Source organism: Podarcis cretensis (genome assembly GCF_951804945.1).
Source record: "Podarcis cretensis genome assembly, chromosome: 4".
NCBI lineage: Eukaryota > Metazoa > Chordata > Lepidosauria > Squamata > Lacertidae > Podarcis > Podarcis cretensis.
This window is the reverse complement of record NC_137173.1, coordinates 80834494-80957690: the sequence shown is the minus strand read 5'-3', so window position 1 is coordinate 80957690 and position 123197 is coordinate 80834494. Positions and strand designations below refer to the sequence as shown.

General features: G+C 41.5%; 1 protein-coding gene across 12 annotated transcripts; it reads left to right on the top strand.

Annotated features, from left to right (window-relative positions):
- The first annotated feature begins 1947 nt into the window (after positions 1 to 1947).
- Positions 1948 to 121228, top strand: MCF2L (MCF.2 cell line derived transforming sequence like). Of its 12 annotated transcripts, XM_079972493.1 has the most exons (34): positions 1948 to 2167; positions 6867 to 7056; positions 63337 to 63420; positions 67627 to 67741; positions 81506 to 81596; positions 87583 to 87702; positions 89461 to 89577; positions 90279 to 90428; positions 91676 to 91800; positions 91967 to 92081; positions 92932 to 93051; positions 93161 to 93352; positions 94497 to 94688; positions 95479 to 95638; positions 95735 to 95811; positions 97874 to 97950; positions 98651 to 98717; positions 100373 to 100488; positions 101322 to 101391; positions 103237 to 103329; positions 103433 to 103525; positions 104763 to 104888; positions 106892 to 107113; positions 107283 to 107375; positions 107548 to 107626; positions 108040 to 108109; positions 108715 to 108830; positions 111061 to 111120; positions 111454 to 111528; positions 111954 to 112034; positions 116658 to 116776; positions 117617 to 117729; positions 118330 to 118433; positions 118894 to 121228. In XM_079972493.1, exons 2-34 carry the CDS (start codon positions 6888 to 6890, stop codon positions 118986 to 118988), a joined length of 3696 nt encoding a protein of 1231 aa, XP_079828619.1. In that variant the 5' UTR covers positions 1948 to 2167; positions 6867 to 6887; the 3' UTR covers positions 118989 to 121228. The 12 variants fall into 12 exon arrangements, with proteins under 12 accessions (XP_079828619.1, XP_079828624.1, XP_079828627.1 ...); XM_079972491.1 differs by lacking the exon at positions 111954 to 112034 and having other exon boundaries at positions 1951 to 2167; XM_079972495.1 differs by lacking the exons at positions 1948 to 2167; positions 111954 to 112034 and adding an exon at positions 2367 to 2513.
- Positions 121229 to 123197: the final 1969 nt, after the last annotated feature.

Below are 123197 nucleotides of genomic sequence, written 5' to 3'. Positions count from 1 at the left end.
CACACTTTGAATGGGGAAGGCTAGAATTGGAAGCTGCCTTTCCATCCCCCTGGTCTGGACCTCACATTCTTTCTACTAGTTTTTTTTTGGGGGGGTGAAATTGTCTGGTGTATTGTTTCCCTCCCTGCTCACCCCGAAATAAGCCACCTAGACACATGGCTGACAAGGAAGGCGAACTGCAGTATGAATTGGACACAAGTTACCATATAGCACTTGTTAAGTTGTGGGTGAACATATCAGACGACACAGCGATTCTTCAAACAGCTCTTGTTTATTCACAGGCCAGAACAGAACTGAACTGAAGGGTTCAGCCAGCCTGCTTATATAGAGCTCCACTAGAACGCAACAGTAACCATTTCCTGTAACTATCCAATCACTGAACGTCACTTTCAATCCCTTATTTGCATATGTGGACCTGAGTGAAAACTATCTACAGTATTTCCCCCTGCTGGCCCAGGGTGAGAACTTCAGTATATAACAGCACTCTTGCAGCCAGGCAAGCTCACTGGAAGACACTTGCCCACACATCCTCTCAAACCACTGTGGCTTCAGGCAAGAACTCCGCTCTTGACAAAAACTTTATTTTGTTTCAGAGACATAGAGACGGATATATTCAAAGTAGACGTGCTGTGTAAACTGTTATGTTGAGATAGTGTGTGTCTACACACATATGCATGCACACAACTCTCCATTTACACAGCACAGTCCTCACCATTGTGATTGGAATTTTGATCACAGGAAGACCAACCCGGAACCATTTTGATTCCTAAACTGAGCAAATGTTTTCTCTGCAAGGTCAAGGTGGCAAACCTTCCCATTGTCTTTTTCCTCACAAATCCTGTCTTAAAGGCACATTTAAGATATGAATAGGGTGTGATCCTGTGACCTGGCCCAGGAACTAAGTATTTATCATTACAAAAGACTGGCCAGGCTCCCCAGGCAATCCAATCAAGTAACCTGCCAGACAGGAGATAAAAATGACATCAGAAAAACAACATTCAATTTCTGTTCAACATTCAAATTTCCGCCTTTTTTGTGACATAGGTGTGATGTATCTGGAGGGTGGTCTTAGGTTACACCCCTTCTGTGATGTATGTATGATGTTTCTGGGGGTGGTCTTGATCTACAGGGTGGCAATTTCAAAAGTCTTTATAAGGCCTTTATGCAATTGTTCTGGGTTCCTCCTCCTTTCCTGCGGGTGAGGGAAGCACCCTGTTGCAACAGATCAATAAAGATCAAGCTTACTAGCTGCTTTGCTTCTCAATATTCTCTGGTTGGCCACTGTTATTTTCTCCTACCAATAGGGAACCTATGTAAGGACTCTATATGGGCTCTTGGATACCCCATAAGGGAAAAGGGCAATTTGTGTTTACAACACCATGTTTACTCCGAAGAAAGTTCTGTTGAATTCAGCTCCCAGGAAAACTGAGGTTTGGCAGGGCTGATGCTACACCTTCGGAACCGAGGCTTTGGGAGCGCAAAAGAGCAGCAGCTGCCCAGACGGAAAGCGGGAGGGAAGCTAGAATAACGGGTAAGAAAGAAGCAGAAGCAAGACCGAGATGTTATTCAGGTCTGCTCAGAAGTACGCGCGGCTGAGTCCAGCGGGGCTTCCTCCCGGGGGCGGGGAGCAGGTACCAGGACTGCAGCCGCCTAAGCCTGACTCCATCCTGCAAAAGGAGAAACAACAGGGAGGGAAGAGCCGACGAGCCGAGCCCAGGGCTACTTCCGTTTTCCCACCCGCTCAGGTCCCTTTTTTTGCTCAGTGCAGCGCATCCTCCTCCTCCTCCTCCTCTTCCCCCACCGGCAACAAAGGAGCCCTGGGCACCCCGCTCCCCTTCCTGCCCGGAATAGCGGTGGGCTGGAAGGAGTGGGCGGCGCTCGGCTTGCATGCAGGCAAGGCTGAGGAGGTGAGGGGCGCCGCCGCCGCCGCCGTCGGTGCTGCTACCGCTTTCCCGCTCGCGCCAACTCCACGCGGCGTCCCGGGCTGCCCCGGAGAAAGGAGGCAGGTTCTCCCCGTGCCGTGGGCTGGAGAGGAGCTTGCGGGTGAAGGAGGGCGCGGAAAAAGAGGAAGACTGCGAGGCGAGGAGGGAGCACCTTGCCGGGGAGCGTCGCAGCCCTCAGAAAAAGCAGCAGCAGCAGCAGCAGCAGCAGCATCCCGGCCCTGGAGGTGAGCGCGAGTCATGTGCTTTGTGTGTTTGTTTGGGTTCAGGCGGCTCCTCCTCGTCAAGGGGTAGCCATGGGGTGGGTGGGGGGAAATGATTTGAATCCCGGCTGCTCCCGCCTTTACCAGCTCTCCTACTCAGTGCGCGTTCGTTTGGGGTGGGTGGGTGCTGTGTTTGTTTCCTCGCCCTCCTTTGCTGCGAAAGAAAGGTGAGCGGAGGTTAGCTGCAAAGCGGCGCTTCCCGCGCCCTCACGCCCCGCCGGTTCCTTTGTGAGTTTGGAGAGAAACCCAGTTTTGCTTCCAGAGCAGCGGCTCGTCGATGGGGATTGGAGGCAAGGGCCGTAGCCCTGGGGTAAGAGAGGGCTTTGCCTTGCATGCAAAAGGGGCCGGGTTAAATCCCCTCAGGCTCTGTCTTTCCGTAGGCCTGGGGGAAACTCCTGCCTTGAAACCCCTAGATTGCTCCTGGCGGTCTGCAGAGACCATATGGGTCTGGCGTTGTATATGGCGACTTCCTATGCACCCTCTTTCACCCGCTTGCTTGTAAGTCCCACTAAGTTCAAAAGGGACTTCCCTACCTTAGTAACTGTGAAAAGACTACTTCCTGAAAGCCAGAGTGAGTTGCCCACCTGTAATGTCCATTGTTGTGTATTGGAGGGAATTAGACCAGGTGTGTCTTGACATGTCATAGATGTTGGTACTGCCGTGAGAAAAGATGCACTTGCTGAAATTCCTTTTGCTCACACAGCAGCCGAAAGGCACAAGGACAGACACCTTGGACTCTGTTGTGTGTTGCCCTTCCTCTTTCACATGTATTTATTAGACATATCCCGCACTTCATCATAAGATCTCAGGACGGTTCGCAAGATATGCTTTCTCTATCAGCTTTAATGTCCCAGCTGCAAGTGGGAATATGAGAATTTATTTTAACAAGTTTATATAACTATGTTAGAAACTGAGCTGGGAGCTAAATGGCATCTTAAACCTAGGTTACGGGCGTAATGACGAAATGTCTAGGCGAGCTTTTTTTTATAACAAGAATACAGAGCTGAAAATGAATGAACTGCAGCTAAAATATTATGTTCATTTTTCACATGGTCTAGGCCTTCCCCTGCCCACCCCCTTAATATTCTTAGGGGGGTCTTTTCCCCAGTCTTCAGAGAGTAGCTGGAAGTGGGGAGGCAGAAAAAGCTCCTTTCATTCCACTCTGAAGGTTTAATCTGAAATCTTAGGCACAGTACTGCATTCAGAAACTGCTCACGCTAATGAAATTCCCTGTTGCAAAATGCGCCTAGAACAATGGGAGTTTCGAACACTGTTAGATACTGCTTAGTCATCAACACGAATAAGCTGTTTACATGAAACAGACATTAAAATTGCCAGGAAAATCAGATGTTAAAAAAACTTAGGGAACCTTAAAAAATATATAATTCAGAATAGAAATTAAATTAGTAGTTTCAAAAATGCACATTATAAAATAAAATTACATATTAAAATGCACATCAGATATACATGTCTGAGCAGGCCTAATTAGAGTCGCACGCTTCAGTTATTGCATATTGGTATAAATTTGCGGAAGGGACGCAGGTGGCGCTGTGGGTTAAAGCCTCAGCGCCTAGGACTTGCCGATCGAAAGGTCAGCGGTTCGAATCCCTGCGGCGGGGTGCGCTCCCGCTGCTCGGTCCCAGCGCCTGCCAACCTAGCAGCTCGAAAGCACCTCCGGGTGCAAGTAGATAAAAAGGGACCGCTTACCAGCGGGAAGGTAAACGGCGTTTCCGTGTGCGGCTCTGGCTTGCCAGAGCAGCGATGTCACGCTGGCCACGTGACCCGGAAGTGTCTCCGGACAGCGCTGGCCCCTGGCCTCTTAAGTGAGATGGGCGCACAACCCCAGAGTCTGTCAAGACTGGCCCGTACGGGCAGGGGTACCTTTACCCTTTACCTATAAATTTGCGGTGGCGGGTGTTCATTGGAACTGGGAATATGTAAGGTAGAGAAGCCAAGAACAGGTCTTGGGATCTTCCTAAAAATGTTCAGCAACTTTCAGGGTGTTCTGGTTTTTGCTTTTTGAGATATGGGAACCCTAAACCAGAGCCAACAAATTCTACTTCCACCCCCTGCCTGACTGCTGAATTTTACAAGCGCAGCAACAAAACTAAGGAAGAGGAGGTTGCCACATGCTTGTAAGCAAGAAGTCAAGCATGGGGGGGGGGCTGGTTCAGGCCAGACTGAGAGGGATGGTGGGACAGTGTGCCATTTTCTCCCTAATGGGCCAACCTCCACTAGTATACAGTGTAATATTGTGCATATCTATTCAGAAGAGTTTGGATTTGATATCCCGCTTTATCACTACCCGAAGGAGTCTCAAAGCGGCTAACATTCTCCTTTCCCTTCCTCCCCCACAACAAACACTCTGTGAGGTGAGTGGGGCTGAGAGACTTCAGAGAAGTGTGACTAGCCCAAGGTCACCCAGCAGCTGCATGTGGAGGAGCGGAGGCGCGAACCCGGTTCCCCAGATTACGAGACTACCGCTCTTAACCACTACACCACACTGGCTCCTCATTGACTTTCATGAATGAGACTTAACTCTCAGTTCGGTGGTAAGGTTGCAGCCATGGATGGGATCAGTTACGTGTTGAAAGGATAGATAGTGTGGTTTGTTTTTGTTTTTAAGTGTATAAATTGCAGTTGATGAACAAATGACAATCTGGGGAGCAGTGGAATGGGATGGAGCGTGTACAGCCATTCTGCATAAAAAGCCCTGCAATACCTGTCAGCCAGGTATAAGTTGTATACAGCACCTACCTGGATGGGATTCTTGGGCAGCCCTCTTGCCACTGAAGCACCTTGTTTCAGGATCCTCTAATGGCAGTATCATTGCCTCTTCTGTACTTTTTACTGGATCCTTACCCTCCCCAGAGACATAGGGTGGATATTAGCACCACAGCCTAAAAATATAATTTATATCCATGGATAATGAAAAAGCCCAATCCTATGTTATGTTGCAAGTTAAGTTCCACTGTATTTAACAGAGTTTACTCCCAGATAAGTTGTGCAGCCAGGCATACTTACTTGCGAGTAAATTCCATTAAGCACAACGGTGCATACAATACAACCCCATTAAATGGAAGCAATTGTTGAATTGATTATCTTGGTCTTCTGTTAAAAAATGTACATTATATTTAAAGAAAGAGTCCTGTATTAAAAATCTATAGTTTTTCTTCTTTCATAGAAGTACGGTAAATATTACAAAGAGATGGCAACCAGTAGGGTGAAGAGATATCATGTACCGTAATAATAATCTCTTTCAGGTTAATTGTTCCCTTTTTTCCTGTGTGGTTAGGAAAAAATGCCGTGTCTCAATTTAATTTGCAGTTACATTTTGCTTGGAGCTGCTGAGCTACTGAAGTTCTCTTGAATTGTTCCACTGGAAATTGTATACACTTTTCCATGTGTTTTCCAAATATGTGACTTTTTAGCAAGGTGCAGAATAATGCAGGCTGGGGGGAGCTATAAACTTAATATCTTGAAATATTAAAGTATATTTCATACCCCTTAAAATTCATATCCATTTAAATTTTACAAAATTATGTGGTTTGGTTTCGTTGGATTTGTGAAGCTTTTGTAGTTCCTCAGAACCCTTTGGACAACTCACAACATATAACATCAATACCCATAACCATAAAAATACAGTATTTCAACAGATAAAAATTAGAATCTCCAAACCTTAAAATAATCTGCAAGCAGCAAGCCAACAGCTGAATAGCCTTGCTCCATGTATGCCCTCTGGAAGAATTTTTAGTTTTATTTGTCAACTAGATGAATAAAGTATTCATCGTAAACAGCCTGCCAGACTTTCCTAGGGGGAGAGTTCTAGATGAGGGTGCTGCTACTGGAAATGCCCTTGGCTATATATGGCTTTTAGTTTGTCACCTGGTTAAAAATGGATGAAAACAGGGAATTTAATGCATTTTAAATGTCTTCTGTCTTGGGCAAAATTCATCTCTGCCAAGAATTTGTGCAATATGGGTATGTCATCGCTTCCTTGGTTTTGGAGCTGTTGCTTTTGAGACACAGGCTGCCAGAATGCTGCAAGACCCAGGATTTTATTTTAAAAAAGCCTTTTACATACACATTTATATTAAAAAGCCTTCTGCCCTCAGCTTGATGACAAGTTTCTGAAAGGAAACCAAAAATAAGAAAAGCACTCTGACTGGTAAATCATTATCCTATTTGCGTTTATTCAGAAGTAAGCCCTATTCAGTTCAGTAGGATTTACTCGCAGGGAAGTGGACATAGCCTCTGTGACTTCTGGCCTGATAACTCTTCAGAAAACTGAACATTTAGGCTAATCATTGCCAGCTATCTCTATAATCCTGCCAGGTTCAGCTTGTGAGAGGTGATTTGATGCTTCTCAATATGCCAGAAATCATTTTCTGAAAAGGAATGTTACATTATGAGATAATATATACAGCATTACAAAGGGCAACATTATGAGCAGCTTGGTCTTTTGTCTAAAAACATTTGCACAAATTAAATATTTGTTAGGCCTACAGAATATGCAAAATCTGTATTCCAGTTTTTGAAACAGTCCCTACAAAGTGGCCTCCAGTTTAGAATTAGGTGATGTGTTGTACATTACAAGGTGCAGAAGACCTGGGGACATGAGCATGCTTGTGGAAGAAACTTTTTTTTTCTTTTTAAATTATAGGAATTGAAGTAAGATACTTTGATGTCTAATTACTGGAGGTTTGTCCTGTGTAAAGAAAATGGAAGTTGCAGCTGTTTTTCAAAAGACAATCAGCCTAATGAAGGGAAAGAAGATATGGATCACCACATTGTGGTATCGGACATCATCCGGCTTGTGCAAGATAAACAGAACATGCTGGCAGTACAGCCAGGTAAGGCAATCTGTGCTACACCTTAGAAACACTTTACAATAAAGCCAGTCTTCCTCTATGTCATAGATAAAGTCACAAAGAAAATGGGCAAAGGAGGGAATACATTTTTTAAAATGTTGCTAGGAAACTCAGTTCCTTTCCTCCCACATCTTTGACCCTGTGGCCTCTCACACTCACCTCTATATTCCTGTTTCTCCTATTCATATAGAAACGGCACAGGAGAGGGGTGTTTATGACAGAAAAAGTGTTAAGAGCAGGAAGGAGGTAATTTGTTAACAAATGTGTGATGCTGTGCCAATAGCTTTTCAGTCTGCGTGTAATATGTGCTCTCTCACCTGTGTTCTCACTTCTGTGTCTCCAATCAGCACATCCATTTCCTGCTTCTGCAAAATGTAGGATAAACGAGTTCTATGTTTTGTGATAAACTTATCTTTAGATTTGCATTTGCATCTTTTCATTGCATCCTAGAACTTCAGAACTTGCTTTCAATACGGTTATTCAGCTAATGTTTGATACTTTATAGCTAGGGTAATTAATTTGGCGTGCAGTAGACATGTTTCTGGAAAAATAGTGAGTCGTCCCCCCCCCCAATTATCTACCACTTTGCAGATGCTTCCTCCCCCCACCCCACCCCCGTTTATGCCATACACTGCAGCTAGCTACTTAGAGCAAAAGGGTTGTCTGGTCTATTCAATGTAAGCAGATTTTAGTTTCCTGAAATCCACCATGAACATTCTGATTGTGAGCCGACAATAATACTGTCCAGAAACTCTAGGATGTTAATGTTGAATCAGACTCAAAACTGGAAGTATTGCACAAGGACACATTCCTTAGCCAGGTTAATAAAGTGTTTGAAAACAACTGAATTAAAATATCCTGGGATATTTTGCACACATACCTCCCCCCTCCCCCTCCCCCCCCCCCCAAATGATAAGTGGCTAAATTTGAAAAAAATGCTTTAGGGAAATCTGCTTAGTTATCTTGATCGCACAAACAGGCTTTTGAGTTTGCTGCAATTCCTGTACAGTTCAGAAATACTTGGTGGTGAAAATAGCTAGCAATGGATGGATATCATATACTGGAAGGACATTATAGGAGTCTGGTGAATAAAGTCATCTACATTTGACGATGCAAATTTGCAAGAGAAAAATCCATTTCCAGGTACCAAATGTTCAGGTGCAGAGTGAATGCACATGGGGGCCAGAGGGATCAGGTTCACATCCCAACCTAAAAACCCAAATGAAAAAATAATTAAACCTTTACTCATTAGAAAGCCTCCGTAGGAAGCCTCTGTACTGAACATGGATATAAACATTTCTTTTTCATCACTGCAGATATTTAATTAGAAAATGAATAATAATAATAACAATAAATAATTTATTTATACCCCGCCCATCTAGCTTCGTTTCCCCAGCCACTCTGGGCGGCTTCCAACAAAATATCAAAATACAATAGTCTGTTAGACATTAAAAGCTTCCCTAAACAGGGCTGCCTTCAGATGTATTCTAAAAGTCTGGTAGTTTCTCTCTTTGACATCTGGTGGGAGGGTGTTCCAAAGGGCGGGTGCCACTACAGAGAAGGCCCTCTGCCTGGTTCCCTGTAACTTGGCTTTCTGCAGCGAGGGAACCGCCAGAAGGCCCTTGGCACTGGACCTCAGTGTCCGGGCAGAACGATGGGGGTGGAGATGCTCCTTCAGGTATACTAGACCGAGGCCATTTAGGGCTTTAAAGGAATGCCTTGCTAAATGTACAAAAATAAGAAGATGTTTTGTGATTGGGAAACAAAACAGTTTAAAATTGATAATAGGATATTAAATGGGCATATGATAGAAATACAGCAAGACAAATGAGAGCATATCAATCTGTAATAGCTGCAGTTAGATGTCAAATATAACCATGGTTTATTTTGATGGGAAGGAGCCTCTGTGAGGCTCAGGCTTAGGTGCAGCCTCCCCTCCTCTGTGGCATGACCACAAGGAGGACTTCAGAAGCCTTTGCTTCTGTCTTTGATTAGCTGCAGCTTGTCATTTCACCCATACCTGACAAACTGTGGTTAATCTTAAACTATTGCCAAACCATGGTTCTGAAGCTGCGTTGTTTCAATAAACCATAGTTCAGATTAACCATAGGTCAGGTTGTGTATAATGCTAAGTTGGAGTTATTAAAAAGGAAAGTAAAAGCTTCAGCTGCACTGAGGAGAAAATACAGGGGGGAGAATATGGTTTATCATGTCCAAACACAGCCAGTATGTGTGTCAGTTGTTCAACTTGTTTCAAAAATGCAAATTGTCAGTTTATACATTTATGTAAATTTCATTTCACAGCTGCTATGTTCACAGGCTCTAGAAATCTTGAGCAATTATATTTATGAGTGGGGGGGGGTGAAGACAGTCATCAGGCAAGCTGGGTTAAGATTGGGGGGGAAGTTCCCCTTAGTTTGACATCCAGCAGAGCTTTCTTCAGCAGCACACTGCTAGAAATGGTAATTCTGCACTCCAGCAGGTGTTCTTTAATTATCTTGGAACAGATTCAGCTTAGCTTATTATCAATATAGTAGTCATTTTAATAATGTGGAAATTCAAATGAGAAAGGAAATCACACACCCTGGCAGAAAGTCGTCTGTTATGCATCACACATTTTGCTAAATCCAGTTATCAAGTACAGGCTTCATTCATTAATCCCATACTGCCTCCTGAAAATCAGGAGTATATCACAGAATCTTAGAATTGTAGGGTTGGAAGGGACACAGACGGTCATCTAGTCCAACCCCCTGCAGGTGCAGAACTTGGATTTTCATTTTTTGTGTGAACTAGTGATACATAAGTAGTAATGCTTCCCATTTAAGTTACCCAAGATTCAGGTTTTTATTTCCTAAAATAATTAAATGGAAGGAAGCTTGGATGAAAATTGTAGTTTTCATTGCTTTTAGTTAACTGCTTTGACCATCACCACTTAATTTTACCCTTAAAGGGTGTACTTAAGTAAGTGGAAAGTTTTACTGCTACATTTTGTGCTGGTAATTGAATCTTTAAGCTAGACTGGCTCAGCATAATAAATATGAAATGAGGTATTAAAAAAATATTTTATGTTGTGTTTACTGCCACCTTATATCAAGTTACGTGACTTTTTTTTGGGGGGGGGGACTGACAATAATTTCCCTGAAGAGACTTGCTTTACTTGATACTACCTTGGAATTAACCTTGGCTTTATTTAGTATTAGATTAGCTAACTATACTTCAAAGGAGAACTCCACAGTACTTTTTAAAATGGGGTTTTTAATCCACATTTATATGCTACAGTACCAGTTAGCCCAGTATGCTAACTGGAGTATGCACACCCTGGCTTAAACGATTGGGGGGGAGGATGAATTTGGATAATCGGAAGAAAGCTTTCCTCAGCCAGATGAATGTAGACCAAGAATGTGAAAACGTAGGTTTTTGTTAACTTCAACACACACAGTTCAGGTATTTTTTGGAACTGACATTAATTGACCTGAGCAATCTTTACCTGGAGACGCAAGAGATCTTGGTGGCTAGGAGTACAGTGGTACCTCGGGTTACATACGCCTCAGGTTACATATGCTTCAGGTTACAGACTCCGCTAACCCAGAAATAGTACCTTGGTTTAAGAACTTTGCTTCAGGATGAGAACAGAAATCGTGCTCCGGCAGCGCGGCAGCAGCAGGAGGCCCCTTTAGCTAAAGTGGTGCTTCAGGTTAAGAACAGTTTCAGGTTAAGAACGGACCTCCGGAATGAATTAAGTACTTAACCCGAGGTACCACTATACCTATTTCTCGCTATGGCCCCTGTTGGGCAGGTATTACTTGGTTACTGTATTCTGTACTTCGTATGGCTTCTAGATTGCAACATACTCTACCTGGGGCTGCCCTTGAAAGCAATTCGGAAACTTACAACTGTTCCAGAATGCAGCAACTAGCTTGTGGCCTGTGGTTCCATTTAGAACTCACTTAACCTCTTTTTCTAAAACATTTGCACTGGCTGCAGTTCTTTTCTGGATCCAGTTCAAGACACTCACATTAGTGTTTAAAGCCTCAAATATCTGAGGCTTCCCTACAAATTCCCAAAGTGTTCAGATGAACGGAGGGACCTTTCTTGATAGTTCCACCTTTCTTGGAGTGCTGGAAATGTTGCCTTGGGAGAGGTTTTTCTCTGTGGCAGCCCCTAAATTGTGTATTTCCATCCCTGCAGAGGTGCATCTAGCGCTTCTGCTGTATGCAGAAGATAGGCCTCTTTACTCCCCTTGGCCTTTGATACTTTCCTCTTCATTTTAAAAGCAAACTCAGTGGCTGAAATTGGTAGCTTATCTCCCTCATCTGATTCCTGGTGAGAGGTCTCTGCACAGACATGCTTCAAAGAAATTAGAGCAGTGATGCTTTTATAGCCATTGATTAAAATGTCTGTTTTGTGTCTGAGGTAATTTGGCAGTTTCTGGGTTCTTCTTGGTTTTGTGGATTTATGTCACTGGTATTTTGTGCAAGACCTTTGTGGGGAGGGGAGATTTTCATTGAGGTTTTGGCTGTGGCAATGGGGAGGCTAATCACCCTGCCTTTGTGGTTCTGATTTGGGTTGGCAGGCTCTTGAGTTCCTGAGCTTTTTTGTGTAAAAAAAACCAAAACAACTATTCAGAAAGGACTTGGCGGAAATGGATTGCTATTTTATGGCTTTGAAAGAAAAATAAATTGAACTTGGATACAGAACAGAAACTGTTAAATTGACATAATCAAAGGCCTACATGTGGGGTATTTTCAGATAATAAAATGGACAGAGCACAGAAGGTCTGGAAGGTGCACCCCCCCTTGCTTCTGTCAAAGGAATTGTTTTCTTTATTTTTATTTCCACGTAGGCCTTAAAATCTATGTGGACAGATTGTTTCTTATCATAGCCCTTGAGGGCTAATTCCATGTTTTCACCAATCAGTGCTGTCCCATGTATTTCCAGTTTATGTTTATAAAAACATAATGCAGAATTCTAATTCTTACAAACACCAGTAATACAGGCAACCCCTGATTCTCCGCTCCTCCACATGCAGCTGCTGGGTGACCTTGGGCCAGTCACACTTCTCTGAAGTCTCTCAGCCCCACTCACCTCACAGAGTGTTTGTTGTGGGGGAGGAAGGGAAAGGAGAATGTTAGCCCCTTTGAGACTCCTTAAAGGGAGTGAAAGGCGGGATATCAAATCCAAACTCTTCTTCTTCTTCTTCTGGGTCATCACTCACAACAACAGAGCATACATAAATTCCCTCACACATGAAAGCCGCATATCAAGGGGATGTCTAGGCTAGCTGGAATCCTTGTCATCAGGAAGATATGGAAGATTGTATGGAGGAAGTTCCATGATTTAAGCCCTCATCCGCAGTCTTAAGTGGTACAGTCAAGACCAGGGTTTTCGAACTTGTGACCTTTCAAATTTTGTTGGACTCCAACTCCCATAATCCTTGCTGGCTAGAGCTGAAGGATGCTGAAGACGCAACAAGTTCTGAGGACTACAGGTTCTCCAATGTTGGTCTAGAACAGAAGGCTAAGCACACGATATCTGGTTTTGGTGAGAACCAGCCCAAATCATCAACCATGGAAGGATTAAAACATATTGGTTGTGTACATTTTATCTCAGTGACTGTTTTAGAAATTGTATGGCGGTTTTCTTAGTGCCATCTAACCCACCAACACAGATGAGATGGTGAGATATTTGGTGTATGAACCCTTACTCCCCAGTAGGTGTTGCTGTTGAACCAATGTCACAGGCTTAGTGATGGAGACATGGCTGGGAGTTTAAAACAGGAGGAAAAGGAGGGCTTTAATTACTTATAGGGGTTGGCAGCGATTGTCAAAGCAGTGTATATACCACCTAGGGGGAGACAGAAAGCCTGGTGAGCAAGTCCTTTCCCCTTTAACTCTCCCTCTTTCGCCATCTGAGCAACAGACAAACGAAAAACATGCAACAAATCATATGACTTCTAAACGTAATACGTAAAATAGAATTGAGCCATCAGCACTTTTGAACAAACTGGATGTTACTCCCCGAAGTGAAATATGCCTGGTTATTAAAGTGTCCAGTAAATCTCTTTTGAGAATGAGGGTTTCACTGTGCGAACTCCCTCCCCTGTGTTCTGTTTCCAAGGAAACCACTGCGCTGCAAAGGGACTGCATGAAGTTGAATCTGTCAGTTATGCTGCTTGTTGGTTATGTGACTGCAGGTTTGGGATTTAGTACTTGCACTTTTTCTTTTCCTGCTTTAGTCACGTGGTGGATGATACCTTCCTTAAACTTTATGAAGTAAATCTTTGTGGTGAAATAGGATTGTGCTTTTGAAGAAAGCTTCAGGAAAGGTTAGTCTGATTTCCTGGGGCAAGTGTTGGTTGAAAATACACACTCCTCTAATTCCCCATTATATAAATAACAGAAATTTAATTACAGGTAGGTAGCCGTGTTGGTCTGCCATAGTCAAAACAAAATAAAAGAAAAAAAATTCCTTCCAGTAGCACCTTAAAGACCAACTAAGTTAGTTCTAGGTATGAGCTTTCGTGTGCATGCACACTTCTTCAGATACACTGAAACAGAAGTCACCAGACCCTTCTATATAGTGAGAAGGTGGGGAGGGGTTTTACTCAGAAGGGTGGTGGGAATGGGTGATTGGCAGATAGCTGTGATGAGCCTGTTGACGACTCTTAACGACTGCAATAGGTCTTACAGGAAAAAGCAAGGGGTGAGAAGGTGAAAAATGGCTTTGTCATGTATAATGAGATAAGAATCCAATGTCTTTGTTAAGACCAGGTCTCTCCATGGTTTTAAGTTTGGTGATAAGTTGCAATTCAGCAGCTTCTCTTTCCAGTCTATTTCTGAAATTCCTTTGCAATAGAACAGCTACTTTGAGATCTTGTATAGAATGTCCTGGGAGATTGAAGTGTTCTCCTACTGGTTTCTCTGTCTTGTGATTCCTGATGTCGGATTTATGTCCGTTTATCCTTTGGCGTAAGGTTTGGAATTTAATGTTGTTGTTAGTATATAGAACCTGAGTTTGGAGAGTTATTGCATTTGCCTCTTAAAAGGGTTTTAATAGGTAACATCAAATGTTGGGATGGGATAGAGATTCGTGTTTATTGTGATTTTTAGCTTCCATGTCAATGTTTCCTGAACTTGCAGTTGCTCCTTAAGATTCAGTCTAACCCTGGGTAAATGATAGCCAAGTTAAAGCTTTTGAAGAAGATTCATAGCATGAACTTTTTATTAGTAGTATTAAAAATGCTGTGGAGAATCATTATTATTACAGCATGTGGCACTTTAAGGAGTGTTATAAGCCAGCAAAAACACAAGTCCCTGCCTCAGGGGAGTGTTTAATCTGAAATCAACAGTGAAGAAAACAATGTCAGGGCAGAGAGAGTGAGAGAGAGAAAAGATAGCAAGGGATGGATGTGAACAGTTTCATGTAGATGAAGTTGGTTACAGATGGGAGGGATTAATACATGTGTGTTGTTTTAGTAATATTCTGTATGATACTTTTGTCATGAAAGGACTCAAAACTTATATTTAACGCCTTGCAAGACGGAAAACCCGCTAGACAAAAGGGTTTTCCGTTTTGGAGGCGCTTCGCAAAACGAATTTCCCTATGGGCTTGCTTCGCAAGACGAAAATGTCTTGCGAGTTCCTGCGGGTTTTTTTCGCTCCCCCCCCCCTTTTCCTAAGCTGCTAAGCCGCTTATCAGCTGATCCGCTGATAAGCCGCTTAACAGCTGATCGCTAAAAGCCGCTAAACCGCTAATAGCGCTAATCCGCTAAGCTGTCAATGGGCTTGCTTCGCAAGACGACAAAACCGCTATACAAAGAGCCTCACAGAACGGATTGATTTCGTCTTGCGAGGCACCACTGTACTTACCTTTATTAAAGTATTTTTTATAATGTAATTGTAAAATATACCACAGTTCTAGTGGCAAAATGTGGAGATTCTCTTTGTTTCATTCATAAAAGGCAATTTTTAAGGCTTGGGTAGTCTACCCTGGCTTGTTTTCAAAGTAGGATCATGGCCTTAATGACCCTCTGCCCATTAAGACAGAGAGACAGACAGCAGATAACACCATCATCCATTCCTTTCAAAGTCTTAAGCAAAGTCACCTGCATAAGACTTGGAAGAAGGATGCTCAGAGTTTGCCTGTTTAAGCTGTCCTGATCTGGACCTTGTAGGCCCCTGTGTTCTGAACATGAATCTCACCTTCTCCTTGCATTGAATGAGGATGCAGAACAGCAAAACGGGCATAGGTATAGAAAGTGCAGAATTCACCCTTCCCATGGCCTCTCTATCCAAGAATTCTTCTCCCAGGTGCTCACACTTCCAGTATGAGGGGGAAAGCACTTGAGCGAGGGCAGACAGTGGCTGAAGGGAGAGAACCTTTAGGTGATAAGGGGAGCATTCTATACTGTTTACATTCAATACCTCTGGTGTTTAAAATTGAGATACACACCCCTTTCTATGTGATGGGAGTAGAGCTGGGCGATAACTGGTTTTCAACATTGCAATAGTCTAGAACATTATGATATACGGTGGTACCTCGTGTTACATATGCTTCAGGTTACATACACTTCAGGTTACAGACTCCGCTAACCCAGATATAGTACCTCGGGTTAAGAACTTTGCTTCAGGATGAGAACAGAAATCGTGCTCCAGCGGCACGGCAGCAGCAGGAGGCCCCTTTAGCTAAAGTGGTGCTTCAGGTTAAGAACAGTTTCAGGTTAAGAACGGATTTCCAGAACGAATTAAGTACTTAACCTGAGGTACCACTGTACATCACAGTGCCTGATATGTCAGTATATTGCTATGTAGAGGCATGGCTGGCTTCACGGTTTTTCCTGCATCATGTCTGCTCTTGTGAATCCCTGCCCCCCTGCATGAGGCAGGATACAGCTGAGCGGGCAAAATTAACCGAGACTGCAGGAATCAAGAGAAGCATTGGCTGGCTTCATGGTTTTCCCAACATTGTGATTTTTGCATAGTTCACATACACAGAATGGTAGGCAGTTATCCTATAGAAATAAAAGTACAGATCTATTTAGGCTCTTTTTCTCATAAAATATCTTAAAGCGATTTAACAATTTAAAAAACCCCATCAGCAATAAAAAAGCACATATAAAACAATTTCAAGTCCAATACAGATGCCAGTCTGGGATAAAAATAAAAAAATAAATAATAAATAAAAATTAAATAAAGAGAGGTAATGACTAAAGGGAGACAGTTGGGTGGACACCCCATGAGTTTGCTATCTAGCTGCCCTTCACTAACAATGCCAAGGGCACTATAGGAATGACTTCTTGTATTTTTGCTTCTGTTGTGTGATTGGGCAGAGCTACTGTATGTGGGATTATGAATGAATGCCTTTAAATGGAAAGCCCCTGTAAATGTAACTATAGGTGTTTCAGTAGTAATCTTGCTTGGTTACAAGAGGAATTACAGATGTGAACACATTCCTGTTTTGTATATTTGAAATGGAATCTGAGGATATTCCCTCAGGAGGCGAGACCCAGATCTCCCAGATCCCAGTTTAATTCTGTCCAGTGACCACCAGTAGCCTTGTTAAAACATTGATTAAACCAGTAAATTCCATGGGCTCTCTTATATAATAGTGTCAGGGAACTGAACACAGAGGGGGGAAACTAGATGCAATTGAGTTCTTTCAAAATCAAATGTTATATCATTTGATAGTCCCAATCCCCCCCCCCCAGTATTCACATATCAAAGCTCTTCATTTTTTATTTAAGCTAAGATTTTGTAAATATTTTAAAGAAAGGAGGAAAACGTAACTATATTGCTGGTATGATATAATGAGTCGCTTTCCTCCTCAAGGGTGAATTTTCCTTTTCTTTGATATGTACTCAAACTGACAAGGTACTAGTGATGTACTCTTGTTCGGTCCTGAAATACCTTTTGGAATTAATGCTATATGATGATTAAATGTGGCATTTTATTAAAATGCCATTTGCTGCGTTTGTTAAGATTAGCCTGACTTGCTCTCAAATGAATGCTCTTGATTTGTATGTTTAATCTCTTTGCATGGGAGTCATAAGGAGTGTGGATTAAGAGAGCTTTATATCATCAAAGTTAATTTTAAAATGTACATGACTGCACTTGTTATCTTAACAAACAAACAAACAAACCCCGCAACCCTACCATTGTTGCTTTGCGATAAATATTAAGGATTAAAACTTAGTTTGCCTTTATTCAGTCTCTTTATAATTCTGTTATAAATAAAATTACCCCCTTCTGATGCCTTTAAATAAAGACTATACTCAATTACAAATCACAGCTTTCAAGTTTCATTGGGATTGGAGGCAGTTCAGGAGCATATCATTATTTTCTAGACTTGGTGGTATCATTATCACTTCTTTGTGTTCACCATACTTGACTTGCAAAATAAACACTCCAAGTTATGGGCATCTTTGAGCAGAGTGGGGAGTCTACCTCTTCCAGCTACAGGAATTGAATATTGGGTCAAGATTTAGATTCCAGGTGTTCAATTTCTGTTCTAGGAAACACTGGAAGCTTATATAGGCTTTCTCATCTCAAGAAAAACCTCAGTAATGGTATACAGGGTCCTCTAAAAGAAAGATGGCCCACCATTGATTTCCATAATGTTATCTGCAGCAACAGGAAAGTTTGGTTTGTACTAGGCTACATTGTGGTTAAGCTAAGCCAACATGGCTAGGGACCAATATGTTCCACAGACACCTCTGCATCACTAACCAAACGTGTATCTTGGAACATGACCTTGAGTCCAATGTGCAGGTGTTCCTTGACAGACAAACGGATAGACCAAATCTGAAAAAGGCAGAAGGCAATTGTTCCACCCACCCCAAATCCAAGGCCCAATTTGCCACAGAGCTGGAATCTGCAATTATGAAGTGGAATAGATTGTGCGGTCTGGGAGAGCTGGTGTACAGGTGCAGTAGTGTAGGTGACTCATTTTAAATTGGGTAGAGAACCTTTTTGACTCCCAAGGGCCATCCACCCATCAGTTGCATGTTGTCATTATGATGTCAAATGAGTGACAGGTTGGCAGGACCACCTCTCAGAATTCCTTGTGCTTTGCAAGTCTCCACACGCTCTCTTTTTCAGCTGCTCAGATTAAGGACATGAAGGGGGGAGACTTCCAAAAGGCTTTAAGAGAGCCACTGCCCTCCTGTTTGAGCATGTGGAGGGCTAGAAGTTCTTTTAAATTTAGGGGGAGAAACAGTGACCAAGAACCCATGCAGTGGGAGTCTTCTGTAGAGTCACGTAGAAACATACATAATTCTTTGGAAATAAACTTCTCCTTTTTGCAATATGTGGGGTATAATCATTCATGGATTTTAGAATGCTGAATTCGTCTAATGTAATTTTCTGCAGCAGGTTGAGCAAAAGAAATAACCCTATTTGTTGTGATAATGGCTTCCTCAACATTTATCAACTAGCCAAAAAAAAATAATGCTAGAAAAATGCAACCTGTGCTTCTGTTAGAAGTAGTGCAACTCATGCAACACGTTGGCGATTAATATACACAGAACAATAATTATACATACTTTATCAGCCTTCAGAGAAAAATATAAAATATTAAACAAAGCCACAAAGACTTGCAAACTACCCAGCCTAAGGCTAAGCAAATCAGTCTCTTAAGCTTAAACCAAGAAAGAGTATTCTCTATAAGATTGGATATCAATATACATATCAAGACTTTGAGATTAGATCACTGAATAAGGCCAGAAAACTATCTTGGGAGTGTGTACCTGCAAGCCCCAGTTAAAGGGCCCCATCAGGGGCGAACAGCGGCCTTTTGATTACTTGGAGTGCCAGAGTGAAACAGGTGCAAAACGCCAGCACCCTGTCGTCTCAACTTCATTGTCTACAACTTTATTAACATCTATCTACAACTCTACTAGCATCTCTTGGTATTGTGAATACAGTGGTACCTCTAGATACGAACGGGATCCGTATCTAGAAGCAAACGTATCTAGAAGCAAACGTAACTAGCGACGGCACATCTGCACACATGCACATCGCTTTTGGCCGCTTCTGCGCATGCATGTGACGTCATTTTGAGTGTCTGCACATGCGCAAGCGGCGAAACCCAGAAGTAACGCGCTCTGTTACTTCTGGGTTGCCGCGGAGCGCAACTCGAACGCGCTCAACCCGAAGCACATTCAACCCGAGGTATGACTGTATCACCGAACTTACCTTTTGTTGGTATCTTCATGAACTTATCTAATAGACTGAGTTAAGCATTTGAAAAATCCATTGAAACCAGACATTATAAGTTCATTTTAGTCTGGGTACTTCGCCAATCTTTGTGGCTTTGTTTAATGTTGTGCATTTTTCTCAGAAACAAAGAAAAAAGCTTCTATTCTCACCCTGGATAAATTTTATTATATTATACACATAGGAGAACTCAAAAGGTATACAGTATACCATGTACATACTTTGGTTGGATATAATATTACTGTTGATTTTGGGATAGGGTGGGGCTTTCAAATGGTTTTCTTAATACTCAGGCTGCAACCCTAGACAGAGGGTCAGACTTGACTACCGGGGACCTGAGGTTCAAAAAGCTGTAGATCATAAATGTAGCTGCCTTCTGGGTTGTGATCCAAGCAGGACCGCTGGTAAGGCCAGAATATTTTAAATCACTTCGTTGTTTGACATGTCTTTTGCAGAGTAAAAATCTGGACTTGAATACCAAGTGGTATTGAGTTTTCTTCTATTCGCTACTTACTGCATCAGATTAATTTTCTTAAAAGGGAAAAAATAGCTAAGGCTAAAAAGGAAATAAATTTTCTGGGACTTAAAATAGTTGAGGCACATAAATAAAACTAATAGTGTGCTGTGAATTATGGATTCTGCCATCAGACCAGTTGAAAAATCCCACAGTTCAACTGCCTCTGGGTACTTCAAGTTTGTGTTATTTGTTGTAACTTCTGCTACAGTAAATGGAGAGTTCATTACTTAAAAGCAGTGAGGCTTTGCTCTTGGGTTAATTCAACTACCGTGGAAGGGAAAATGGGGGTTTGGGTATCTTAAGAGGTTTCCTGGAGAGATTGCTGCCTTCAGGAAGTGGAATTTGTTAAGAACATGTTATTTATAGGAAGTACTCTGTGCTGCAAGAACTAAGATTAACATATCCTAGTAACCCATAAGGACAACAACAAAAATGCCTCATTAACGTTTGCAGTGTTAATCCTCACACTATTTGTGATGCAGGGACCGGGGCTCAAGAAATAATTAGTGGATATTTGAGCAAATCAGGCCAGCCTTCCAAAATTTTCGATCCAAATAGCTATTGAAGACACAGGTCTTGCACTTAGTCTGCATTCCTGCATGTGTGCTATCTCTAGTTCAAAGAAAGCCCATAATGCAGGACCCACACCATGCAGGGCTCCTGGTAACCTACAAAGGGTTGCCTATTTTTGTGGTTCCTCGTCACAACCTTCCCAAACATGGGAGCAAAAATCAGCTTGCATTCTGGTTTTGTAGAGGAAGGGTAGGTTGTTGTTGTTGTTTAGTCGTTTAGTCGTGTCCGACTCTTCGTGACCCCATGGACCAGAGCACGCCAGGCACTCATGTCTTCCACTGCCTCCCGCAGTTTGGTCAAACTCATGCTGGTAGCTTTGAGAACACTGTCCAACCATCTCGTCCTCTGTCGTCCCCTTCTCCTTGTGCCCTCCATCTTTCCCACCATTAGGGTCTTTTCCAGGGAGTCTTCTCTTCTCATGAGGTGGCCAAAGGATTGGAGCCTCAGCTTCAGGATCTGTCCTTCCAGTGAGCACTCAGGGCTGATTTCCTTAAGAATGGATAGCTTTGATCTTCTTGCAGTCCATGGGACTCTCAAAAGTCTCCTCCAGCACCATAATTCAAGGGTAGGTTACTCACCCATAATTCATACTGAGTTGCTCTACAGCTTTCATAATTCCTGTTGGCTATTATGTGCTAATGGGAGGTGGAATCCAACAACTTCTGGAGTTCACCATGTTGTCTACCCCCTGGTTTATGCAGCACTTGACTGCTTAATCTCAGTCAATTGATTTCAATTTTCTAATGTTCATAAATCAAAAACTAACATAGTAAAAAATGGCTTCTAAGCAAGGTATTTTATTTTAAATGTAGTACTTTAAATTGTTGTGACTCTCCTTGGAACCTTAGGGTGAAGGGCAGGTAATAAATCAAATTATCATCATTATTAATAATAATAATTTAAAATGTGGCTTTTGTCTTAACTAAATAGTGCTCACCTGAAACAACATGGCTGTTTTTTTCTTTTTTTGCAAAGATCATAACACTTCCATCTTCCATTGCCCATCTCAAACTATAAATTTTCACCAGCACTGGGCCAAACTGCCTAGGCCAAGTAAGGCCTCTGCTTGTGGGAGTTTCTAATGTGAAGAAGAGGGAACCATGGAGTCCCTGGGGAATTTATTTTATTTTTATTTAATTCTAATTAGATTAATTAAATGCTGTTTTGTATTAAAACATTTTTTTACCACCCTCCATGAAAAATTCAAGCTTGTGTCATAGCAATATTAATGGCCAAGGGATTATGTCCAGGGAAACACACAAGCTTTAAGAAGGAGGTGGAATCTGTTGTCTATGTTCTGTGAAAAGAGCAAGGCTGAGAAAGAGATCTTTGTCCTCAGTAAATCAGAAAAATTGAGCCCAGGTCTCATTCTAAATCACAGACTCTTTCCCAGTCCTTCCCAACCTTTTTATGGTTTAGCATGCTGAGTTACAGTGGAAGGAGTGAGAAGAGTATATGTGGCCAGGGTTGTACCTTGTTAAGACCATCACAGGACTATGCCTACTTGAGTCCACCATGGCTTTTGACCTGATCTTACTGACTCAATGGCTGAGACTCTCTCTTAGCTGAGTAAACTTGAAGCCATTCTTAAACTGAAGGCAGGGTTTGAATTTAGCAGGGCACCAGGTGCATTTTGCTCCTAAAGATTCTTAATTGCGAGCACTTCCAAAAGTCTGGGTGCCATATTATGAGCCTAGCTGACACTCAAGGATTACTGAAATGTACAGTCATACCTCGGGTTGAAGTATCTTCAGGTTAAGCATTTTCGGGTTGCGCTCTCCGGCGACCCGGAAATAATGGAGCTCATTACTTCTAGGTTTTGCCGCATGCGCAGATGCTCAAAATGACGTCACATGCATGCACGGAAGCGGTGAATCACGACACGCGGACATGGGTTGCATTCACTTCAGGATGCAAATGGGGCTCCGGAACGGATCCTGTTTGCATCCAGAGGTACCACTGTATGTGCTTTGAAGCCTCGAAGTATATGTTCAGGATAGATAATACGTTAAGGTGTTTTAACAATAAAGAGTAGAGTGTTTTGAAAACTGAAGTATGGTACCAATATGTTTTATTGTAAACACCCAATGAAACATGTATTAACAATTTCTGCTAAAAATGTGGTATTAACAGTGTGTCACTTACGTGAATTGCATATTAATTCATGCTTATTAAAATAATAAATAAAAAGTGTTGCTGACTGCCTCCCCTCTCCCCCAGTGATGACTAGACAGTCTATTTTGGCTCCCACAACCCAGGTCCCAGAAGCCATTTGGCTCCTAGCTTTTCTATCCCAGTTTCCAACACTGATTTAAAGACTTAAGGGATACAGTACAACCAAATGTCAATAGCCCTTGACCCACTGGATTTATGATTTCATTCATTTCATTTTATTTAAAAAAGTCCAACCAGGCAGAAATTTAAAAACAAGTATTTCATCTAAACTAGGCTTACTTGGCTGCTTCCAATGGAAGGGAAATTCTGTGTCCTCCCCTTTTTCTGTTCAGAGCTGTATTATCTTTCAAAGCTGTGTTAGCTTTCCTCTTTTTAAGGAAACAGCAGGCAGCATCAATATAGATGTGCTCTTAAAGCAGAGCAGTGCAGGGATGTGCTTTAACTCTTCCAGCGAGGGAGAGCTGGCTAATGAAAGCGTCGTGTTAATTCTGACATCTAATAGCAATTCAGCATGGGAGCAAGGCTGGGTGGTGGGGTTGCTTCATGGAGGAGGGGATAACTTTTTTTTTTTTTAAAGCGATATTGATGTAATTATCATTCCTGACTCTGCCTCTCCACAGCATCCCTCCTGTCTGTGCATTGCGGAGGAAGGGTTCTTGCACCTCCTTTTGAGCTAATATGGAGAAGGAGGATGTAGGGGGGTGTCTGTGTGCAGTAACTGAAATGCCGTGCTGTTGAAGCAGTGCTGCAGGTCCCGTCCCCCCATAATGTTTCTACTTGATGATGGGGAGAAGAATGCTTTCCTGTGCGTTGCCTTTGTTAGAGAATGAGATGCTGGCTAAAAACTGAAGAGATGGCTTTGGAAGAATTGGACTGGAGATTGTATGCTGTTTCTCAGCACACTGGTAGGAGGAGCTGCAGGTCTTAAATACTGTAATGTGTTTTTGACACTTGGTGTTTCTAATAAGATTTTTTTTACAAAACCTGGTTGTAATTGGCATGACAATTACATATGTCTGTTGATGGAAACTTTATCTGCTGATTGATACTAGGACCTGACCTTGCCTTGAACAGTCTTTGTTAGCAAATGAAGGTCTGTATTGAAGCATCCAGGGGAAATGTACACTTGTTCATAGATGGCTCCTAGAGATCAGGTACAAACCATCGCGATTCTCCCAAGATTGCTCTCTAAAAATACAACCTTGAAATTACTTGTGCGACAGAGGGACGCTGTGAGCTAATTTTAGCCTGGCTTCAGACCGGCTTTTTAAATAATGTTTTATTGCAGGACTTGTTTTCTGAATCAGGAAGACAGTCATAGATTCTTGAAAAACCTAATGATGTTTAAGGAATTTTATCATTGTTTAATAGCTGCTTAGTTGTGTCGGAAGTTCCAGAAGTTCCCCTATGCATCTTTCATGAAACAATTAAATGGGCAGGTGCTACGCTAATGTGTGTCGTGTGTAGTTTTGCATATCTGAAACTGAAGAGAAGATGTTGCTTAATTTGAAAACAAGTTTGCATTTCCCCCTGTATGTTCTTCACCAGCAAGCCAGGGCTTTGGAACAAGAGTTGCAGTCCATTCCCTGCAATGGGAAAGGAGCTCCATCTTATTTCAGTGGAAGAAGCTCCTTTCCAGTAATTGAATCGTCCGTGCCTTATCATTTTGCACAAAGATTTTACCCCAAATTTACCAAAAATGCTTTACATATATTAGCCAAGTAATCCTTTAAACAAGCCTATTAAGTAGGCTAGTATTTGTCTTCCTGTTAATACACTACGTTGGGAAGGCAGCAGAGAGACAGCAACCTGCCTAAGGCAAGCTAGTGAGTTCATGGCTGAGTTGAGATTTGAACTACTGACTTGTTTGCCCGTGTTCTAACTACTACCATGGACCAGAGAGCATAGCAAGGATGGATGACGAAGGGGACTTTGTCACATTTGTCCTTTCTCTCTAGGTTTACCCCCCCCCCCTCCCCGCATCAAACATGGTAATCTGTGGTGCTTTACAATAGCACAGGAAAGAGTAACATCGCCCAGAAAGAAGGTTGGATACTGTACAGATTTTCCTACACTGACTTCTCCCCTTCCTTTGCTGTGTGAATAGGTATAAATGCCATACCGCTGGGGGTGGGGTAATAATATCCCCAGAGCCCTCCTCATATGTGCTATTAACATAAGGACATTAAAAACATCCTACTTCCTTGTCATTCTATGCTATTAATGTTGTTCTGCCAGGGTTCCGAACTGTCCTTTCATTTTTTTTCACGAAGTATCTGAGATAATTAACAAAATGGCTGATGATAGTAGAGCTGTGGTGATTAGATGTATTAAGGATTTGCTTAAAGTGAGCAAATGGCTGATAATCTTCGTCTGGTTTCTCTGCTGAACGTTTTCTGTTTCTTATTGCTTTGTTGCTGTTATATTTTATTTGTTATTTTTACTTGGTTTTCATATTGTTGTAAACCACCCTGAGCTCTGTGAGTGCATTGAAAGGTTGAAGTATGAATCTTCCTAATAAAAACATTTCTTAACCAAGTATGTTCTTAAGTGTCGTACATTATTTATTAGTGTTAAGGTAGGGTTGTGTGAGCTTGTGTCCATGCGCTGTGATGTGGCTTCTACTCTTAATTTCTGGTGGTGCTTTCTATCTCTGGGTGCACAAAAATTGAACATTAAACTCAATCTATGACTTGCTGTGCCTCGTAATACAGGTTTTGTGCTTCCTACCATGCAATATATTTTAAGCTCCCATAAAATATGTTGTGAAATAGGAATTTTGCTTTTATTTTTAAATTTCTACTTCCATTTTTATTATTATTAAGGTTATTTGAGCAGGACATGTTGAATGAATTAGATACTTAACAGAGTTCTTGGGGAGGAAAGTGTGTCTGTTTCAGGAATGCAAATATTGCAATAGGACTAAATCTAAGGACACAGTCAAGGTCAAAAGAGTTTTGCTTTTAACTTCTGCAAGCCCTGCTACATAGATAATGCTAGAAGTCAGTGTGATAATTTTTAAGAAGGCTTAGTTTTTTGGTATAGGCAATATGTTTATAATAGAACTGTTATTCGTCAAATTCATAACACTACATATTCATATAAGCTCCAGAAACCTGCATTTCATAAAATGTTATAGTGCTAATTATGCAGAAATGAGTGTAATTTATCAGGTGTGTGTATGTGTGTATCCAGTATACTGTATGTCAGGCATAGGCAAACTCGGCCCTCCAGATGTTTTGGGACTACAACTCCCATCATCCCTAGCTAACAGGACTGGTGGTCAGGGATGATGGGAGTTGTAGTCCCAAAATATCTGGAGGGCCGAGTTTACCTATGCCTGCTGTATGTGGATTGGGCTCTCTGAACCAGTGGCGTAGCGTGGGTTGTCAGCACCAGGGGCAAGGCAAGTAATTTGTGCCCCCTAACCCGTGGATTTGCGCTCCCTAACCCTAACCCCCAGATGTTGCGCCCGGTGCGACCGGCCCCCCCTGCACCCCCCACGCTACGCCACTGCTCTGAACCACTCACAAAAGAGGCCTCAGATTTGCATGGGCTTTGTGCCATATGCAGATTTGTGTCCTTTTTTGTGGGCAGAGTGCTCAAAAAATAAATAGTACAAAAGTCTTACCCTGTTGAATTTCTGCCCTCCCACAGCTGTTATAAGGGTACATGAACCCCACAGGGCAACTCTAAGCTGAGGTAGTAATGGTTGCTGACATACTTGGCAATAGGGCCTAGTACACACAAACATACTTCTGAGCAGACATGTACAGAGAGAGAAGCCATTTTGTGTATGACCAAGACACATGGGACCACTAACACGCATGCCATTTTCAGCCCCAGAATAGGGCAGAATGGGCTTACACACAACCACTGACAAACGCATTGACCTGGAACACAACCCCCATGCAAACAGGGAGTTGCCTGTATATCATGTTACTTCTTAGTAAAATGTCAAATATACAATGGTCTTTAGTACCTACACTAGAAAGAGCCATAGCCATGTCTGCTGCTAAGTTTTCAGTTTGCATTTGCCATTGGCTGGGAACAGGGGAGAATACTTAACATCCACCTGCTGTTGTGTAGTAGTATTTGCAGAAAATTACTATATTTACCACACAGTTTGCTGTAACAGTGTACAATATGCGTGCATATTGGAGTTACTGGGTGAAATTTCTCTGCTGTTTGTCTCCCAACAACTCTTGAAACTTATTGTGAAATCATCAAAGCAATGATCATGTGCATGTATACAGTCTCTGAGTATACTTAGTACAGTGGTACCTCAGGTTACATACGCTTCAGGTTACAGACTCCGCTAACACAGAAATAGGACCTTGGTTTAAGAACTTTGCTTCAGGATGAGAACAGAAGTCGTGCTCCGGCGGCAGTGGGAGGCCCCATTAGCTAAAGTGGTGCTTCAGGTTAAGAATAGTTTCAGGTTAAGAATGGACCTCCAGAACAATTTAAATACCTAATCAGAGGTACCACTGTAAAATACCAGTACTGATTTAACAGCCTTTAAAAAGGTTTATGCACAGTAAATATTTCAAAACAAATGAACCATTCCTAATAGGAAGGGAGAAATCCCGCTTTCCCCCATATATCTGATTTTAATGACATTTCCCATTATCTCAGTAATGACCACACCACTCCAAATTAATATAGACACAGCAGGTTTTCATTTTTTCCAGTAGTTTTACCTCTGCCCAACCTCTGGTCACCTTAACACATGTCAGTAACATGAAGGATTGGAAGGGAGGGGAGCACATGCAGAATAGAGCCTTACAGTGGTACCTCGGGGTACAAACACTTTGGGTTACAAACGCTTCAGGTTGCAGACTCCGCTAACCCAGTAGGACCTCGGGTTAAGAACTTTACCTCAGGATGAGAACAGAAATTGTGCGCTGGTGACCCAGCGGCATCAGGAGGCCCCATTAGCTAAAGTGGTACCTTAGGTTAAGAACAGTTTCAGGTTAAGAACGTAACCCTGGAACGAATTAAGTTCTTAACCAGAGGTACCACTGTATTGATATGCCCAGTAGCACCAAACTATAATGGGGAAGGATACTTTTCCTCCTATTGTGAAAATCTCCAGCTTTTCAATCAACAATATCACACAGATTCCCAGCATCAGCTCCCAAACTGAATAGTAGCTGGCCCCTTCTGGAGTTAAAGCTACTGCAGTGAAGTTCAGCATAGAATCTAGTTGATAGTGCAGTGGTTTTAACAGTGTGAAGATTGCTGCTGCTGCTGCTGCTGCACCGCGGTCCCTATGCTTCTGGGACAGGCATCCCAATTAGTTAACAGATGTAAATTACCCCAAAGGGGGAGGGAAACGATGATTCCATCAGGGAGTGGGATTTACATAAGCTCATGTCTGCTTCCAGTAAAATGCCTTGTGGAAGTTATATTAAAAAAACCCATCCACATTTCACGATTTAACAAGTGGGATCTGCATCCAAAGGTTGCTGTAGACCCCCAGCTCTAACAGAAGTTCTCCTGTTCAAGGTTCAGCCTGCCCACCAGCCAGCATGCCTTTTCCAGGGGGAGCAGAGGGAGGCAAGCTAGGTGGGCAACTGGCTGTATCTGTTGTTGTTTAGTCTTTAGGTCGTTAGCTTCGTGACTCCATAGACCAGAGCACGCCAGGTGCTCCTGTCTTCCACTGCCTCCCACAGTTGGGTCAAACTCATGTTCGTAGCTTCGAGAACACTGTCCAACCATCTCATCCTCTGTTGTCCCCTTCTCCTTGTGCCCTCCATCTTTCCCAACATCAGGGTCTTTTCCAGGGAGTCTTCTCTTCTTATGAGGTGGCCAAAGTATTGGAGCCTCAGCTTCAGGATCTGTCTTCCAGTGAGCACTCAGGGCTGATTTCTTTCAGAATGGAGAGGTTTGATCTTCTTGCAGTCCATGGGACTCTCAAGAGTCTTCTCCAGCACCATAATTCAAAAGCATCGATTCTTTGGCAATCAGCTTTCTTTATGGCTCTATCTAGTGTTCAACAATTCCTACTGCAATGATGAACTCAGATGGTTGGATAGCAGCAAGGAAGGAGGATTGGGTGGAGATGTTAAGAGTGGGGGGAGCCAAGTGAAATGGGTGATGGGCCTGAGTAAGCAGGCAGTTCAAGTGGTCTGTTTTGCACCACCTTGAGCCTCTGGACCAGGCTGAAGGATAGCCGCCCACAGAGCACATTCCAGTAATCGAATCTTGAGGTTACCAGTGCATGGATCACTGTGGCCAGAATATTCCTGTCCTAGGTCATCTGTAATTGACGTATCAGCCATAGTTGGTAAAATTATCGGAGATTTGTACTGATTTCTTTGTTGACTTCTCATGTAGTAAGCTGTCTGTGATAATTTGAGATCTAAGACTGTTTTTAGATTAGTAATGCTTGGCGAGTTTCGCTGCCCTGGAGCAATGTTCAGGTTCTGGTTCCTGTGAAATCTCACCTTTTGTAGCACTGCGCTGACTATAAATAAAACTTGTTAAAGCATATTTTCTCATGGAAGACCCAAGTCATCGACCACATTAAAACCTCTAAGGCTGGAGGGCTAACCGTTCCCTTGGATTGGCTTTTAATGTATTAAACAGTTTCAGATTTACTCTTGATCTCATTTTAACACCTTGAATAACTGGAGTTGCTTGCATCTGTTTTCATTGGCTGTTCTTCTGCATATTTTAATTTTAATGTAGCTGTGCAATTCTTATTCATTCTGACACTGGCAATCTCTCATGAGAATATCTATTTGTGTACATTCTCTGCTTTAAAAATTGCTGTGAGGATTGAAATAGGTTTTTTGTGCCTAAAGGGTGATTGGAAGCAATGGGAACTGAAGTGCTCAAAAGTGTATTTTTGTACACGATGATCTATTATTAATTTGGGATCTAATCCAGCCAATTCATAGTCAGTGCACCAATGTTAAATGGCTCTTCCACTCAGGGTTCAGATTTGGTAATTTGCAACCCAAAGAGATGGAGAGAAAAGTGTGATACCACAGACTGTATCTGAAACGAATCAAGTGGTTTATTAGTGTCCAGTGCTTCAGTTTAAGGCTTATTGTTATCTGCATGTTACTGTGAAATCTGGAAAGGATAGCAACTTAACACAATGGAATAGGAAAATAAAAGTTCCTATGGTTTAAAAATGGTGTAGGAATTGCATTACAGTTGAGTTGACAAAAGCGATCACAATTTTCTGTTTCAGTCCCATCCTAACTGAAGATTTGGCCTTCCTTCCTCCCTACCCATCTTGTTGAAAATTTCAAAGTTCCCTAGCATTTTAGCATTTTGGAATAAAGTTCATAGTTAATCCATCCAGGGCTGTGAGCCAGGATCTTGTGGCCTTCAGCAGATGAAGCTGAGTTGAATAGAGAGCAAGGAAAAGAGAGAAGAAATAATCCTTTGAACACCCTTTATACTGATCAGGAACTGAGCCAGGAGGATGGAATTTCCCGTCTTCTCCCTTAATTTAATTACTAATGTAGGTGAACTCACATAAAAGGTAGACTATAGTTTACCATAATCTATCTGGGGGGAATGTATAATTGCGACCCTTTCTTTTCCAGCACATTCATTGAAACATTTCATCAATATTTATAATTCCTTATGCATTATCATGCTGCTGTTGTTGTTTTTTCTCCTTGTCTGCTTTGGTATATTTCCAAAGGACTCATGCCAACCTATTTAGGTTGATAAATACGGTGTTGTCTTCGGGCTCATCATCAAAGCAATTTGCCAAAAAAGTGTCACAAAACTTGTCATCCATTTTGGTCCTTCATGGACGTTCTACTACTTGTTGCAGATAATGGTTCTGCAATACTTAGCAGGGTCCCGATTAATTTCTATTGTTAAATTGCTGGGAGTTTGTAAACAGTTGCTTCAAGTCACTTGGAGATGTACCAGTCAGATCCACCACCTTCTGCCTGCTGGGGGCATATTAGACTACTTAGTTTTGAGTTTTGTACACCTGGTTGAATATCTATACCTCATTTTGTATATAGATGACTATGGTGCATCCTAATGTATTTTGGCATGTTTCCTTCTGTGCTTTTAAAAAGCATGGCTTGGCTTGAACTTTGTAGTCAGGGAAGAGCCATGTTTGGCATTGGCAAATGCATTTGAAGTTGTTGCCATCTGGTATTGTTTTCTGTAACCTTGGGGAGCTAAGACCTTGCTTTTCCCTTCCTTTTATTTGGGAATTTTCCACTACTATATTTCCCATTTCTAAAAAATGCATTATTTGCTAAATTTGACATAATGAATTGCTACACCACCAACTTGGGTGATTTCAAAGCTGTACAACTTTTAAGAGAGTGAGGTCATACACTCTCCCTTGCTTGCTTTGTTTGTAAATAGGGAAAGGAGTGGATTTAAACCATAAATTTGTGTTGCCTAAACATGCTGAATTCAGATCTGAAACCATGTAAGACATTGGAAAATGTTTAATTAGAAATGTTCAATTACAGTCTTACTGGGACTGTAAAGGATTCTGCATTTGCATGCCATTCTAAACTGTGGTTTAGCATTTTCAAGAACGAACTGCAATAAGCCTTTTGCGCTCTGCCCTTTCTTCCTCTGGTAAGGCCATGATGAGATTGGAACAATAAGATTTTCTGTTAGTTTGGCATTACGTCTGAACCATAAGCTGTAGCTACTTTGAATGGGACTTTGTGAATAAGCTCACTTGTAACCCATGGTTTGAAGGTGGCTTGTTTCAGCAAACCATAGTTAAAATTAGCCAAAAGTTTGCCCATGGTTAGAAATCATGGCAAGCTTCCGTTAATGAAAAACAGAAACAAAAGTTTCCCAACTTCTCCTTATGGGCTTGCTGGAGAACAAATCAGGAGAGGGAGCCCATGAGCTGAAGGCTCTCTATGGCTTCTCTTTTTAATACTAAACTATGACTAAGTGTTTCACGCAAGCAGGACCAGAATGTGACCAAATGTTGCATGTTTCCTTTTTCTGCTCTAGTTTGAGTCTTTGCCTTTAACATGGTACTTCTCCTTGCCTCATGACTGCAGGCAAGCAACATATTTGATCCCCGATTCTATTTCAAAAATGTCTCACCTGTGAGGGCCAGGCATCCTATTGGTAGTTGCTGAAACAAGGCAGATCTGTTGCAGTATATCTAATAGCAGTGAAAATTTTCTCTGGACACTCCCTTAGAATGTCAGGCAGTACCCAAATGCAGTGGCGTAGCATGGGGGGTGCAGGGGGGGCCGGCCGCACCGGGCGCAACATCTTTTTTTTTTTATAAATTTTTTATTAAGAATTTTGTTAATACAATAAAGAAAAAAAAGACAGAATAAACAGAGAACAAAAAAAGAATAAAACAAACATAAAGTTATACATCTTGTAATAACCATCTTTTCTTCATTTTTTCCTTTTGGACTTCCTCACGTCTCTCGCTCCTACATTCCAAGTTAATAAAACTTTAGCCAGCAACTTATCACCTTATTTTCATTCTTATTGTACACAATTCCAATATTTTATCCATAACTTTGAATATTTTTATCAAAATCCTGAATACCTAGTTTTAACATGATATTCACTCAAAATTTATATTTCTCATGAAATTCACTCATTCTCATAATCTTTTCAGCTAACTTTATGGTGCCCTGTTGTTTTCAAATCTCTCATCCTTCTTAACACTCATATAATTTACAGTGTTTTTGAAGATAGTCCTTAAATTTCTTCCAATCCTCCTCCACTGCTTCTTCTCCCAGGTCTCGGATTCTGCCGGTCATTTCTGCTAACTCCATGTAGTCCATCAGTTGCATCTGCCATTCTTCCAGCGTGGGCAAATCTTGAGTTTTCCAATGTTTGGCGACAAGTATCCTTGCTGCTGTTATTGCATACATAAATAATGTTTGGTCCTTCTTTAACACCCTCTGGCCAACAATGCCCAAAAGGAAGGCCTCTGGTTTCTTAGGAAAGGTATACTTAAATACCTTTTTCAGCTCATTATATATCATTTCCCAGAAGGCCTTAACCCTAGGGCAAGTCCACCAGAGGTGAAAGAATGTTCCTTCAGTTTCCTTGCATTTCCAACACTTGTTATCTGGCAGGTGATATATTTTAGCTAGCTTGACTGGGGTCATGTACCACCTATATATCATTTTCATAATATTCTCTTTCAAGGCATTACATGCCGTAAACTTCATACCGGTAGTCCATAACTTTTCCCAGTCAGCAAACATAATATTATACCCAATATCCTGTGCCCATTTTATCATAGCTGATTTAACTGTTTCATCCTGTGTATTCCACCTCAGCAGCAAGTTATACATTCTTGCTCACCGGGCACAATATCTGGGGGTTAGGGTTGGGGGCGCAAATCCATGGGTTAGGGGGCGCAAATCCACGGGTTAGGGGGCGCAAATTACTTGCCTTGCCCCGGGTGCTGACAACCCACGCTACGCCACTGCCCAAATGACTTCAGACTTAAGAAAGCAACCACATTGGATTTTAGTGGCTTGACTTTGACCTGGGGTGGGATTGGAGACACCTCTCATTTTCTGCATTATTATTTATTAGATTTATATGCCTCCCTTCATCCTGGAGATCATGGGGCAGTTTACAACCTAAAAAACCCAAAATACACAACATAATTGCGGGGGGGGGGGGGAGATCTGTGCAGAATCTGACTGGAGTGGTGGTAGAATGTTGACTTGGATATGTGTGACTGAACAGAATACAGTCGTACCTTGGATTTTTAATTTAATCTGTTCCAATGGGAGTCCGTTTTGCTCCCGGAACAATTTGAAAACCAAAGCACGGCTTCTGATTGGCTGCAGGGGCATCCCACAGCCAATTGGAAGCCATGCTGGACATTTGGCTTCCGAAAATCATTTGAAAACCGGAACAATTACTTCCGGGTTTCGATTGTTCAGGAGCTGAAACGTTTGAGTTCAAAGGCGTTCGGCTTCCGAGGTTCCACTGTATTCTATCATATCTGAGGACCAACAGGCTACCTTGGGGTGTGGGTCTCAGGGGGAATGCAATGGTGGTATGTGAGGGGGTACTACCACAACTACTGCCTGAGGTAGCTTCCTCTGTCTAATTATAGGACTAGTTCTGATGTGGTTCAGCTGCAAGAAATGTTATTAAGAGATGAAAGATCCCAACAACTTTACTGCTGTTTCCTCTTACATAATTTATCATTATTTGTGATCAAGCGTTTGAATTGACCAGATCGCCTGAGAATAATCGTGAACAAAACAAAATATTTCTTCACTTTGCTTATCAATTGATGAATGATAAGGCTATCTTTGGCCACTTCTGGCTTTTGACAACTTCTGCCCAAGTGGAGATGCCTGGGTGTGAGGATGACGCCTGACATCTCCACCATCTGGGGATCATTGGTTCTAGTCTGTTTTCCCAAACTAATGCCCCACCCTGTAGAATTCTATCCGTTACATTTCATCTGCACAATCGTAATGAATTTCTGGAACCAAAAACGCTTTTTCTGTGCAGCCTGAGCAGGTGCAGGAATGTCCCGGGATCAAGTGACTTTTCTCCTATAAGTTCCCAGAGCTCTTAACCCAGTTCAAGGTTGTCATATGAACTAGCCAGGTGTTTTAATTGATAACCAATCACAGTCAGTCCATCCTTTGAAAAAATAAGGCTTTGTAGGGCAACTAGACATTCCATTTTGGCAGCTGCAACCTTGGTTTAAGAAGCCATTTGGCACCTAGCTTATATATTTGAATTTCTAACACTGGAGGTAGTATATACCACATAATACCAATTGCTAGGAACTGCAGCTGGGAAGAGGGCTGTTGCAGTCAGTTCCTGCTTGCACACTTTCCATGGGCATTTGGTTGGCCGCTGTGAAAACAAGAATACTAGGGCTGATCCTGCAGGGCTCATCTTACGTTTTTATGATCCATCTATGCACATTCTTTTTTCTTCTGATTCTTCTTTGAACTAGAGAAGAGGATTCTCAGGATATTGCTTATAAAGCTCTGCTGTCGACGCAGAGGCACATTATTTTGAAATGTGGTTTTGCCAAACAGAGGCAGTCCCAGCAGTCCTTGACCGTAAGCTAGCTGAATGAAAGTCACTTTGGCTTCTCCTTGTACAACTTGAATGAAAACCAGCTCCTTTAAACTCTGTAGACATAATGTCTGGTTCTCACCTAATCAGAACTGCCATTTATTTTTAGACACCTTTCTCACCCAAAGCTTTTTTGCTTCTGTTTGCTTTGCTTTCCTCTGAGGAAATGGCTTCTGTATCCTCCTCCTTTGTTATAAGATTCTCTGCTTAACTAATCAAGTTAAAACAAATGCAGGTTTCATAACTGTTTCATATTTGAAATTTTCCGACTGGGTTTTTAAATTATTTTTTAAAATAGCTTTATCACTGTGTGCCCCTATTTTGAGACTTCTTTGGGGATGTTGACTGACACATTCAATCTTGATTCTCAACTGTGTGATGTGGTAGTGCCTTCTGTTGCATTTAATGATGTGCAAAAGGCCATAGAAATTCAATACTGGTTTGTTTTTTATGTTAAAAAGAAATAAACTTGACCTGCCTTTGTGCAGCTGAGATGTTTTGCTAACTTTGCAGAACAATTGTGTGGGAAAAGTCATATTTATTTTAAAGACTTTATGCCATTTTTCTAAATATCAAAGCAGCTTAAGGAGTATAAGAAAGTAATGTATATACCATAAAACAAATACCAAAGACATAAGTAGCATCAACTGAATCAACAAAACACCTAGCACCTAGCTTTCCAGGCAAGAAAAAGCACTTTGCTACATTTTCTGAAAGCAAGTAAACAGACTTTCACTTTACAGTGGGAAAATCCTATTCAGCTGTCTGCCGAATAGGGTATTAAAATGATGGTGTAAAACAAATTTACTGTTAAGGTGGTTTTCTCACCTAGAACAAAAAGTGAGTAATAATTGTTACATTAATGATGTTTTGCAGTGTGGCAGATTTTGTTCTTTTTTAAATCCTGTGATATTTAAGGAAGAAAGTACTGCCTATTCTGAAATATACTTTGTATTTCTGGCTTGCTGTTTTAAGCAAACAAAGTATTTTGTTCTAATGCCTCCTTAATCAAAAGTGGGAGGGAATATGCTTTAGGGGAAAAATGAGTTTTCACAATAGCAAATGTTCTGGAAGGTGTATAGTAGTCTTCAAAATGGTGGATATAACATTTAAAAAGAGTTTTCAATTCTGTTGCTTTGTAGTATTGAACTAACGGTTCTATAAAATCTCTTACGGAAAGGACACTTATTTAAATTTCACACTCTTTAACATAACATAGGTTAGTTTTCTATGGTTTACATTGAAGAAATGGCTTTGAAGGCCTGAAAGTGAAACATTGCTAGCTAGCACTTCTAAACTGATCCTTCTTATGCTTGTCTACTGAAGTGGCATGTGTGATTTACTTTTCATGCAAATCTTCAGTTTAGGACTAATCATAGATGACTAAACTAATTTTTACTTAGAACAAAAAGCATATTTGATTAAATTAAGTCAGCTAGAGCTGAACCAGGCATGCCAATTTTGCCTTGAAATTTTTGCTAGAAAAAACTGGGATTTCTCAAATCAAATATACAGTGGTACCTTGGGTTAAGTACTTAATTCGTTCCAGAGGTCTGTCCTTAAACTGAAACTGTATTTAACCTGAAGCACCACTTCAGCTAATGGGGCCTCCTGCAGCTGCCACGCCGCAAGAGCACAATTTCTGCTCTCATCCTGAAGCAAAGTTCTTAACCTGAAGCACTATTTCTGGGTTAGCGGAGTCTGTAACGTGAAGCGTATGTAACCCGAGGTACCACTGTATATCATTTGCATCTTCAGAAAAAAAGGCCTGCTTGTATGTAGCATGGTAATTTTAAATTGAAGGAGATGCCTGTTATTGAGTATATAAAAGAAAATCAATATGCACAGATCGTTCCATGTGAAAATCAATTGTCTGAAGAACTAGCCTTCCAAGTGGCATTTTATATACACGCCAATTCAGAGAATTAGGAGAACAGACTGCAGAGAGCTTTAGGCTCATGAAATGAACCATTCTTGTTCAAGCTTATTTTTATTTCATTTTTTAAAAAACCTATTATATTCTCAAAAGAACATGAAAAGTGCATTTTAAATGGATTTGAGACTTTTATTGAAAAGGTAAAAAAAAGGCTTTCCCCCCACTGTAGCTTGGTCCTTCACTATCCCTGTTGGTTTAAGTCTTAAACCAACTCTCCCCTTTGCACAGGGGACAGATAAGATCAGGTGCAGTTTGCTTTGCATTTCCAATTAACACGGTAGGATACTGCTGTCTTTCAAGCTGCTAATTGGCTTGGTGGTGGTTGGGCAGAGACTGAAAAAGAAATCCTGAGTGGATATATTTTTGAACAGTAGGAATCAGCAGCCAGAAAAATATTTATTTTTCCCCCCTTGATGTTGTCACACCATCTGTTTCCTTCAGATTTCTGAGCAGGCACAATCATTGTTGCGACAAATTTCTTTGCACCTCAGAACTCTTGAGTACATGAAATGAAATGTACGGCCAATTTGCATCATCACTATAGTTTAATGTTATGCTTTTTTCCAAAGCATGCCAGTAGGTCATCTTCTTGTGGAAACTAAAAGTATTGTGTAATCTCCCATTTTGATTATCTGTGTTTTTAAGCTAACCATGTTTGTACCATAGAGATTTAAAAAAAGAAAAGTTCTCCCTGCTCCTGCCTGTGTTCAGGAATCACTGGCAGGCCTAGGTTACACACACACACACACACACACACACACACCGCCCCTGCCCATTGCATTTTGGGTTGCTTTCTTACATTGCTGCACACAGCAGAGACTGGTTGGGGATGTCTTCACCTGATGCCCATTACCTGATTTGTTTTCCCATGCCAAGCTCCAGTTCACTGAATCTGTCACCACTGCATGTGCCATCATCTGCACATGCTCAAACCAGCTGAAGTGTACACACCTCAGCTTAACTGCAGCTTCCATCCTCTAATAGGCTGGAAGCTGGTTTGAGGGGGAAGCACATCTAACAGGAGTATTTCTCAAGCAGCTACATGATATGTATGGATTGTGGCTAGCGTTTTGTGTACTCCACTCCAAACACCAGCAGTCAAAGTGAACTGAAGCCAGAGTAAATGGCATTGTGTACATAGCCCTAGTGTGAATGAATGTAGAAATCTGCCTTATACAACACTATTGGCCCATCCACACCATGGTCTAATCAGCAACAGGTTTTCAGAGTTTCAGGCAGAGCTCTTCGCCAGCTTTACCTGGAGAACTGAATCTGAACCTGGTACCTAATAGGAAGTTGCTACTGACGTGGAAAGTACATTTACCTGCAAGGTTTTGCAACCAGCAACACATCAGTTTGCAAGGGTTCCATATATGTGTTTAACTGTATCGCAAATATGTTGTGATAAGTAGGTCCTGAACTACTTGCCTCTTTGTGTTTCCAACACTGAGTGATCCTATGCACAGTTCGTAGAGACATCTGTACTCTTCTAGCCAGGAAAAACATGTTGTACATAGGGATTATGAAACTGAAAAATAAGTTATATCTCAGCCACAGTGCATCTCATGTTAATAACCGGAACTAAACCTTGGTCCTTACTTGAATTATTTGTGTCAACTTGTTGTTTTGTAATTCAGTGAGATACTACCGTATATTTCGCTCTATATCACGCATCCGACCATAATACGCACATAGTTCTTAGAGGAGGAAAACAAGAAAGAAAATATTCTAAACGAAACAGTGGATGTATGATTTTTGTGGTTCATGCTGTGGCACAGAGATGTGATCTGACGGTGAGTTTGGGGTAGCCCAATGCAAAAATCCTGAGGATCCATGTAGATCCATGCTTTGTAACCATGTTTTTGCACCACTGCGGCCCCAGGCAACAGTGGGTGCGTGATTTTTTTGGTGCAAGCTGTAGCCATGGACATGCTATGTGATCTGATGGTGAATTTGGGGTGACCCAGTGCAAAAATCCTGAGGATCCATGTGGATCCGTGCTTTGTAACCAGGCTCTCTGTCCCTCTCTTCTCCCCACTCAGTGGCTCTTCTCCCGCTTTTCTGTTTCAAAGCGAGCCACGGAGGAGGGAAGGAAGGGGAACCATGGATCCTCTGCTCACGACTGCAGCAGATCCCCCCGCCATCCGTAGGCATTCGCTCCATAACACGCACAGACATTTCCCCTTACTTTCTAGGAGGAAAAAAGTGAGTGTTATGGAGCAAAAAATACGGTACTAACCAGATGTGCAAGGTTTGTTGGTTGGTTTATTATTTTGCTTTAATTTAGACAATAACAGGCCAATCACAGTGATTTGCCTTTGTGAGTAAATTCTGTTTATATGTTATATTTATCTAACTTTTCATTTCGTTATACCATAATCTTTGTTTTTAAAGTGGGGGGGGGGAGAGGTAGAAGAGTCGGGCAACCAAGTTCAGTTAGTGAGTACAGAAACCATTTTAAAGATTCGTATTGGAATATTGGAAGTGTTTTCAAGCTGGACCTCTCTTCATGATAGATATTTAAGAACAACAGTAGGAACAAAGTGACTTTTTTAAAAAAACTGCTTTTAGCTACTTTCTGCAATAAGTCTTGTGTTGAGGAACACTCTTAATATTCTCTGATGAAGAGTGTTATTACATTCCAAAGAGCTTCATTTAGTTGCCTTTGATTGTGTATGGAACATACGACCCAAAAAATACCTTGGACTCTGTAAGCCACAAAGAAACAGCTGAGTTGCTTCATGCATTGTGGTTTTCCTGTTACTTTGATGAAAAAGTTTCATACATATTACAAAGCATGAAGATTGTGTTTCTCAAATTGTTAGTATTCGCTCCTGAGTCCAGTGTGTTGTTGGACCTGCACATTGTGTTGTTGTTGTTGTTTAGTCGTTTAGTCGTGTCTGACTCTTCGTGACCCCATGGACCAGAGAACGCCAGGCACTCCTGTCCTCCACTGCCCCCCCGCAGCTTGGTCAGACTCATGCTGGTAACCTCGAAAACACTATCCAACCATCTCGTCCTCTGTCGCCCCCTTCTCCTTGTGCCCTCCATCTTTCCCAACATCAGGGTCTTCTCCAGGGAGTCTTCTCTTCTCATGAGGTGGCCAAAGTACTGGAGCCTCAGCTTCACAATCTGTCCTTCATACTTCTCTGAAAATCACACTGCACAGTAGTTGCAAGGATCAGTGTGCTGTTTTGGGAAAATACGAGTTATCTGAACACACCCACAGTTAAATTAGCCAAGTGTCTCTCATAGAAAGGGGTTCTTGCCAAGTAAAGCAACATAATCAGTTTCCCGCCCCCCCCCTCTCTCTTCTGTATTAAATAAGATGAAGAGACAATGCAGAACTTCCTGGTATGGTTTAAGACAGCAGTGGTCTCCCTCCCTTCCTTCCCACTGTAATTTGTGTGTTATTTGAATTTCCTTGGGAAGTGTCCTCTTAGCTTTTTCCCTTTTGAACGCTTTGAGGAAAAAGCCATTCTGACTTTGAAGAGCTCAGCTGCAGCATATCTTCAGTTTCTTGGGGCTCCAGCAGTAGTTAAAAAGAGGACCTGTTACAGGAAAGGTGCATAATTTGTTTATAGCATCCTACTTAGCCTTGCTATTTTATTCTGCCCTGTTGAAAGCAGCGGAACATTGCAAACTTCAAGGAGAGAGGAAGAGATAAACCTGATGGGGCAGATGTGGGAGCTGAAAGTTTAGCAATTTAAGCAATAGATTTCTGCCTGGCTGGCTGCTGACAAGAATCTATGAAGAGAAACTCCATGTGCCCTTCTACAGTGGAAGCCTAAGATGTTGCTTGGTAATTGCAGAATACCCCTGGGCATTAAGAAGGAGGTTGCAAATATGTAAATAATGGTAGAGGCGATTTGGAAATGAAGGAAAACTCTCTAATATTATGGGAGAGCTATGTGGCAAAGAGATGGACTATAAAACTGGTTATGACTTTTTCTAAAAATGATGGGTTCTGACTGAAAACACACCTGGATCCAAGAACAGAACAGCTACTCAGAAATTTCTGTACAGTATTATTTCTCATGTAGATTTCTGGCTTTATGTAACAGCTACTGAAGAGGAGAGGCAGTGAATGTGTTCCGTGCATCAATATATTAGTTACATTTTGTAAAATATATTTAGCAGTATACAGTGTAATTTAGGTGCATCAAGAAATTGTCACTGCGATCAAAATTGGAGTGAATTACCTACAGTTAAATCCGCCAAGTTTTATTGCTTCGTTTATTAATGAGAAGTGAAATACAAAGAGTTACCCTTCGTCTCCAAATGCTAAAGTCCTGGACAACTTTTTAAAAATGCTACCTTTTTAAGTAGCGCTGGAGTGAACATTAAAGGCTACAAGAAAAAGATATTGTGGGTTCTATTTGTATGAAACATTTTTTAAAAAGTTTCATGTGGCAATAGCACAATGTCGCAACGTGGATATGCAAGAGAAGGACAAGAAAATCCTTTCCGAATTCTGCGCAGAGTGAACCATGTCTTTCACAGTGTTTCTTCAGCAGTACAGCGGTCTCTGACAAAGAGGCATGGGCGAAATTACCCACGCCACGCCTATTCTGGTAAGATTTGATTTCAGAATAATCATTTGTAATCTTTTAACCAAAGTTCCAGAGTATCAGTGTCTGACTCACATGCCAATTCTTGTATGTGCCAGACACTTCACATTATTCTTTTATTTCCTTTTAAGAAGCTCTCAAAATACGGCAACACCTTCCTCAGTTTTAGTGCACTTGTAATAGCACAGCCTTATTTAATGGTCCCAAGTGATGCTGACAAAAAATATGTAGTTTTTAAACAAGTGAGTGTTCAGTATAATATATATTTTAGAGTTTGTAGGTATCTGATCAGGTTTTCCTAACCTTTTAATCCTAGTGATTGAAATGGCATTTCAATGGGCCTCAATGGATCTCAAAATATTCCACCTATAGTTTTAGTCACGGTATTATGAGCAATGAATGTCACCCTTTATGTAGCATGTAAACTATGCATTGTATAAATAATTCTTGTTTAGAAAGTAATTGTTTGTGACAATGTACATTTCACAGTCTGGAAAAAAGTACATGCAATTAACCCCACCCAACCTTTCCACAAATGTCAGATATTGTACGTGTCCTGCAATATAGCAGGAGTGCTTTTTAGGTTTCATATCTGAGGTGTGTGTAAGTAAGTGTCCATCCAAATACACCTTAACTTGTGTTTAGTACTTAATTGCCTTAAAGGCTTACAATAATTGGTGTAGAGACAAAGCCACCAGGAGCATTTAATTCAGAGGCTGAATGGCAGAGATAAAAATCCATCATTTGCTTCCAGTTCTGAGTTGCAATCTTGTTTACAAAACCGGCTTCACAAGTGACCGTGATTTACATCTAGGACTACAATCTGGGTAGGGTTTTGTTCAAAATATTTGAACTGTCTTTGCTCAGTGACCTGCTTGGGGGTGTGGGGAGGAAATACACACATACATATTGGCCTGGTTTTGTCAGCTGACAAGGGTATGGTGGCTGTAAATAGACCTTGGACAAATTTCCAGCCTAGGATTTGTTTTAATGAATTTGACTTTTTGCACCACTAATGAAATCACATTCTGCTATGAAAGACGAAGCCGTATTTTAATAGGCACTGCCTCATATGTTTAGCAGTAATTTTAGACCGTGAAAATCAGAATTTTTTTTTTTATTCAGTCAGGATCATCCCCACCCCCTCACTATTAATTTTATAATAGGCTTTTGAGAAGCACCTGTTGATCTTGCTCAGGAGTGAATTAAGTCAACCTCAGTCTCAAGTATTGAATAGAGATTAACAGCTGCTCCTTTTAACCTCTGTTTTAGAGTAGGCCTGAGGTTCAGAGGCTCTTTCATGAGGTTGTGTAAGGTATCCAATTCAGTAGACTCCTTTTGTTGCTTTCAAGATAATGGTCTTATTTCACCTGTCTCTTGCAAATGCGTATTATTAGTCCCTGAGTGTGTTTAAATCTGATTCTCACATGGCTGGACAGCAGGTACCTTGGAATAATAAAATATCTACTCAACCAATTTGGCTATGGTTTTGGCTAAGGGCATAATAAAACACAGCCAAGTAATCTTGAAGGTGCATGTGATTCATTTCATACTAGTTTTGGTGTGCGCGTCATTCTGTAATTTCTTTCCAAAAAAAATGGAGAATATAGTGCTTGCACATTTTGTCTCATATTTCAGGTTCTACAAATGCTAGAAACTTCCTTTCTATCAAAAAACGAAAGGTGGGAATCAGGAGTATGAGTCATTGGTGGGTGGGCTACCCCCACCCCCGTTGAACCCGCATGTTTAACATTGTTTTGGCTACATAACCACACTCAATGCCTGCAGGTTGGGAAAGGAAGGGATTCTTTTTCTTGCAATATATTTTAATGATAGTTCTTTCAGTTCTAGCATTTTATACATCTTCCTCCATCATGAAAAAAATAAAAAAACAGTCGTTGCTGCATAATTACAGTTCAATAAAACCAATTAATTTACATATTGTCATTATATTTTTCCAAAGGTTCAGAAAGACACTCACGTATTTCCTGAGTAATAAATATGGTTTGCCACCAGGTAACCTGCCTCACCCTTTGCAAACTCGGCAAATTACATTTGATAACTCTATTCACATTGACAGCAAGTGCTCCCCTAGGACAAATGTGCTTCTATTGAAAACATATTTTCCTGTCTGTGTTAGAGTTTACACAAGATCACTGAGCTGCAATGTATTGACATTAGGCAGAAGCCCTTGTGATATTATTTTAGGTGCCTGCTGAAAAGGTTTTTGTGCTGGCAAATCTACCCAGACACATACTTTAGTTACCTATATTTGTTTTAAAGTGTTACTTATTCTTTAAATCTTTGTTTCAGTGATATAAGTTCTAGGTATATCTGTTTTTTAAATTGTTTTGTAGTTTGTAGCTGTATTTTATCTGCAAATTTGTTTGTGTACCGCCTGGAGAGCTATTTAAGTGGTTCATACATTTTCTAGATTAGGTAAAGCCAAAAATATCAGTATCTTGTACGATTTCATATCTGAAGCCTGTCCTGAAGTTTTAAAGGCCTGGTTTGTAGTAACCCAGTTGTTAGGTACCTCTGCTTTATGTAAACATGCTGGGTGACTGTAGACAATTTTATAACTAAAAAGAAAACAGCAGACAGCAACGATGGGTGGTGGTGATGGAATTGCATAGTAACTTTGTCCAACTTCTGATAATAAAAGGAACAAAGGTCATTCCACACACAAAAAGTAAAGCCAGATCAAATAAGCATGATCTGTTGGAAGAGGAAATATTTCGCTCCTTGTTAGATTGGGTGAAGATGCATTGTATTGCGATTTCAGTTAAAGAAATGGAAAGCTATAGTGTTTTTTTGAGTTGCAGCTCCTGGCTAGTTTCTATGGCTCAAGGTAAGTAAAAGAAATTTGATTTTGTAGTAGAATGTGAGGACTGAAGTGTTTATATCACTTAGACTCGCTTATATGGCAGGTAACAGGGCAGATACTTGCAGCTTCTGGCATTTGCTGAGGTGAATTTTTACCATGCCATTTTCTGCCAATCCCACTCTTCTAATAATTTACAGAGGCTTCATTAATTTTACCAGAGTACAAAACCAGAGGTTACAGGTGACTATTTTTAAGGGGTTCCAGTCACCACAGGCCATGTTGGCGCAAACCTTCATTTGAGATAGCATTTTTGTGTGATTCAAGGAACAATTGTGCCCGTCAAGTATCTGTTTGGGGAGTATAAATCCATCTAAACCCCTTCACTTTGCAATTGGGTTCTTTATTAAATAGAAATAATGTTTTCATTCTTTGAAAACACACAGGCTTAGTCCATAAACTTAATAATGCCATAATTGCTTTGCTGGGTACTAGATAAGAGCCAAACACACCTCAATAATGAGTTGGGATCAGATTCTGTACTGCAAATTAGGGTAAGAACTATGCTGCTTTATCTTCATACAGAAATGTGGAAAATTTTCTTTGTTGTTCTCCAAACGGGCACAATACCACAAATCTGCCCTTGCCCAGGTCAAACTAGAGTCCATTTAGCCCCTCCTATACAATCTAGTGAGTTCTTCAGGGTTTCAGAGGTATTACACATCACCTTTTAAATGGAGATTGCAGCCTGTTGCATTTGAGACTTTCTATATCTGAAGCATGTGCTATGATCCCTCCCCAACACAGCAGGCAATTTCAGTTGTCATCTGACTAAGAGCTGTAGTTACTGTAGGTAGGCCACTGACTTGGTATTGCTTCTTTTCACTCCTCTGCAAAGGAGCAGTTTCTATTTATCTTGTAGGAAGATGCACAAGTCAAATTTGCTCTTGTGTGTATGCACTTTCACGTGTGTTTCTGCAACTTGCCTCTGTACCAGCTTGCTTAAAACAATTTAATGTAGTGTGCTATGATGTTGGTTTTCTAGGAAATTTTCAGTCTGTCCCAGGAAATTTTCTGATGCCCTAGAGCAGGGGTGCTATAACTTCTGCCCATTGAGATATTGTTGTTCTGCAATTCCCATCGTCCTCAGTCACCATGTCCAGTGGTGAATGATGTAGTCGAGCAACACCTGGTGAGCCACAGGTTCCCCACCCCTTACTTAGAGAGTGATGTAATTGAGCATGTTATTTTATTTGTATTTAGTAAACAAATCTATAAACTTTTAAACTTCCATGCTGCTTTCAACTACTGTCTCTATTTTTTTCAGTGTTCAGGAACACCCAACCCTATTTTGACTATACCTTTTCCACCTACTGCATAGGGTGGTGCTGTTAAATAGAACTTCAATGTCCCTTTCTCACAAGGTAATAATAATAATAATAATAATAATAATAATAATAATAATAATAATAATAATTATTTATTATTTGTACCCCGCCCATCTGGCTGGGTTTCCCCAGCCACTCTGGGCAGCTTCCATAAAAACCAAAAATACACTAAAATATCACAGATTAAAAACTTCCCTGAACAGGGCTGCCTTAAGATGTCTTCTGAATGTCAGGTAGTTATTTATCGCTTTGACATCTGATGGGAGGGCGTTCCACAGGGCAGGCGCCACTACCGAGAAGGCCCTCTGCCTGGTTCCCTGTAGCTTTGCTTCTCGCGGTGAGGGAACCGCCAGAAGGCCCTCGGCGCTGGACCTCAGGTTGGAAGTTACTGCTGCAATATTGCAGTATAGGGTGCAGCTGGGAGAAGGCTGCAAGCTGCTATGTCTTTTTGCTTGCGTCGAGCCTAGAGAGACCAGACTGCACAATGCTGGTTTCTTGCTACATCAGTGGCAGCCAACATGGTGCCTTCCAGATGTTATGGACTACAACTACCATCAGCCCCTGCCAACATGATGTAATTGTCAGGGGTAATAAGACCACAACATTTTAAGGACAGCATGTTTGCTATCCCTGCACCACATATTGATCACAGGAGTAAGGGGAACAAAATTAATTGGTCCTTGAATCTCTTTCAAGTAACACAGCTACGTACAGTGGTACCTCGGGTTAAGTACTTAATTTGTTCCAGAGGTCCGTTCTTAACCTGAAGCACCACTTTAGCTAATGGGGCCTCCCGCTGCCACTGCTCCGCCGGACCACGATTTCTGTTCTCATCCTGAAGCAAAGTTCTTAACCCAAGGTACTATTTCTGGGTTAGCAGAGTCTATAACCTGAAGCGTCTGTAACCCAAGGTACCACTGTATAGGAATACAGTCATACCTCGGGTTGAAATAGCTTCAGGTTAAGTATTTTCGGGTTGCGCTCCACAGTGACCTGGAAGTAACAGAGCACGTTACTTCTGGTTTTCACCGCTCACGCATGCGCAGACAGTCAAAATTACGTCACGCGCATGTGTGGAAGCGGCGAATCGCGCACACGGGTTGCGTTTGCTTCAGGATGCGAACGGGGCTCCAGAACAGATCCTGTTCACATCCAGAGGTACCACTGTATTGGAAACTGGGTAGGATTATTAGTCCATATTGTCTGTTCTTTCTGGCAGCAGCTCTTTCAGTTCTAGGCCAGGGGTGTCACATTACAGTCTACCTTTGTATTTAAAAAAGAAAGAAAGGAGATGTTAAGCCAAGGTATTGAGCCTGGGACATTCTACATGCAAAGTGTGCTCTGTCACTGATTCCATCCCCCAGACTGTACCAAGCAAAGCCATGGAAGGGAAGAAAGAAAGAAAGGAATGGAGTTAAGATATGGGTACAAATGGGAAAATGGCATGGAGGGAAGAAAGGAATAAGGTTGGTTCCATGCCTTACCCAAGACTGGAAAACCCATCAGAAGACTGGAGTTAAAATGGACCCCAAAGAGCACTGGGGGTATAAAAAACAAATCACTGATGGGTTTCGGGACAGCTGGAACAAATGACAACCAATAGACATTCACAGTGAAAAGTAAGAGACAAACCAGAGAAGGAATGGAAATGGACTCCTAGTAGAAGCTGCAAACCTAACAAGGCAAATAATCATAAATGAAAAGATTTGGGTGCATAATGGGCTAGGAATTCCTTTGCCTCTGTATTGTATGCCTTGAATATTTGATGCTGCAAATGATTTTGAATGGCTGAAGACTGGTGTACTACTTATGGCTACGTAGGGCGTACTATTCTAAAATGACAACAGTGGAATATGACATGTAGGAGACTAAAGCAAAATGCCTTTTCTAAACAAGATCATTTCCTGTTGCATTTTCTTTTAATGTTTGTGTTACCCCACCCGTAGTCAGCCTGAAAGTACATAAAGAAGCAGCAGTGTAAACAACAATGTGGAAAGGGGTGGCTCTTGTTCCTGCACACCCATTACTTGCATACAGGACTAAAACAGGAAGCACCTTAGGAAAGTCAAAAGTAAAAAAAGAATAGCCATTGTTCTAAAGTTTGGGATCGAAACAGAATATTAGAGGTAAGATTATGCTTCCTTTTGGATTAACAGAGTAGACAAGTATACTGCCATGCTGCTATGCATGTTTTATGACCGGTGAGACGTTTTGTAGGCTTATATTTTTCAAGTGCATAGTTAACATATAGATTTAATTACTTTCAGATTATAGCTTTACATGCTCAGTCTTTATTTAGTGGGTTTAAGTACCAGAGTTTATTTCCTTTACTGGCAACAGCTGATTTAGGGGCCATGTTTCCCATTCATAATTTGGTGTAAAACAAACCCCACCCCAATTCTGTAAGGAATGCACCATAGCATTTTTCTGGAGCTCCCATAACAATGTTTAAGTGAAAGTTTGTGGGGTTTATGGGGGGGGGGGGGTTAATGTACACTGAAGTGTCTTGTTCCATTCCTGTTCCATGGTGAAGAGCAGGAGGAGCTTGGCTTCATTCTTGTGACAACTTTCCCCAGCCCATGGTTGGATTTGTTGTTGAATTACGACTTGCATCATCCCAGATCATTGGCTAGGCAGGCTGGGAGCTGTGAATGCAAACAACAACTGGAGAGCCATTGATTCCCTGTCCCCTTTCTGTGCAGTCTTACCACCTTAATCAGAGGCAGCAATCCTTCTGAAAACCAGTTGGTGGAAACTGGAGGAGGGAACAGTGCTGTTGAGCTCAGATCCTGAATGCCGGCTTCCTGTAGGCATGCTGGACTAAATGGACCACTGGCCTGATCCAGCAGCCTCTTCTCATGTATTATGTTGGGTGTACAGTGGTACCCCTGGTTAAGTACTTAATTCGTTCCGGAGGTCCGTTCTTAATCTGAAACTGTTCTTAACCTGAAGCACCACTTTAGCTAAAGGGGCCACCAGAGCACGATTTCTGTTCTCATCCTGAAGCAAAGTTCTTAACCCGAGGTACTATTTCTGGGTTAGCAGAGTCTGTAACCTGAAGTATATGTAACCTGAAGCGTATGTAACCCGAGGTACCACTGTAATACAAATCAGTCCCTCCCTGCCTCGCCCAGTTGTTTCATTGGGGAGCGGCCTGGACAATTTGATCTGTGGCATAAATGCTGAAGTGAGTGCAGATTAATTTCAACCCCTCTTTGCCATATGTCATGCCACCCATGTACATCAGGACTTAGTGGGCCAAATCAGAACCACAAGCTAAATCTCCACCCTGATGTCCTAGAAGAGAATCCAGGAAATTTGCATTGTTTTGAATCGGAATCGACTTTACAAATGTTTACAACATTAAAAAACAAATCACACTGGAAAGTTATATTGATGCTTCTGTTTGCTATTTTATAGTAAGGTCAAATATGTGTCTTAAGCAGTTAGGCTAACCACCTGGGTATTTGAGTAAATCCCACAGCATTGGATTTCTAGCCTTATTTGACACTGAGTAAATGCTACAATGCTTCAAGAGGGAGGCAGCACACATGGCAGTGTAGCCACATCTATCATAGCACAGCAGAAGTACAAATGAGAGAGAGAAAAGAAAATGGCCTAAAATCAACCATACACATCATTTACACATTCTTTTAAAGAAACCCAGTGCCTGATTTTCTCTTAACTTACACAAACTATATTAATGGTTTGTGGGGGTTCAACAGTGTGCTTAATAACCTCTAAGGAAGGAGAGTCCTTTCTTTCTTTTCTTGCCAAGTGTACAACCTATGGACGAGCTGTAGTGTCGGTGGACATTGGACACGACCCCAAATAGTGGGTTGGATGTCCCATACTTTTCCGTCTATAAGATGATGTTTTTTTACCTTGAAACAACGCTTAAAAATTGGGGTCGTCTTATACATAGGTAGTGGAGAGGGGGACGGTGGAAATGATTTCTGTCTTGAGTAGTAGATTGTCACTGGTGTTATTGTGGGTGATAGGCTGCTGCAGCAATGTCCGCTGGCGATTGGTCGCTGCTGTGACAATGGCTGTTGGTGATTGGGCCCTGCTGCAGCAATTGGGCGTGTGATGGGCGGCTGCTGGTGTTGATCAGAAATAAGATAGGAGGCTTCTGTCTTGCATTCGATCTCAAGCATTTGGAATTTGGGTGAGGTTTTTCTGGCATTCCTCCCATTCTGGACAATCTCCTCCCCATTTCCTTAATATCGAGTCCCCAAAATTAGGGTCTTATAGACGGAAAAGTACAGTATGTTGGTTGACTAGTAATTAAGAGGGACTTGGCTGCTTGCAAAGAGGCTTCACTTTTACAGAAGAATTAGAGAAATTGCAAGTGAGCAATGCCACATGGGAATGAGTCTCATGAGGACAGTATCTCTTGACGGGAGAAGGGACCATGGGAGATGTGCAGGCACCATGTTCCAGTAAGGACTGGGCTTTTGCAAACTTTCAGTTTGTCAGGCAGGGCTTCTAAGCAAGATCTCAGGGATTTGTCATAGGAGGTACTGTGGATGGCAGGCGGACTGCTTTCTGTGCAGAATTTAAAGAACTTTAAACATTTGCTGGTTGAAAAACCAGATACATTGTCTACCACAAGTCGTACAATTCTGGTCTCCCTTCTTCTTAGCCACAGGTGAGTTATATAGCCTTTGGCAAGATGTTTCATCTGTTCATCTCTATTAAGTTTCTAAGTGAAGCATAGAACATAATGAGAAGGTTTCCTGTTGGTTTCTTGAAGTCTTTAGACAAGCCCTTCTACAACAGTAAGGATAAAGACAACCATAATATGATAACAATGGATTGCCAGCTGAACTGTCAGGTGTGCATTCTGTGGTCTTATCTCTCCCCCACTATGTTTCAGGTGGGCTGCCTGAAACATCATCTGTCTCCCTTCTGCTGTCACTGATGCCCCCTCCTCCAGTTATAGAAAATTAAGCATCAGAAATGGGAAGCTCACTCATTCCCTGCAGTTCTTTTTGTGCTTTTTTGTTATCAAATTTATATTATTCAAGCAAATTCCTCGTGGCATTAAAAGAAGCTTTGTTGGGTAAGTTCATGAATATAAAAAGGTAAAGGTAAAGGTACCCCTGCCCGTACGGGCCAGTCTTGACAGACTCTGGGGTTGTGCGCCCATCTCACTTAAGAGGCCAGGGGCCAGCGCTGTCCGGAGACACTTCCGGGTCACGTGGCCAGCGTGACATCGCTGCTCTGGCGAGCCAGAGCCGCACACGGAAACGCCGTTTACCTTCCCGCTGGTAAGCGGTCCCTATTTATCTACTTGCACCCGGAGGTGCTTTCGAACTGCTAGGTTGGCAGGCGCTGGGACCGAGCAGCGGGAGCGCACCCCGCCGCAGGGATTCGAACCGCCGACCTTTCGATCGGCAAGCCCTAGGCGCTGAGGCTTTAACCCACAGCGCCACCTGCGTCCCAGGAATGAATATAACTAGGTAGAATTTATACTTAATGTGATTCTTACAAATTTGTACATAATTTGTACACATAATGGAATGCTTTTCCAGATATAAATGTACAGTGAAGAAGAAACCTTACTGTCACTGTTTGAATAGTTGTAATTATAAATCCATGAGTTATCCACCATGTTTTCATTTCTTGACCTTCTGGTGACTTTGGAAAGGCAGAAGTCTTCTCCAATAGCAGAGGGGAAACAGTGTGTTATATTCTTTGAGTCATTTAACAGTTGCTTCTGTCACTTTCATTTACTGTCCTGTTTATCTGTATTACAGAATTTGAGATTGCTAGTAAGTAATCTTGAGGTCACTAATTAACAGGTAATCTGCTCTGAAACAATTACCTAAAAGGATCAAGTAAAGTAAGACTTTGCTTAACGTTTAATGGGGGAAAGTTCATAGGCATACTTGAACTGTATAAACCTTGGGCATCTTTTTAAAAGGTCCTTTTACACATATCACTACAATTTATTTTATTTTCTTCTGTTTTATTTACATCCCACCTTTTCCTCCAAGGAGGTTAAGGTGGTGTACATGCTTCTTCTCTTCCTCATTTAATCGCTACAACAGCCCTGTGAGGTAGGTCAAGCTGAGAGGCAGTGACTGGCCCAAGGTCACCCAGTGAGCTTTATGGCTGAATGGCGATTTGAACCCTGGTCTCTCAGGTCTTCATCTGGCATTCTAATTTCACATTGCCTGTTGTAATATTACTGATCTGCATGTATAACATAAGCTTTATGGATTGACTATTCTGCCCTGTTGTGTACAGTCTCTGAAAGTGTATAGCAAGTGCATTTTTTTTTAAACAGATGTGTGGATATCTGTTACTTTGAGAAAAGACAAAAAACCTAGCACAGGGATAGCTCAGCTGGTAGAGCTCAAGACTCTTAATCTCAGCATTGGGTTCGAGCCCCATGTTGGGTGAAAGATTCCTGCAATGCAGCGGGTTGGACTAGATAATCCTCGTGGTCCCTCCCAACTTTACAATTCTATGATTCTAAGAAATGTAGATGTCATTTAAAAAAATAAGAAACAAATCTACATTCATTTAAGGGTTTTTTTTTAAACCACATGCAAAATTCTCAAGAGAATTGCCTTGGGCATATAAAACATGTTCTGGAGTACATGCATTTTAAATAAGTTTTATTATTCTAGCTGAAGAAAAGTTTTATCAAGCTCAGGAATGCACACATATTGGTGAAGATTTCAATTAAAGATTGAATTGTCTTTTTCTGCACCTTTCCAGAAAAAAAAAGTGAGAATAGGGATTCCCCCCCCCCAAAAAATGTGAAATTTCCCATTCCATTTCAAGGAATTGTCTCATTAGAGAGCTCTTTGAGAGAAGCAGCTGTCAGCTGACCAGTGTTGTTCCTTTCAGGCTAAAAAGAGATGGCTTTACTTGATAGGTTACCATTTGCTAAAGTAGGGTTCCTTAAGGGAGGCTTTTGACATGCCACTCCAGGAGAGTTTAGAAATTAATTTGTTTTAAAAACATGTTTTGTTTTTAACTGAATTTGCTCAGTTACTGTCTTTTACATTCTGGGTAAATAAACTTAGTGTGCTGCATGTGAGTTCTCTGTACCATAAAATGAAAATGAGAAGTTTCCAGTCTTTCGCTAACCCTTTTGTGGACCTCTGATCCTGTTGAAAGACACACTGGCTTTGCATGTAACTTGAAGAAAGGTATTGTGTCCCATTCAGCTTGACTTTTACTGTGAAAGGTGAAGTTTTGAGCTTTCCTTGTATATTGAACGGCACTTTAAAGACAGAGGTCACCATCTACTGAGCAACTCTTCACAAAATTGATTTGTGGCAATATGACCTTAAGCCTGATCTCCTTGCTGTACAAGGATATTGCAGAACTGTGGTATCTTCTGAAGAAAAGAACAGGTGCGTCTACCTTTCCTGTTTTCTTCCCTTCCCTTTCTTGTTTCCACTTCCAGTGACTTCGCTGAACTGAAACGACTGGTGCAATCTAGTAGTTCTTGAATGTTGTATTAAGGACCTGTTAGGGATCTTCCGGTCCGCTGCGCAATTCACCCATTTGTATTTTTCATTTCCAGAGTGCTTATTGTTACGTCAGTGCCACGTACGTGTTCATTGTGAGCTTTATCACACAGAATGTTTGTAGAATATATTTACTAAAAGATCACGAATGCTTCCTTGTTGTACCTACCGGTAGTTCCTTTAGAAATTGTTCCTTGTATCTTGCGATGTGCTGTTTGACTGTCGCCCTCCCTCCAAGGCATTTTATTACCTTTGTGAGAAGGCTAGGGCAAAGGAGGGGATTCCGCTACTACATCTTCTTCCAAAATTTTCAGTAGCAAAGCTTCGCTATCATATCTTTTCTTACAGTTTCTTTTAATTCAGAGCTTTCCACAGTAATCTCGCTTTATTCTGATAGGGTATGAATGATGCATTGGAGGCAGTCTTTGCTGTAAATAGTGAAGCTACAGTCCACTGTGAAACTGAAAGCTTGTTTTTGTGGAAATTGGGGAAGGGGAGGGGGAGAGAGAGAAACCAAATGCTGCTGATTCAGTTCACGTTGCCTGTCTTGTGTTCTGTTTGGTATGCATGACTGCTATAGAGGAATACGGGATGAACAGCAGTGACATGTCAGGTTGGTGATTTGTATTCTACCACTTCGGTCTCTGAAATGATACTTATTTAATGTTGAGTTTTAAGTGTTGGCGTGTATTAGGAGATGTGATGTTTTCCATTTAAAGTAAGTTTTATCAAAGGCTCTGGGTATGCCTGCAGCATCACTGTGCATTCAGGAGAATTGTGCTAGGCTTTTTGTGGCTTGGTGTACTGCTGGAGACAAGAAGGAATGCAAGGCTGAGGTTAAAAAGCATTTAAGGAAACAGAATGATAACAACTAGAAAATTCAAGTCGTCCCGAACTGCATTTTCTGCCATTGTGCATGAAATGTTTTGCTTGATACTATTATTAAAACCATTTTGTTTAAGCAAATTCTATTTGGGGAAAATGTACTTCTATGCTAGCTGCCAGATAGTGTTGTATGAATTGTTTTAAATATAGTTTAACATAGGGTAATAGTAAGAATCCTTGTGTTTTCTGGGTAATCCAACTTGTCTGATATTAAGCAACGGTAGCTCCTGGCCTAGAAACAAAAGTGTTGGCCTTTTTTGCCCATCAGCCTGCAGTTGCTGCTGCTGTTAGAGGTATTGGGACATCAGTGTGCAAAGAAGTATGCAATCTGAGGTAAGTTCTGAGATTAGGTTTGGCTGCCTATAATACTGAGCAGTCCAGTCACTACACACATGCAAATAAAATGTGGACATGCTCTTACTCATCTCTGAAATTGCTTCCTGGTGGTAATTCATTTATTTCATGTCATGTGGAAGAAGAGACTGGTTTTATGCAAGTAAGGTGCAATTAAGGGATGGGGAACCTTTGGCCATCCAAATGGTGGTGGTCTCCCAATTTCTATGAACCCTATCCAGCATGGCCAATGGGCAGGGATAATAAGAACTGTTGTGAATAATATTGGCTTGCAGGTTCCCAATCCTTGGTGTGATTGATTGGCTTGAATGGAACTGTGAAGTAGGGATGGATATTGGATTTAGGCAAATCCTGGTGTGAAGTGGGATACATTGGAGGTATTTAGGACTTGTCAAAGTGGGATTTTTGTAAGGTGGCACAAGCTGAAGCAGAAATCCCTGAAACACTTTGCGACACCTCAGTGGTGCAGATATCAAAATAATGTTGCAGACAGGCATCTGTTGAAAGTGAAAGTAATGTGTCTAAGCTTACTATAAAGCCAAAAGGCCAAGATGGAATGATATTGGGAAGGAAGAGAAAACACCAGGGCACAGAGAAAGAGCACCATTGTGACTGATGGGTCTAGCTGGGTTATCGGAGGGATTAATTTTATCAGTGCTCTCCATCCTGGGTTCTTTAGGAGAGGGAGCAACTTTGCAAGTGGAACGTATGTGTCTAAACTTAAGAAAGGTGTCAGAGTTGAATTGGGAGAGGGTTTTTTGCAACTAACAATTCTAGCTTATAATTGACCAGACCCCCCCCCCCATCCTATGTAGTTCCTCCCAAAAACAACTTTAAAGGTCCCTAGACCTAAATCCTGGGCATCTGTTTGTCTCTAGCTGGTCAGGTTTCTCTCTCATGCTTCTACTTTTCAGTCCAATTGCCCAGACAACATAAGGTGAAGTTAAAGGATTCCTTTTTCTGCCCATCATAAAACTGCAAAGGCTGCTCTTGCATGAAAATCACTGCAACTTTTCTTCTGAAAACTGACAGGATACATGCCCTCAGAATAAGCGACCTTGCTTACGAATTTCAGCCAATTCTGACCAAAAAAATTAAAAAAGAGGGCATTACTTTTTATAGTGATCTGCAAGAAGAAAAGTCACATAAGAATCCACTGTACTTCCTGGATTAACTCTTTACATAGATTGCTATACAGAGAGAAAAATAGTAAACCTGAACCAATGTTTCAGCATTCCCATCTCCATGTGGACTTTTACGAATTTGGAGTGGAATTCTCTTTAAAAGACCTTCAAGTACTTCTGAAGGCAGCATATTCAGTTAGGCACTTCAGAAAACTCATACATTTTGTTAGATTCTACATCAGGAGGACCAGTTGGAAAACAATCATACCAGGGGCATAGTTTCCTCATTGCGGACAGATTACTCTGTTGTTCAGTATCAAAAAGACTTTGGTTCAGTAGGTATTTTGCTTCACTGGGACCTCAATTTAATAAGTATTGTACTGGATGGCAAGGGGAGCATAACCTTAAGTTAATGTCTTTTATCCAACTGCTTTTGTGCAAATCAATCAGAGCTGATGGAAGATAGCTAGTTGGGGGTAAATTCAACTGGAACCAATAGTTAAATGCAGTGCTTTTTTCTGGGGGGACGCAGGGGTATGCATACCCCTAAACATTTTGTGAATCTATATTTGGCCTCATTGAGGGGCAATATTTCAATACGAGTAGGAAAGTGAGAGTACCCCTAAACATTTTTTAATAAAAAAAGCACTGGTTAAATGTCCTGATTAATTTGTAGCGTATACAGTTCTAGCAAAACCATGCACACATTATGTCAATGAAGGTTCTGTACTAGGGTCCCACTAAGACCCATTTCAGGGTCTTATTCTTCCTTTGCGTTTCGTTTCCTACTTCTAGGGTCCTGCAGCTCTTGGTGTGGAGAGGGCACACCACAGTCTTGAAATTCAATACCCTAGGTGGTAGATAGCTTTGAAAAAGACAGCTGAAGTTCGCAGAAAGAGACCTCTTGCAGTTCCTGAACTATATGGACCTTAATATTATATGTGCTAACAGTCCAGTAGCATGCATGTTTACTCAGAAATGAGTCTCTGCTGCATTGGGAGCAATGCGTGGTGTAGTGGTTAAGAGTGGTAGACTCATAATCTGGTGAACCGGGTTCACTTCCCTGCTCCTCCACATGCAGCTGCTGGGTGACCTTGGGCTAGTCACCCTTCTCTGAAGTCTCTCAGCCTCACTCACCTCACATAGTGTTTGTTGTGGGGGAGGAAGGGAAAGGAGATTGTTAGCCGCTTTGAGACTCCTTAAGGGGAGTGAAAGGCGGGATATCAAGTCCAAACTCTTCCTCTTCCTCCTCCTCCTCCTCCTCCTCCTCCTCCTCTTCTTCTTCTTCTTTGAGAGCCAGTGTGGTGTAGTGGTTAAGAGCGGTAGTCTCATAATCTGGGGAACTGGGTTCGCGTCTCCGCTCCTCCACATGCAGCTGCTGGGTGACCTTGGGCCAGTCACATTTCTTTGAAGTCTCTCAGCCCCACTCACCCCACAGAGTGTTTGTTGTGGGGGAGGAAGGGAAAGGAGAATGTTAGCCGCTTTGAGACTCCTGAAGGGGAGTGAAAGGCGGGATATCAAATCCAAACTCTTCTTCTTCTTTGAGGCTTACTCACATGTAAGAGTACATGACATTGCAGCCTAAGTTCATTTGTTGAAACAGCACTTGATCAGGAAATTTTGATCGAGATCTGCTGAGTTGAATGACCAAAATGTTGCATTGTGGATGTGGGGTGATGGATCTGTTAGCATGTGGCGAAGCTGTTAAGCAACTGCCTCATTTGCATCCACTGCACAACTCAGATCTGAATCCAGTTTAACTGTGCTGACACTGTCTTTTTTTTTTAGTAGCTTGATGGTGACTCAAGTAGACAGGAGTGGAACTGTAGGGTGGTGCGGGGCAATGGCACAGCATTGCTTTGCCTGTATATAGAACACCTCAGAGATCATCTCCAATTGCTAATTTTGTATTATTCATCGACCCTCGGTTTGGATATTTAACTTACAACAAAGAAGCATGCTAGCAGCTATATAGGATCTTGTTGGTTTATTACAGTTAGTAAAGCGAAATTAGCATTGCTCTGACTGCATCTTGAAGAAGGAATGTTAAAGGAGCTTGCATTTTCATTTCACTTCTCATGTGTTTGGGCTGAAAGGTGGAGGTTGGTTTCTCTTTCGGCTGCAGCCTTCCCACCCCCACATGCTTCACTCAGTGCTTTACATCATATAAAAATTAACCTGAAGTGAAAGGTATTCAGAGTTGTGAGATGCATTCAAAGCCGAGGTATGGGGTCAGCTCTGGTCACTGAACATACTTGCTACAGCTTATCCACATGCTCGTTTGTTGTGCTCTTTCAAGTGAGAGAAATTTGTAAAGATCAGCTACTGCAGACTTTATATTGTGAGCATACCTGGCTAGGCTTTGCCCAGTTGCTTGTAGCATCATATGCAGTGGTGCATTCAGTAGTAACTTCCAGTTTCTTATTGCCTGCCTTGCATGTGATGTGATTTCGGGTTAGAGTTATCCTTACCACTTGATCCCAGTGTTACACCCCCCCCCCAATATTTGAGCAGTGAGGGGTTCCAACAGAAACTTTGGTTTGGGTCCCTTACGATGTAGGTCATTGGAGGCTTATGACATTGCTGTGATACAAGGTTTATTTCTAAACACATAAATATGAGATGGAAGGCTCACCGCATTAACTCCCAACAGAACGTGTCTCCCCAGTAGGTTCTAGGGAAGCCCTCAAATGCCACAGCTTTGGTTTCTCAAAGACAGCAAGCCTTTTCCATCCCAGTTACAAGGCTTACATTGTCTTTTCTTCCGTTTCATGATACACTGATTACATCGCCTCCAGCCAGAGGAGGGGGAGCATAGACATTCTGCTATCCAGAAGGATCTCTGACCGCTAACCTGCGTGGCAACAAACCACCTATACTTGGTCAACTTTTTAGTCATAGGCTAGTAACCTGGCAGATTTGTTGGGTGTTGTCCTAAGCTACTTCATAAACTAACAAAAATGCTTCCAGTGTGGTGTAGTGGTTAAGAGCGGTAGTCTCCTAATCTGGGGAACCGGGTTCGCGTCTCCGCTCCTCCACACGCAGCTGCTGGGTGACCTTGGGCCAGTCACACTTCTGTGAAGTCTCTCAGCCCCCGGTTTCAGGCATGAGAGGATTGGCGGCGAGCGTTTGCTCGTGTGGCGGTAGGCATTGGTAAGAAGGGGTTAAGACGATGTGTGGGGGGGAGGAACGCCATCACCTCCCCCCAGCGAGCGAAGGGTGGTCCGTTAAAGGACCCTGGGGGGCGTGGCCCTGTCCGAAGCCTATGGAGGTGTGGGCCAAAGGCACGCCCCAGAGCGGTGACCCGGGGGAGCTCCTAGTCGACGTGCCTCGCGGGAGTCTCCCCCGATATAAGGTTAACCCTTCCCCGTGTCTCCAGCAAATGGGCTGGAGCCGGATAGCCGTTAGGACCAATGCCTATGCCAATGCCTCTCATTCCTGAATTCAATAAAGTTGTGGCCTAATTCGCCCAATTAACCTTACATACGGTGTCTTGTGTCTTTATTTGTCCTGGTGGGGGCGGGAACTCGCCACGCAACAAACCACCTATACTTGGTCAACTTTTTAGTCATAGGCTAGTAACCTGGCAGATTTGTTGGGTGTTGTCCTAAGCTACTTCATAAACTAACAAAAATGCTTCCAGTGTGGTGTAGTGGTTAAGAGCGGTAGTCTCCTAATCTGGGGAACCGGGTTCGCGTCTCCGCTCCTCCACATGCAGCTGCTGGGTGACCTTGGGCCAGTCACACTTCTGTGAAGTCTCTCAGCCCCACTCACCTCACAGAGTGTTTGTTGTGGGGGAGGAAGGGAAAGGAGAATGTTAGCCGCTTTGAGACTCCTGAAGGGGAGTGAAAGGCAGGATATCAATTCCAAACTCCTCTTCTTCTTCTTCTTCATTAGCGAGTACGTTCAGGAGAAAACCCTTTCTACTATATTAAAAAAATTGAGGTACACAACTTAAGTCACCAACATTAGACACTTATAAAGCCCATTGATTTTTAAGCCTGTTCTTAACTATCCTGCAGAAATCATGTCTTTAGTTTTCAGGTACAATGTTTTGAAACGGTTGCTGAAAATACTGAGGAAATCTCAGTTACTGTAGTGCTTTAACTGCAAAATCATCCTTCCAGGTTACAGATTAACCCAAGATACAAGTAATATATTGCAAGGAGGAGGAATGGAGCATGGAGTGCTCAAATTGCTTGTCCTTTCCTCTGGATTTCCTTGTGGGGCTAATAAAACTTATGTGGTATATAGAGTGTGTTTTTAAATGTCATCATTTTCTGATTCTTACTGAATCTGTTAACTTGTTGAAGTGAGCTTCTAAGCTAAGAGGTCCGAAATGACAGCTGTTTCTTCAGTTAGTTAACAGTGGCGTGCAGTCATCTTCCGCATAAAGGGCCCCACAGTCTAATCTCTTTGTAATTCCAATCTTCTTACTGATGGAGCTGGACAGGCTATTGGTAGGGGGCAAGATAAAGACCCCAAAGGGATGAAGAATTAAGGATTTGCTTCAGGGTTACAACTCCCACTTGTAAATGATGAATGACATTAACGTCTATATTAGTCATAATACAGGGAATGTCTTCTTCTTTTAGTGAAGATATCTGTTGGTAGACTACAATACATTCACTTGTGTTTTGTGAGTAGTAATTCACTTCCCAGACATAATCAATTTTGTATTTTGTGCACTTAAAATAGAGCATCTATAGCTCAAGCATTTTCTTTTGAATGCACCTATTTATATCATTAAGGATTTCTAAATTTAAAATTGCTGCTGAAGTGTAGAAGAAAGAGCAATTGCCCTCATTCTTAGTTTTCAAAAAATGGTTGTCAGTCGTAATAATCACCATAATAACAAAATGTTGCAAGTAGTAGTCATTTACCCTTTGAATACTTCCACATTAACAGTAGTGGGGAAATCCATGAATACTATGGGTCAAAATGTATCAAAAGACCCAAAGCCTATGTGAGAGGCACTTCTTTTTAACTTGTTAAAACGAAGTCTGGGCGATATCAGCTTTTCAACATTGCGGTGTATCGCCAGCCAAACATGGTTTGGCGGAATACTGCAATATATAATAATAATAATAATAATAATAATAATAATAATAATAATAATAATAATAAATTATTTATATCCCACCCATCTGGCTGAGTTTCCCCAGCCACTCTGGGTGGCTTCCAATCAAGTGTTAAAAACAGTACAGCATTAAATATTAAAAACTTCTCTAAACAGGGCTGCCTTCAGATGTCATTTAAAAAGAAGATAGCTGCTTATTTCCTTCAAATCTGAAGGGAGGGTGTTCCACAGGGTGGGCGCCACTACCGAGAAGGCCCTCTGTCTGGTTCCCTGTAACCTCACTTCTCACAATGAGGGAACCGCCAGAAAGCCCTCGGCGCTGGATCTCAGTGTCCGGGCTGAACGATGGGGGTGGAGACGCTCCTTCAGTTATACAGGACCGAGGCCATTTAGGGCTTTAAAGGTCAGCACCAACACTTTGAATTGTGCTTGGAAACGTACTGGGAGCCAATGCAGATCTCTCAGGACCGGTGTGATGTGGTCCCGGCAGCCACTCCCAGTCTCCAGTCTAGCTGCCGTATTCTGTTTTAATTGCAGTTTCCAGGTTACCTTCAAAGGTAGCCCCACGTAGAGCGCATTGCAATGTTGAAGAAAACAAGGTGCATTGGGTGAAACTGCCCCAGCTCTTTTTTTTTTTAAATGATATTTTATTAAATTTTAACAATGAAAAAGTTATAAGACAATAAATAAGAAAAACACAAGAAAAATACAAAAACACAGAAATAAAGAGGTACAAAATAAAAAGCAAACATTTAACATAGAAAAAAGAAAAAAGAGGAAAAAAATAATATATAAAAAGATAAAAATCCTTCTTTTTATTTTCTCACTTATCATTAACTTATTTTCCTGACTTCCTCACACCTCCCTTTTTTGTATTCCATTTAAAAATTGGTTCAGCAAATTCATATCGAAACTGCCCCAGCTCTTACCTCAAGAGCTGAGGCAGTTTCACCCAGGCTCAAAGGCTGGGACAATGCAGCTTGTTTGTACCACTCAGCTGGGGGGAGATACCCCCCCCAGCTGAGACAGCCCCGGTGCTCTCACCGCTTGTTCATGAGCTGGTGGAGCTTCGGGGCTCCTTGCTTGCTGTGGCAACTGCACTCCCCTCAGCCGAGCAGTTTCACAGAGCCCCCCACCCCACCACCAGCTTGCAGGAGCCTGTGCCAAGCTGGGGGCTCCTTTAACTTCTCAACTGAGGCAAGGGCAGCTGCACACTCCTCAGTCGAGCAGTTTAAAGATGCAGAGGGAAGATCAAGCTGTATCTCCCTCTCCGTCGTATGAGGCCAGAGTGGGATGGCGGTTTCATTCAGTGATGTATCGCTGGTGAAACTGCCATTTCTCTTGAGTCCCTCTGCTAGCAACACCTGCTGGAGGAAGGAACTCCTGACACCCTCCAATGGACGCTTCTAGCAGAAGGACTCGGCTGCAGTGGCAGTTTCACCAGCGATATACCGCTGAGTGAAACCGACATCGCGGTCTGCTCGTTATACCGGTCCTGAGTGATATATCGACCAGGCCTAGTTAAAACAAAGGCTTCTACTGTGCTTCGTAATTTGCCTGTCAAATATTGCCTGTGTTCCTGTTAATACCAATGGATACTATTAGTTGTGTCCTTTACTAAACTGTTTATAGCAGTTTCATCATACCGTACTCTAGCAAACTGCGGTTGGCTATCGATTTCCAAGTTATTTATTAATTCAGGTATTCATCTACTACTAAATATTCAGAATTACTAAAACAGAGGGACACTCCACACATGCCTTCATGTATAATGCCATCATTTTAAACATCAGCTGCTGCCGAATACGATGAGTATGCAAGTCTTTTTTATTTTTATTTTTATTTTTTTGCATTTACATTCCCAGGCAGACCTGATAGATGGAAGAATTGCCGGGTGCCCATGTGGTGAAAGGTGCTCATGTGCTTGTCCTGTGTGACAAAGGTGCAAAATTTCCTTTATGGAAATGATGTCCTTGTGGGAAATGTGAAATGTACCAATTTTCACATATGATCAGGGTCAAGTAAGATTTGAAGGCTCCTCATGTACAGCTTACAGATCAGAGGAGCACATTGGGTTATTAACATATGAATGTACGGTCAATACATGCCTACTTGTTCTACCCATTGCCTGCCTACATGCAAGACACGTGCTCTTTTCCGTGTTAGGCCAAATGTGGCCCATGAAGGCAGTCCTGCTTGTTTGTTTGCTGATTGCACACATGTAACATGTGTATTCCTGTGGTCTTCTCATAAACAGATACACATTAATGAAAAATGCAGAGAATTGATGGGAAAATATGGTTATCCCAATTACGAAGCTGTCAGTCAAAATTCAGCTTAAGCTTTTTTTTTGCCTGTGCACCCAGCCCCTGTAAAAATGGACTTTCCTCCTTTTCTTTTATTGTTCTTCACCTGATGTCCATAGGCTTCTCACATGGTGAACTCGTGACACCACAGTTCTGCTTCTTAAGTTGATTTGTACATCAGCTACTTTCACTTGCTTTTCATCAACATTCCATCTTTTCTACACAGCCCAGTTCATAGCAGTAAATGCCAGAGGTAAAAGAAAAGGTGTCTCAAACTGTTAGATAACAGGTTCAGTGGCAAAACCATATAGGCATTAATTCACCTTCCAGTACCAGGAAAAAAAATGTGTTTGGAAGAACCCAAAGTGCCATTCTACTTATTTAAAAGTTTCTTTCTGTTAACCAAAATGCACTTCTAATTAGGCTGATTGCCTAAGCATTTGGGGAACTTTATAAGAGAATAATGCTTTAATTTATGCATCTGAGCTGCCAAAATGTGTTGTAATATTTCCCAAATGTAACCTCAGAATCTGAATCTTGCTTATTTTATAAATCATTATATTTCCCACAAGCATTGTTGTTTTGAGTTTTAATGTTCATGGCTTTGGTTTTTTTTATAGTGGTTGGATGAAATGTTTTTAATTAACGTTGAGTGCAGTCATGAAATGGTGGCACATAAATGTTTTCAGTAAATAAAAATTGTGTGAGCCAAGCATTTCTACATGGGAATTATAATGAACTGTTTGTTGGGGGATCTGTTTCAGATGAAATCATGCATCAAGATATTGTTCCCCTCTGTGCTGCAGAAATTGAGGACGAGCTAAGGAAGAAGTTTGCCTATCTGTCAGGTAAGGGCTTGAATGTTTACATTAGATGTTTATTTTTTATTTTTTTTAAGAACAAAGTGTTGGCCAATTCAGTTCTTATTCTGTGTATGAACCCTATAGTATATTTCTTTCTATGGTTCGTTTTGTACATGTTGATTTCTTGAATGGTACCAAATGAATACCACACAAATGAAATGTTGATTCTAAGAACAGAAGGCCAGCCATTTAAGGTGGCTTTGTTGTAACTGGACGTTAAAACAATAATAGCAGTTGAACATAAGTTGCTTTATACTTAATGAGACCATTGGCCAATTTAGCTCAGTACAGTGGTATCTCTGGTTACGAACTTTATTCTTTCCAGAGGTTCGTTCTTAACCTGAAACCGTTCTTAACCTGAGGTACCACTTTAGCTAATGGGGCCTCCCGCTGCTGCCACACGATTTCTGTTCTCATCCTGGGGCAAAGTTCTTAATCCAAGGTACTGCTTCCGAGTTATCGGAGTCTGTAACCTGAAGTGTTTGTAACCCGAGGTGTTTGTAACCCGAGGTATCACTGTATTGCTTACACCCGAATGACAACAGCTTTCCAGGATGCCAGCCGTGCCTGGAGTACCTCATAGCTGATATCAAAAGGTAGCCCAGGAATAGTCTTTTCAGGTTTGGATCTTTGAGGTGGAACACTTTCACTCCTGTTACATGCTTAAAGAAGGAAAGTTGTCCTTGTTTATCGAAAGGTACAACAATTAAGAGTAATTCCCTCCCCCAAACAAAAGTGGGGTGCTTTTGAAAATGGATTACATAAAAGTGTGAAATTGAGTTCCAGGTTCTTTAATCCCTCCTACCCTTATTACTTTAACACATCCACAAGCATAATGGGCATTCATCCACAGCCCAGTGGAGCATAACAGAAACAGCCCCCTCTCGTTCCATTTTGCTTAATTTATAGTTAACTCTTTTGATTCTGTGGTGAGTAGATCTTATAATTTTATAAGTAAATGGTGCTAGAGAGAGATATACTGTATTATCTTTCTCTGACCCCACCTGCCCGCCCCATATCCCCCCCCCCCCTTGTCTATCAACATACAAGATAAATGCCAACTTCAGTGATAATACACTGCAGTGTGCCCTTGCAACATTTGAGCAGAATTTAATTGTCTGCCACGGGATTTATGTAGCAAATTACTTGCAGTTTTGATTCTGCTGATGTTCCAGTTTGGGTGTTGCTGCTGTCAGTTGTTATTCTGCACTTTTCTTAAGGGTTGCTGACACTGTAGTTTCAAGATAAACTAAAATGGATGTTGATTTAAAAACACAGCTTTGTTATTAAGTTAACTTTAAAATGTTATGCTGAGAGCAGTCAACCTGGTCAGAAGAACGTGATGTTGAAAGGCATTGGAGTCTCCTCTCCCAGAAGTCATAAAGATCATTAAGAATAGGGTTAGTTTAATGACCCATATAGTGCTGTAGAGGGAAGTGAGGGGCAGATGAGGCTCATCAACCTGGGAAGGTAGCCCACCTAGGAGAAGGAAAAATGATCCTAAACCTCCACTGCCTTGAGGGACAGAAAAGGCTAAGGAATAAACCAAACCCTATACAAATCTGAAGTCCCTAAGACGGTTGGAGGTTGTCTTGCACACCCCCTTCCCACAACATCTGCGGCTAGGGTGGTGCCAAATGCATTGTTTTGCTTTCCTTTGGACCATAACAGTGAGGCCGACAGGGGAGTTGTATTGTCTGGACAGCTAAGGACCTCCATATACACTACCCAGTCGTGTGCCCCAAGGAGGTTACTTGGGTTTGACTTTATCCTCAGAAGTGCACTCCATTCTCCCTCTCTCTCAACAGACAGATACCAACAACAACAATAGTGCAATACGTTGACTGTGGGGCTAAAAAAGTGAATGGCCTTGTTGCATTCTCCCATATTTACTCTTGAGGTTTTTGAAAACTTACCAGTCTTACTTATCACATAGCGTTAAGCTAAGGAATTCATTCCTGCAAGAGGCACTGATGGCTTTAAAAGAGGATTAGACAAATTTGTGGAAGGATAGGGCTTTCAGTGGCTGCTGACCCTAATGGCCATGCTGTGCTTCTGAATACCTGTTGATGGAAACTTCAGGAGGTGATATTGCTGTTGTGGTCAGATTCTACTTTTGGGCTTTCCATAGGCATCTGCTTGGCCATCGTAAGAACAGGATGCTAGATGAGATGACCTGACCCAGGAAGCTCTTTCTTATGTTCACAGCTGGTTATCTACTCCTTGAAATTATCTCTTTGGTGCAATTTCTTTTTTTAAGAACTTGGAGAACAAGCAGTCTTTCTAGAAGGCAGCTTGGAGTATTCTGTTCTTACTGTTGTAATCCTGATTGTACTCATGCTCAAATAGTCAGAGAAAATGCAGAGATAAACAATCACATTATCTGGAAAGGTCATTTCCTAATTCACATTGGAAGGACGTTTTAAGTATTTCCAGGGACACAAGCGAGAGCGGCTCATCAAATCCAATGGAGAAAATCAAGATTTTACTCTACTAGTGTGTCCACAAAACCCCTTCCCTGTCCACCCCAAAAAAACCCAAACCTCAACAATAGCAGAAAATAGAAGAGTTCCTGATTTTTATAACTCCATTCTTATTTAAAGAGAAACATAAAATTAAATACATACATACATACATACATACATACATCTAGTGAATTCCACAGCAAATGCCATTCCTTGTCCCCATGCTACAGGTTACAGAGAGAGTGGCTTATGACAGCCCTGCAATGTAGTTCACACTGAATACTGCTGTTCCAAGTTCTGAACGGTTTACAAAAACCCTGCAGTTTTGTCTAGAGATATTAGGCCCCCATTGCAGGTTTGCAGTTCTATGTTGACAAGAGGGTAGCTTGGAAGTATAGGCTTTGTACATACCCAGCTTTTGAAATGCACGGAAGTCATATTTTCAAAGTTTGCTTTTGTACATTGCCTGTGTTTTCCTATGTTGTTTATTTCATCCATAGACAATTATCACAAAGTGTATACATGTCCATAGTCCACACTTAATATTGTAGGGCAGAGGTGACGCCAGTTTGAATTTCCAGTTTCAAAAAAAATCCCATACTTTCTAGGTTGCAATAAAGGTTAAGTCATTCAACTTAAATTGCTCCTTCAGACCTCCTCCTAGGCCAAATCAAGCATGAAGAAATTTCATGCTCCACTGGCTTGAATGCAGACTGGTTGTGCTTCTAAAATCTAAAGTAAGTTTTTTCAGGTGAAATATGCACCAAGTTAGAGCATGGACTCCTGTCTTTAAATTATGTTGCTTTAACCCCCCCTCAGGCACAGCCTGAGGTAAAAAGTTTTGGACATCAGGGATATACTTATGTTGTGAGGCCCTACCTGTGGCTGATTCAAGTCTGATTCTATTGCACATGTAGCCAAAGTGTTATAACCCTCTTATGAAAATGCAGGTATCAGTATGCTCAGAGGAACCCTGAGGTTTGCAGAAAGAAAAAAATAATGGGGGAACCTGCTCAGAGAGAATTGAGCATGGAATAATGAATTTCTAACTTATTGTTGTGAGGAAAAACTGTAAGGGGGAGATGAAATATTCCCCAAAAGGGCATGGCTGCCTGGACCTTAAGCAGGTCTGCAAAACTGTATTGTTAACCCCACATCTTACTATTGCTTTGAATCTTCCGGAGCTGAGCATTGGAAAAAACTCCAGAAATTGTGTTTTGGGAAGCCAAACCAAAGGGGAGTAGGAACAAGGAAGGAGGCACCTAGCAGTTTGCATGCAGCAGTGCACATGGGAGGGCAAACCTGCTTCCTGCTCTCCTTGTCAAGCTGTACATTCATTCGGCAGTTTTTGAGTTGCCGCTGGCACGTGGACTTTTGCTTCCCAAGCCAATTTTTTTTTCTAAGCTCAGCTGCATCACAAATTGTTGTTGCATTATTGCATAGTAGATGGTTCCATTGGGTTCACTTTGTTTTGGACTTGTTTATATTTAGCATTTCCATTACATGCAGCTGCATTACAGTTTAAATAAATCAAAGCACTCTCACTACTAGCAATTCCTCAGCCTCCTTTTTTGAGGAACATTCTCATTATCAGGCTCATAAGTAAATCACGTCAGATATTTGATATCTTAACTGATCTGTTTTCAAGTCTGAAAGTGATGTACCAATTATAGCTTCTTTGTGAGGAATGAGTGGTGAGTAAATAATTTTCTGTGTTTCTTGCCAGGTGGGCGAGGAAAAGATGGCTGCCCTGTCATCACTTTTCCAGAGTACTCAACATTTAGCGAAATTCCAGAAAAGGAGTTTCAGAGTGTTCTGACATACCTCACTAACATCCCCAGGTAAGACGTGTGCTCAAGGAAATGAGAATGCTTATCAAATTAACGTTAATGCTTCGTTAGGTACATCACACACATAAGGAAGAGAGTTGGCAGATTGTAAACTGTTTAATAAAGAAAAGAACATTATGGATATAAAGCAGGGACTGAAAAAGCATATTGCTGCTTTTAAGGAGAAATGAGCCTTTGGAACACCTTGAAGTATAAATTTTGGGTTCAAAGACCCCTTTTTATGTTTCTCTACAGCTCTGAACATGCAAACATTCAGCTCGGCTCCACAGTCCTTAAGCAATAGTCCCACATACTCTCCATTCCAGTACTGCTAAATTCTTTGTCCTTTCCCCCATTCCTGCCGCGTGAAAACAGGGATTGGGGGAGTCAGTTCCTTAGGCCACTTCATGACCCAGACAGGAGTGAAATCTTTGAGGCCCTTTGTAAAGAACGATGGTAACTTAGTCATTGAGTGTTCTTTCAGTTGAATGCATATTTTACCAACCTTGTTTGCAAACTTGTGATACAGTTATTTTGTTGTGAAATATGAATACCATATTGGCCTGAATATAAGCCTCACTTCCCCCCCAAATTCCGACCGTGAAAAGTTAAAGTGCGGCTTATATTCGCAACCTTACGGTATGCAGAGCACGGAGCACGGCAAAGCGGCGCCCGCCCCGTGTGTAGTCCCCCGTCCTCTCCCCCAAGGCCGGGAAGGGAGAGAGTGAGGAAGGGAAAAGACCTCCTGCAACGCAGTGCGGCTCCCCACCCCCAGTATGCAGCGAGGAGCAACGAAGAATGGTGCAGCTTATATTCGGGTATTTTTTCTTTTCTTTTTTTCCTTTCCCACTCTCCAATTTTAAAGGTGCGGCTTATATTCAGGTGCGGCTTACATTCGGGCCAATACGGTATGTATGAAATGGTAAATTTATCAAGAAGTTCCGTGTTTATATGGTTCAGTGATGAACATGGACAGGTAGAGAATTAGCGGCAAAGGACTGGAACCCCACTTTCTGTGCATGTTCTGTTTTCACAAGAGCAAGCTGCAATTTACAGTGGTGCCTCGCACGACGAAAATAATCCGTTCCGCGAGTCTCTTCGTCTAGCGGTTTTTTCGTCTTGCGAAGCATCCCGATTAGCGCTATTAGCGGCTATTAGCGGCTTAGCGGCTTAGAAAAAGGGGGGGGGAGGGAAAAAACTTGCAAATCTTGCGAAGCAAGCCCATAGGGAAATTCGTCTTGCGAAGCGCCTCGAAAAACGGAAAACCCTTTCATCTAGCGGGTTTTTCGTCTTGCGAGGCATTCGTCTTGCGGGGCACCACTGTATACATGTGTGCTTCCTCCATGACTGTTGTGGCATAAATTCTGTTCTTGTAATTGGGTTTCCAAATCCAAAACACAGGGTCTGCCCATGGAGTATCAACAAGACATTATAAGCATGCTGACAAAGCAACACCTCATCCAAACATCTTTGGTTACTGAAGTTTTGGCCTATTCCTGAATAAGTTGTGGCTCTTAAGCCAGTGTTTGTAGGAACCCATGTGGCTTAGCTGTGTTCAGCCATACACCCCAGCTCCCTTGAAAAAAAGAGGATTACACTGAAACCATCTGAATCTCAGGGACATTGCTTCAAGCAGTTCAACTCATGCAGCTATGGAACATAGCAAATCAGTCATCAGGCTTTGCTCCCTAGCACTCATCTGACATAGAAACATTACCAAGTGATCTCTACTTTTAATAAAGAAAGTGCGTTTTGGCAAAAAGCCAGTGCTATTAAAGGCTCTTGCGGTATAGCTTTGTGAACTGTTGGATTCGCAAAGCTATATTGTAAGAGCCTTTTTAATATGCATCCATGAGTCTCAAGTTTGCCTTTTAATAGAAATGAAAATTGATCTCCGTGAGAGTGGTGTTGGGAGTATTTGCTTTGACGTGCCAAAGAGTATAGTCCTTGTAAATTACTTTGCAGTATCTGGTCTTGTGCGCTTTAAAAGCCTTTATTTCTAATTCTTCATGGCATAGTACACTGAACTGTTTAATTGTATGGCAGAGTCTTGTATCGTCTCTGCCCTTAGTCAACAATGTAGTGTAAACTAGTCTTATTGGAAACTGCAGTGCTTAACCCAGTTTTACCACATAACTCCCCCATAAATCAGGAAGTAAAATAATCAAGACAGAAAGGATACTGCAGTTTCATACACAGGGAGATTTCTTCAGAACTAGAATGCTTCGGTCAGCTGCTGAAAAGCTTCCTGTTCAGTTTTGTACAGATTCCTGCCCCTTTTAAAAAGAACAACCATTCACACATTAACAACAACAACAGCAGCACTACTTAATTCTGGGAATTTCAAAACTGTTGGCTTGAGGTTAGAAGAAATAAGGATACGAATTATAAAACAGAGCAGGGAAGAAGGAGAGCAGCAGAACCACCTTTCTGGTGGATAGACTGGAGGATTTTCAACGAGATGGTGAATTATCCCTGGATGAATTTTCCTGCAGCTCCCTAAACGAAACACCAACAGAAAGCTTCCCATCAGTGCATGCAGTGCATATAGTATGCAGGCCGCTTTTAATGCTGAGGAAGGGATAACATCCTGAAACGTGAATACTGGTAACCCATGTCTAGCCGAGCAATACTGGACTCACAAAACTTCCATTCCACTCTGGAGTATTGATCTTCTTCCGCTACTCTGTGTTGAGAGAGAGAGAGAGAGAGAGACAATTTCATGTATATTATGTCCTGTATTCACTGCATGGTATTTACCCAATGACTGAGCATACATTGTACAAAAGAGCAGGCGGCAGAAACATGAGCAGCAACGATCTGTGCCACGAAATGATAACTCGGCTACTCTTGTCGGCACAACTTAAAAATGTGGTGGAATACAGAAACACAAAGCATCCATGTACTGAAAGCAAAGATGGTTAGCCTGCAACCCACAGGCCAGATCTAGCATAGCAAGCTGCAGGAAGTGGCCCGCCAGCCCTGAAACGTTATCTCCAGATCCACTCCATCCAGTTTTTTAGAGCAATCTATAAAAGAACAGAGTACTTTACCTTCTGATCTTAGGAAGAGCCTATGGCTCATGGTAGAGCATCTACTTTGTAGAAGGTCTCAGGTTCAAACTTCATTAGACCAGGGGATGTGTCCTGGCTTGAAATCCCAGGGAGCTGCTGCCAGTCTGTGCAGATACTGCTGAGATAGATGAACCAATAGTCTGATTTGTATTAAGGCAGCTCCCTCTAACCATACAATGCCATTCTGTTGACAGTGCTGGGAAAAGCAGCGTTGTGAAGGTGACAGGCTATGTTTGGGGAGCCAGGGAACTTCCTTCTTGAAGACATCCCTCATTTCATCCAATATAGCTACAAATCCTAGCTCATACTACCAAGCAGGCCTCCTATCTGTAAGCCATGTGTGAGGTTTACACAGCTTCCTTTCTCCTTGGAACTTCTTTTCCTTATTATTCTCTGTTCATCATCCAATCAGGATGCTGTGAGTTTAGAAGGAACTACATCATTATATCCTGCCCACCTAACAGTTCGAAAGCACGTCAAAGTGCAAGTAGATAAATAGGTACCACTCCGGCGGGAAGGTAAACGGTGTTTCCGTGCGCTGCTCTGGTTCGCCAGAAGCGGTTTAGTCATTCTGGCCACATGACCCGGAAGCTGTACACTGGTTCCCTCGGCCAATAAAGCGAGATGAGTGCCGCAACCCCAGAGTCGGCCACGACTGGACCTAATGGTCGGGGTCCCTTTACCTTTACAACATTATAAGTAACAACACACAACAGCAGCTCTGGGTGAAATTCCATGATCAGAAATAATAAAAGAGAAGAGACTTCAAGAGGTGAAATGTTGAAGGCACACAGTGCCAACAACAAAGAAAAATGGGAGGCACCTAATGAAACTGCTGTGGCTGCATAAGGAGCTTGCAGATGAGCTGAGATGTTAGAAGGACATATATAAGAAATGGAAGAAAGAAGAAATCGTGAAGAAAGAGTATGCACTAGTAGCCAGCAGTTGGAGGGAGAAGGTCTGGGGCGCCAAAGCTCAGAATGAGCTCAGTCTTGCAAGAGAGGTTAAATATAATTTTTAAAAAAGTATCTTTGGCTATATTTGAAGCAAGAGGAAGAACAAGCCAGCAGTAGGTCCTCTGCATGGAGAAGAAGGAGATGGTATTGGGTGACAGAGATGACTTTCAGGGTCCCTTGCAACTCTACAATTCTATGATTCTGTGATCCAACCTCGCTTCATAAAATGCGATTGCATATACTATAGCTTACATCCTGCATGATGCTGAGCATTTTCCCACCCTTGCTCCACATCATTGGCTCTTCCTGACAGGGAAACATGGCTTCTGCATCTGGATGCATGAAGCTCATGCGCATCTCTGTTTATTAAGCTGAGATTTCGACCATCTATACTCAACCACTACTAGGACATTGGCTCAGTTGTGCTGTATAGGATGTGGGGTGGAATTTGTCATAGGGTTTCCATTTTTGATGGCTAGGAATCTGTCAGTTACTCTTTGTCTCATTTTTCCATTCCTAATTTCATTTCTCCACATTTCTACATCAGCATGCCCGCCCCCAATATTTTTGTAAGGGCTTTTCACTACCGGTACAGTCGTACCTTGGTTGTCGAACGGAATCCGTTCTGGAAGTCGGTTTGACTTCCAAAAATATTCAACAACCAAGGCGCGGCTTCCAATTGGCTGCAGGAGCTTCCTGCACCGGACGTTCGGCTTCCAAAAAACATTCACAAACCAGAACACTCACTTCCTGATTTGCGGTGTTCAGGAGCCAAAACGTTCGAGTCACAAGGCGTTCGGGATCCAGTATATGATTGTATGCAATTTTTGTTATTTTCAGAAACTATTGTTTGGTTGGAGAACTGCATATAGCACAATTCAGAGAAGTGCAAATATTGAAGGATAGCTGCATTGTTTTCCATGTACAGGGTTTTTGTTGTTGTTTTTTACAATCAAGCAGTGTATACATTTTATGAAATAAATAAATAAATTAATTGTTTCTGGAAATGGGAATTACATAGGTTTGCATTAAAATGCAAGCTGAACCAAATTTATCTCCCATCCCTGTGAGTGGCACCCAGTATTTTTGTTCATTTATCATTCTTACCTGATTTTCTCAATGTTGTGAGCTTTTCCAGTATTTTTGGATTCAGTTTTTGCAAGAACCACTAGAGGCTGCTACAGAATGGTGAATATCCTTACAATTTCCCCCAGCAATCTTTTTTTTTTTTTAATTGCTGTCTCTTCTTTTTCATTCATGTTGGCATCCATCTGTCTCAGGAGACAATGTTGAATGTTCTAGTAATACTGTGAAAAGCATTGAGATTTAATTATTTTTAATTCTACAGGGCAGTTTAGGAGTTACCCGTAGGATTCAGAGGATTCTTTTTGTCCTTGGTAATGGATTATAAAAAGTAGATGGTGTTCATATTACTATTACAGTATCGTAAGTGTCATTAGAAATAGTTTGCTTAGTTTGTTCCGGTCAGACTAAGAAAAATGTTACTATAAAATAGCATACTTTTTATTTTAAAAATCCACAGAAGAAGGTAAGGCATCATATAATTGTCATGTACAACTTGTGGCAGTTAAGACAAATATAGCCTCAATTCAAGAATTATTGCTTGCAATAAATAACATTTTCTGCTGACTTGACTAGCTGACATGCTCCTTCAATAACAAGCAGGGTCACTTCTGCACATGGTCACTTACAAAGCAACAAATCATACCGTTTCCCCTATAACTATCTCAATGAATAATTGTCATAAAGAATAATTTATTGTAACTAGAAATGTTGTTCCTATGGCATGATCTAAAGCAGGCATAGGGAACCTCAGTCCTCCAGATGTTTTGGGACTACAACTCCCATGATCCCTAGCTAACAGGACTAGTGGTCAGGGATGATGGGAATTGCAGTCCCAAAACATCTGGAGGCTCGAGGTTGCCTATGCCTGATCTAAAGGTCCATTTGCCCAGACATTTTGTGGATATTTGCAATATTTTACATCTCCCTGCTTTCACTCTCCAACTCAGAATCAGCCTCTGGCTACGATTCCGTGTTTACTTAATATGTGAATGAGTTCAATTAATCTCACTGGGGAAAAGTGTAAGATTGTAGTCATATGGAGAGCAGCTGGAGGAGGAGGAGAGGTCAGAGGCTGAAGAAAGAGTTGTGAGTGGAGGGTAGACTCTTTCCCCAGCTTCTGGACCCCTTGGGAAACACAACAAACCTGGTGTGCCTGGAATTGAAGAGCGCAGCTGAATGGGGCACAGCGGTGGGCAGCCTGAGGAAGTACCATCCTTCTTGGTCCTGACCATAAAAATCAAGTCTAGAGAGAGAGGACAACTAGGGTGATGTCCTCAGTTTCCAGAAACTCTTCTCAGTGTGAGACTTTTCTGGGTGAGCTGAGTTTGTCTGGACCCTGGGTGAAAACCCAGAGGCTGAGCGGGAGGGTGCGTCAGGAGGAAAATGAATTGATATTGAGATGATAGATAGATAGATAGATACAGTGGTGCCTCGCAAGACGAAAAGAATCCGTTCCGCGATTCTCTTCGTCTAGCGGTTTTTTCGTCTTGCGAAGCAAGCCCATTGACGGCTTAGCGGATTAGCGCTATTAGCGGCTTAGTGGCTTTTAGCAGCTTATCAGCTTAGCGGATAAGCGTCTTAGCGGCTTAGAAAAAGGGGGGGAGGGGGAAAAAGTCGGAAAAACTTGCAAGACATTTTGTCTTGCGAAGCAAGCCCATTGGAAATTCGTTTTGCGAAGCGCCTCCAAAATGGAAAACCCTTTCGTCTAGCGGGTTTTTCGTCTTGCGAGGCATTCGTCTTGCGGGGCACCACTGTAGAGATAGATAGATAGATAGATAGATAGATAGATAGATAGATAGATAGATAGATGTAACTTTGTATTAATGTAACTTTTTATATGTAACTGTGTAAGATTTTGTTGTAATTTGTCTGTTTTCTTGTTTTTTGCACACTGCTTAGAGATATTTTTAATATATTAAGCGGTATACAAATCAAATAATATATTAGCCTGTCCTGGTGCTATATTTCTCTCTCTTTTTCTTTTTAATTACACAGATTCTGTGTTCACTTACCTAAAGTTTGTTTGATTTATTAGACTGTTCATTTATTTAAAACATTTATATTCACCTTTCAGTTTAGAAAACATCCACAAGGGCTTGCAGATGCAAAAATAATAGTTCAATTTGAAGCGATACAAATGCATAATCTACAAAGCATCTTTTTTTAAAAATAGCACATCAGCTAAATAACCAAGCAGGAAAATAAATGCATCAGCAAATAAGCATTTTAAAAAGGCTTGGCTAAATAAAAATGTACTTGCTTAAAAGCCTAAAAGGCATCCGTTTTGTTACATGACAAAATATTGGCCCCTTAATTATGGAACTCCCTGCTTGACTCTGCAGGCTTTACCTCCCAGCAGCCATTGCCACCATAAAACTGGGTGTTTGTGGGCTATTGGGGAAGGGTTGGAAGGCCGGATCTGACTGGTGGCCCCCTGACCTTGGTTTATACACTGAAAATGGGATATTCTAGTTGCAGGTGTGTGGAACCTCTAGATCAGGGGTCAGCAAACTTTTTCAGCAGGGGGCCGGTCCACTGTCCCTCAGACCTTGTGGGGAGCCAGACTATATTTTTTTTTTGGGGGGATGAACAAATTCCTATGCCCCACAAATAACCCAGAGATGCATTTTAAATAAAAGGACACATTCTACTCATGTAAAAACACGCTGATTCCTGGACCGTCCACGGTCTGGATTTAGGTGATTGGGCCGGATCTGGCCCCTGGGCCTTAGTTTGCCTACCCAGGCAACATCTAGAGCAGGCTTCTTCAACCTCAGCTCTCCAGATGTTTTGAGACTAGCTTCCCTGACCACTGGTCTTGCTAGCTAGGGATCATGGGAGTTGTAGGCCAAAAACATCTGGAGGGCTGAGGTTGAGGAAGCCTGCTCTAGATGTTGCTTGAACTACAACTCCACACATCCCAGGGCATTGGCCATGCTTGCTGGGACTTGCAGTTCATCAACATGTGGAAGGCCAAAAATTCCACACACCTGTTCTGATACTGTCTCTCTTTTTCCTCTCCTCCAACTGAAAACCAAGTTGCCAGTTAAACTATCAAAATAACTTGATAGCTGACCAAGGCTCCAGCATGACGGTAGTAAAGCCTACTGTGTTGAGGCAAGCGTTCTTAAGATTTCCACCCATTTCTGTTCATTAATCAGAATAATACAACATCAGCTATTTTCTAATAAATATATAGAAACCATTGAACGTGACATTAGGCAGGCAGATATTTATTTGCTTCAACCGTATTGACAACAGCTTAACAGCAAGGAGTTGGGTTCTTTTTTTAGATTTGGATGATTGTACATTACTTTTTGTATGCTACACAATGTGAAAAATGTCCATCATAAGTTCTATAGCCTGTTCAGTGACTAATTTTTATTTTATTTTATTATCACGGTCATTTATAAACAGCTGTGTCCTCAGACAGCTGACCTCACTGACAATAGCACAGGAGCAGAATATGGCTTCGAGATATTGTTGTTCTCTGTCTAAACAGCTAAAACTCAGGTTATTTTTGTACCAAGATGGCATTCTTACTTACTAGAAGAGAATGACTCACGCTGTTTGCTTTTAGGGTATGCTGTGCCGACGTAGATTTGAACTGAAAGTTCTAGTACGTGACACAATTGGTATCTTGGTTGGGGATTTGTTATATAATAAAATAAGATATAAGAGGCTGTTAGTGGCAAAAATGAACAGAACACAGAATTATGGTATAGAATATAGGTTTAAATGAACATGGGTCATTTTTAATAAAACTGAGGCCATCTTAGGAAACTGCCTTATAGGCAGGACATTGGTCCTCCTATCTCAATGCTGTATTGCCTATACCAGAGTTTCCAAGACTTGGGTCTCCAACTATTTTTGGACTACTATTCCCATCATCCCTGACCACTGGTCCTGTTAACTAGGGATGATGGGAGTTGTAGCCCCAAAACAGCTGGAGCCCCAATACAGCACCAAACATCTGGAGACACAAGTTTGGGAAACCCTGGTCTACACAATTTGTTGGACTACACAATATATTGTTGGACTACAACTCCCATAACCCTCAGACAGCATGGCCAATGAATAGGGAAGATTGATGTTTTAATCCAAGAACATCTAGATGGCCACAGATTTCCCAGCTTGAACCACACCGACTGACAGTGGTCCTCCAGTTTTCCCTAGCCATACCTGAAAGGATTCAACCTGGAACATTAAGAGATGGTGCTGATGTTACATTTCAAAATATTTCCCCCTTCTTTTTCTTTTGAAAAGAAAAAAAGAGTCTCAAGTGCATGGGTAGGCAAACTAAGGCCTAGGGGCCGGATCCGGCCCAATTGCCTTCTAAATCCGGCCCGTGGACGGTCTAGGAATCAGCGTGTTTTTACATGAGTAGAATGTGTCCTTTTATTTAAAATGCATCTCTGGGTTATTTGTGGGGCATAGGAATTTGTTCATCCCCCCCCCCAAAAAATATAGTCTGGCTCCCCACAAGGTCTGAGGGACAGTGGACCGGCCCCCTCTGAAAACGTTTGCTGACCCCTGCTCAAGTGGGATATTGCAAAATACCTCAGTAGCAACCTTAGTGATTTGAGATACTTATTTTTTGTGATTTTTTTTTTCTAATTTCAAATGTAGCTGCCTAAATTTTTCTAGAGTCCCCATTCTGGATGCTACTCATGGGACAAAGCTACACTCTCATATAGTCAGTCTCATTTAACTGCTGAGTAAATACTAAGGCAGCACAGCTATATTTGCGCAGGTAGATTAAAATGTAACTTCAGCGGAGCAGAAATATAGGAAAGCGTTTTATTTCGTTGAGTTGTACTATACGGTATTTTGCTGGAAGTGTGTTTTGAGCTAGGTGTGCATTCTTGAACTCACAGTGCTAGTGTTTGGGATTCCTAATGTGAAGGTTGCTACTCAGCCAGGATCACCCATATGGTGGAGGCGGCTTGCAGCAGAGAGCAGTGTTGGATAAAATACTCTTACATAATATTCTGTCAGAAGAAATATTTTTATTTAAAGGTGCCTTCATTGACCTTTTATTAAACACACACACACACAAAAGCTTGGCGAGATTATTCAAGAATTATCTGCAGTTATAGGAGATAAAATTCTTTTTAAAGGGAGGAATGAAGAAGAAACTATACTCATACCAGAAGAAATACTTAACTCATGATTTATATAGCATTTACCACCACCCATCCCTTCGAGGACGCAGTGATCTTCAAAATGACTAACAGATCATTCCTTCCACTCGCCCTTTGGGAAAGTTGCTTGTTAACATCCCCTGCAATATAAACTCCCACCCTTCCCCTAGGTGCATGAGATCATTTGACTGTCTTCTCAATAAAAGGTCAAATGATATGATGTCTGTGGTACTGTTTGAGATGTGGAAAGCGTTTCAATACACCAAAACTGCTCGAGAGAATTTTTTGCTGTGGTGTGTTTTCATCACAAAATATAGTATGGTATGGGGCTTATTTGAATATTTGCAAATTCATGTGTTTATTTTTTTGTCTATCTGCCCTGCTCTTTCTTGCCTAACTTATCCTTATTGCTTTATTTACATTGATATTAATGTTTAGTAGCTTTGCACTAGCACAGTTTCCCAAACGTGGGTCTTCAGCTGTTTTCAAACTACAGTTCCCACCATCCATGATCACTGCTCTTGCTAGCCAATGATGATGGGAGTTGTAGTCCAAAAACAGCTAGAGACCCAAGTTTTGGATAACACTGCACTAGCAGAAAGAATCTCTTAACACGCAAGACAGGGAGAACATAGCCCTTGTGGCCTGCAGCTGCTGATAGCCTTGTCATCATGAATTTGTCTAATCCTCTATGAGCAAATTCTATAGTGCAACTTTGTGCTGGGCAAAGTATCTTCTTCTTGTTTCTGTCCTGAATATTCTTACATTCAACTTCACTGTATGGCCTGAGTTCTACTATTATGAAAAAGGGAGAAAGACTTTCTGTCACAATGCATATTATTCCACAGCTCCGCCATGTCCCCCTTTACTTGCCTTTTTCTAAACTAAGAAGCCCAAATATTGTACCCTTTCCTTGTTGGGGGGGGGGGGGGCGATTCTGATCAAAGGCTTAAAGCAACTTCCCAAACAGTCCCTTAAGAAGTGAATGGCGCATAACGTTGAGAGGAGAAAAACTACTACTACTACTAATAATAATTTATTATTTATACCCCGCCCATCTAGCTGAGTCTCCCCAGCCACTCTGGGCAGCTCCCAATCAAATGTTTAAAAGAGTACAGCATTAAATATTAAAAACTTCCCTAAACAGGGCTGCCTTCAGATGTCTTTTAAAGAGAGGATAACTGCTTATTTCCTTCACATCTGAAGGGAGGGTGTTCCACAGGGTGGGCGCCACTGCCGAGAAGGCCCTCTGCCTGGTTCCCTGTAACCTCACTTCTCGCAATGAGGGAACCGCCAGAAGGCCCTTGGCGCTGGATCTCAGTGTCCGGGCTGAACGATGGGGGTGGAGACGCTCCTTCAGGTATACAGGACCGAGGCCGTTTAGGGCTTTAAAGGTCAGCACCAACACTTTGAATTGTGCTCTGAAACGTACTGGGAGCCAATGCAGATCTCTCAGGACCGGTGTGATGTGGTCCCGGCAGCCGCCCCCAGTCACCAGTCTAGCTGCCGTATTCTGGATTAATTGCAGTTTCCGGGTCACCTTCAAAGGTAGCCCCACATAGAGTGCATTGCAGTAGTCCAAGCGGGAGATAACTAGAGCATGCACCACTCTGGCAAGACAGTCCGCGGGCAGGTAGGGTCTTCGCCTGCATACTAGGTGGAGCTGGTAGACAGCCGCCCTGGACACAGAATTAACCTGCGCCTCCATGGACAGCTGTGAGTCCAAAATGACTCCCAGGCTGCGCACATGTTCCTTCAGGGGCACAGTTACCCCTGGTTGGGTTGCAAAATGGAATTGGGTGACTAAAAAGAGGTAAGAGAAGCAATGGTTTTAAAAGGGCTCGAAAGAACTATCTTACCTTCTTGCAGTTATTTCCTGGTTCACACTGAAAACCTATTTTTGAACAGAAAGTGACCCATGAATATGACATAACTTAGGGTGGTCTGTTCCCAGATACTAATGGGGTCTAAGTGATTCCTGAAAGTTCTGGAATTTTCTTGGCACTTAAGGGTGGCAAGCTCTTAATGGTTCTTCAGAGTTTGCCCATGTTTAGCATTAACCAGCCTAGTGTAAATGCTAACACACAGTAATCTATAGTTTCTGTTTATTCTTTCTTTTCTTTCAGGCATTGTTTAGGTACATATTCTAAATCTCAGCTACATCTAATGCTTTAGTTATTAATGTTATTGGAAAGATTTGACAAAATGTTACAAATAACAGTAGAACGTGGGTATTATGACAGGTTAGGAATGTAAATAAATGATAGTGTTCAGCACAGATATGCACTTGGAAAACTGCAGATGGGATAACAGAGTGAATTAAAGCCCTTGATGCTTATATAGAATTGTGATAGTGAAAAGTCCTAATGTATTTGACTTGGAATCATCGTAATAGGAAATGCTGCTTTAGAAAGTAGCATTTACATATATGGCCAATTCAGTCACATACTTGTCACCATGTGAAATGCTATAAGCGAAAACAAATAGGATGTCTGTTTCTCCAATTGGGAATATGCAGGGATCCTTACACATATGTCTGTCGATTGCTTTTATTAATATAATCCACGGTTTTGTTTACAGTAATGTAATGGGTATTAATATATAGAATCTGCTCAAACATACACAAAACAAATAGAAATTCAAGTCATTCTGGCTTTTAGTTGCCTGTCATTTCCATTACGTTGTAATTGGCTAGCAGTCAGCTGCCAGCATTATACAACTGGTTTGTATGTGAAAGTATAAAACAGGAGTGGAGCTCTTTATTTATACTCTGTGACTGTAACACATGCAGCTGAACAGAGCAAGAAAACAACGATTCTCCTCCCAGTCCCCGGACGGATGCAAGCTTGTGTGCTGTCACAAAAACTCCCGTTGCAGAAACTGCCTCTTTTCTCACCTTTCTGATATATGACGTGGGGAAAATTCTGCTTTGGTTTACATAATTCCTCGAAGAGCAGCTCACGGAAATGCAGAAGACTGGAGAAATCTCAGGTTCCTTAGGATTAAAGTGATGCCTGGAATCTGGAACCTAAGAGCTTACATTTCAAGGGATGGAAACATATATATTGATGGAATAAAACCAGTGTACCGGCAAGAAAATGTTAAGAGGAAGAAAAATATTTTTCTCCTTCTGGAGTGACCCTTATTGACCCTTACTTAAAGGATGGATTATCACTGTACTGCAGAAAACAGCAAGACAGATTCTGAAAGAATGAACTGGAAGCATATTTGCATATCAAATTAATAAAGCCTTGCTACCTGTGGAGAAGGGTAATGGATGTTTTGACCAGCTGAAGCTATGTGTAATCCATTTGAGAATGTCTCTTTCTTCTAATGGTTGTGCATATTGCATTTGAGTTTCATCGGCATATTGATTTCAGCAGACTGATAACTTAGTCTCTGGTAGGAAAAGGTTCATTCCTGACGGTAAAATAATTGCTTGAGAATTTCAACCACTTGTATCATTTCCCATAATTGCTTCTTCCTTTTCTTTTCCCTTGTGCCCCCCCCCATTAGTTCACAAGATGCTGGAATTGGATTTATACTTGTCATAGACCGCAGGCAAGACAAATGGACTTCAGTGCAAGCCTCTATACTGCGAATTGCGGTGAGCTGTTATGCAATTATGTCTTTCGACTCTCTTAACAATCCTACACAAATTTCATTCACCCAAGTATTTGCATGTTATCCCTTTGTCAGGCAGCTTTATATAATAATTGTCTGCTTCTGATTTCAACTCAGGTCACAGTATGTGCAGTGGTTTACAATGCTATATATGGCATAGCAATAGAGGCAGAAATGATCTGTACCAATAGAAAAATATGCAATGCACTAAAAATGGGATGCTTGTAGAACCTGCTGCTTTATGATGTGGTGACCGAGTGAATCCAGTCCTTTAGGGTTATGCTGATTTAAGGAGGGTGGGCTTCAAACGGTCTTGTGATTTTTAACTGTGTATGTGATTGTAGGGAAGTTGGGGGAAGGGCTATTTTATGATGCCCACAGAATCACTTGCTTCTAACAATGTAGCTCAAAAAAACGACAAATTAGCAGGTTTCAGTTAAAGCACAATTGGTATTTCACATGAAAACCTTGAAGTATTGCTATTGTAACATTTATTAGCTAGGCGTGTAGTTCATATCAAATAATACAAAACAGTAAATGGATTGATAAGCATTTACTTTATTATATTATATACACCAGGCATAGGCAAACTTGGCCGTCCAGGTGTTTTTGGACTGCAACTCCCATCATCCTTAGCTAACAGGACCAGTGGTCAGGGATGATGGGAATTGTAGTCTCAACATCTGGAGAGCCGAGTTTGCCTATGCCTGATATACACAGTCCACCAGAAGGCTTTTTAGACTTCTCTGTGTAAAGCAACAACCTTCTGGCTCTAAAATATACTGGCCATGTTTTCTCTTTTTGTTCTTACACCTAAGAAAGACAACACTAAAATACGTTACCATAATCGTAAAATGTTCCATTAGAAAGACTCAATGTCCTTGTGTTAAAAGTATAAAGGTAAAGGGACCCCGGACCATTAGGTCCAGTCATGGCCGACTCTGGGGTTCTGGCGCTCATCTCGCTTTATTGGCCAAGGGAGCTGGCGTACAGCTTCTGGGTCATGTGGCCAGCATGACTAAGCCGTTTCTGGTGAACCAGAGCAGAGCACGGAAACGGCGTTTACCTTCCCGCTGGAGCGGTACCTATTTATCTACTTGCACTTTGACGTGCTTTCGAACTGCTAGGTTGGCAGGAGCAGGAACCGAGCAATGGGAGCTCACCTCATCGCGGGGATTCGAACCGCTAACCTTCTGATTGGCAAGCCCTAAACTCTGTGGTTTAACCCACAGCGCCACCTGTGTCCCTATTTGTTAAAAGTATATCATCATCTAAAACAGTAAATGATTTCCACTTCCCTAGAGCCAGTTTGACAAACCATTTGCAGTTAATACAAAAGTTTGATCAGGTGTGTGTTCATAAGGCCACATTGTTGTTCCTGGAAGCAAAAAAAGCCAATACATATAAAAGCTAGTGTCACTTCTCATTTTGGCAGGCCAGAGCCTACTTCCTCAAGGCTTCCCCTATTTGATAATCAACCTGTGATTCCCCCCCCCCCCTAAATAACTGAAAGGGGTGTTACTTCTACAGTAGAGTTTTTTTAGATGCTAGCTAAGCTATTTAACTTGTGAGAAGTTGAACTTTTCAATCACCTGTTTATAGAAAGAACCTTGGATCCACAACTTAACTTATTATAGTTAACAAGCCTGAGCTGGCCAACGTTGACACCCTTGAGGATTTCCTTTTGCACCAACAAAGCCTCCAAGCTACCAAGGTTGCCACAGAGTATGCCAATTTTTGGTTGTGAAGACAGCTGTCAAGTATGCAATACAGTGCCAACAGGATGGTTTATGAAGTATTGTCCTGTAGCATTATTTCATGGTCAGGTGGGCATCTGGTTGTTTGGGTCTGCCCAGCTTCTGACCAAATTGCTGAAGTCCCCACCTCCAAGAAGATACTGATCCTTCCCTTTCTTGGAGCATACAAACTCTACTAATGTTTATTCTGCAGAAGGGAGTTGGAGATTCATCCTTGAATTCGAAACAAAACAAATACAGATTGCATTATTGAAAGCGCTTATTGTATACTACAGTGGGTGGATCTCGTGTGGCCATCTGCTTCTCCACCTTTCACAGCTGCTAGTGTTGCTGCTGCTGCAGTCCTCCTTAGCTTCTTGCATCAAGCATCTCTTTGCTGCTGTAGATATGTTTAGGTTCATTGAAAGAAAGGGCTTGTGTTAATAGATGGAACCAATAGTTTGCAGTCTACCTGGATGTTCCCTGTGACTAAATGCTTATAGCAGGGAGTCCGAATGCCACTTATTGTGCTCTTTCACTCCGGCTAAGTTTGTGCTTACCTTATCAGAACTTTGAGGGTTCATCGGTTGAGAGGAATCAGTTGTGTTATATTGCATTAATATTGTAAATAAGTTTGTGTTGCCTTTGAAGAAGTCACCATTTCCTAGAGGATCTGATGTATGATGCTCACTTTCTGGTTAAGCTTCTGCAAGGAAATAAAGTGCAGCATTGTTTGACCAACAGTGCTAATGGGAGGAGTGTTTAGTGTCTGTCCCTAGCTGCCAGTATCTATCTCCTCTTCAATGAGTGCTGGGAGCTTATTTGTGGCTTATTTCCCAAATGGGTCTCCTATTGTGCTCTGTGCTTGCTTACCATGTGTTGTCTTTCAAGAAGTCTGCCAGTTTCCTTTCCTTTGGTGATGGTAGTGGGAATTCTGCATGGTCAGTGGTGGTGTACTGCCCCATACCCCAGTGTTTTCCAACCTTGGTCTCTGGATAATGTTGGACTATAACTCCCATCATCCCAAGCCAGCTTGACCCAATGTTCAAGAATGATGGGAGTTGTAGTCCCACTATAACTGGGGACACAAGGTTAAAAGAACACTGTCATTCTGTTCTGGGAATATACATTGTGGGGAGGAGATGGTCTTGTGAACTTAGTTCTCTCATCTAATGTTGCTTATTCTTGTATCATTTTTTAAGGTAATGGTAGTAGCCAATTGACTTTTAAAACTTTAAGGTAAAGGTAAAGGTACCCCTGCCTGTATGGGCCAGTCGTGTCCGACTCTGGGCTTGCGCGCCCATCTCGCTTAAGAGGCCGGGGGCCAGCGCTGTATGAAGACACTTCCGGGTCACGTGGCCAGCGTGATGAAGCTGCATCTGGCGAGCCAGCGCAGTACACGGAAACGCTGTTTACCTTCCCGCTAGTAAGCGGTCCCTATTTATCTACTTGCACCCGGGGGTGCTTTCGAACTGCTAGGTTGGCAGGCGCTGGGACCGAGCAATGGGAGCGCACCCCGCCGCGGGGATTCGAACCGCCGACCTGACGATTGGCAAGTCCTAGGCGCTGAGGTTTTACCCACAGCGCCACCCGCGTCCCGCTAAACTTTAAAACTTTAGGAAGTAGCAAATTGGATACCATACAAGAGAGATGGCAACATGGTGCCTCCAGCTCCCATTATCCCTAACTATTGTCCCGACTCTCTGGGGCTGATGGGAATTGGAGTCCAACAACATTAGGAGGGTAACACATTGGCTGCCTCTGCAGTACAGCTCCTTGGGGGCAATATAACTTGATGAACCAAGAAATATCCAGCTGTGAAGAAAATTGAGAATGTGTCCTTCCAATTGGCAGTGCTTCCTGTATTTATTTTGGAACTCATCAGTTCATTATTTGCTCAGCATCTTTGTGTGACATGACAGTGTCCGTAGCATGCCAATGCATTATGTATTGGAAACATGAACCGTGTGTTTTTTGTAGTTCAGAAGGAAGCAATTTGGTTTCTACTTTCTGCCTGCAACAAAATTTAAGTGTTTAGTGAGCAGAAGGAACGGCAATCCAGGGAATCCTGTAGGCAGCAGGAGCAGTGCTTAGTGAGCAAACAACACAGTAGCTTGTTGCCTGGGGTGAAACATTGAGACAGTATCCCAGCAGCTCTGCACAGGTCTAAATGTGGAATCCATCTGTGTTGATTTGGTGTGGAGGTAGAATTGAGTGGAAATGTAGAGGCAAGGTCCAAGTCAATATCTGTCTGTTCACTTAAGGTATTTTATACAGCTTACAAATTGTTTGATGTTATGTTTTTATATGTATTGGAAGCCGCCCAGAATGGCTAGGGCAGAACAGCTAGATAGGTAGGGTATAAATAATGAAATTATGATCATCATCATCAATATTATTACAAAAGACTTTAGAAGAAGAAAACAGCTTTGTTACCTGCATTTAAAGCAGGGTGTTTTTTCCCCTCTCTGCCAGACGTCTATTTGTGGTTCAATACCCACTTCAGACTTGAGTCCTAATAACTGGAAGAACAACCGTATTTACTGTGGATTTAGGCTGAAAGCAACAAAATTAACTTACATTATCAGTTTAGAAACTTTAATAATTCAACCCATGTCACAGTTGTCATCTCAAAATGGTTTGTATTAATAAAGATTGTATCATTAATAAATACCAGCAGCTCAAGTTTACACATCACACCAATCCATGAATTGCACCAAACCCCAAACTACTGTATGAGCTTCCAAACATAGACAAACAATGCTCTGAAGCTGCTCATCTGTTTTCAGTTCTATAGCGCAGGGGGAACGGCTGTAGCTATGGCCCGCCATTCTGAAATCATGTCAAACTGTAGCACCCTGCTTGTGGTTAACGCTTAGCTGGAATGAAATATTCAACGCAGCAATAGAGAAATTAAAATAATAATTTATTTGTCAGACAAATAAATGAGAGGCACAGTGGTATATGGTTACCAAGCTCTGGCCTGGCCTCCTGCCATTATGGCCAGCACTTATATTTCCTTAACCCAGCCCCCTTGCTCCTCCTTTGGCTGCCTCTGTCCAATCAGCCTGGTTGAAATTCCTATTGGCTGTTTGCTAGAACCAATCACAAAAGATACACCCATTTCCTATTGCCTTTTATGGGAAATAAAAGCTATATATTCTTCTATCTATAAATGACAAATAAGTAGTCATTTATCTTACATTTGTCTCAACAAGGAACCTTAATTACCAGCTCACCTCTTGCCCTCCTTGCCCTATTGCCCTCCAAAACAGATGGTTAATAGTTTTAAATTTTTATCTTAAACAGATGTCAGAGATCTTGAGTTCACATCATCATTGAAAGATCTCCTTTTTTTGGAGGTCTTTAAACAAAGGCCTGACAACCATATGTGTGCTCTAATGGTGTTTCCTGCTTGGCAGGGGGCTGGACTCGATGGCCCCTGTGGTCTCTTCCAACTATATGAAATAAGAATCTAGCATAAGCAGTTAACATTTCTTAGTTTCTAAATCCTTTGCATAATTACATTTAAGCCAATATATTTCATACATTATCATAGATAGCTTTTTAGAAGAATAAACCTTCTCAAAGTAAAAAGGAAGGAACAGTTTACAGCCTCAAAATAAAATAGGAAGAAGCCTCTTCTTCTGTTTACACCCCCCTTCTCCAGCCAGCTGCTTTTTCCATTTGCTCTTGCCCTTTAACCTTAGGAAAATATGGCTCAAGTTTAATGGGAGGCACATGGTTTTATTTTACTATTTACCAACTCTTAATTATGTTTTTTCTCAGCTTTTTATATTCTGTAATATTTAGGGTCAGTGTAACCTTTGCTCTCAGCCTGTAATTCCCTTTTTACGACTTTGAGAATTGTTTTCTGCTATAAATCAGGGGGGCCCCTTGTCCAGGAGGATAAACATCTTGCCAAAGTACTTAGGCAGCTGGTCTTCTGCCTGGCATAAAACATTTGAAAATCTTTAAGCTCATTTTAAAATACAGGCCCTGATCAAAATATAAGCCTTGATAAAAATGCAGGCTATGATTAGATGCCTCAAAACCATGGTTAGCACAAACCATGATTTGCCAATCCACTTAAATTCAAACAATGGTTTCTCTCCTTTCCTGATGTGATTTTACAGAAAGCTGGAACACTGCTTCACTGCTTTTGGCAAAAATCCATGAAGAGATCATTCCATTTTAATATAACCGGCTTTTATTTTCCCATGGTTTTTGCAGGCATCGTTTCCTGGAAATTTGCAGCTAGTTCTGGTTTTGAGACCAACAGGATTCTTTCACAGGACCATTTTCGACATTGCATTCAAATTTCATAGAGATGAGTATAAGATGAAGCTCCCGGTTAGTGCTTAATTCATTTAATTCTGTTTGTGATTTGTGATTTGGGTAGACTTGGTAATAAAAGCTTGCGTCACTAATTTGGTTTTGGAAGACCTGAATCATAATAGTTCTTCATACACAATTGGCATGTGATATTTGCAAATTAACAACTGTATGAAAAAGGTTGGTGAGCGAGATCCAATCTTTTTTGTATTTGCTAAATCCAAAACTCTCTTTCTGTGGGGGAAGCTCTGTTGTATGCATAGGTTTTATTCCTATGCATAGCATTTCAAGTTTAATTCTCCATCCTTTTATCTCCATGTTGTCCCATTTATGTAGTGGGAGCTAACAGAAGGTATGAGTAACACATCCAGTGCTGTCCCAGGGGTTTAAATCTGTATTATGTCCTATATCCATTGCACAGTGGGTCATTGACACTTTAATCAGCTCATCTTTTGTTTCCCATTCCAATAATAGTTTGTACATTTTAGACAATAGTTTTTCCTTGTTCATGAATAGCTATTTTTGAAATTGTGAGCATTGGTTTAAAATAATGTTTTTTAAATCTAATTCAAACATATCACATAATTGCTGATACTGTAGTCAATCAGTAATTTAGCTCCTTCTTCCATTGGTTTCAATCAGTTCGCTCCCTGAAAAATCAAACAAATCTCTATAGGTTGCTCACCATCTATCCATGTTAATTCTCTTGATCGTTATTGTTTCAATTGGCGATAACCATACGGGTGTTTTCCGCCCAACAAGTTTTTATGTTTCTCCCCGACACTATACAAATTTCTCCTGATAGCATGGTTCATAAAACTCTCATATATTTTAGCTTTCCCATACCAAAGACATGCACGCCAGCCAAACTTCATATCATGGCCTTCCAGATCTAAAATGTGTGCATCCTCCAGTACAACCCATTCCCTTAGCCAACACAAGCAAGCTGCCTCATAATACAATTGTAAGTCTGATAGGGCAAAGCCTCCTCTTTGGTTTGTATCAGACAATTTTTTGTGTTTAATTCACGGCTTTCTCCCCGCCAGACAAATGTTAAAATACCCTTTTTTCCTATTCCTTGATGCAACTTAATTTATCCATTATCAGGATTGATTGGAATAAGAACAGCATTTTTCTGAGCACATTAATTTTGATAGCTGAGATTCTCCCTAGTAGGGAAAGCTTCATCCTTCCCCCTAGGGCCAGCATTCCAGACTGCTATATCATGCACCACCACCCACCTCACCACTAAAAATGAAGTGACCCACAAGTGTGTTTTCTGAAGATCTTAGGCAGCCAGATGTGAGCATGCATGGTATGTGTATATTGGAACCAACGCCAATTCGTGAAGACATGAACCAATGGTATTAACCATTTCGTTGTCATTTGTTGATGCCTGTGCAGGGGGTCGCATTGCCTAAACATGAACCCCTCATGTTTTTGCTTGGTGACGGTAGCCACAAAGTGCAGCGTGACAACCAGCCTCCCCCTCCATCCCTGGACTAGGGGAAAAAATACATTGTACTCCATGTTTGAATGAATAATACATTGCATATTTTATTACAAAGTCACTAAAACTTATCTTTATGTATACATTTTGGTTATGCCTTTTGACTTAAGCAATTATTATTTTTTCTGTTACTGTCCCATGCAAAAGGAAGCATCGTGGCTTGATTGAAATGAAATTAAATGATTGCAAACTTCCAAAGCTGTCAAATTCCCCCCCCCCAAAAAATAACCTTTTTTCTTTTTGCTCCTGCTGCTTCTGATGTATAGATCATAATGCTGAGCTCACTAGCAGAATTAAATAGCTACATTGACAGAACACAACTAACAGAAGATCTTGGAGGAACTCTAGATTACTGCCATAATAGGTGGCTGACACATCGCACTGTAAGTCATTTCCCTTTAACTGGTTGTATCAATGGTCCTTCTGTTGAACACTCTGTCACTGTGGGCATAGCCTTATGAATACAAATTGAAGTAGCGTATATGAGAAGATGTTTCAGAAGAACTGGCCATCCCAGAGAGATATACAATGATTAATGATTTTGGAAGTTGTGACTTTGGAGTTTGGGAATTTACTATATATTGTTAAAAGGGGGTGGCCTTTTTTTGGTGATAACTCACGAGACAGGAAGAATGCAACAACTAAAGTGCTTTTAAAAGAAAAATTTAGATCCATTAGGTGATATCCCTCATTAGTCATAACTGGAGTAGACCTGGGTATCATCCACTGAAGTTTCAAACTATATTGAAAAATCCTCTTATAGGCACTTAATGAGGTGGATAATGGTGGTGACATTGTATTCATAGGTTTTGACATTTAGTTTTAATGCAGCCTTTTTATTTTTGTAAGTGATATTTCTAAAAATGTCAAATGATATCTAACAACAGTCAAACAGAAATCAAAGAATTTAAGTAACTTAGGTTCACTGTTAGTAGGTCTGCTCTTGAGTTGGACTTAGTTGGTTTTTACCAACTGATACATCACTTTTTATTTATGCTTCTATGTTTATGTGTGCATGTGTTTATATTCAATGGCATTTGACTCCTGAGTATGACTGTGTGTAATGCCTTCATTAATCCCAAAGGCTATAGAGAACTTTGCTCAAATGGTTAAGCAGACTGCTAAAAACCTTCGATCCTTCGGGACTGAACTGGCAGAAACAGAGCTACCAAACGATGTGCAATCCACCAGTGCCCTTCTTACAGCACATACTGAAAACAAAGACAAAATGAAGGTATTCTAGCTGTGTTGTTATATGTGGTGTTAGCAATATCTGAGGACGTTTTATTGAATACAGTGGTACCTCTGGTTACGAACTTAATTCGTTCTGGAGGGCCGTCCTTAAGCTGAAACCGTTCTTATCCTGAGGTGCACTTTCGCTAATGGGGCCTCCCGCTGCGTGCACAATTTCTGTTCTCATCCTGGGCCAAAGTTCGCAACCAGGAGCAGCTACTTCCGGGTTAGCGGAGCTCATAACCTGAAGCGTTCGTAACCTGAAGTGTTCATAACCAGAGGTACCACTGTAGTTCAAGTAACAGAGCTTTAACTTGGTTTGCCATGCTTTTACCAGATAGAATTCATGCTGCCTTTAAAATGCTTTGGGCCATCCTCTCCCCGGTTACCAGTACCAGCAAAAAGAATAGTAGCAATGTAAGATTTTAAAGTAGCTTGATTGTATTTTGTCATTTCTTACGACAGCATTTCTTTCTTTCATCTCTTTCCCCCACGAAATCCCGAATCAGTGTTTGGATAATTAATTATTGATTAATTAGGAGAATTTTGCTCAGGGATTTTTCACTTTTAAGCAATGTGGTGAGAGAGGTTTTTCGGCACAAAGCTAGAAAAAGAGGAAGTCAATGAGTCATAATAAAAAAAGACACACTAAAATCAACTTATTGCAAATCTAAGTGATTGTATTGAATGTGATATGTTAAACAAAATAATAGCTAGATGTTTTGCTTTTTTAAAAAACAACAACGTAGTGTTGGTTGTGCGAGGATTTTGCCAGTGACGGTTTTCAAAATATACTTTGAAGTGTTTAACCCTAACTGTAGGGAACAGCAGGACCTCAGTTGAAACTCAGAAGTCTAGCTTGGAGAAGAAAGGCAGGGCTAGGTAGGAGCAGGATGGGATGAGCACTAATGACGCTGCTTTGGTTCCAAAGGAGATTTGGTTGTTTGTTTTGGAGCCAGCAAAGGTCCCAAATCTCTAAAGTCTCTGTATGTATGTATTTGTATGTATCACCTGCCTTTGGGGATAAGTTTTGTGAAGATACTTAAGTGGTGGTGACCAGGGTCAGGCTTTTCCTTCTCAGACAGTGGGAGGTGAACAAGGCAGCCTTTTAATGATGCAGTTCCAGTGGCTTAGATGGTACAACAACAGACTACTCGTCTCCAATCTCAGTTTTTGCAGAGCTTGAAGATACAGCCTCGGTGGAATGCTTAGGGGGGGAAAGTCATAGCCTTTTTAACTTTTCCACAGGAGGATCTGAGGATAGCATTAATACAAGGACAAGATATTCTCAAAAGTATTAGAAAACCGGTTTTTGAAAACTCAGAGTACAACATGAATCCGGATCAGCTAGAAAATCAAACGACTGTGGAAAGGTGAGGTAAACCTGGTGCTTGTAACATGTATGTTGTGTTGCATGCTTATTTTCCCCAAAAATATAATCAAATAAGCAGCCAGAATTAATTTGTTTCCAAAATAAATGTAAATGTTCTATTTCACTTACAATGCGCTGGATAGAGTTATTGTCCTTTTCTCTTTTAGGCTTCTAGCCCAGCTAGATGAAACGGAAGCAGCCTTTGATGATTTTTGGTCTAAACATCAACAGAAGCTTGAGCAGTGCTTGCAACTTAGACATTTTGAACTGGAGTTCAAAGAGGTGATGACTTTTAAATATATATATAGAGAGAGAAAGAGACAGACAGACAGAGAAACATAGAATTGCAGAGTTGGAAGAGACCAACAACGGTCATCTATTCCAATCCTCTGCAATGCAGGAATCTTTTGCTCACCATGGGGCTTGAACCCACGAACCTGAGATTGAGTCTCATTCTCTACTGGCTGAGCTATCCTCAATGCAATTCAAAGTCAACACCCAGTAATATTTTGTGTGTTGTATTACTTTGCTATGGTCTTGCTCTCTCTCCTCTGCCATTCACTAAATTAATTTTGCCTTATGTAGTACTATCAAAAATATGTGTCAGATTTATTTATTTATTAGTGTTCATAAGCTGCCACACGTTATAACAATCTCAGGGCAGGGTAGACTAAAACTAAATGTAAACCATAGCAATTCCAGTGTTGTAACTGAGAGAACAGATGAATCAATATCTACAGGATATTATAGGTACAATAATTAATTACATTTGTGACCTTCCATAAAGTATGTCATTCACCATCTAAATAAGTCCTACAGCTTCACAGCTTTGACTTCACGGAATCCCTTCTCAAAGTCTCAAATCAACGTTCTGTGATTTAAATATATTTGACACAAGAAAGCCGTAGTGAACAGCATCTTCAAAAGACACCCTTTATAGTTCAAAGTATACAAGTTTCCATGATTATTACTCTCAGTGAATGAGATGACCGGCAGCTTTGCTTTGTTGGTGTGACTAAAGAAAATGAAGACCTTGTTGTATAACTGACGATTTATGAAAGAGGTGAAACTTGTTCCCTCAGGTGTGTAAAATTCCACATTTTCATTTACATGTAGCTGTCTCTCATTTCAGGTCAAAGCAGCTCTTGATAGTGTATCTGAGAGGTTGTCACATTTCACAGAAGTGGGAAATAGCTGTTCACACGTGGAGCACATTCTGAAAGATCTCTCCAGCTCTGAAGAGAAATCGCATGTAAAGATTTGACGTTTCTTCGTATGCCATGCTTTTTTCGGTAGGCTGCTCTTGTGAAGAGATGACGTTACAACTTATGCTTTCATGTCTTAACCAATTACTTTCATAGGAGATTTTGGGAAAGGCCAAGATGCTGATCTCTAAAGGGGACCAGTTTATACAAAACAACCATTATGCTGTGGACTCCATTCTCCCCAAGTGCAACGAACTCCAACATCACTGTGATGCCATTGCCACCGCAGTGAATAAAATCAGGGCTTTCTTGAACCAGTCGCATGAGTTGCACAGCCGGCTGGAGAAGGTAGGCCCAACTTTACTGATTTTGCTCATCAAATTGCAGGCATGTGATGACCCTTCCTGGGGCAGTCACTGTTGACTACTGTAACACAGAGGGAATAGCTCCCCACAACAATGGGGACCAAAATACCTAACCAAAGACAACTTCATTTATTAGAGTGACAGGCAACAGAAACATAGGAAGATGTGTTATACTGAAACAGATCATTGATCCACTTGCCTCCCCTTCAACTAGTGGATCAGGACCTACTACAGTCATACCTCATGTTGCGTCTACTTCAGGTTACGTGTTTTCATGTTGTGTCCTGCGGCAACCCAGAAATACTGGAATGGGTTACTTCCGGGTTTTGCCGCATGCGCAGAAGCGCTAAATCACGCTGTGCGCATGCGCAGACACGGCGCTTCAGCTTGCGTCAGTTTCGTGTTACGGACAGGCCTCCAGAATGGATCCCGTCCATAACATGAGGTTCCACTGTACTGAGTTGCAGCAGTCCTACCACTATACAGATGTATAATCCAAGATCTGAAAAGGTCAAAGATTACTGGTCTACACTGACTGCAGAATAGAGGTTAAGGCAGGGAAATGGGGATGATCTGTGTGCAAGGGAGAGTTCAGAACAGTAAAGAAGGAGGCTATAGGGGGAAATGGAGTGAAGGTGAAAACGGGAATGCAAAATGGGTTGCAAGAAAAGGGAGTAGGATGCATGGGAATTGGGTTGAAAGTGAAAGCAGGGGTGTGAAAGGGTCTGAAGAAGTGGAGGGGATGCTGGCTTCATAAGTGTCACATGTGAAGAGGCTGCTTGGTAGTTGCAATGTGTGGGAGAAGAAAGATGCAAGAAGTTACCACGGGGGTAGTTTCTGTACAAGGGAGGGGTTGTGCAAAAGGAGGTGGGGGAGCCATGGGCATGGCGTAAAGGTGAAAACAGTTGCAAAGCAGGGCTGTGGAAACAGAAAAGAGAAGCGGCTTTGGAAATTGGGTTGGAAGGATAACGCTCTAGGCAGTTCATATGGGGTGAATAGCAGGAAATTGGCAGGCAGAGTGAGTAGGGGTGTAAGCCTGGGTGTGCGTGTGTATTACTAAATCTTTTTCCAGTTCAAGGATGTTTACTGATGTGCCTTTTCTGCCTGCCTCCTTTGTGCATTTACAGTCCATGAAGTGGTGTGATGAAGGAATTTTCCTGCTGGCTTCACAGCCTGTGGACAAATGCCAGTCCCAAGATGGAGCAGAATCCGCTTTACAGGAGATTGAGAAGTTTTTGGAGACGGGTGGAGACAACAAGCTCATGGAACTGAATTACTTGTTCAGAGAATATGAAGCCATCCTTAGTGAGGAATTAATGGTACTCTTAATGCCAGTTATTATGCCAAGATAGCTTTACTTTCTACCCAAACTTGTTTGTTTGAAGGAGCCAAAACCCGTGTTTTGCCCCATCATGAGGCACAGGTAGTCCCAAGTCTGTCCCTAAATTAAAGCTGAGGGTTTAAAATACTTCTGCAAGGGTGTCACAATAGCTACAAACGTGCATATGTATTAGGGCCAGAATATTGTGGATTCCCACTCACAAACACTGGCTAACTCTGTCTGAGCAGAAGTACCTGGTCACATGGGATGACCAGTCACTGGTTGCTTTTTCTGCTTGGTTTTTTTTCTTTTCTTCTGCCCAATCCTCCAGCCCACGAAAAGCTTTTCATGGGACACTCCAGAGCAGCATGTGGGGCTGCCGCTATGGGAAATTTCAGCTGCGTATCTTTGTATGAAAGTAGGATAGAAGACAAAATGCAAGACAAATGAGTATCTTGCTATCTGATTTGTTTGGGCATCAAATAGGCATGCAGCTGAACTACAGAATTGGAATTCAGTTGCTTAGAGTATTGTCCTAAGAATCTTAAATGTGTGCAATGTGTGAAAATGTTATTCATTTTTAAACCCAAGCATGTTCTTCGTTACCCATTTTTGTATTAAAAAAACAAAACGTTATTCTTCCAAATCATTATTGAATTACTGGAAATTAGTGCACTATCAACTGAGTTGTGTGTTGACAATGCAGGATTAAAGCAGTTCGATTTAAAAATAAATAAGCACCATGGACATGGTTTAAAACGATGGTTTAATTTTGGCTTCTACCACAGGAGCACATACAAAAAGTTTTGCAGAAGCAGGAAAGCATGGAAGAAATGTTTCAAAAGAGGCGTGTCAGCCTTAAGAAACTGGCAGCTAAGCAGATGCGTCCAGTTCAGCCTGTGGCCCCTAGACCAGAGAACTCTCTAAAATCACCTTGTCCTTCTCCAGGTAAGCAGCTGGCTTGCTCAGAACCTGTTGAATCCAAAAATAACCGAGCTTATGACTTGACTGGCTTTCAATGGTTGGATTTGTTTTGCATACCAGGCCTTCAAAGAGACACTGAAGATTCGTCCAGCCCTGACAGTCTCATGGTTCGAGGAATGTACTTGAGAAGAATCAAGGTAGGCGTGTGTTTGTGTGGCTGCCTATGTGTGTTTTTAAGCATGTATAGATGTATCAGGGATGGTGAATCCTCAGGCCTGGGGGTCAAATACAGCCCTCCAGACCTCTATCTGACCTTCAAGACCATAGCCCCTCTCCCCAAGACATCTCTCGTCAGCCCTGCCCTGCACTCTTCTTTGTATGTCTCTGGGTGGAAGGTGTCTTTGAACTCTGATCATGCTGGATGGAAGGTTAGTGTAGAAACTAACCTAACACAGAGAACTAGCATTCACATCCATTGCTCTGCTCCCTTTTGTCTCTGGCTCCACCTACTACAGGCATGTGGCCCCATTGTTTAACATGCAAGAAAGCAGTCCAGAATTGAGTGCAATCCAAAGGGCACAGCAGCTGAGTTCAGGTCCCAAGAGTCAGTCATGGGCAGAGAAGTTAAGTCAAGTTGCAACAGCCTGAGAGATGAAAGTCCTGTATCGTTCTAAGAACTACCAAACTAAACCGAAGGCTTACATAGTCTGGTCTTGGCAAATCCCACTCAAGACCAGCTACAAGGATTGAATTGTGCTCTTTGCTTCCCAAGAGCACCTTCCTTTAAAGTTGCTCTGTTCCCTTGGGCTTTCAAGTGGCTGCCATAGCTAGGACTTTCTAGTGTCTGTGCTGTCTGGGAGGCAGCTCTTTTGCCACAGATGAATCAAGTGTCTGCCCTGAGGATCTTTCCAGGGAGCCAGCCTTGTGAAGTATTTCCCTAGATGCTGAGGTCTTCAGCATTGGTAGTGGGGTTAGAGGATTCTGGCTCTCTAAGGTCTGAGTCTTGGTTGGAGGATGAATAGTCAGGGTCCGATCAGGGCCTGAAACAGCGTAGATCATTTTATTAAACACATTTTAATACAGTTTTTCAGAGGATCAGTAAACAGATACAGTCATACTTTGGAAGTCGAACGGAATCCATTCCGGTAGTCTGTTCGACTTCCAAAACATTCAAAAACCAAAGCACGGCTTCTCATTGGCTGCAGGAAGCTCCTGCAGCCAATCAGAAGCCCTGTCAGATGTTTGGCTTCCCAAAATAATTCACAAACTGGAACACTCACTTCCAGTTTTGCGGTGTTTGGGAGCGAGCCAAAACATTTGCAAACTAAGCTGTTCGAAAACCAAGATACGACCGTATAAAGATTTTTTTTTCTATTTTAAATCAGGAAACAATCTATTCCCAAATGGAAAGCAGGAAAAGCATTTAATTTCAGTGCATCCTCGGTCCTACTCCTTGTGCAAAAACATTCCACAAGCCCACAATTTTCCCAGCAAAAATCAAACGCCATCATACTTGATTCACCCAGGACGTGCAATACCTTTTGTGTGTGTTCCATGTGAAGTAGTACAAAGTGAGAACATCAAAACATTTGACCAAGTTTTGCAACTTTTGTCTACGTGCTTGAGCCTCCACCTCTGCCTGTGTTTCTCAGTGCCAAACTAGATGTGGTGGCAGAAGATATATCTCTTTAAATATGGGTCTTCCCATTCACATACTTAATAAAGGAGAGTGATTGCCAGTGTACCTGTAGCCATGTTAGCCTGCCAGCTGCTCTTTTGTTTGAAAGTGGCCTCTGGAAGGGTGATTTGCAGTAGAGGAGCAGGACCGGGGGTACCACCCCTGCTCACCACTTCCCCCCTGAAACATTAAACACCTCTGCTGTTGTGTTCTTGTGTTTTCAACTCCCAATGGAATTTCAAGACCATGCTTGCCTTTGCAAGGTTGGAACGCCACATGAGAGAAAGCATCTAAGGAGTGGCATTTAGAGTAAGATTGGCAGGTAGGCATAAGATGGAGATAGTTAAAGACAAACACATACACACCCTACCTACTCTGTTGCAAATCTCCCTCCCGAAGGTACTTTGGAGAGGAGACAAGAGCATCAGGTTAATAATAATAATAATAATAATAATAATAATAATAATAAATGTATACCCCACCCATCTGGCTGGTTGCAATGTTCCTTCTGGTTTGACCCTAAATGTAGATTTGTTGCTTTATCTATGGTGCTGTTGACTTTGAAAAAAAAATATTTTCAGAGAGAAATCAATGAAATCCATCAAAACAGAGGTGGATCTGTGATGGATGATGAAGAAAATCTAGCCGTGTTAAGGAAGTAAGTACTTTACATACCAGAGCAATATTGTACAGTTAGCATGTTAGAGGCTTCTCCAGTGGTTACATCTTTTATGCATCTAACCTGAGATTTGGTTGATCTAAGACCAAACTGCGGGAGGCAGTGGAAGACAGGAGTGTCTGGCGTGCTCTGGTCCATGGGGTCACGAAGAGTCGGACACGACCAAACGACTAAACAACAACAAAGCCAGGGGTCAGCAAACTTTTTCAGCAGGGGGCCAATCCACTGTCCCTCAGACCTTGTGGGGGGCCGGACTATATGGGGGGGGGAATGAACGAATTCCTATGCCCCACAAATAACCCAGAGATGCATTTTAAATAAAAGCACACATTCTACTTATGTAAAAACATGCTGATTCCCGGACCGTCCATGGTCCAGATTTGGAAGGTGATTTGGCCGGATCCAGTCCCCGGGCCTTAGTTTGCCTACCCATGATCTAAGCAAATTCCCTGAACGCATCCCTGTATAACGCTGTAGGGTGTTATTTGGTTTTGGTGGTACTAAGCTGCTAAAATACCATTACAGTTCTTTCATTTTTAGGAATCTCCATGCAGCTCCGATGTAGTTGCTAATGTGTATCAGAGACTTACTCATGATCTCTATTGTCAGTAATCTAAGAAACACATGAAGACTGATTCGAGCAGCCACCTCTTGACTAATCTGATTCCTGTGTTCATAGACATGTAATGAATGAACTTCTTGAAACAGAACGAGCGTATGTGGAAGAACTTCTCTGCGTTCTTGAGGTAGGCATTTCAGCCCCATTGAAGTGCTGCATTTAACTACAACCCTTGAGCAAATTTGCTATGCAGTGCACATTCCAAAACTATGTATGAGTACCAAATGGTATGAAAGGTAAAGGGACCCCTGACCATTAGGTCCAGTCGTGGCCGACTCTGGGGTTGCGGCACTCATCTCACTTTATTGGCTGAGGGAGCCAGCGTACAGCTTCTGGGTCATGTGGCCAGCATGACTAAGCCTCTTCTGGCAAACCAGAGCAGCGCACGGAAACACCGTTTACCTTCCCGCCGGAGCGGTACCTATTTATCTACTTGCACTTTGACGTGCTTTCAAACTGCTAGGTTGGTAGGAGCAGGGACCGAACAACGGGAGCTCACCCCGTCATGGGGATTTGAACCGCTAACCTTTTGATCAGCAAGTCCTAGGCTCTGTGGTTTAACCCACAGCACCACCCGTGTTCCCCACCAAATGGTATTAGGATTGAGTTAATGAGGGGAGGGGGTTGTGGGATTTTTGCAGTGAAAGGTTTTCCATGCTCCCCTAGAAAGAACACCCTTTTGTTGTGGAATTGGGACCTTCCTCCGCTCTCTTGACAAAGCACTTAAAAGAGGAGGAATCTCCTACCCAGTCAGCTTTACAAATTCCTTGACATGGTCATCCTTGAATGGCTTCTGCAGCTCCTTAAATAGAAGCAGTCTGCACCTCTGTTTGGATCACCCCTGGGTGGTGCTTGTTAAAAATTGGTTTGGCTCTCATTCTTTACTTCACCTTTACCTTTTTTTTCTTTTTTTTTACAACTGAAGACAGATTCCCAGTGCAGACCTGTTCCTCCTTCCTGCCATAATATTTGGAAATACTTCCCATATAGGGCCATCACATTTTGCATCTCCCAAGTTCCTGGTGACGAAGGATGCGGAGGCAGAAAGGCCTTCGTCCATGTACCTCCTAATGTTGTGGTACGGAAGGGAGATCAAAATGTTGTTTTCATCAGTGTGCCTGGTGACATAATGTATTCTATTGCATTTCTGCCTTGTTTCGCTTTCTAAGCCAGGTTCTTTATATGAACCCAGGCAAAAGGAAAATCTTGCCTAGCTGTACCGAATGAAGAGTACATGAGTACTTAAAAGTGCAAATTAAAACAAGTTTGTGCGTCTTTCCTGCTGTGTGGAAGTGCTAAAGAATAGATCTGGCTTTGTTGCCTACAGCAGATGTCATAAACAGGAACTTAGGTCAGGAAGGAAGAAGAACAATTGGCTGGAAAGGTCACGATATGGGGATCCATAGTCATTGTGGTGAGCTCAGGATCCAAAACACTGGAATTATCAGTTGGATGGATTTTTATAAATAGTCTTGAATTTACATGCATTTCAAAAATACATTCTGATTTTTGTAAACTTCCTTTTTAACTAGAATATTCTCCAAAGCTGTTTATAAGACGGCAGATGTGTGTGTTTTTGTTTTTTTGCAGAACTGGGCTTGAATTAAAAGGGAGAGCTGCTGTACTGGACATTGAATAGTCTCTCCTCCCCCTCCCCCCGCAGTGATGTTGAAATATTGCTGTGTGTTTATCAGCTTTGAGCAGACTAGACTCGCTGAAGAAAGAGAGAGAGATGTTGGAACTAACTGCAAGCAATTAATCTGCTTGCCTTTTGTATTACAGGGCTACGCTGCAGAAATGGACAGCCCCTTAATGGCACATCTCATTTTACCAGGGCTGCAAAATAAGAAAGATGTCTTGTTTGGAAACATGGAAGAAATCTATCACTTTCACAACAGGTTAAGATTTGTGGCCTGTGCACAAATTTCTAGTCATATTAACAGAAAATTAAAATGAACACATTAGAACATATTCTTTGCGATTAAAAAAAAAATACATCGAAACCCCCAAATTATTTGGTTTTGCAGAGTCACAGTAGTTAAGCTTCTTTAAAGTAGTAGTCCACAAATCCATTGCTTCAGCCTTTTCACACATTGGTTCTTTGTCAGAACCCCATGGAAATTACTATAGGGTTTGCACCCAAACTCTCTTGTGTAAGTACTTACTGTGGTTGTCCCATTCCTTTTGCTGAAGCTTATTCAATTTGTACGAAACTGTGGTTTAGTGTGATATGCAAATGTAACCATAGATTCCTGAGGGGTCTTCTTTATGTAGTGGCCACTGTATTTAAGCGTGAAATCTGTAAGAAAAGTAAGCAGTAATGCTACTTTGATCTTGGTGCTGTTTTAGATTCATCTTTGTTTAGTTTCATGTAAGGATACTACAGCTCCCTGCTTCTGAGATTTCAGACAGTACAGTGGTACCTTGGTTTACAAACTTAATCCGTTCCGGAAGTCCATTTTTAAACTGAAACCATTCTTAAACTGAGGTGCGCTTTCCCTATTGAGGCCAGTGCCCTTCCACCGTGCGGATTCCATTCTTAGACCAAGGTAAAGTTCTCAAACCGGGACACTATTTCCGGTTTTGCAGAGTTTGTAAACCAAATCATTCTTAAACAGGACTGTTCTTAAACCAAGGTACCACTGTATATATTAAAAGGTAGAGGAGCTGTATATAGTTATCAATTGTTTCTCCATATTTTTCAAATAAATTAAAATTATTTTCTTTGCAGAATATTCTTAAGAGAACTAGAAAATTACATAGAATATCCAGAACTGGTAGGAAGGTGTTTCCTTGAAAGGGTAAGTAGTACGAAAATGAGGGTTATAGTTTTTGTGTTTGACCTTTCATTGGTAGAATAGTTTTCATTCTGGCACCAGCAATATGAGGAGAAATTAAGCCATGGTTGCAAGTTCCTAATTCAACCAAGAATAAAGCTGGTACATATGGTTAATGATGAAAGTTTTACGATGAATGTGACAAAAATCATGTGTGCACAACCCGTTTTAAGTGGTCTGTTGCAGGGGTGGGATCAGGATCTAGTGGAAAATTGCTGAATGACTTGCAGTAGATCCATAAAAGTTTTCGGCTCCCAGTTATGCTGAGCCACTATTTCGCATCTGTCTCTGGTTGGTGAACCTTGGAAGTTCTCATGAAAAGCGAAATAGATTCAACAAGCCTGAAGTATGCCCACCAGCTGATCGAGAGCATAGTTGTTTTGCTAACTTGATCGTTCTTCCCGAGTAACGTCTGTATTGCAAATGTCTACCAGTTGTTCCCAACCTTTTTGTGGCCATGCCCCACCTAAGCATCTCTAAAATCCTGATCCCCCCCCACCCGCGTAACATATAATTCTTACTATTCAAAAAGTGAACTCCTATTCACTTGGAGGAAGCCTAAAAGGCCATTAACATGGTCTAAGTCATTCTCAAATTGCCCCCCTTAAAAATCAGATTACCCCCCTGTGGGGTGTGTGCCCCACCTTGGGAACCACAGGTCTAGGCCTTCGTGCTGAAACAAATGCATATTAGAGAGGAAGATTAGAATTCTGAGTTCTGCTAGCTTCTAGGAAAGTACAGTCATATCAACCCAGCTGAGTTTCACTGTTGTGGGTCACGTTGTGTAATACCAGTCCAGTTCAAGGTGCCAGTGCTGGCAAACATAGCCCTAAACAGCTTGGGACCCAAGTAGAGTGGTACCTCGGGTTAAGAATTTAATTCGTTCTGGAGGTCCGTTCTTAACCTGAAACTGTTCTTAACCTGAGGTACCACTTTAGCTAATGGGGCCTTCCACTGCCACCACGCAATTTCTGTTCTCATCCTGAAGCAAAGTTCTTAACCCGAGGTACTATTTCTGGGTTAGCGGCGTCTGTAACCTGAAGCGTCTGTAACCCGAGGTACCACTGTACCTGAAAGAGCGCCTTCCCTAGTGTCAACCGTCTTGGGCCCTACACCCAGCAGAGAATGCCCTATTGGAAGTGCCACTGCTGGGTGCTGCCTGGTTGGCATTGTTATGAGGCGGGGCCTTCTCAGTGGAGATTCCCTGTTTGTGGAATGTCTCCTCTGTGGTGAGGTGTATCTGCCCCCTTTTTATAACCTTTCAGGGCGGATTTTAAAACATTCCTGTTTACCCAGACCTTGGATGGCTAAACTTTTTCTTGGCAACGTTTAAATGATTATGAGAGTATGTTGTTGTTTTTTAAAAAAGACATTTTAAATATGTTATTTTATTTTTCATTGTATTGTTTTAACAGTGATGTGCTTACCAGCTGAGGCTCCTCAGGGAGGAAGGGTGGGGTATAGATATTAAATAAATAATACAGGGGTTTTTTTGTGAGTTCCCACAGGAACAGAGACATGAATTAATGGGGGGGGGGTTTACTTTGCGTGATGTAATGTCAACTTAGTTTTAGCCAATCAGAACAGCCATACATATTTCAACAGTCCGTTAATAAGAATGGTTGTTATTCAAGCTTTCCTCAAGAGTAGATCCATTAAAAGCAATTGACTTAGCTTAGCCATCTTCTTTCATTTTAGTGGGTCTCCTCTGAGTAAGACTTAGTCAAATGCCCATTGTAAGTGTGGTAGTTTACTTCATAATTGCATGAAAACTTAAAAATTTTGTAATAATTATTTTCTCTCATTCAGATGGAAGACTTTCAGATTTATGAAAAATATTGTCAAAATAAACCTCGATCTGAAAGTCTGTGGAGGCAGTTCTCAGACTCTGTATTCTTTCAGGTATTCTTTATTTTACTGTAAACACATAATTAGTTGATTACTATCTTTCTCATTGCATCTCATAGAAGGATTTTTTCAGTTCTTTATTCATTTATATTTATAGGAGTGTCAGAGAAAACTTGACCACAAGCTGAGTTTGGATTCCTATTTACTGAAACCTGTTCAAAGAATAACCAAATATCAGCTTTTGCTAAAGGTAGGAGTAGAATACTATTTTAGCCATGCCTTTAGTTAATTTCTAAGTGACCTTGTTTGGAGGTTCTAGCAGAATGGAAGAAATTTAATGACTATTTAGCTAAATACATCAAGTTAAATTAATTGGAAAAAGCTTGCAGTTACCAGCTAGGCCTAGGATTTAAATAAGTAATGTGAGAAATTATTATGTTTAATGCTGAATTGGGAAGAATGACTGATGTTAAGTGATTAAGTTAAGATTTTAAGAACTTTGATTTGGAAAACCGTTAAAATGATATTCATTGAAATCCAACTAGGGGGATACGAGGAAGTCACTTAACAATGCTAAGAAGATTAGTTTTAATAAGGTTATGATTTATGTTTGTCTGTTTATTTGTTAGTGGTTTTTTTAAAAAATTTTGTGAAAACCAATAACATTTTTTTTTGGGGGGGGGGATTCTAAGTGACTGATTTAGAGCAACTGACCGCTATGAGTAATTCCATAGTTTATAGCTTTGACAGTGTTTGCAATTTGCAGCATGCTTTACAGTCTTCCATTATAGTTGCCTTCAGCAAGATTGCAGTGAAGTAAATCATTATGAGCTGACAAGCTGAGTCTGGGAGATAATGGGCAGGTTCCCAAATAATGCTGAGCTGTGGTTTGAGGTTATATGCATGAACCCCTTGAACTGGAGTATTCCCCTTTCTTCTTCTCTCAGCACAGCTGGGAGGGGAATCAAAATGAGATTCAGTCTCTCTTTCTCAATTTCCTGGTTTGCCGTTGCATCTAAACCAAGAATCGTGGTTCAGAATAAATTCTCGTTTAAGCAAGCACACATCACAACCCAGATTTTAGAGTTAACTTTGTTTTGCAGTTGACTTAAAGTTTATTTTAAACCACAATTTCTGACTTGTCATGTACCAGCCAACAATCCTAGAAAGAGATATTAAATTGTGGTTTATTCCTTCTTCTGCTGCATGAGAGGACGTAACATGTACAGATTAGGTTAATCATTACGTGTGAACCAGGCCAATGTCTTTACTAAGGTCATATAAGAAGTGCTGAGAAAATATAGTACTTGAACTAAGGTCTCCCAGCTTCACTGTCTCGAGTTCTGCCCTTCTCAGATTGGAAATTTATATTTTATATTGCAGTCTCCATTTATTTTATGGCATATAGTAGTAGCTCCCCAGTTGTATCTAGAGAATTTTGTTGCTCTTGAGATTCATAAGGTGCTATATATTTACTTCTTTCACAGGAAATGCTAAAATACAGTAAAAATTGTGAAGGAGCAGAAGATCTTCAAGAGGCACTGACATCAATATTGGGAATTCTTAAAGCAGTTAATGATTCCATGCACCAAATTGCAATCACTGGCTATGATGTAAGTAGTAGCATTAAAATTTCACATTTTAGCGATACATAATGCAAGCAGTAGTGCCAATATTTTCTGCAACAGTTTTCCATACCACCACCACCACCACTACTTATCTGAAATGATGGTTAAAACTACTGAAAGAATGCAGAAAGAAGAAGCCAGTTATCAAAAATGCCATCCTACAAGATTTGCTCCACCTCAGTGCATTTCAGACTACAGCTTCCTTCTTTAGAAGGAATCTTAAAAGTTTACACACACACACACACACACACACACACACACACACACACATACACACCGTATTTTTCGCTCTATAAGACGCACCAGACCACAAAACACACCTAGTTTTTGGAGGAGGAAAACAAGAAAAAAAATATTCTGAATCTCAGAAGCCAGAACAGCAAGAGGGATCACTGCGCAGTGAAAGCAGCAATCCCTCTTGCTGTTCTGGCTTCTGGGATAGCTGCACAGCCTGCATTCGCTCCATAAAATGCACACACATTTCCCCTTACTTTTTAGGAGGAAAAAAGTGAGTCTTATAGAGCAAAAAATACGATATATAGAATAGTTGCAGCAGCTCAAACATATATTTTTGCCCTGTCTTGCACTTTTACTAACAGTATTAGATGAGCTGCAATATGTGTCGAAGCTCCTTCTGCTGTTCTACAGAGTTCGAAAGTTTTGAGGTTGCTGCTGAAGAAGGAACTTGTTTCAAAATACATTGAGCTGCAGTATATTCTGTTAGTTGGCACTTACGAGAAAATGTTTTCCCTTCTTACATTATTTCTGGTGGCATGTCACTTAGCCTGTGTTTGGTGTGTGTCGCTCACCCACAGAAAGATACGCACATTTTAGAATGGAATAGAAAGCTGCAGGGTGGTGTTGCTGAGAAGACTTATATAAAATAGGTTTTTCTTCTCTCTACCATCCCACACCTTAATTCTGGTTCCTGTCTTTTAACATTTAACTTTTGCCATCCAAATCCCTGAGAGAAGGGGAGACTAAAACTCTGAAACATTTTTGGTTAGTTCCTGAGACCCAGCAGCCTTATGTAACAAGTCCAGACTTTGGATGTTCTCCATTTCTTCAGGAAGGGACTGTTCACTGGACTTAAGAGGCAAGACCATAGAACCAACCCACCCAGTTGCAGGAGAATAATGCAGGCTTAGGACCAGCTTCAACTAAATTGTTCCACCTGCACAAGCCAACATAACTTCTTCTTCTTTGGCGATCACTCGTAGCCGAGTAAGATTGTCTTCCATAAACACGGTTTTAACAATGAGTCCGTAAGTGACTGTGGAGGCAAATTCTGGATCCACACATCCTTCCACAGTGAGGACATTGGTTTCCAGGCGGGAGTTGATCACAGTGTGGGTTTGCCAAGCATGCCTTCCTCTTAGCACGTTTCTCCCTTGCGCCCCGAGTTCGAGTGTCTTCAAAGTACATGACACCTTTGGTAAAGGCTGTTCTCCAATTGGAGCGCTCGCAGGCAAGTGTTTCCCGGTTGCCGGTGTTTATACTACATTTTTTTAGATTTGCCTTGAGAGAGTCTTTAAACCTCTTTTGTTGACTGCCAGCATTACACTTTCCATTTTTAAGTTCGGAATAGAGTAGTTGTTTTGGAAGATGATAATCAGGCATCCGCACAACATGACCAGTCCAGCAAAGTTGATGTTGAAGAATCATTGCTTTGACACTGGTGATATTTGCTTCTTCCAGTACACTGGTATTAGTTCGCCTAGTTCCCCTGGTGCAACTTTCTCTTGCTTCTCTGCTTCTCTTCCCCATCCATGTGCATCCCCCACGCCTTCCCCAAATTTACTCAGGAGGATCAAGGGAACCCTGAGAACAGCATGTTGGGGGAACGGGAGGGGAGATCTGGCAAGTAGAAATGAGAAACAAGATTTTATTCTACCCATGGTGCTGCTCCCATTGCTGGTCTTCCTTTCTAAATATTACTAACAAAGTGTAAACAGTCTGCTTTTTTGTTTTTGCTTTTTTGTTTTAAGGGAAACCTGAATGAACTTGGCAAGCTTCTGATGCAGGGATCTTTCAGTGTATGGACTGATCACAAAAAGGGGCACTCGAAAGTGAAGGACCTGGCACGTTTCAAGCCAATGCAGAGGCACCTTTTCCTTCATGAGAAGGCAATACTGTTCTGTAAAAAGAGAGAAGAAAACGGAGAAGGATATGAGAAAGCACCCTCATACAGCTTCAAGAATTCCTTAAATGTAAGATAAGGGTTTTTAAAAAAAAAAAATAAACATTTTAATAAATACTAGAGCAAAAATGATACCTTTTTGGCTGCAGCAACACACACACAAACACACACACATATATCACAAAAAAATAGCAAGGGTGTCATGCAGGATGTCAATTTAACATTCCTTTTGTTTTCAGATGACTGCTGTTGGAATAACAGAGAACGTTAAAGGTGACGCTAAAAAATTTGAAATCTGGTATAATGCAAGGGAAGAAGTGTATATAATACAGGTAACCCCCCCCCCCCAAATTAAGCATTGTGCTGCCTTTTAAAGGCAGTTTTATGGAGTTGTAGATGTTTTGTTTGAGGCCCGAAAACATTGGTCCTGCCTGTCTCGTTTCGAAATGGCTTAATTTGTGGCAAATAGTTGGCTGAATTTCTGCCTTTTTCTTTTTGATGCAGGCTCCAACCCTGGAAGTCAAATCCACCTGGGTAAATGAAATTAGGAAAGTACTGACCAGTCAGTTACAGGCATGCAGGCGTAAGTCTTTTCTTTCTCCCTAATATCTGTCAGTAGCAATGTGGCTATCAGTATGATGGCTGCATTTAGTTTCCCTTACAGATGATAAGCGCCTTCCGTTGTATTTTGTGGGGGAAGATTAAAGATGTTGCAATTGGGGATGGATGCAAAACTTCCCACCCTGTCCTGATGTTGGGGTTGCTGCTAATTTGCTCCCAGCTTGGAACCAAAGTCCCACAGTTACTGTCAAAGAGTTCTGTTCATGCTTAGTTTGTTGTAGTGTAACAGAAGCCTTATAATTTGGTCCCCCTTCAGTATTTGGTGAGAGCTCCAAACTTTGCACAGAACTTCTAAAATCTGAACCAAAAGTTTGCAGCTTGCCTGAGATGCTTTGATAGGTAGGCTTTCTCTTTCTCTCTCTCTTTTCCTTACAGAAGCTAGCCAGCATAGAGTTCTAGAACATACACACAGTCTCCCTTTACCTGCATCGTCTAATAATACCAGGTAAGCTGCTATCTGCTCCACAAATTACTTTATAAAACATTGATTCATCGAATACTCTTCCGATTTCAATGTTTCCTGCTTTGCCTGTCTCTAAAACCATTTATTTGCTTTTAATTAACTTTCTAAATATTGCAGTGTGCAAGTTTAAATGCCTTGTTAATCTACGTATAGCACCTTCTATATGGGTGCTTTTACAAACAGTAGCGAACGATGATCCCAACTTTTGTACACATGCATTTTTAGAAACTTTCAGGTTACCTGCACCTTTACCTACCTCACTGGTAGGCAACCTGAAGCATTCCCTGCAAGTCTCAGCTTAAAAATAACCGTGTCAGGTACAAATTTGTCCATTTTTCTTCTGAAATATTTATTGTAGATATGTAACGCGCTAGGCAAACACAATACCATAGTGTGTAGTGTAGAACATCTCTCCCCGTACCCATTAAGTGGGAAAGCATGTCTAATTTGTAAGGTTGTGTCTTGCTTAAAAAAAAGAAAGGAAAAGAAAAAGTTTGTTTTACTTGGTCTGAGATTGTTGTGGTTATCTTGTAATGGGAACAAGTGAATTGGCCCTTAGTGTAGTCTTATTTTTCTTCCATGAACAGTCCTTCAAGAAATGAGGCAAGGAACATCAGAAAACAGGAGGAGAGAAGTGCTGGTGTTGTAAGTCCTGATGGATGTGTAACCTCAGTAGCATCAAAGTATCCTGAAAAAGGCAAAGGTAAATTTGAAGGACCCTTTGGTTATTAATGGGCATCAATTACTGTAAAGTGGAATAAGTTGTTGCATAAAAGGAGTTGTAACCATATTTTGGTCATGTGACCATATTTTCTGATGTCAACTCTTGTCATAGATAAAACCAACAGGTATGCAAAAATAAAATAAAAAAATTTTTTTAGGTAGGTATAGAACAAATATTAGCTAGTTGGTTCTGTTTAATATCTGTTCAATAGCATGCCTGTCTTAAATCCCATAGAAGAACCACACTGATTTCTTTGCAGGAACCTATTTGTCTCCATAGGGTGATTTTTCATTACTAAATTATGATTCAAGCCCTTTAAAAAAATTAAATGATTCTAAAAGTGTAGTAATCATGTGGGTGATTCTGTTAATTTGTTCCAATTTCAATAATTAATTATTCATAAATGCCTTACTTTTCTGGCACAACCTTCTGGTTTACCTTTGACTCCTCTGTTCTTTCCCTCTATCTTTTTCCTCTCTGTCTTCATTTTATTGAAGATACTATCTCAGATTTCTCAGTTCTCTCTCTCTCTCTCTCTCTCTCTCTCTCTCTCTCTCTCTCTCTCACACACACACACACACATTGTAATGTACAGTATTACTAATCCCCAAAGCCAGAAAAGTAAAAAGTAAATTTTACAAAACTAGCTGGTTTATTTTTGTTCAGTTACACACTGTAGTTGCCACTGATTGTATGTGTAGAAATATTGGCTTGAATCCAAGGAAGAGGCCTCTATGCACCATGCCAAAGAGTCCTTACACCCTCTAGATCAGGTTTTTGCAGGTAGTTGGCATTGAATGCACAGGAATTAAAAGACTTGGAAACTTTGTACTTAGGATTCAAACCGTTAGGATTTGTGTATTTCCAAAATGGTTCTTGTAACTTCAAAGCCTTAACTCTTGGTTTTTCAAAGCCCCAATTAAGGACTTGAAAAATTCGAAAGGACAGCTGTTAGGCCTTGAGCTGTGAAGCTAATGTAAAATATGAGGCTAAATAGAAGGATTGAAATGATTTTTGTTGACAAGATTAAAAAGTTGCTTTAGCATCTTTTCATTAAAGCTCCCCGCCATAAATCACCCAAACTTTCAAGCTGTTGCCTTTCTGTTCAGATAGGGAGACCTTGCTCCTTAATCTCTTTTTCAAAATACAAAATACAGGAGACCTGGAGCTGGGAGGGAGCTCCACAAAAATTGTACGATGTGTTGCACACCAACCAGAATGCTTTTCTGTGAACAATGAATGTTCAAACTTCATTTGTGGTGGGGATTGGGGGGTGAGGTGGGGGCAGTATCAATCAATCAATCAGTCAGTCAGTCAGTCAGTCAGTCAAGTCCTTCCTGGTTATTAAGGACTGAGATTATACTTGGAGATAAACGCAGTGTCTAGGAAAGTAAGGTTCAAGCTCTATAAGTTGGAATTGGCTTAATTTTTGCCAGATATTTGGAGGCAATTAATGCAGTTTTAGGATCACTGTCATGATGTGTTCCCAGTGGACAACTCCTTCCACTCTTTTCTCATGTTCCATGCTGTGTTCTGTCATCTCTAAAAACTTACCCGGGAAACCCAGCCAGATGGGCAGGGTATAAATAATAAAATAAAATCATCATAAACTCAGTTTGTTACTGGAGAAGGAATGCACTTGCTTCCTTCAAGAAAGCTTTCTATCAAGACGAGCTGGGTTTTTTTAAAAAAAGAGACCCTTTTGAAATGTTATTTTCACAGGTCCCTAAGGAAAAGAGGTTGTGTGTTTTTCCACCACAGAAGGTGGACTTAGTCTTGCTCTCAGAGCTGTTATCTCTGATAGCATTTTCCTTTGTACCGTTTTACATGAAAGCGTTTTTAAGCCCTGCCCTGCCCTGCTCTGGGCTGCTTTAAATTATTATTACAGTGCTTTGGTTGTGGGAGCCATGAGCACACCTATATGAATGCACAGTGGTTCCATGCTGATAGTGAATAACTTATCTAAATTGTCCAGGAAGACATGTTGAGATGTCATTCACACTATAACCATGGAACTATTATGAGATTGAAAGGAGTGACCAACATTATGCATCCATCGCCCTGATGGGAAAAGTCTCTTTTTTCTCTCTCCCCTTCTTTTAACAACCCCATTACCTTTGAGTTCTTTCTGGAGAAGCTGCCAATGAGTGCAGCCAGCTACTTAAAGTTCATATTGGTAAGCACTAATATTCCATGCTTGCCTTGACAGAAACAGCGTCTCCTACCGCTAAAAGCCAGACTTTGCCAATGATCCTTCTTTCACGACCAGGTATTGATCCAGGATTTAGTTTCATTGGAATAAAATGATATATAAATACAGAAAATAAAGAAAATTGCAAATTAATTATAACCTTGCTAACAGCTTTTTAATATTTGTACATATAACCACAATTATGCACTTTTTGATTATTCCTAGATTTTAAAAATGTTTTTTTTCCTTGCTTTTATGAATAGCAGTTAAAAGTATGAGATTCTACTTTTGTTTTCCAGTCTAAACTCAAAGGTAATTTGCATGCAACCCACCTATTTTTTCTCTCTCTCGAATTCTTCAATATCTTTTTCTTGTCTCTCCGTCTTTTTTTGCCTGTTTGCCCTGCTGCAGCTTCTCCTACCAGCCCAGACAAAAACACTAAACGACATGAAGTAAAGAGTGATCCAACTCCTTTGGGTTTGAGAGGTAGAGTGGAGCCAACTTTCCAGACTTGAAATCGCAGAATCCTAACAGTAGCATGCACTTCACTTTGACTGAAATTGCCACACCTGGTAGCCAACAAAGCAATGCAATTTTCTGTACCTTCACTTAAGTTCAGGGACAAATGTGCCAGGAAACCACATTGTGTGAAAAGCTGAGAGATGAGAACCTAGGAGTAGAGCTGGGGGAGGATAGGTTGTTGCAACATATAACCTGATAAAAAGATAGCAAACATTAGGAAGGGTGGGGGAGAGAAATGATAGATCTATGTTCGATAAATAGTGCAAGGCTATTTCATTTTAAGTATGATTGAGTGGAATCTAGCTTCCAATTTCAAGCTCAGGGTGGAAGGTGGTATCATGGCAACAGCATAATGCACTAGGAATATTTATTATTCAGTTCTTTCACAGATGCAAGTTCTGTGTTAACTTGGAACAGGGCCAAGTGGGTCAGCACTACTTATCTTTTACTAGCAGCCCAGCGCAGGCAAGGTAACGTATCTCTTCTGGGGCCACATGGACTTTGTGCATGGTGTGATGTGTGCTGTGACTCGTGGCTGCTTTTAAGGGCTCGCTTTGGCTTTCGTCTAACATCTTGTAGTGTCATGGATGACACGAAGCACAAGTCTTGTAAGGAACTGCCGAAAAACTGAAAGCCTCATTTCGGGGGGTGGTTGTTCCATTTTACTCATTTATAGCTAGAATTGGGAATTGTTCCTTCATTTTAAATTGGTTTTCAATCTGCCTGGAATCTTATTTGTATGCCATCCTTCCTCCAAAAAGCTCAGGACAGCATCCATCCTGGTAGTCCCTCCCCATTCCATTGTGTGGGGTTAATTCCACTGAGGACTGAGTAGGATAAAATCAGAGTTTCCAGGATTGTCCAAAAAGCAGCATGATTTAGACTGGGGCCAGGGATCCTCCCTCCCCAAATATTGTTCAGACCCCTGGGCCCTCACTTGTGGGGTGCCTCAAGGTTCCGTCCTCTCCCCCATGCTTTTTAACATCTATATGAAGCCGCTGGGAGAGATCATCAGGGGGTTTGGACTGGGTGTCCATCAATATGCAGATGATACCCAGCTCTACCTCTCTTTCAAATCAGAACCAGTGAAGGCGGTGAAGGTCCTGTGTGAGTGCCTGGAGGCGGTTGGAGGATGGATGGCGGCTAATGGATTGAGGTTGAATCCTGACAAGACAGAAGTACTGTTTTTGGGGGACAGGGGGCGGGCTGGTGTGGAGGACTCCCTGGTCCTGAATAGGGTAACTATGCCCCTGAAGGACCAGGTGCGCAGCCTGGGAGTCATTTTGGACTCACAGCTGTCCATGGAGGCGCAGGTCAATTCTGTATCCAGGGCAGCTGTCTACCAACTCCACCTGGTACGCAGGCTGAGACCCTACCTGCCTGCGGACTGTCTCGCCAGAGTGGTGCATGCTCTAGTTATCTCCCGCTTGGACTACTGCAATGCGCTCTACGTGGGGCTACCTTTGAAGGTGACTCGGAAACTACAACTAATCCAGAATGTGGCAGCTAGACTGGTGACTGGGGGCGGCCGCCGAGACCACATAACACCGGTCTTGAAAGACCTACATTGGCTCCCAGTACGTTTCCGAGCACAATTCAAAGTGCTGGTGTTGACCTTTAAAGCCCTAAACGGCCTCGGCCCAGTATACCTGAAGGAGCGTCTCCACCCCCATCGTTCTGCCCGGACGCTGAGGTCCAGCGCCGAGGGCCTTCTGGCGGTTCCCTCATTGCGAGAAGCAAAGCTACAGGGAACCAGGCAGAGGGCCTTCTCGGTCGTGGCGCCTGCCCTGTGGAACGCCCTCCCATCAGATGTCAAAGCAATAAATAACTACCTGACATTCAGAAGACATCTTAAGACAGCCCTGTTCAGGGAAGTTTTTAATCTGTGATATTTTAGTGTATTTTTGGTTTTTATGGAAGCCGCCCAGAGTGGCTGGGGAGACCCAGCCAGATGGGCGGGGTACAAATAATAAATTATTATTATTATATTATTATTATTGTGCGTATCTTTCCCTCCGTGACTAATAGCAGCTATGGGATGAGAGAAGGGTAACTTGCTTTGCAGAATCATAGCAAAGGGTTAATACTCCCCACTCCACCCCAAGCTGCTATTTGAACCAGGCAATGTCATCAGGGATTCCAGTTTTGGAACTCCATCCAATGTATTTTGGTCCTGAAAAAGAGACCTAAGGCCAACCAACAAGCACCTTCATGGCAGAGAAGGGTTTTAAGCCCAAAATTACCCTAGTCCAAGTGCAACCTTCTATTCACTATAAAAGTGTTCTTTATATTTGCAAGAAACCCCTTGATATGATTAGCATGGGCAATCACAACCACTTCTCAAGGAGTTGTTCTCCACCTGTGTCCCTTGTGGAAGCTGGGTCATCCAGCCTCTCATGACATGAGAAGGGCAGGTTTTGCCTCCATCATAACAGGGTCCCCAAGTGTAGCTTCCCACATTTTCCACAGACGTGAATGGCAGCCATTTGCATTTATACAGGTGAAAGTAAATAGCTATACAGTATTTATTGGCAGCATGGGGCTGGGGGAGCAAACGTCCCAGTGACCTTCTTTGGGAAGAGCATATTCTGATCCACCCCAAAGGGTCTTGCCAACCGCTGCTCATTTAATTTGCCTAATTGTAATTAATGGAAGGCATTGACAATCAGACTTGTTTTAATCTGCAGAGCAGCACTGTAGATTTCATTTCTTGCTCACACTAGGGGAATGTGACACAAGAGAGAGTGCAGGGAACTCATACAGTATCCTTGTAGCTGTGTTGAAGTGGGTTGTTTTTCAATAAGCACATTTGGAAATCTGTTGTACGAGTTTTATTTGGGATTATTATTATTTAGAAGATGAGATACTCAGAAATAACAGTAGCTTTTAGTCTACTCTCAGTGAGAAATACAAGTGTACCATTGCCAGCACGTGCATGATTTGTTATTGTGTCCATTGTTGTATCCTGTTGTGATGATGATGTATGATACAAAAAGCACAACTGAAGAGATTTTTCTCATTGCAAGCTATTTGGGAGGCATAGAGGGAGAATTGGTAATTTTTTGCAGTATAGAATTGTTCAGCTTTAAACTCAAGCAAGTATGCACACACATGCACACGCCATATCTATGCTAGCACATAGGTGTGAAAAAATAAAAACAAAGACAAGAAGAGATCAAATTATATGCTGCTTTGTTGCGACATGGTAAACTAAATACATGTTTTATTCATTGGAATGGATATTCATGACCTTCCAAGGGATACTTTAGTGTTCAACATGAAAGCGTGGCGTTCCCAACCTGATGAACCACTAGCGGACCATTAATCTGTGTGAAAGTTCTTATCCTAAATTGCACTTGGGAGTAAAGTGTCGTATTCCATTGCATTTTGAGCCAGATACACTTGGCAGATTAAAAAGTGTACCAGTTGAAGCACGTTGTGATGTGTTTGACTAATCATGCCTGTCTCCCACTGTTTGAATTACCGTTTATGACATAAATAGCAGGACCTTTTATTTTCCTTTTTTTTTTTTTTGGTCTTTTGTTTTCTTACCTTGTAAGTTTTTGTCACCTAACAAGACTTTGAGGAGTCATCAGAATGAGTTATCTATTCTAGCAGTGCCATAGAAAAACAGGCTGAGGTTAATCACCAACAACATGGAGTGGCTAACCCTTTTTGGCCCAAAGATTGCATTAATCTTTGTCTAGCACTCCAGGGAAGCATGGCATCTGTGAATGTCACTCCTTGAACACTCTCATAGCCTCCCTGATCTATGCAGATCATTGCCCGCTCCCTGCTCATCAAATGAGCAATCGGATGACTTGAAACAAATTGCATCCCCATAAGGATGTTGGGATGAAGTGTTTTAAACCCTTCTGTTCACCCCAATTCTATATCTACATTGTGGGATTTTTAATTTTTTCCTGCAACCCCAAAATCAGTGGGGTTTCAGAGAACCAGAAAAATTTTCTTGAGATACCTGATACCTAAGGTTAGCCATCTCTTATTTATAAGGTAAAGGTAAAGGTACCCCTGCCCGTACGGGCCAGTCTTGACAGACTCTGGGGTTGTGCGCCCATCTCACTTAAGAGGCCAGGGGCCAGTGCTGTCCGGAGACACTTCCGGGTCACGTGGCCAGCGTGACATCGCTGCTCTGGCCAGAGCCAGAGCCGCACACGGAAACGCCGTTTACCTTCCCGCTGGTAAGCGGTCCCTATTTATCTACTTGCACCCGGAGGTGCTTTCGAACTGCTAGGTTGGCAGGCGCTAGGACCGAGCAGCGGGAGCGCACCCCGCCGCAGGGATTCGAACCGCCGACCTTTCGATCGGCAAGCCCTAGGCGCTGAGGCTTTAACCCACAGCGCCACTTTTTATAGGATCTAATAAATTTAATAATACAGTCATACCTCGGGTTGAAATAGCTTCGGGATAAGTATTTTTGGGTTGTGCTCTGCGGCAACCCGGAAGTAACAGAGCACATTACTTCCAGGTTTCTCCGCTCGCACATTCGCAGAGGGTTAAAATGATGTCACGCGCATGTGCGGAAGCGGTGAACCACAACCTGCAGACGCGCAGACGTGGGTTGCATTCGCTTCTGGATACGAACAGGGCTCCAGTACGGATCCCGTTCACATCCAGAGGTACCACTGTAGTTCGGCTTGGGGAAAAACATTGGATTGGATCCAGACTCATGGATTGAAATCAATGGGACTTAGTAATGACAAACCTAACTTAAGTCCCATTGATTTCAGTGGGTTTACTCTAAGCTTGATTTAAGTCTGGATCAAACCATTGTTTTTTGGTTAGGTTCTCATTTCTTACCTGGCTGCAGTTGTTGATCTCACTAGCTGCCTATTAGCACCAAGACAGCATATCACTTAGTACAATTGAATTGGTTCAAAGGATATCTAGTGTTTTGTTGTAACTGTTCGAAGTGTATCCCCCCGTTTTATATAGAAGTCGCAACTAAATGTCAAATAAATAAATAATACTTTTCTGAGTATTTAAAAAACAACCCTTCATGGCTATTATATCAAAACAGTTCAGTACTTGCTTGAGAAGCTTCAATAACAGTTGCTTGTTTGTTTATTAAGGATGGTCTAAAACATCTCAGTCACTTGATGCTTCTGAAGAAAATGATGGCTGGTCCAGTGCAGAGGATCCACTTAATTCCTCAGATGCAGAAGAAGAAGTAAAAGTAGAGAAAAAGCTGGTAACTAATATATTTTCATGTTTATAGGAGGGAGGAAGATATAATGTATGAACCTGGCCACAGTGACCCATAGACCCCTTGAAGATGGTGTCTTTGGAAATAGTTGTCAATCAGAATGTATGGTATGCAGCAGATGACAACCTTTTGTTTAATCTGTAAGCCCCCTTGAGTCCCTGTCAGAGAAAAAAGGTGGGGTATTATTATTAGTAGTATTAGTATTATTTATTATTATTATTTCAGTGACACTGGTAGAATGAACAGTGAGTTGGTAATAGTTTTGCAGCACTTATTCTAATGTAGCCTAACTCTCTAATTGGTATGTTGTTATTGGGGGGGGGGGATGGGAGGAAAATGAACAGGGTGCACTTTGGTGTACCATTGGAGAAAGGCTAAACCAGAGATAGTTAATGTGGTGCCCTCCAAACTTCAACTCCCACCATCCCTAACAATTGACCAAGCTGGTTGGGACTGATAGGAGTTTGTAGTTGGCACCATGTTGGCTAATCATGGGCCAAACTGACACAATTAAGTCCCATGGAATGCTGGTGAAATAATTCAGAACTCCATAACCCTTTCCCTGTTCTATTTCTTGGTTGTACAGGACTGTGACAACCCTGGAAAATGTATTTTAAATAAGGTTTTTTTATACGCATAGTCACTCTAGTCTAGAGGATGTGATTCTGCTTCTCAGTTATGAGAGAGAAATGCTCCACATAAGTCACATTTTAAAAAAACTGATTTAGCTTTGGCACTTAGATCACCATAAAATCTGCCTCAGAGTTAATAGCTATTTGATTATTTCTCATTAAACCAATTGTATCTTCTACTGTGTATGTTTAGACTCCTGGTAAATACACTGTTGTGGCCGATCATGACAGAGGAGGCCCTGAAGACCTGGTGCTGAAAAGCGGAGAGTTAGTTCAGCTGATGCATGAAGGAGAAGATGGACTTTGGTATGAAGACCAATATTTTAAGACACAATGTCCGCAAAAGCACCTTGGCCTGGTGCAATGTCCAGATGTGTAAATATAGTTAAGAGATTTGGAAAGGACAGTGAGATTGTTCACTTCCCATTGCTGATTTCTCAGTATTGTTTCTGACCTCTTTCAGTTCCTGAAACTGGTTTGCAAACCATGGATACAGTTGATAAGAAAGTATTCCTTTAACCATGGTTAAAAGAATCAGATTGATGGATGGAATTCACTAGAAAAGGAGACTTTATGGGGAAGGAAGCATGTGGCCCTCAACTCTCTATCTCTCTAACATGGAATGTTGTTAATTTAGAGCAGTATCCCAAACTCGGGTTTCCAGCTGTTGTTGGACTACAACTCTCATCATCCCTAGCTAGCAGGACCGGTGGTCAGGGATGATGGGAATTGTAGTCCAAAAACAGCTGGAGTTTGGGAAACCCTGATTTTAGAGTATTACAATATGCACCAGAAGAAATACAAAAAAATGTTGGCTGCCTCTAAACAAGGACTACTTTGCTTCCAAATGAGGCCTAATATTTCAATGCTAATAGTTTAAAAGCAAAAAAAAATATTTTCCCCTAGGTATGTAAAGAATCTGACCACAAGCAAAGAAAGTTGGGTTCCAGTCAACAGTTTGTTGGTGCTGCTTGGCAACTCAAAATCTGCTATATCTCTGAGCAGCTCAGGTATGATTTTCATTGTAAATGCTTTGGCACTTAATTTGTCAAAGGGCCCAGTACCAAGTTAGCTACAAATATAGGTAAAGGGACCCCTGACCATTAGGTCCAGTCGTGGCCGACTCTGGGATTGCGGCGCTCATCTCGCTTTATTGGCCGGCGTACAGCTTCCAGGACATGTGGCCAGCATGACTAAGCCGCTTCTGGCGAACCAGAGCAGCACACGGAAACGCCATTTACCTTCCCGCCGGAGAGGTACCTATTTATCTACTTGCACTTTGATGTGCTTTCGAACTGCTAGGTTGGCAGGAGCAGGGACTAAGCAACAGGAGCTCACTTCGTCACAGGGATTCAAACCGCCGACCTTCTGATCGGCAAGTCTTAGGCTCTGTGGTTTAACCCACAGTGCCACCCGCGTCCCAATAGCTACAGATATATTTCTCTGTAAATTTGTGTTCCTTCCATCCAGAGTCTGCAGCTGGTTCCAGTACACTGAGCTCATCTTCAAGCTACAGTGAGAGTTGCAACGTCAGCAGCATCAGCTTCTCAGACATAAAGGGCTAACCTGTTAAAACCTCCATGAAGACTCTTGCGAAACTGTCAAACTTCTAATGCAAATGCTGGATGTTAAATGAAACAGAGAAGCTACCATCAACTTGCATCTCTCTCCATTCCCTGACACACATACATACACATGTTTCAGTGGTAGCTTACAAAATCTTTTTTATTTTAAAGGGGAAAAAAAGACATTGAATAAAAAAAAGAAAATTTTATATAAAAAACAAAAAAAAAACATTGAATGAAGATGTAAAGGATTGCCAGCAGCATGGAGTGGAAGAAGTCCGCCTTGTTGGAAAGAGAATCTTCTGGAAGGTGCATTATCATTTTCCTAGAAAAAAATGAACCTGGACAGGGATAATGTGGGAGAATACTATGAAGAAACCAGGTTGTGTCCATTGGTGTGAATCTGTACAGTAAAACAATGAATATATGTTAATATATAATTAATATGAAGTTAATTGATCATGTAGAAGGAAACAGAAACGTGATCTTTACAGGTCATTTTACGTGAAATCCTCCTTGAGGCAATGTGTTAATATGCAGGAAATCTCTTACAGCATCAGGGGAATCCGTTTTGATCTGGCTGTGGTTTCTGGCTTAGTTTTTTTGAACCACTGTGCTTTATCTAGCCATGAGCTTGTTCGTAATCTTTGCTTCAAAAGAAAAAGCAATTCCACTTCAACAGAGACTATCCCCTTTCGTTTCCTTTCCTTTCCTTTTTTTAAAAACAATCTATGGCGATAGCCCTTTTGAGTTATTTTTACCATCAAGGACAATTGTTTACAGAATGCTGGTAATTTCATAAGTTGTTTGGTAAAACAAACCCAATTTTTTAATTGTCAAGTAAATACCGGAACATGTTTTATATGGGTTGAACTTCCAGAAATTAAACATTCTATAATAGCAAGCAATTGTCTTTTACTGTTAGAAGATGCCTACAATTCTTCTAAATGAAACTTTTCTAAATCCTTCCTGGTGATTAATTTTCTATGAAATGCATGAGTATGTCATTTGAGCAGGGAAAAATCATTGTGGGTATAGTTTTAAAATAAACGAAGTTGAAAACCATACGCATTTCATTTAACACATGTGAAATAGAGTGATGCTGTGTAAACTGCTATTCCCCCTCAAGATACGATTTATAAATCTGCCTTGCCAAAGGCTAGTTGTATGTAAACTGATGTATAAACCACATTGGATTCATCCATACACCTGAATTAACTTACAGCTCATAGCGTATGTACCTCATTCATATATTATTGAAGAAGTGAATGTTTGGTGGTCAGCACTTAATGAATACTAGGCAATTAGACTCTGGCAAGATAAAACTAATTTGGATTTTGCTTTTTTTCTGAAGTATAAATAGCATCTCAGATTGTTGTTTCAAATGTCAGGAACAAGTTCTGGCTTATAGTTAACAATCAAACTGTGACTGGCTCTGGTCAGTGCAGAATTTTATATCTATTTGTATATGTTCATATTTATATATATATATATATTTGTGTGTGTATGTGTATTAATGTAAAATATGTATTTATACACTTCCGGCTGCTAAAGATGGCCTCTGTATGTCCTAAATTTCTTAATACAGCAGCAATGTAAAGGTTGTGCAAGGCTTTACTTTATATATTTTCCAGCACAGAAAAGTGCATCTCTTGAAAGCATCTTAAACGAGATTGTGCCAGCCAAGGCACTGTCTGTTCTGTTGTGGTTATAAAATAGCAATAGTCTTTTGTAATTTATTTTGTAAATAGGAGTTTGGGAGTGGGGACCCCTCTATTACAAAATCGTCCTAGAAGGAAGGATAAAATTATGATGCATCCACAGGCCTTCATCATCATTAACACAAACAAACACACACACACACACACACACACACACACACACACACACCCTTCCTCTGTCAGTGGCCCTAGCTTGGGATACTGTCAAAAAATAAATGACTTTTCTTGCATAGAATTAATAAATTGGTTTATTGCTTCTCTGGCTCAAGTGAGAGGAGTTATTATGGGGAACGAAAACCACAGAGAAAGCCCTTATATTAGAAGCTGTCTCTTTTTACATTGTCCCTGACAATGCCTTTTCCTTGTTCATGTGGTTGTACATATACCATTGCACTTTAATATGACCCACATTTCAATTTTCTACTGCTGTTGTAAATTACAATTACAGAATCCGATGTCTTTATTGTATATGTATGAAACTTTGAATAAAATTCAGCATTTCTTGCTGGGTCTCCTCAACATGATGGCGATGTCTATTTTGTGTGGGTGTGTTAACATGGTACCACAGTGTGTCGGAAGTTGATGCAGCAAGTCTTAAGGGACGAATCCTATGTACAAGAAGCTGGCGTAAAGCAAAACATTTGTAAATTAAGCCAGCAGAAAGCTACACCAGATCCAAACCCCACTCAGCTTAGGCTTTTGCCTAAGCCTAACAGAGGGGAAACAAGATTTTCAAATAATATTCTGCGTTGGGTTGCCAGATCATGTGACTGAGCCGAACTGGTTCAGGATCCAACCTAAATCTTCCCTTTCTGGTCCCAACTCAAGACCCCAGATTCTTTGCTCAGCACCAGCATATCTCTGGCTGAGCTAGAGATCCGGTGTATCCTCAGCTTCTCAATTTGGCAGATCTTGTTATGGGAGTGCTCCTTAAAGTGTGCCTGTCCTCTGTTTAAAATATATATATATATATATTTGTGTCTACTGGGCATCCTAAACACTAGCAGTAATATCCCTATCCCAGAAAAACTTTGGGGTTTCTTTTTGTTGTGAAAGATACTAAGTCATTGAATCCATGGCAAGTCAGGATTGAATTTGCTAAAGTGTACATTGCAGATGGAAAGGGACTTGGTGGATAGCATTGGATAGACTGTTGAAGGCAGTGCTTTTTTCTGGGGGTATGCATACCCCCAAAATTTTGTGAATCTAAGTTTGGCCTCATTGAGGGGCAGTATTTCAATATGAGTAGAAAAGTGAGAGTACCCCTAAACATTTTTTTAAAGAAAAAAAAAGCACTGGTTGCAGGCATCAGGCAAAATTATTTCAAGCCTTCTAACCAATTGTGATGTGTTTTAACAAATTCTGGCAGAAAGGGGTTCTAAATAATAAGGGGGGTTTCCCTTTCATGCACATCCTCTCCCTCAGCTTGGGTTGACGATTCAATACTATTCAAATGGCAATCTTGCAGACCCAGCAATGAGCGCAAACAGAGCGCAAATAATGTCTCTTGCAAAGGGCCTGAGGTTAGCCTCACTCAGATGGCTCTCTTCATTCCAAGCTGCCTGTTGAAGGGCAGCCAATAAGCTCTCTATTACAGCTTTTAAATGGCTTTTGCACATTGAACATGGAAAGGATGCAAACCTTTAGCTAGTGGGTCTGTTTGGTTTTCTGTTTGCCTGGTAATCTTAGGCCAAGTAGAGGCTAGTGCTGGATGTTTAAGAGGAAATGCTTCGAATTTGTGGCCACCCTACTTTCAGCAATCTGGTTGCTGGAACATGCAGGAAGGCATCTTTACTGACCCATTTTCATTGGCAGCCATGGGGTGGGGTGGGGGGGAGAGACTGGCTTAGGATCCCAGTGCTCTGAAGGCAGCCCTGTACAGGGAAGTTTTTTTATGTTTGATGTTTTACTGTGTTTGATGTTTTGATTTGCTGGAAGCTAGCCAGAGTGGCTGAGGCAACCCAGTCAGATGGGCAGCATATAAAAAATGAAATTGTTGTTGTTATGGCAGTCGGCAGGGAGAAGGTATAGTATGCTGTTTTCCAGATTTAAATGCCCCTCTCTGTTGCTGTTCTGTCAAACCAGCAGTGGTTTTTCCTGATAAGGCTACGCATCTGTATCTGTTTTAATAGGGGAAATGACATGATCTGATTACACTGGGCAACAATTTTTTACTTTTTGAATGTTGTCTAGATTTCTACAACTGATTTAGGGTATTTTTGCACTGCTGAATCAGGAAATGGCATCCGTTTCTCTCCATCAGGTCAGGTTTCCTGTAAACTGAATGGTGGGCATTGATAAAGGTAAGTACACGTAAATTGCATGTTGCTTCACCATTTTTCAAACTTCAGGGCTTGAACTTCCGTTTCTTGGAACTCCTGGAATGCTCAGCGGCACGGAGGTCTCTCTTCAGAGTCCAACAGTAGTCAGCCGTCATGACTACGTCCCAGCGACCCTGATACCTGGTCTCCATCTCTTTCATGTCCTG

Bases quoted from the DNA above. Each gene is read 5' to 3' on its own strand.
- MCF2L (XM_079972493.1), top strand. From the start codon at position 6,888: ATGTCTAATTACTGGAGGTTTGTCCTGTGTAAAGAAAATGGAAGTTGC. The intron at 91,801-91,966 runs GTGAGGTAAACC...TTTCTCTTTTAG, and splicing joins AATCAAACGACTGTGGAAAG to GCTTCTAGCCCAGCTAGATG. The intron at 93,353-94,496 runs GTAGGCCCAACT...GTGCATTTACAG, and splicing joins TGCACAGCCGGCTGGAGAAG to TCCATGAAGTGGTGTGATGA.